Raw genomic sequence first — 111,524 nt, 5'->3', positions numbered from 1 at the left:
ACAGCACCCGCATATTCCCTCCCTTTAGTTTAATTTGGGTGTGCACTTCTTCCTCTTATATGTACACGGGTAATTAATAGTTGTGTAGAGTATTGTATATAAATTGTGCTATTAACTTCGGTTGTCCTCTTGTGCTCTGTAAACCAACTGATGCGTGGGAGAGGTGCCGCCCTTATGTATCTGTAGGATTTCCTGTTCCTGGAGGGCGGATCCCCTCTCTCAGGTGGTGCTGTCATGGACTCCGAAAAATACCGTTAACCGGTGAGTAACTACGACTTTCAAGACAAGTCAGACTACCAGCTCACTGAGCTATCATGTTACAGCTAGATATTGAAATCTATTCGGTAGGGAGGAGGAAGGAGAAACAGTGACAGGGAAAGGCAGAAAGATATAAACATTTTGCTGCTGATCTCTGGTAAATGTCTTCTCATCTCAGAGCTGGATTCACAGCTACACTGCCTAGTATTGATTTATAATGTTTCTGCCACTTATAAACAAATACTACATAGTTTGAATAAAAAAAATACAATATTCTGGGGTCAAACATAGTGGTGATGTATTTGGAGGAATAAATTCCTTTTTTTTTTTTTTTGCAACCCAGATGAATGCTGTCAATTTTTTTTTATTTTATGTGATACATAGAGATAGGAGAGCAGGAATCCCTCATGTATATGTGTGTTATGTATGAGAGACATCATAGCAGCTATTTTCCACCCACCAGCTCAGAGACAACAGAAAATTACAGAGAGAGCCTGTAGAGGAAAAATGGTAAAAAATCCAGGCTGGAAGTCATGCAGGGCCTGAGTATCTGCATACGGGTCTGTGGGAGGGGGAGCCCAGCTGATCTGTGCCGATATTCACTATATGGGGGAAAGTATTGAGACACCTGTTAATCACAGAATTCAGAATTCTCATTTAGGCCCCTCGCTCCTGGTGTATAACATCGGGCCCCTAACACTGATTTGTATTATTGGGAAGTGGAACGAACTTCAGCAACTCAGCCATAAAGTGAATATGACTTAACATTAAAGAGCGGGGTCACCGAATGCTGAGGAGCAGAGGGCAGAAAAGTCACCAATGCTCTGCTGACTCCATAACTGCAGACAGCCAACAACTGTACATCACCAATCACAATGCCGAGCGTCAGGTGGAGTGATGTAAAGCTATCACCACTGGACTCTGGAAGAAACGTGCTCTGTGCAGTAACAGATCACACTTCTGGCATCTCATGGATGAGTCTGGGTCTTGTAAAGGAGAACATTCCAGGGAAGGAAAATTTTAATGCTTCAACATATAAAACATTTGTAGATTCCAGCTTTTTGGGAACATTTTAGGGAAGGCCCTCTTCTGTTCCCCATGACTGTGTTCAGTGCACAAGGCCAATAAAGAAGTAATTGGAGGAGTTTGGTGTAGAAGAACATGACCAGCCGCACAAAGCCTGGACTTCAGACCTCATACTGCTACATGAAACCAGTCATCAGCCAGTATCTGTATATCTCCAGATCTCCAGATAGAAAGTGCTAATGAACGAACTGAAGGAGTGTTAAAAGGAACCAGATTTCTGATGAAAATTTAGAAAAGTTGAGCATGAAATAGTTAGATTAGTGAGCTGAGGTGATAGGCCAGTCTTAAGAAATGTGTTTTTAGAATACACTTGGATACTGGGATTTAACCAGATTGTCTGGGGTAATGCATTCCAGAGAATGGCACAGCATGAGAGAAGTTCTGGAGACTGGACTGGGAGGTTCTGGTTATAGAGGTTGTTATGTAATACCAAGTACCATGAGGTGTGTGGAAGTTACCAATGTACTATGGCATTGACAAAAAGCAAAGAAAAGAACATCCATGACACCAGGGTGCACTTAATTAACATCTGCTTCCTGGTAGTATGGTGTAATGTGGTGCACTCCAAATAGGCCAGGAAACAGGGAGGCCGGAGGCCAGAAGGGTAATTGATAACATTTACTTGTTGTAAGTATACACAGATACCTCAAGATTAATGGGGGCTTCAACAAAGATTCAATTCTTATGCAGCAATCACAGCTACTATCCAGTGGAGCTATGGCCACTTTCCTACCTGCTTCCTCAGTGTGACCCTAATCGCTACTCACGGACAAGCCATGAGGCTGAGCAGTCAAGAGGTCCGGGGTCAGATAAAAAGGAGTGAGACAAAGGCGTGGTCAGGTCACAGTGCAAGGTCAGAATTCTGGGAAGGTAGCAGATCAAGACAAAAGGGGAAGGCAAAAGGATGATCAAATGCAAGGTCCAAAGTCAGGCAACAAAGATCAAATACAGGAACACAGAGAACAGAGCAAGCATACATTTGAGCTAAGCTACAACTGGCAATAATTGGAGGCAGGGAGCCAGCTAAATAGTCAGGTAATCACTTGAATAGCAGACACATAGAGGAAACCCTGGCACATCCCAGCCCTGATTGGATGGCTGTCACTCAACACACTGATAGCTCAGCATGCCCCAGCCTCCGATTGGACAGCTGAACTGTCTATCACCATACTGACAGCTCATCATGTCCATGTGCTAGATTGGATGGCTGAACTGTCACTCACTGCTTCCAGACACATGGAATCGAGACACTCAGTTTCTCCATGACCATTCAGTCTCGCAAAATGTCTCCTTCCCTTCATTGCTAGGCCCAGAACCAGGTCATGAGGTTAAACCATGTGACCTTATTGACATCTATGGAAAGATGAGCTGCGTTATTAACCCTTAACAAACCTCCTAATAGCAAAACACAATAAGGCTACTTTCACATGTCCGGATTTTAAGTTGTCAAACCTGATCCGGCAGTAGCCGCAGCCCGCCGGATCATCTGTTTTTGCAGGAGAGGGAGAGGGAGAGAGAGTCTTCGGGCATGCGCTCTGCAAAAAAGCGGTCCAGCGCTGTCAAAAAACGTTGCATGGAACTTTTTTTGCAGACGCCGGACAGGCATTTTTTGCCGTTTCCGGCTAAAGCCGGACACGCCGCATGGCCATCAGGCGCAATGCGGCGATAATGTAAGTCTATGGGAAAAAAGCCGGATCCGGTGGCAGCAGGCGCCGGATCCGGTTTTTCCATTTTTCGCTGCATCGCGCCTGATGCTTCAAAACGGAAATGTGAAAGTAGCCTAAGTCCATCACTTTGTGGATATATAAACCACTTCTATGTGATGAGTCCTCATGTACATTATCTGCAAAGGGAAAATCTTAACATAGTGAAAACATAATAAGGTAGCTGCCAGTTCTGTTACATCTTAAGGGCAGATATATTTTGGGCATTACAGTTAGTCTTAAGTCATTAAAGTAATCGACAGCACAAGTAGGGTGGCAGACAGAGATGAGAGAGGGGATGTAGGGCGGTGCAGAACTGTGGGGAGCTTCTAAGGCCTCTTTCACACATCAGGTTTTCGCCGTCAGGCGCGATCCGGCGCTTTTGACAGAAACCGGATCCGGCGAAATGCAATGCCGGATCCGGTTTCCCCCCCATTGACTTGCATTTGCGCCGGATCGCGCCGGATGGCCATGCGTTTCATCCGGTTATCGCCGGATCCGGCAATGTGTCGCAATGTGTCGCGATCCGGCGTCTGGAAAAAACGTCTACTGTAACGTTTTTTGTCTCCGGCGAAAAAGCCGGACACGCCGGATACGGCGCGTCCGGCTTTTTCACACAATGAAAGCCTATGAGCGCCGCAATGCGCCGGATCCGGTTTTTTGGTCTGAGCATGCTCAGTAGCTCTGCCCACAAGACATATATAAAAGCAAGACAGTGGGACCCACAGCCACACCCAACATGCCACCCAAGACAGCAACCAGGCGCAGGAGAAGGCAGGAGACCACTGCAGCACCATCCGCACCACCACCACCCCAAATGGAGCAGCAAATAGAACATGCTGAGGAGGGGAGGCCAGCAGCAGATGAGAGACGGTAATTATCACATAACCCATTCCTCCAAACTAGGGCTATTGAATATCAAGATATTCATTGGCCCTTTGTTTCTCTTTATTCAACAGCCGCCAAAGAGATGCAGCAGCAGCAGCAGCAATGGCAGCAGCTGCAACACCACCCACAGGCATGGAGTATGGCCACCAGGAAGACAGCACATCATCTTCTGGGAGCCCTCCCTCGCATCGTCAGCATTTGACGGTAAGTTTTTATTTCCAAAATCCATCTTCTCTGTAATATATGTCTATTCATGGCCTTTTATTTCAAAACAGGAATCACAAGATGAAGAGGAGCTCCCAGAAGAAGAAGGAAGGGGTGGACAGACACCTGGAGTGGGCTCACAATTGGTAAGTTTTTTGCATCAAACGCAGAAACACAACATCACACTACACACAACACATAGAAAACAATGTTCTGCAGACCACACACAGCAAACAAATGCCTACATCCAAAGACATAACTTTTTTTGTTTTCTTCTCTAGTCTTCCCAATCTGGTGCTTGGCCAAGAGGTGCTCGCAGTGCCTCCCAGGGTCGTCGGCGACAGCAACGCGGCGGTCACCAGCGTGTAAGTATAAATATTTTTGCTTTGTTTTTTTGCACTTTTTATTTCATTTCTTTTGTGGAGGCTAATTATGTTATTTTTGTCTTTTTCTTTAACAGCCTTCACAGCGTGCTCCCGACTCTGACGTTGAGGATGGAGGGATTGATATGGACCATCTCATCGATCTCGTCAGAGAAAGGGAGCCGCTCTGGAATATGGCTGACCGCCGCCACGCTGACCTGATCGTTACCCGACGACTCTGGGAGGAAATCTGTTCGCTCCTTGTGGGCCGCTGGGAGGACCTCGATGTTCGGGCCCAGATTACAGAGCGTAAGTATATACAGTACCGGTTGCTTGATGTAAACCAGTGTTTCCCGAACTCCAGTCCTCGTGGTCCCCACGGATCATGTGTTCAGGATTTCTATTTACTATGGAAATCCTGAAAACATGACCCCTGGGGACCATGAGGACTGGAGTTTGGGAAACACTGATGTTGTATACTAACCACTCCTTTCTCGTTTCAGGGAACAGAATTGTGAATCGGTGGCGGTCTGTGAGGGATCGTTTCAAGAAGGAGTTCAATAAAGAGATGCGGGCCCCGAGTGGATCTGGAGGACGCAGGAGCAAGTACAAGTACGCAGAAGCCCTGTCGTTCCTCCGGGAAACAATGGTCACCAGAAGGTAAATATTACACACCACATGTGAAAAAAAATGTTAGATGTAAATTTTTTTTTCAGCCAGGGCCATACCATGTCAGTATTTTAATTGTTTTTTTTTCTCTTTATTCCACAGCACGGTGAGCAGCACTCGGGAGCCTGCACGATTGGACCCTTCTGAGGCGATCCCTGAGGAGACCGGCACCGAGGGACACTTCGACCGCCCCAGTACATCTGCACCTTCCCAGCCTTCCCACACATTCGACCCATCTGTCCCATCCACCAGCACAGGAGCATCGTGGCCGCCTACATTACATGAAGCTGCTGGTGAGGAGATCGCTTTCCCTTTACCCCACCCTTCTGCCCCTGCCACCTCTAGTACACCTGCGGGTACTGGGCGGCAGCGGCAGAGGGGTCAGGAAAAGACTTATGCGCCAGAGTTCTTGCATCTGAATGCATCTTTCCAGAACTGTCTAAAAGTCTTGTCAGAGCAAATCTCCGCAGGCTATCAGCAGATCAACTCCAGCATTCTGGAGGTGAAGACACTTCTGCAAACCATGCATTCAGAAGCAAGATCTTCGCCAAACCACACCTTTTTCAGGTCTGTTGTGGAGCGCATGGAAACGCTCTCTCCTGCCCAGCAGACGCATGTAATGCATTCATGCCACGCTGCTCTCCAGCAAGTTACCTCCCAACCTCCTCCTCCTCCTCCCACCACAGTAGTTCCTCCACCTGCACCCCCTCCAGCCACTTTCCATCCTCCCCCTCCTATTACATCTACACCCCCTCCAGCCACTTTCCATCCTCCCCCTCCTATTACATCTACATCCCCTCCAGCCACTTTCCATCCTCCCCCTCCTATTACATACCATCCACCTCCAGCCACTTTCCATCCTCCCCCTCCTATTACATACCATCCACCTCCCCAGCACCATCCACCTCCCCAGCACCATCCACCTCCCCAGCACCAGCCACCTCCCCAGCACCAGCCACCTCCCCAGCACCAGCAACCTCACCAGTACCAGCAACCTCCACAGTACCTGCAAACTCCCCAGTACCAGCAACCTCCCCAGTACCAGACATCTCCCCACTTCCAGCAACCTGCCCCGTACCAGACATCTCCCCACTTCCAGCAACCTGCCCCGTACCAGACATCTCCCCACTTCCAGCAACCTGCCTCGTACCAGACATCTCCCCACTTCCAGCAACCTGCCCCGTACCAGACATCTCCCCACTTCCAGCAACCTGCCCCGTACCAAACTCCTTCCCCATACAACTTGCCATCAACATCATCTGCTCCTACAGTCCCTGCCCAACCCTCCACTCCACCACCCACCACCTCTTCTGCTTCCCACATGTCCACCCATTCTGTAGTTTTTTCCACACCTTCACCTCTAACTGTTCCTTCCCCACCACGATCCCAGTCCTCTCTCCACACTCCCAGTGTCGAAGTGTCCCGCAGCCCCTACAGCAGTATTTCCACCACACACTACACAGATTTATAATGTGTGTTTTTAAATAAAAATGACCAGTTTTATGGTTTCAGTTTTATAGTTTCAAATTTTTATTAAACATGTTTATTAAAATTTTAAAAAAGTTTACTAAAAAAAACATTTTTCAATAAAAGTTAAATTATTTTACACTGGTTGTCTGTCATTTCTTTCTGCGGCGAAAAAGGTTAAATACAGGGTATTTAAAAGGTGAAATGGTATTCAAAACTAGGTATATAACTGTGGGTAAATTTTAGCTTTTTGCCACAGTTGTGTTCCTGGTTGTGTTTGAAGCAAAGTATTTCACCTAAAAAGTTGTGTTTATTGTTGGTGATTTCCTAACAATGTACACAACTTTTGTTAAAAGGTGAAATACTTTGCATAAAACACAACCAGGTACACACCTGTGGCCTAAAGCTAAAAATAGAGACCATGACAAGATAGCCAACTTTGGTTGGCAAAGGTATATACTGTTGGTACAGAAGGTACACAAGTTTGGTTGGGCACAAATCTTTCACACTCTGTCATCCTGCCAGTGTACTCTGCCTTGAGGTGACATAAAGTATAGTGCAAAATTGTCCCTCATTACTGAAACCGTCACAGAACTTCTAGTGGTAATGTCATGGTAATCTTGCAAGGTGGTTTCTTCAGAGGTGTCCTCAATGGAAATGGGTTCCTTGCAGATAACAAAATTGTGGAGTACCACGCACGCTTTGATCACCTCGTCCACAGTTTCTGTCTTGAGGTTGATCGCAGTCAATAGGACCCGCCATTTGGCTGTCAGAATACCAAAGGTACATTCAACCATTCTTCTTGCTCTTGTGAGGCGGTAATTAAAAATGCGTTTTGGTCTTGTCAATCCTCTGCTAGAGTACGGTTTCAAAAGGTGTTCTGACAGCTGGAAGGCTTCATCCCCTACACAGACAAATGGCATAGGTGGACCAGATGTTTGCGGCAGCGGTCTAGGTGGTGGGAACTGGAAGGTGTTTCCATACAGTTTATGCCCCATGGCAGACAGTTTGAAAACTTGAGAGTCATTGGAGCGGCCATAGGCCCCAATATCAACCGCAATAAATTTGTATTCCGCGTCAGCGATGGCCATGAGGACAATTGAAAAATATTTCTTGTAATTGAAATATTCCGATCCAGATCCAGCTGGCTTTACAATGCGGATATGTTTCCCGTCCACAGCGCCCAAGCAGTTGGGAAACTGACATATCTGTTGAAACTTGTCAGCAATTTCAATCCACCTCTCTGTTGTGGGCTCTGGTAAAAACTCTTCAGCTAAGGAGTCCCACAGTGCACGGCATGTGTACTTCACTATTCCAGATATGGTGGAAATCCCGAGTCTGTACTGGAAATGCAGTGACGAAAGGGATTCTCCAGTTGCAAGAAATCTGTGGGGAATTAACAAACAATAAATTAGTTTTAAATCACAGCATTACATACCAAAACTGACCTATAACACTTGGAGATACAAATTACCACCAACAAGATTGCAGTGAAAGTGTGCTCTGATGCGATCATATCCAATAAATGTGGCTTACCTTAAAGTCACCATCAGACGCTCTGCGGGTGAAACGGAGAAGTGGCAATAGGTGTCCGCTTTTCTTATGAGGTGTGCAATGCGCTCCACCAAGTAATCAAAATTCTCCATTTTCATCCGAACATATCCAAAAAATGTATCCGGGTTTCGTCGAAGGTCCATGCATAGTGTAGAATAGACCCCACGCGTCATTCTCTTGGCTGTGATGGGGTGGATCCACAAACGTCGTCTACGATGCCTGATGCGCTGCTGTCTCGCTCTCTCCTTCTCCAGAACAATCACCCTCAAACGATTCGCCTCCGCTGTAAAATCCACCAAATTCTTCAAAATATTTCCAATGACAACATCCATCTTCGCCAGTAACTTGCTCTTCTCTCCAACCTGCACTTTCTCCTCTACAACCTGTCAAAGAAGGGCTGTAGGAACATGCTATATATAGTTTTCCAGTAGCCAATCCCGTTCGGAAGGCCACAAGGGTCAATTTTAAAAACCGGATCCGGCGTAATCCGTCGAAAAACGGATAGAAAAACGGATGAACCGGATGAGACGGATCCGGTTTTGTCTGTCAAGAAAAAGACGGATCCGGCAGAAAACTGGATCCGTCACATCCGGTTTTACTAAACATTTGCCGGATCCGGCGTTCCGGCACGACGCCGGATCGCGCCTGACGCCGAAAACCTGATGTGTGAAAGTAGCCTAAGACAAAAAAAGGACTTACTGGAGAGGGTAGACCTACTGTATATTCTAGCTTCCATTGCTCCATTCCAGTATCTTGAGACCACATGGACAACGACATGATGTGGCCTTCATGAGGAAAAGTCAAACCGGTCCTACTCCTTGTATTAAGATGCATGGTGGATAAGTACTGCATCTGATGGTATTTCTCAGCATTGAGGAACCCAGTAATCCTGACCAACAATTTCCTACAATACAGCCCCAAACTTACAAACAAAACCACTAATTGTCTCCCTGTTGCCTGCAGACACTCATTATTGGGCAATTCTCCAGCCCTTCGGCAAACAAATTGTCTTCTGTTACATAAAAAAAATCAATGTCCATAATGTCCTCTTGTACAAGCAGCAAATAATGCCACAAATCTGCTTGGTAATTGTTCAAAAGAATAAAGAATAAATGCAGTGAGAACAAAGTCAGAACTTTACACAAGAAGTATTTGACTCCAGGATGTATCAGAAGGTATTCGTCTTAAGTCACACATTGACCCAAGTAGGTCACTAATTGCCATGTCACCTACAGCAATATATGGTGCAATAAGACTGTGCACGCGCAAACCATATTGGACACACAGAGGTTTGCCTTTTTAATTGTCTGTAGAGGACACTAACCACCTTTATTGCCACTGGAACGTATGGTGCAGAATATCAGCGGCCATACTGGATGAATCTAGAGGATTGCTTCTCTAACAGCGATGATGGACAACAGGCAGTGATAATACAAGTTGGCAACGTTTTCTTCTGCCTCTTAAACACGGCAATAAATGGCAACTGACCCTAATGGTGAATGAATGACCCTAATTGTCTATCAACCTTAAACAAAAACTGTGCCTGGACTGGAGGGAGAGATCTGTCCCACTACCATCCTACAGATCTCTCCAAAAATAAAAGCCCAAGACAGGTTTTTCTAAACTGACTTGATCAAATAACATGACTAAATCCACATTTATTTTTATTTTACATGCTAACCCCAGCCGTGGCTGTGATTACAGGGCAGTCCAGCGTCTCAGTCTGCTTCTAAGCCCATTCTGGGGGATACGGAACGGCCCTCCTCACTGACTCACACAGTATACGACACTGCAGCGCCTATATAGTGTGTCTGTAGAAAGGTGCTGGAGCAATTGACCACATACACTAAAAAAGCTCACAGGCAGGGAAAAGAGGACTTAAAAATCCTGTAAATTTTAGCAAAAACACATCATAGAAAATCGCCTCACCAAGCCTTGTCTAATGACTAATGCACTAGCAGGATGCAGGGGGCTCCCAAAGATAAAGGCTGGAGCAGCGCAGGTGCCCACCACTGATGAGAACAGCCACCCTGTCACTATAGCAGTGATGATGAAGGCGTTAGCTGCCTAGTGGAAAAAAGCACACAGATGGGGCTTGCTTAGGACATAAGTCACACAGGAAAGTGCGATGCACAGTGTCTGGATGACAGCCTATTTAAAACCGCCTATAATGGAAAGCGGGCTGTTCAGCACTATATATGCATCACACAGAAAAACCACAGCCATCAAAAAGGAGCCTAGCTGCATCCTGCAAAAAATGATAAAAAGTGCAATAAAAAGATACAAAAAAATGCATAGAATAAATGCATTCAATGAGGTATTGGTTACTGTTTTGGCCAAAACAGATAAGCTCGCAATCCAACGTCAAGGATCCCCATTTTTTTGCGAGTACCTAACTAAACATCAATTCAAAGCTCACAGACAGGGAAAAAAGGACTTAAAAATCCTGTACTCACAGAAGAATGGGGATCCTTGACGTTGGATTGCGAGCTTATCTGTTTTGGCCAAAACAGTAACCAATACCTCATTGAATGCATTTATTCTATGCATTTTTTTGTATCTTTTTATTGCACTTTTTATCATTTTTTGCAGGATGCAGCTAGGCTCCTTTTTGATGGCTGTGGTTTTTCTGTGTGATGCATATATAGTGCTGAACAGCCCGCTTTCCATTATAGGCGGTTTTAAATAGGCTGTCATCCAGACACTGTGCATCGCACTTTCCTGTGTGACTTATGTCCTAAGCAAGCCCCATCTGTGTGCTTTTTTCCACTAGGCAGCTAACGCCTTCATCATCACTGCTATAGTGACAGGGTGGCTGTTCTCATCAGTGGTGGGCACCTGCGCTGCTCCAGCCTTTATCTTTGGGAGCCCCCTGCATCCTGCTAGTGCATTAGTCATTAGACAAGGTTTGGTGAGGCGATTTTCTATGATGTGTTTTTGACCACGTACAGTATATGTTACTGCACACTGGTTTTGACTTGGATAGTAAGACCTCGGCTACTGTGCACACTAGTTCTCAACCAACCAGTTGTCGCAATCAATGGTTCACAGACCAATACGGGTGAATGAATACTAAGTTGTGTATATTTCTCTATTAAGGCTGCAGTAAAGGTTTGGCTGTGTCAGTTTTGTGTTGGTTTTGTATGTGTAAGGGGGTGACGCACAAGAAGACTCAGGGGGGGGGTTACCTTCTCCGCTCCTGATCTGGAACCACTTGGCCAGACAGCAGGCTTGCTAGGGGGAAGACTTTCTGCCCTGGACGTGCTGGGTCATGTGACTGCTGGGAGGAGAGAGGAACAGGAAGGAGGGCAGCCTGAAAGCGCGCGAAGCTCAGAGCAGCGTGTGCAGGGGACAGGGCAGGTTGCAGCTGCACGCAGGGGAGAAGAGAGAACTCCCGTTCAGAGGACAAATCCAGGGGGACTGTGCAGAGAGACTGCATCTTGTGAGTATGTCAGACCAGTGCCTGCAGTGACTGGAGAGGTGCGCTCTGACCCCCGTGCAGAGACCGTGACCCCGTGCATAGCCCCGGTACCTGCGGTGTTGCTACTGAGCCCCTAACTCCTGTTGAGAGACTTATAGAGACACAGAGCACCGTACCTGCCGAGAGACTGCTAGTTCTAGAGCATAGACTCAGAGCTGGGGGACCCGGAATGCCTTGTGTTCCCCCTGCCTTTCTTCATTAACCCCCGAGACCCCTGTTGGGGGTCCTTAGAGACTGCAGACCCTACAGCGTCTAGAGAGACAACAAGTGCCGCTGCTGACGGCGCCGACGTGGGAGAAGACGACCCTACAAGCAAGTACTCAGTAGACAGATAAGTTCCAAGAACACCCGTTTCTAACTGTTATTCTTTCTGACTGTTTGATATACTGCTTTAAAACCAGTTTAACCCCCACTGCTTTCTCCCTGCAAGGAGTATCACATCGTATCAAATAAAACCCTTTAACTTTTGATCTGTCTCAGTTCCGTGGTGACATACCAGCACCTGCACACTTATTACATTTGGCGTAGTCAGCAGGATGTCACACGGTAGCGCGGATGGGGCAAATCAAGAGGTTGTGGGAGGCCCCAGGTGTATCATTTCCCTGGGAGCCATGTTGAATAATCTGCCAAAGTTTACTGGGAGTAATGTGATGTTGTGGAGGTGGACGGAGCGTATCCGGGGACTGATGAGGATGCATTCCATGACACTGGCCCTGGAGGCAGAGATTGCATTAATGGCCCTGGAGGGGGAGGCACGGGATTCTTTTATGCTTGGGTTCCCCTGAGAAAGAGATACCCTGGACAAAGTGCTGTGCATACTTGAGGAGACGCATGGGGATCCTACTGATGTAGGAGAACTGCGCATGTGATTGTTTCACCGGGTGCAAAGAGAGGTGGAGACTGTGACACAATTTATGAACGCCCTGCAAGAGCTCCATATTGCCATCAAACGGAAGGACGGTGTAGGTGTAGGATCAGTTGACCTTGTGCTCCAGGACCAGCTGGTGATGGGTTTGTGCGACACATTGATGAAGCAGGCCCTGCGAGAGTGCATGTGGGTAAAGCCAGAAATAACTCTGAAATTGGCAGTGAGGCGCGAGAGCAAGAGCAGGGAGTGTCAGGGCCAGTGGGGAAGGTGCGGAGCAGGGAGGTAACCACCCCACAGACACTATCCCTCAATGGGTGGAAGACCTGAAGATGGAGATTATACAGGTCTGTGAAGAAATGGCAGCCTCAAGAAGAACTCAGGCGATAGAGCTTGTCCCTATGGTACGGGACAGAGAAGCTGCCCCCGACGTGAGATTGATACTACCCGGAGGAGAAGCCCTCGTACATGTTATACCTGTGGAGAACCCGGCCACATCGCCCGGTGGTGTCCCCAGCGGAGCCGGCCATCCCCGCGCCATCCGTTAAACTAGGTGGCTCCGAGCCCAAGGGACGCCGCCCGGAGCGTGAAGATTGGAGGAAGAGTAGCAGAAGTCCCACCAGCCTTGTTTCCACGTGCCCCCTGGTCTGGGCAGAAATCAATGGAAAAGCAGTGCGGTGCCTGGTGGACACTGGCTCACAAGTGACCACCATGCCTGAAGGATATTTCCACTGTCACTTCACGGAGGCACTATGGCAGAATGAGGCACCGTGATCAAACTTATGGCGGCTAACCACTTACCCATCCCGGTCGCAATGGTGGTATTAATGAACATAGAAGTCTGCGGTAAAGATGTAGGAAGAAGGGGCATAGTACTGGTGGATGGAGAAGCAGCTAAGGGCCATACCGTGACCCTGGGCATGAATGTGCTTAAAGATCTCGGGAGTCTTCTGTTTAACGAGTCCCCGGAGCGGTTCCTGCAGCAATGGAGGGACCAAACCCTTCAGAGGAAGGTCTTTCAGCAATGATACGGACAGCTCAGGCCCGGGAAGCATATGGTGACGGGAAGGAACTCGGCAAAGTCGTTGCACCCACCTCAATTAATCGTGTGTTGCCCCCTGGACAGACTGTGCTGCCCCTGCCTGTCTGAGCTGGTATTCCCCTGGAAGGGGTGGAGGTTCAAATTGAACCCAGTGGAGTCGACCAGTTGTCATCACGAGTAATGGTTGGACGGACCCTGGCTACCGTGCGGGATGACACTGTCCTCGTACGATGTTTAAATTTGGGGGAAACTGATGTAACGTTGCCCACATCCTGGGTCTCCCAGACGAGCTGATCCCGACTGAGACAGTACAGCTGACTGCAAGGTCAGAAGATCTGTGGCTAGTGACCGTCAAGGTGGAGGCAGCCCCGGACCCCAGATTGCTGCAAGAAGGGCAACAGATACTGGAACACATGATGGCAGAGCTCACAGAACTGACCCCTCAGCAGGTGCCCCAGGAGGAAGCCTTGTTGAGAAAATACCAGGAAGTGTTCGCAAAGAACGAAGACGACTTCGGGCGCACCACGGCCATCACCCATGAGATACCCACCGGGGATGTGGCACCAATCCGGGAGCGGTACCGCCAGATACCTCCACAGATGTACCAAGAGGTAAAGGGGATGCTGTTGCAGATGTTGCGGAAGGGGGTGATACGTGAGAGTCTGAGCCCGTGGGCTGCCCCCATAGTCTTGGTGAGGAAGAAGAATGGGTCCCTACGTTTCTGTGTGGACTACCGCCACCTCAACGCTTGCACAGTGCAAGACTCGTATCCACTGCCGAGCATAGAGGAGTCCCTGTCGACACTAGGGAATGCCAGGTACTTTTCCATTTTAGATCTGGCCAGCGTTTACTGGCAAGTACCAATGTCCGAACAAGATCGAGCTAAGACAGCCTTCAACCTTCCGATGGGATTGTATGAGTTCGACCGCATGCCCTTCGGACTAGCCAATGCCCTAGGAATGTTTCATTGCCTCATGGAGAGATGTCTGGGAGACCTGAACTTTGAAGCCACTTTGATCTACTTGGACGATATCATCATCTTTGCCCCCACCTTTGAAGAACATCTGCAGAGGCTGGAGCAGGTTCTGAGTCGGCTACAGAGGTACAGGTTGAAATTGAAACCCCAGAAGTGTCACCTCTTCCGGACTGAGATTGAATACTTGGGGCACGTTGTTTCAGATGAGGAAGTGAAGCCTTCTCAGGAGAAGATTGCTACGGTACAAGAGTGGCCGACCCCAAAAACTTTGAAAGATGTGAGTGCATTTTTGGGATTCACCGGATAGTTTCGACGCTTCATAAAGGACTTTACCCACCTTGCAAATCCTCTTCTGGAGCTGTTGAGGGGAGTACCCTCATGTGCCAAAAACAGGAACATACCGTGGGGAAAGCGTCAGGAAGAAGCATTCCTAGCCCTGAAGAAGGCTTTGACGGAGGCCCCTGTGCTGGCTTATGCTAACTTCTCGTAGCCGTTCATCTTACACACTGATGGGAGTTTACAGGGGCTCGGAGCAGTGCTATCCCAGATGCAGGATGGAAAAGAGCGTGTCATAGCCTACGCCAGTCGGTCTTTAAAAAATCCAGAAAACCACAGTTCATTCAAGCTGGAGCTGTTGGCGCTGGTGTGGGCGATGACTGAGAAGTTTGCGGAGTATCTGGCTGGCTCAGAAGTTAATGTACGTACGGATAACAATCCATTGGCTCATCTAGAGCCCGCCAAGTTAGGGGCTCTAGAACAACGTTGGGTAGCCTGGATGGCCAAGCTCCGATACAGAATCTCCTACAAGAGAGGATCAGAGAATGTTCATGCTGATGCCCTTTCTCGAGTGAAATAGTGCAAACCAGTGCCCAGTCGGGATGAAGAGCTGGAGGCCGTGGAAGTCCCGGATTTTGGAGAGACTGCCAGGACGGTGGCAGCTACGCGGGAAACTGGTCAGGAAGAGGCTCGTGTGAATTTGCTGGAACAGCCCCGCTATAAGTGGGTCCGAATACAGCAGGAGGATCAGGAGATAGCCCAGTTAAGACGGTGGGTTGTGTCTAGACAGGGGCCTAGCCAATGCGAGAGGAGGTCTGCCTCACCTGAGATGCTGAAGATGCTGCGTCAGTGGGAAAGACTACGGTTGCGGGATGGCATAGTCACGGGGCAGTTGTGGGAAAACGGGATGAGGAACCTGGGCCCCTGCACTGCCCCTCAGACTAAGGGGGTGCCCTGACTTTCCTTAACTTGGGGGTACACTTGATGGTAGTAAGGCCCAAGTTCCCAACCTGTCCCTATCTCCTGTTTAACCCTGAGCTAAACCCCCAATCCCCTCCCCAGGAGGTGAGACAGGGAAAAAGTGCACTGCACCAAAACCAAAGGAAAAGATAAGACAGACACCTCGGAGTTAAATAAACTAAAAAACAAAACTTAGCTTTCTCTGCTGCCAATGCTCCGAGCAGCAGAGTAACGCATCCGATCAGCATTCAGCTGAAGCACCACTGCTCCTGATAAGCTGAACCACCACTGCACCAGGTAGATTCAGTCTTCACCATGATTGGTATCAAAAAGAAGTGTATCACCAACACCAGCTAATGCCTCAGGCGACCCTCTATAGGAAGGAGGGAGTGGTCACCGCCTGCTGACTAACTAAACATGTAGTAACACCAGCGGCCACCGGGGGGGGGAACCCACCTGCAGACTAACTAAACTTCTAGTAACACCAGCGGCCACCGGGGGCAAAAGCCCACCAGCAGACTAACTAAACTTGTAGTAACACCAGCGGCCACCGGGGGCAAAAACTAACATTAAGCCCTGATGGCCTGAAAGGAAAAAAGTTTATACAAGAGAATCCACAATCTGACACAGATCCAAAAATGGATCGTGACAAGTATCCTGTACAGAAAAATGTTCCTCCAATCAGAACTCGGCCTTGCCTGCAGACGGTTATTCTCTCGCCCCTGGTAGACCAGGTGGCTACAGAAGCGCATGAAAAAGGAGCGCACTTTGGGCCCGAGAAAACCTTCCAGTGGCTGTAGCACCTGTTTTATCATCCCAATCTGAAGAACTTCATGGAAAGGGTCTGCGGCTGAGGGAGTTAGAACATTCTCAAGTCACTCCTCAAAGGGGGACAGCTCTGCGGCCTGGAGATCGAGTCCTGGTGAGGGAAAAGTGCCCACTGGAGTGCCGGTGGGAGAAAAGACCGTACAGGGTGAGGCGGCGACTTTGCACAAAGGGTCCCGTCTACGAGGTCCGGCCAGAAACAGACGAAGGGGCCCCCACTCGCACGCTGCATCGGAATATGCTGCGTCCTTGTTTGTCTCGAGATCCTGAAACAGTTTCATTGGCCCCAGTGCCTCCACCAGCCATACCAGTGGTTAATGTTGATGTTGAAGATGAGGAAGGTATCCAATTTCCACCAGGGGACCCGGAAACAGGGCTGGTGCCTGAAACTACCAATGTGCCGGGAGTGGCCCAGACTCCCGTTCCTCCCACAGCAGCTGACACCACGGCCCCTGCTGAATTGAGAAGCTCTGAACATTCAACGGCTGGTGTACCCCCGTTCGATACAATCTGGCAGCAGATTGTGCAAGGATTGGAAGATTGTCAAAAGGAACTTCAGAAATTCTCACCAGTGGAATAGCGAGAGAAAAGAGAGGGGGAATGTAAGGGGGTGAAGCACAAGAAGACTCAGAGGGGGGGTTACCTTCTCCACTCCTGATCTGGAACCACTTGGCCAGACAGCAGGCTTGCTAGGAGGAAGACTTTCTGCCCTGGACGTGCTGGGTCATGTGACTGCTGGGAGGAGAGAGGAACAGGAAGGAGGGCAGCCTGAGAGCGTGAAGCTCAGAGCAGCTTGTGCAGGGGACAGGGCAGGTCGCAGCTGCATGCAGGGGAGAAGAGAGAACTCCTGTTCAGAGGACAAATCCAGGGGGACTGTGCAGAGAGACTGCATCTTGTGAGTAACGTGAGACCAGAGCTTGCAGTGACTGGAGAGGTGCGCTCTGACCCCTGTGCAGAGACAGTGACCCCATGCGTAGCCCTGGTACCTGTGGTGTTGGTGCAGAGCCCCTGACTCCTGTTGAGAGACTTATAGAGACACACAGCACCGTACCTGCGGAGAGACTACTAGTTTTGGCGTATAGACTCAGAGCTTGGGGACCCGGAATGCCTTGTGTTCCCCCTGCCTTTCTTCATTAACCCCCGAGACCCCTGTTGGGGGTCCTTAGAGACTGCAGAGCCTACAGCGACTAGAGAGATGACAAGTGCCGCTGCTGACGGAGCTGACACGGGAGAAGACGACCCTACAAGCAAGTACTCAGCAGACTGATAAGTTCCAAGAACACCCGTTTCTAACTGTTATTCTTTTTGACTGTTTGATATACTGATTTAAAACCAGTTTAACCCCCACTGCTTTCTCCCAGCGAGGAGTATCATATCCCTGTAAATAAAATCCTTTAACTTTTTGATCTGTCTCGGTTCCATGGTGACATACCAGCACCTGCACGTTTATTACACATGCATCAGAGCTGAAGGTGCTGTGGTTGTATGCCTGCCTGGGTGAAGCTAACAGACCAGAGCCAGCGACCTGGATGTTGGATGTACATGGTAGCACCTGAGAACTTTACTGGGGTAGAAGAGCCGGCATCACTGGACTTTATTTTCATATTCTGGGCTGTGATCTGGAGGTGAGTGATTGCATGTGTGCAATATTTGGACTATAAAGGACATTTGCTTAACTTGCTTGGGTCACTGTCTCACTAAATTCAGTGGCTGAAACGCCGCAGCTCTATAACTGTTATTGAGTCACACTAATATGGGAATATTTAGCTTGTAAATAAGAAGACTGAGAGGAGACTTAATAGCTGTCTACAAATATCTCAAGGGCTGTCACATTGTAGAAGGATCATCTTTATTCTCATTTGCACAAGGAAAGACAGGAAGCAATGGGATGAGACTGAATGGGAGGAGACACAGATTAGATATTGGAAAAAACTTTATGACAGTTAGAGTGATCAATGAGTGGAACAGGCTGCCACGAGAAGTGGTGAGTTCTCCTTCAATGGAAGTCTTCAAACAGAGGCTGGACAGACATCTGTCTGTGAGGGTTTATTGAATCCTGCATTGAGCAGGGGGTTGGACACCATGACCCTGGAGGTCCCTTCCAACTCTAACATTCTATGATATATGCAATATAGTTACAGATTATCCATAGGTTCAATATTCGAGGTACATAAATGTTTCTCATCTATAATACACATTTCTCTAATCAGGTCTAAAATATAGTTAACTCATCCATGAATACACTTTTGGCCAGATCCAGTAGATTGGTGTCACTGGTTGCTGACAGTTCTGAGCTGCTGGCACTGCTGGACATTTTCTATAAAGGGGTGACATGGCCTATAGATAGATGCAGTAATGTGCAAACGTTTTAGGCAGATGTGAATAAGATTCTACAAAATAACTTTCAAAAATAAAAGTGTGAATATTATATTTTTATCAATGAAAAAGGTTTAGAGTGGAAAAAATTATATATACTGTGTATATATATATATATATATATACACATACAGTATATTATAATATATTAGAGGTGAGCAGATCAATCTATGGAAGATCAAGTTGAGTGGACATCTCTCCCATCTGTCCCTCTCTGTCCCGCCTGAGGCCGACCTCTCATGGGCCTTCTCTGTGGTACTTGCATGTTTTACCATTTTACAGTAACAACAAAATTGATCTACAGTATAATTCCAGTTCTGCTGTAAAGAAAAGCGACACATTTTCTATTTATTTGAAGCTATGCAATACTTTATTTCTCCACTAGGTGGCAGCAGTGGATGAAGTAACATAAATTGGGAAAATTAACCTCCTCCAGCCCCATGTCATATGTGTTCCTCATGTAGGGGGTGCAGACGTATACTGAGCCCGCTACCGTGGGCATTACGATCGCAGTCGCAGAGCAATTTGGCTCGTGTGGATATCATTCCTCAGACACACATTCCCACTCTGTGCTGCAATGCATGCCGCAATCAGATGCCAGCTGCAGACAGCAGCCTGCCAGTGATGCATGGGCACATGTAAGTGATATCATGTGCTGCCCATGTTGGCATGCTGAAGTCAGCTGCAGGCTCCTGTGCCGGCTACAGAAGAGGACGCCACGCAGCATGGGGGCAGGGGAAGGTGAGTAGAACTGTTTTTTCTTTTTTAATTACGTTACACTAGAAATGGGGATGTTATTCTAGGATGGGGGGCATTATACCAGAATTAGATACATTTTACCAGGATGGGAGAAATTATACCAGGATGGCAGACATTATACCAGGATGGCAGACATTATACCAGGATGGGGGGCATTATACCATAATTAGATACATTTTCCAGGATAGGTGAAATTATACCAGAATGGGAGACATTATACCATGATGGGGGACATTATACCAGGATGGGAAAAATTATACCTGGATGGCAGACATTATACCAGGATCGGGGACATTGTACCAGGATGGGGGTCATTATACCAGGATGGGGGTCATTATACCAGGATGGGGGTCATTATACCAGAATTAGGGACATTTTACCAGGATGGAGGACAATATGCCAGGAGGGAGAGACATTAAACCAGGAGGGAAGACATACCAGGATGGGGGACATGATACCAGAAAGGGGTACAGGATTGGGGAAAATGTTATACCATAGGACCCAGGATAGTGTAGATTACAAGAAGGAGTCAGGATGGGGAACATTATTACATGGGGGAAATCATGTATGTCTTTATAGGATCTAGAATGCTACAAGGACCCATATCTCTGGCCAAGATGTAGGTGGGTCCCAGGTCCAAATTTAGTACCAGGGCCCACTGGACTCTAGATACGCCATTGCCTACTACATATACACTAGTGCAACCCACATGGGACATACGGTACTGCATGAGAGGAGCAGGTCTGAGGGGTTAACCCCTTCTGTACAGGAAAGAAAACACATGTACTGAATGCAGAAGGTGAGGCAAGGGTTAAAATGCTCACACATGAACACAATGCAAGAATACTATGGAATACTGTGCAGTTTTGGGCACCACATTTTAAAAAAGACATTAACAAACTGGAGCAAGTTCAGAAAAGAGTGACCAGAATGGTGACCGGTCTGCAAACCCTGTCTTATGAGGAAAGGTTGCAGGATTTGGGAATGTTTAGTTTGCAAAAGAGAAGACTGAGAGGAGACTTAATAGCTGTCTACAAATAACTAAATGGCTGTCACATTGTAGAAGGATCATCTTTATTCTCATTTGCACAAGGAAAGACTAGAAGCAATGGGATGAAACTGAATGGGAGGAGACACAGATTAGATATTAGAAAAAACTTTTTGACAGTTAGAGTGTAGAGTGCTCAATGAGTGGAACAGGCTGCCACGAGAGGTGGTGAGTTCTCCTTCAATAGAAGTCTTCAAACAGAGGCTGAACAGACATCTGTCTGGGATGATTTAGAAATCCTGCTTTGAGCAGGGGGTTGGACCAGATGGCCCAAGAGGTCCCTTCCAACTCTATGATTCTATAAGGCCGAGGGTCTAACACCCCCATGGTAGACCTTACAGCCTTTACTAGTGTGTCTACCTCCTCTAGGGGAAAACAGTGATGTCCCCCTGTTTCCTCGTCTGAGGATGAAGAGCCGGATTCCGAGGTATTAGAGGTGATTTCCCCCGAAGTCAAGGGATCTGACTGGGAAACCACTATGGTGTCCTTCTTTTTCGTTTTATCCCGGTGTTAGGGATGTAAGGGCATTCTGAACCTCTGATCTAATTACAGCTCTTAGGTCAGAGGCGAAATCCGAAGTCTCCTGACAAAGGACTCCTTGTATACAAGATTTGCAGAGTTTTTATCCCAAGATATAGGTAGGGCTCTGCTACAAGTGGGGCATTCCCTCTTCTTCTTTTTCCCCTTCTTCTTTCCATAATAAGGGAAAGGAATTCTATTACAATGGTGAACATTCACGAAGATCACTCACCCAAGTATGCGCAGCTGCAGGTACCGGTTCGGGAGGTGGAATCAGGTCCTGTATAGGCTGCTCTCCTGATGGTGATTTGCTCCTTGCAGCTGACGTGCTGCGTGGAGTGACTGCTGGAACGGCCATCACATCTGTCCCGTTCCTTTTGCTGGTGGTGGTGCTGTCTAGGCTGCTGCTCCTGTTGCTGGTCGCTATCCTCCATTATGCTTAGAATTGCTTCCAGCCAGGAGTATTTTCAGCCCCTTTTTTTTTTTAAATTTCCCGGCGTGTGACGTCACGGCTCCTGCACCGCTTCTCCAGGGAGAGCACACTGCGCATGCGTCGACCCCGGGACCAGGAAGCCGGCATCTATTTCCGGGCAGCGGCCATCTTGGCACACCTCTGTACCATGGCGCTGCCCGCGTGTGTTCACCGGGTCCTTGCGAGCCCCGGCCTCCTTTACGGAGCGGCGGCTCCGTCATCTCCCCCCCGCTCATCCAGCAGCCCGCATCGGCTCCAGCGGTGGCGGCTTTGGGCACCGCACCCGCCGTGACAGGGGCCTCCCCGCTGCCATCCCCCAGTCAGGTCGGTGCCCGGATCCAAGAACGCAGGTACCGCAGTCCTGTGGGTCACCCGTCAGGGACAGGAACCCAACTGGAGATGGAGGAGAGGTACCGCCCTTTTTATCTGTAGGTTCCTGTCCCTGAAGGGCAGATCCCCTCTCTCCGTGGTGCTCTCATGGGTGAGAGAGAAAAAGATTAAGCCATAGATGTGGTCTGAAAATCAGAGCACATGTGCCTCCTTCTGACACTAAGCTTGAACTGGTTAGGCTGGAGCTAGTGTGTAGGTGAATACTGCAGAGGAGAAGCTAACTTTTTTGTATATCTACGTAGTGTCAGCCTCCTAGTGCAGTAGCATAACACCCATGGTCCCTATATCCCCCAATAAGGCGACGGAGGAATTTAAAGGGGTCTGAATACCCACTGTATGTTTATTTATGTGACTGCCCATATCCCCATTACTTTTATGTATTTTCATTTGCCTTAAAGGGGTTGTGCACTATTAGTACAACCCTTTCTCATTTCCCACGCTTGGCCCCAATCTATTCTATTATTTCTAAACACTGTTTTTCGGTGATTCCTTTGTATCTCCGTTCATACTGCACCCACACACATAAATGATACACCATTTGAAAGGTAAACTTGCCCCCTTCAGCAATAAAATAGCCACACATCCACGATTTGATCACAAAATACAGTTTAAATATTAATTTTCATAAACCTGCAATAAGGAAAAATGACCTGCAGGTGGCACCACAGTACCCCAAAGCACACTACCAACACATTTGTAAACATGCACTGCTTTTTCGCTGATTACTTCACCCCACACACACACAATACACCATTTCAAAGGTAAATTTGCTCCCTTCAGCAAGAAAACAGCCAAACAAACCACACATTCACGATTTTATCACTAAATACAGTTTAAACATTCATTTTCATAAACCTGCAGAAAGACACAATGACCTTCAGGTGACACCTCAACCGGAAAACATTTTTTTATAAATACCTGTCTGTGTTCATCATCTCATGAAATACGTTTACATTTGACCAGCTTGCTTTTTCTGAAATTGCCTGCGCCCCCGACGACCAAGGTGCGAAAATTTAGCACGGGCCAAGCTTGTAAAATAAAAAAGCCTATACTCCGGTGCCGTTCCCACAGTTTGGCGCTTGAGTCCCTGGGGCTCTCGTGTGGTTGTATTACATGTGACCCTGGTGCCGCCCAATGTCAAGAAATACAAAGTAGATTGTCTTTGTAAAAGATTTTTCAATGTATGTTGGAAAAACACATTATGTACTGAAAAGAATTCTCGGGGGCACATATTGGTCACCTGGCTAGCAGGTATACGGTGTATGGAAGCTGCACATACAAAAGAACGTTATCACAGTTATCTACCACTCGTCGCACTGCATAAAATAGCTTTATTTATCGGCGTGACCTAAAAGTCTTAAACAAAAAATAGTCAGTATCCATTCTGTCTAGCAGCCTCCGAAAATAATAGTCACGTTATATTTACAGTTATAACACATATTCAGGCATCCAGAGTATTTCAGTGTGATCCCATCCCCCGCACAGTCTCATCTGAGTTTTATCATAAGCCCTAAAAGAAAATTACAGAAGCTGAAAAGTGGATGAAACTGCACCAAATCTTATCCACCTGCTACAGAAATTGACCTGCTGTGCGGATTTTACTGTAATTCTGCGGCCGTCAATTTAAGCTGCGGACTTTACTTTTGCTTAAAAAAAAAAAAAAAAAAAAAAGGAGGGGGGTATGTAGACAGACAAGTGCAGACGGTTTTCATTGCTTTGATACATCTAATACAAACTAAGCAGCAGTGTTTACAACTAATTTTGATTAACATGATACCGTTTTATGTATGCATCTCTCCTGCAGAACTATGCATATGCTGCGATCCAGCGGTCACGTGTGAATTCTACTTTTTCTCCAAATCACAGACGAGAGGAGGGAGAAATGTGACTGCGCTTTTGTATCGTAAAAGGGAGGCCAGCAAGAGCCTCATTGTAGTGAATGGCCTGAAAATCAGGGGGTGCATTTCTTTCATATCCTTTCCCTAAAAGAGGCCTTTTCCTGAACCGCTGCCACTTCTCGTTCTCCACTCTCATCACATTGGTGGGTGAACGGGGAGAGGGGGGGAATCGGATTATCTTGAAAATTGTCCACAGTGAAAAATCATTGCAATAGTCCAAATCCCCTTTAAGGTCACATATTAGGGGAGTCCACACCAGAGGAGGGCATGTGAAGGGACAAAGTGCCCTGGTTCGGAAATTATGACCGTTCATCCGGGGTGCAATATTTGTAGGAAATGTCCAGGCAGCCACCAGATTTACGCCAGCTTTTTCTAATCCTGATGACACATACGTCTGCATAAGAGCTGTATACACAAAACGAGAGAGACAATATATTCATATAAAGAGGGATTCTGGTCTATGGAAGTTTATTCACCTAGCCACTGGATAGATTTTAGGTGATAGCTGGGTATGGGTCCCGCCGCTGGTAACGCCACCTTTTCTTGTTCTCTCCTGGCCACAAGAAGAAGCAGCAGGTTGCTCATGTGCCCTGCTGCACCATTCATGGCTGACCTTGTATCTAGAGTGTCAGGATGTACATGCGACCAGCTGCTCCATGACACTTCTCCTACTCCCTGTCTTACTGCCAGCAGCGGGATCCACACTGATCTCACAATTATCGCCTATCACTCTACATAGACTGCAATACCCCTTGAATACTATTTATAAATATTCCTATTTTACCGAGGTGGAATATTAAAGAGGTTGTCCACCTTTGAGGACATTTCTTTTTTTTTTTTTTACTTAAATGTATGTATTTTTGGCTAAAATTATATCTGTGTTCGGGCTTCATTAAAAAGTTAGCTTGGTTTGGCTTTTACAAGCTGCAAAATTCATCTTTGACGCGGTCTGTGATCATAAATTGCATAAATTAGGAGAAAAAGACAAAAGTGACAAACTTGCCGTCATATATGAATGAACTCACTGATGGATACTCAGTTAACTCATTCTGCTGCCAGCAATAGAGAGTGTGAAACAACAAAAACTATAAAAAGGTAAAGGGTGCAAAATTATCAATTTTTTAGCACCTAAATACAAGCATTAAATAAAAAAAAAAATGTCCCCAAAGGTGCAGGTGGACAACCCTTAAATGAAACTGCTGCCTCCCCCTAATAAATCACCCTAAAAACGACCATTGTGGATTATTATAGGATCTGCAGGATGTTCCTATTCTCGCATTGTCCGAAGGTGTCTGCGATAAAGTCAGAAGTCCAGCACTTTCCTCTTCCCGATTTGTGCGTCGTCGTCAGATAATCGATCATAAGGCAGTGCGGAGTAAAGAGGGCTTTGGTTTAAAGGCAAGATGTCAGCTCTGGGGAATATACTGCTGAAGGCGCCCCCTGGTGGATGAATGAAAAACACCTTCCCCAGACTGCAGAGACTTCACCAGCTACATCTCCTCTTGTGCGTTACGTTATGGATCAACCATTTGGATTGTTTTCAGCCGACGTCCTCAGTGCGGCTTTGGCACGTGACCGTCCACGTAAAAGTTTCTAGTTATTTTAGGGAGCGTAAACTCTGCTCCGTTCAGTTCTTTAGTGAGGATGATCTGGCACCCGAGTCTGGAGTTTTCTTGGAGCATCGGTGCCATGTCTAGCATGTCGTCTTCCCTGAAAAAAGCAGAAAGACGTTGAGACGCTTCAGGCTAAAGCAGATGGAATGCAGTTCCACTTAGCACCACTAGATGGCGCGCATATAATGCAAGTCAATGGATAATTCTATCCCCCCCCTCCCCCTATCATGAGAAAAAACAAAAAAACGGGGGGTGTCATGCTGTATCCTGATTAAGGGGCTTCTTGGCCACCTGCTGCAGGGAAAAAGGGATGGTTGCATAGCCGAGCGTCCAAAAATACAAGATCAGTAGAGGTCCCAGAGACAAGACTCTCACCGATTACAGAAACAGACCACTTGGCCAGCCCAAAAATAAAAAAATAAAAAAAACAACACAATCCTGACCTACCAGACGAGTGCATTTCACCAATCTCCCAGCAATCAAGTGACCGCTGCAGCCACTAATTGGCTGCAGCGGTCACCATTCCATCTGAGCTTCGGTGATCAGCCGATCGATGCAAGTCTGGCCTCTGAGGATCAGGTGGAGGCTGCAGCGGCCACTACAGGACAGATGTAGTATTACACCCTGACTTTTCATAATGACCGACCATGTAAAGATGTCGCCTGTCATTGAAGATGAACAGGCGGCCGTCCCAGGAACACCCATTTCTATATTCTAATAATATCCAATCTCTCAGGACGGAGACAAATACAGAAGTGCAAAGGAAAAGTGGAGCGACCAATCAGATTCCTGCTCTCATTTATTGGGAGTTAAAAAAAAAAGTGCAACTTAAAGGGATTGTCCAGGTAAAAATTTTCAAAAATCAAGATTAATAAAAAGGAATTACCTTTCGTCCGGATCGGGGAGTTGATCGTAATGCTCAGTGCTGACGTACACGTGACAGGTGGAACAGGCGAGAGACGACTCACAGGCTCCTGTGTGCGACACAAGGGAGAAGCTACTGGACGAGCGTCGAGAAAAGCAGCAAAACAAAGTAATAAGGTAAAGGATGCAGGAGGCCGGCTGGAGCCAATGGGGTTAATCCCAACATATCACCTGTCCAAGGGACAGACACAACGCGGAGACATAAGGGGGTCCGACTGCTCAGAAAAAAAAAACGATCCATCATCATATTGGAAAGTGTATATGCTTGAAGGACATGTGATGAGGTCAGAGTCATGTGACCTGGTGGGCGTGGCTATAAACCATATAATGTGGCCAGGGTAGGTCACAGGTGGTGAATGCTTGGACCCGGTTGGTCCAGTGTGGAAAGTCCCGCTGAGATGGGGCTTCCTGCCTGACAGCACGTGTGGACGCTGTGAGTAATGGCTGCAAGTGCCTGAGAGTTCCCTGGAGGGAATGAATGTCTGCAGTATGGAGAAGCAGCCATGAGAGAACCCTGATGGGGTGAGATATAACTGTGAGGCTGAAAAGCCTGCATATTGGACATTGCTAACAGAGTGAAGCTCTGTCATGGACGCTATGCCGTTTATATATTGCTGGTCATGGTTTACGATGTTTAATAAACCGCATGGACTATACTGGTTTATGGAAAACCTGTGCCGGATCTGGTTTTGTGGCTGCCAAGCGAGTGATCCCCTACTTAAATGACAGCGCTACCTCAAATGTGGTGGAGAATTGCAAAGGGCAATATTGTAGCCTTGTTGCTAGGGGCAATGGAAAAGGACTGCAAAGTTTCGGTTGCTAAGGGCAATGGTTTCCGAAGGCATATGTTACAGTGCTGGCAAGGCTGAGCCAGGAGGGCTGACGGTTAGGGAAGCCACTGCCCGGCTGTGGTTCTGGAACCGTGGGGCGGCCTAGTGAGTAAGGCACTGTCCGGATCGGTGAGCCCAGTGCGACCGTTTCCCCAGGAGAAAGAGACTTATAGGGTGCCTCTGCGGATATGAGGTACCCGAGGATCTGTGTGGCCGACACAGGTAACGGACAGGTGTTCGTGTTGTACTGACCTGGGTCAGTGGGAAAGACTGTGTACCTGGAGGGTTCAGTGAGCAAGGTCCTGGAGGGTCAGTGTTGGGAGGTTCTAGGAGAAGAATCGTCTCCCTGGAGCACGTGGTATGACCTTGGGCCTGGTGAGTCGTGAGTGTTGGGCAGTCTCAGGCGGAGACGGATGTCCTGAAGAGCACCCGCTGAGCCCCTGGACCTGGTGAGCCGGTGTGTTGGGAAACCCCGGGAGGAGGGTCGGCTCCCTGAATAGCACCCGATGCGCCCTGTGTGTTGGACGGTCTCAGGCGGAGACGGTACGTCCTGAATAGCACACAGAAAGGACACGTGAGTTTTTGTGTGGTGTGTTTTTTTTCTTTTCTCAACTCAGCCTGCGGTGGCTCAGTGGGAGTCAAGAAGGTGACAAGCGGCTTGCTGTAACTCGGTGGGGTTACGAAGGGGACAAGCGGCTTCCGGTAACTCGGCGGGGTTACGAAAGGGACAAGCGGCTTTCTGTAACTCAGCGGGGTTACGAAGAGGACACCAGCCGCTGTGTGTGTGAACAGCAGCCGGTGGTGTCTGTGATCGGTGATAGCAGGAGCTATGGTGGTGCCAACAAAGACTTGTGTGGTATCGGAAAAGAGACAAACTGTGTTGTGTGAACTGTGGTCTGAGAAGACCAGTATAATGGACATAGGGAAGTCCCGAAAGGGGGCAGTGGCCCAAATCGGGGTGGTAGCCCAAAAGGGGGTGGAGACTCAGAAGGGGCAGTGACCCAAATTGGGGTGGTAACCCAAAAAGAAGTGACGTCCCAGAGGGGGGCGGTGACCCAAATTGGCGCGGTAACCCAAAAAGGGGTGGAGTCCCAGGAGGGGGCGGTGACCCAAATTGGGGTGGTTCAGGAAATGGCAGCACTGGTTGCCTCAGTGGGTATGTCTGGGGAACCGCGGTGTGTCTGTATGAGTTTTGAGGAGTGCGGCATGCATGTTCCGGATAATGACGGGCCACAGGTGTGTACCGTGATGCTGCATCGGGAAGGAGTCTCTGGTAGCCTGGACTCAGAAAGTCAGGTGACTCTGACAGGAACTCCGCTCGTTTTATCTCTGACCGAGAAAAACACCAGGGTTCGCTGTAAACATGGGGTCACAGTGAACTATGCAGTCGACCGAGTAATGTTTGAGGGGACCAAAGGTGGTGTGTGCCAAGGGGGAGGGATACCACGAGACTTAGTCTATGCCTTGGAGAGGGGCCGGGACTTTGTGTTGTTTGATGACATATGGTCGGACGATGGAGACGTTTCGACTGTGGGGCCAGCGGATGCTGAGACGGTGACGCCTCCTAAAGTGGACAGGTCAGAAGTAGAACTGACCGGGAAAAGAAGTTCATCTGCCCAACTGACGGACCTGACGTCTCGTGATAAGACAGATGGTGGGCTGGGAGATGAGGTGACTGGAGTGGACACACGGTCAGAGGGTAACTGGAGGGTTGACTCGGATGATCGGCGTAACTCAGACTCTAGGGGTGACTGTGGCTCTGAGAGAGAAAGGGAGCACAGACTGGATGACCTAGAGAAAGAAGTCTTCGAGCTCAAAGGTCACCTGGCATCGTGGCAAGGTCTGAATAAGTCCCTCAGAGAAGAGGTAGGAGTACTAACAGAAACTGTAAGAAGTCTTCTGCGGGAGAGGAAGTGGGGCGAAGACTTACAGCGGCCAGGCCTGAATGAGGAACAGTGTGAAGACAAAAAGAAACTGAAAAGTATGGATGCAGAGGTATTTCGGTTGCAGATGAAGCTTGCTGCTGCAGAGTGTGCTAAAAAACAAGCACAGCAGGAAAGAGATGAACTGGCTGATGTGATTGCCAACAGAGGTGAAGGTGCTCTGGCTTTGGAAGAAAAGAGGCGGTTAAGAGTCTCGCATTGTTCAGCTTGAAGAAGAAGTGGAGGAAGAACACGGCAACGTTGAATTAGCCAATGACAAGCTGAGAAAGGCCACACTTCAGGTTGACCAGATGGATGCTGATCTGAAGACAGAACGTAGTAATGCTCAGAAGAATGAGAATGCCCGTCAGCAATTAGTTCGCCAGAATAAGGACTTAGAAGGAAAGGTTGCACTACTGGAGGAACAGCTTGATGCAGAAATTAACCCCTTTCTGACATCCGACGTACTATCCCGTCCATGGGACCCGGGCCCCTATGCCCATGGACGGGATAGTACGTCTACCGCGATCAGCGGCGCCCACGTGGTGAGCGCCGCTGATTGCGGCCGGGTGTCAGCTGATTATCACAGCTGACACCCGGCACAATGTGTCAGGGGCGGTCACGGACCGCCCCCGACACGTTAACCCCTTGCACACTGCGATCAAACATGATCGCGGTGTACCGGGGGTTAAAGAGAAGCATCGGCAGGGAGGGGGCTCCCTCTGTGCTTCCCTGAGCCCCCCACGGCAGCGCAATGTGCAGCACAGCTGCGGGGGGCTCCTTTCCTGCAGGCCCCCAAATCAAAGATGGCGACGGGGGCCTGCAGGAAGCTGGCTTCCTCAGTGCCTGCAAAGCGCAGGCATGAGGAAGCCTTCTGCACTGCCTGTGACAGATTGCTGATCTGTCACAGTGATCTGTGATGTGACAGATCAGCGATCTGTCACAGGACAGTGATGTCCCACCTGGGACTATTTAATAAAGTTAAAAAAAAAAATAAAAAAAGTGTTAAATAAAAAATATATATATATTCCCCCAAATAAATCCTTTTTTTGGAAATTAAAAAAAAAACAAAACAATAAAAGTACACATATTAGGTATCGCCGCGTCCGTAACGACCTGCCCTATAAAACTATCCCATTAGTTAACCCCTTTAGCGAACCCCTTAAGAAATAAAAAACGAAGCAAAAAATAATGATTTATTATCATACCGCCAAACAAAACGTGTAATAACGCGCGATCAAAAAGACGCATATAAATATCCATGGTACCGCTGAAAACGTCATCTTGTCCCGCAAAAAACGAGCCGCTACACAGCATCATCAGCGAAAAAATAAAAAAGTTATAGCTCGCAGAATAAAGCGATGCAAAAATAATTATTTTTTATATAAAATAGTTTTCATTGCATAAAACCGACAAAACATAAAAAAACGACCTAAATGAGGTATCGCTGTAACCGTACTGACCCGAAGAATAAAACCGCTTTATCAATTTTACCGCACGCGGAACGGTGTAAACGCACCCCCCCAAAAGATATTCATGAAACGCTGGTTTTTGTTCAATCTGCGTCCCAAAAATCGGAATAAAAAGCGATCAAAAAATGTCACGTGCCTGAAAATGATACCAATAAAAACGTCAACTCGTCCCGCAAAAAATAAGACCTCACATGACTCGGTGGGTCAAAATACGGAAAAATTATAGCTCTCAATATGTGGTGATGCAAAAACTATTTTTACAATAAAAAGCGTCTTTTAGCGTGCGACAGCTGCCAAATATAAAAACCGCCATAAATAGTAAATCAAACCCCCCGTTATCACCCCCTTAGGGAAAAATAATAAAATAAAAAAAAATGTATTTATTTCCATTTTTCCATTAGGGCTAGGGTTAGGGCTAGGGTTAGGGCTGAGATTAGGGCTAGGGGTGTGTTGGGGTTAGGGTTGGAGTTATAATTGAGGGGTTTCCACTGTTTGGGCACATCAGGGGCTCTCCAAATGCAACCTGGCGTCTGATCTCAATTCCAGCCAATTCTGAGTTGAAAAAGTCAAATGGTGCTCCTTCCCTTCCAAGCTCTGCCATGCGCCCAAACAGTGTTTTACCCCCACATGTAGGGTATCAGCCTACTCAGGTCAAATTGCAAAACAACTTTTGGGGTCCAATTTCTCCTGTTACCCTTAGGAAAATAAAAAATTGGGGGCAAAAATATCATTTTTGTGGAAAAAAATGATTTTTTTATTTTCACGTCCGAGCGTTATAAACTTCTGTGAAGGACTTGGGGGTTCAAAGTGCTCACCACACATCTAGTAAGTTCCGTGGGGGGTCTACTGTCCAAAATGGGGTCACTTGTGGGGAGTTTCAATAGTTTAGCTACATCAGGGGCTCTCCAAACGCACATGACACCCGGAGACCATTCCATCAAAGTCTGCATTCCAAAACGTCACTGCTTCCCTTCCGAGCCCCGACGTGTGTCCATACAGTAGTTTTCTCCCACATATGGGGCGTCAGCGTACTCATGACAAATTGGACAACAACTTTTGGGGTCCAATTTCTCCTGTTACCCTTGGGAAAATGAAAAAATTGGGGACTAATTGATCATGTTTGTGGAAAAAATACGATTTTTTTATTTTCATGCCCGGGCATTATAAACTTCTGTGAAGCCCTTGGGGGTTCAAAGTGCTCACCACACATCTAGATAAGTTCCTTAGGGGGTCTCGTTTCCAAAATGGGGTCATTTGTGGGGGTTTCCACTGTTTAGGTACATTAGGGGCTCTCCAAAGGCAACATGACACCCGCAGAACATTCCCTCAAAGTCTGCATTCCAAAACGTCACTACTTCCCTTCCGAGCCCCGACGTGTGTCCATACAGTAGTTTTCTCCCACATATGGGGCGTCAGCGTACTCAGGACAAATTGGACAACAACTTTTGGGGTTCAATTTCTCCTGTTACCCTTGGGAAAATAAAAAAATTGGGGACTAATTGATCATGTTTGTGGAAAAAATAAGATTTTTTTATTTTCATGCCCTGGCATTATAAACTTCTGTGAAGCCTTTGGGGGTTCAAAGTGCTCACCTCACATCTAGTTAAGTTCCTTAGGGGGTCTAGTTTTCAAAATGGTGTCATTTGTGGGGGGTTTCCACTGTTTAGGTACATCAGGGGTTTTCCAATCGCGACATGGTGTCCGATCTCAATTCCAGCCAAAAACGTCAAATGACGCTGCTTCCCTTCCGAGCTCTGCCATGCGCCCAAATAGTGGTTTACCCCCACATGTGTGGTATCAGCGTACTCAGGACAAATTGCACAATAACTTTTAGGGTCCTGTTACCCTTGGAAAAATAAGAATTGAGGGTGAAAAGATCATTTTTGTGGAAAAAATATGATTTTTTAATTGTACGGCTTTATGTTATAAACTTCTGTGAAGCCCTTGGGGGTTCAAAGTTCTCACCACATATCTAGATAAGTTCCTTGGGGGGTCTAGTTTCCAAAATGGGGTCACTTGTAGGGGGTTTCCACTGTTTAGGTACATCAGGGGCTCTCCAAACGCGACATGGCGTCCGATCTGAATTCCAGCCAATTTTGCATTGAAAAAGTCAAACGGCGCTCCTTCCCTTTTGAGCTCTGCCATGCGCCGAAACAGTCGTTCCCCCCCACATATCAGGTATCAGCGTACTCAGGACAAATTGCACAATAACTTTTGCAGTCCAATTTCTCCTGTTACCCTTGGTAAAATAAAAAAAATTGAACCTGAAGTATTTTTTTTGTGAAAAAAAGTTAGATGTTCATTTTTTTTTAAATATTCAAAAAAATTCCTGTGACACACCTAAAGGGTTAATAAACTTCTTGAGTGTTGTTTTGAGCACCTTAAGGGGTGCAGTTTTTAGAATGGTGTCACTTTTGGGTATTTTCTATCATATAGACCCCTCAAAGTGGCTTCAAATGTGATGTGGTCCTAAAAATAAAATGGTGTTGTAAAAATGAGAAATCGCTGGTCAACTTTTAACCCTTATAACTTCCTAACAAAAAAAAATTTTGGTTACAAAATTGTGCTGATGTAAAGTAAACATGTGGGAAATGTTAGTTATCAAGTTTTTTGTGTGCTGTATCTCTGTGATTTAAGGGCATAAAAATTCAAAGTTGGAAAATTGCGAAATTTTCAAAATTTTCGCCAAATTTCCGTTTTTCTCACAAATAAACGCAAGTTATTTGAATGAAATTTTACCACAAACATGAAGTACAATATGTCACGAGAAAACAATGTCAGAATCACCGGGATCCATGGAAGCGTTCCAGAGTTATGACTCATAAAGGATAAAGGTACAGTGGTCAGAATTGTAAAAACTGGCCCGGTCATGAACGTGCAAACCACCCTTGGGGGTGAAGGGGTTAAAGTGCAACAATCTGCTAGCAAACAAGTATGTCGTACGGAGAAATAACTGAAGGTTGTACTAAGGCAAATGGATGATGAAAGGCGTAATTCTGAGCAGTACCAAGACCTGGCGGAGGGAAATAAAGTGCGTCTTTTGAACAGCTGAAACGCCAGGTGGAAGAAGCAGAGAAAGAGGCTCAATGTGCTAATACGTTGCACCGTAGATTACAGTGTGAAGTGAAGGTTGCTACAGAGACAGCAGATGCAAAGAACTGTGAGGTTAATGCACTGAAAAGTAAACTTAGATGTGGTGGGGTACCATTTGTTAAGACGCTTAGATAGAGAAAGGATGGTGACTCGCCAGTGTCTGACGACGCAGACAGACCGTGACTGGAGGGTCAAAGCCAATGACCGATATTCTGACCGCTGGAGGCGGGGGAGGTCTGACGTAGGAACGAGGCCGTATGACAGATACGAGACGGTTCTCTCGGCCTGTGGGGCAAGGTGTAGTGAGTGCCCGGTCGAGAGACCCTGGTGTAATGTTGTGTGTTCAACCCCACAAGTTTGAACAGAGGGGGGAGGTATGTGGTGTAGTAACCACTGAGTCCGCTAGAGGGCGCTGTGTGGATGTCCCAGGAGAAAGGATGAATGGCAGAATACGGAATGGCCGTTATGAATCCCAAAGTGGATGGCTTTGGGATGGAGACTTAAGTGTTGTTCAGCAATGATATTGCTGAGGTGTTGTTTCAATGCGTAAGGGAGAAGTCTCCAGGTAACTAGAGAGATGAGCAGGCCTGGTTACCTACAAACCCACCCAGGGGGTGTGTTTAAAGCACTGTTGGAAAGAGTGTGTAAATGCTTGAAGGACCTGTAATGAGGTCAGAGTCATGTGACCCGGTGGGCGTGGCTATGAACCATATAATGTGGCCAGGGTAGGTCACAGGTGGTGAATGCTTGGACCCGGTTGGTCCAGTGTGGAAGGTCCCGCTGAGATGGAGCTTCCTGCCTGACAGCACGTGTGAACGCTGTGAGTAATGGCTGCAAGTGCCTGAGAGTTCCCTGGAGGGAATGAATGTCTGCAGTATGGAGAAGCAGCCATGAGAGAACCCTGATGGGGTGAGATATAACTGTGAGGCTGAAAAGCCTGCGTATTGGACATTGCAAACAGAGTGAAGCTCTGTCATGGACGCTATGCCGTTTATATATTGCTGGTCATGGTTTATGATGTTTAATAAACCGCATGGACTATACTGGTTTATGGAAAACCTGTGCCAGATATGATTTTGTGGCTGCCAAGCGAGTGATCCCCTACTTAAATGACAGCGCTACCTCACAAGCCTAATATAAATATGTAATAACAAAGAATAAAAAACATGGAAAATTACAGATAACAAAAGTATGATGAAAACAAAAGTGCCCCAAACACAGTATGATACCCCACAGTGAATTCCTCCACAGAACCCTCCACATGCACAGTATGATGACCCTACTGTACTCACCTCCCTCAATCCCCCCTGACAAAGAATGGTGACCCAAACACCGCATGATTCCCAAACTGTAATCCCTACACAGCTCTCCTTACTGTGTAATGGGCCCCACAGTGCTCCATATAGTATAATGGCCCCCAAATAGCACTCCATACAGTAGAATGGCCCCACATAGTGCTGTATACAGTAAAATGGGTCCCACATAGTCCTCCATACAGTATAATGGCCCAATATAGCGCTCCATACAATATAATGGCCCCACATAGTGCTCTATACAGTAAAATGGGTCCCACATAGTCCTCCATACAGTATAATGGGCCCCATATAGCGTTCCATACAGTATAATGGCCCCACATAGTGCTCTATACAGTAAAATGGGTCCCACATAGTCCTCCATACAGTACGTATAATGGCCCCATATAGTGCTCCATACAGTATAATGGGCCTCATACAGTATAATGGCCTCACATAGTGCGCCATACCGTATAATGGGCACCACATAGTGTTCCATACAATATAATGGCCCCACACAGAGCGTCATACAGTATAATGGCCCCATATATTGCTCCATACTATATCATAGGCCCACATAGTGCTCCATACAGTATAAGGCCCCCATATGGTGTTCCATACAGTATAATGGCCTCATAGAGTGCTCCATACAGTATATTGGGCCCTATATATTGCTCCATACAGTATAATGGCCCCACATAGTCCTCCATAATGGCCTCGCATAGTGCTCCATACAACATACCAGGCCCGATATAGTGCTCAATACATTAAAATGGGCACACACAGTGCAGCATACAGTATAATGGCACCACATAGTGCTCAATACAGTATAATGGGCCCCACAGAGTCCTCCATACAGTATAATGGCCCCATATAGTGCTCTATACAGTATAATGGGCCTCACATAGCACTCAAAGTATAATGGCATCACTTTTAAAAAAAAAATATATAAATACTCACCTCTGCCCTTTCTCCCAATGCTCTGGACTTTTCAGATGCTCTGCACATGTCGGTAGAGCGGGTGCGTTGTAATGACATCCTCGTGCCCGCTGCGCTGAGACATCAGACGCAGAAGGGGAGTGATGGGAGAGGAACGTCAGCTGATACTCCCTCCTCCATCATTGTTTTCAACTATATCGATATCTAGTCTCCAGATATGGCTGAAAGTACATTGCGGGCCAAATATACTCACCCTGTGGGCCAGATTTGGTCTGTGGACCAGAGTTTGACATTTGTGCACTATAGCATGCGATTGTAGGAAAAATGGGTGAGAATTGGCAAAATTAGTGCCTTACAAAGCATTAACGCTTTATAGTTTGCCCTAGTTTATAGCATTCTTGGTTCAAAATAGCCCTCCCTGTAAAGTATAAAAGCAGAAACAGCGCCACCTTTGCCGAATGGCCGTGCATGGTATTACAGTTCCGCTACCATACAAAGGCCCATGGAACAGAAGTGAATGATCCGTCTCAGACTATGGGAATGTTCCTGTATTCTGGAAAATAATAATGACATTAGTCTGCCCCAGTTCTGGTGGAGGGTGACAAGTTTTATACGTACCTTCCAAGTCAATGCCATACCTATGAGCAAGGTATAAGACACTTTCCCCAATCTTCCCTTTCACAGGGATTCTCTTGCCTTCCCGGTCTACGAACATGACATCCACCCTGTGGGGACACAGGATGCGGAATATCAAGACATACAGCGTTATACAGTCATATGTTAAAGTTTGGGCACCCCTATTAATGTTAACCTTTTTTCTTTATAACAATTTTGGTTTTTGCAACAGCCATTTCAGTTTCATATATCTAATAACTGATGGACTCAGTTATATTTCTGGATTCAAATGAGGTTTATTGTACTAACAGAAAATGTGCAATCTGCATTTAAACAAAATTTGACCGGTGCAAAAGTATGGGAACCCTTATCATTTTCTTGATTTGAACACTCCTAACTACTTTTTACTGACTTCCTGAAGCACTAAATTGGTTTTGTAACCTCATTGAGCTTTGAACTTCATAGCCAGGTGTATCAAATCATGAGAAAAGGTATTTAAGGTGGCCACTTGCAAGTAGTTCTCCTATTTGATTCTCCTCTGAAGAGTGGCATCATGGGCTCCTCAAAACAACTCTCAAATGATCTGAAAACCACCATGGTTACTTACCGGTAGCCGGTTTTTCCGGAACCCATGACAGCACCACCTGAGAGAGGGATCCGCCCCGCCAGGACAGGAACCTACTGAGACATAAGGGGCGGCACCTCTCCCCCGCTTCAGTTGGGTTACAGAGCATTGAGAGGACTTCCCGGTTAGTTACATGTTTAATCCAACACCACAACACTCAAAACACCCTACTAATTGTGCACACCATACAGTGAAAAAGGGGGGGAATGTACGGGTGCTGTCATGGGTTCCGGAAAAACCGGCTACCGGTAAGTAACCATGGTGGTTTTCCCTTCACCCATGACAGCACCACCTGAGAGATTTTTGGAGACTTCGAAACACCTTAGGGAGGGACCACCGCTTGCAGCACCCTTCTACCAAAGGTTAAGTCAGCAGAGGAGGATAGATTTAATCTATAGTGCTTAAAGAAGGTTGAAGGTGAGGCCCAGGTAGCGGCCTTACAAATTTGTTCGATTGATACCTCTGCCTTTTCAGCCCAGGAGGTCGCCACGGCTCTGGTGGAATGAGCCTTGATGCCGTCAGGAATCGGGATACCACTAGCTGAATAGGCTACACTAATGGCTTCCCTAATCCATCTAGCAATAGTCCCTTTTGAAACCCCATAGCCTTTCCTGGCACCCTGAAAAGCTACGAATAGGGACTGTGACCTCCTCCACTGGCTAGTGGCAGATATATATTCTACGAGAGCTCTTTTAACATCCAGACTATGGAATTTTTCCTCCCCCAGATTTTTTGGATTTTCGCAAAAGGATGGAAGAACAATTTCCTGACCCCGATGGAAATCTGACACTACCTTGGGCAGATAACTGGGGTCTGTTCTTAACACTACCCTATCCTGAAAGACTTGCGTATAAGGAGGATTTACTGAGAGAGCCTGTAAGTCGCTTATCCTGCGGGCTGATGTGAGGGCTACTAACAGGATCGTTTTTAGGGTCAAAAACTTTAGGGGTAGCTGATGTAATGGCTCATACGGATCTTTTGTAAGGGCTTCTAACACCAGGTTTAAATCCCAGGGGGCTATTCTGGGTATTGGAATAGGCCTAGCTCTATGGCAGGATTTAATAAATCTGGCTATCCACCTATCTGATGCCAGTTTGCAATTGTAGAGCGCCCCTAGTGCCGACACCTGAACCTTAAGTGTGTTTACTGCTAACCCCATCTGCAACCCAGATTGTAAGAACTCTAGGATGTCACTAATCGAGGGTTCTTTTCCTAACGGCTTACCCAAGAACTGTAGGAACTTATCCCATGTTCTGCCGTAGATGTTAGTAGTCACTGGTTTCCTGCTTTTTAGCAGAGTGGCCACCAGCCCAGGGGAGAACCCCCTATCCATTAAAAGCGACCTTTCAAATTCCATGCCGTCAGATGGAATCCTTTGACCTGAGCATGCAATATTGGACCCTGAACTAGTAGGTCCGGGATTTCTGGCAGAACCCAAGGATCGGAGAGGGACATCTTCCGTAGCAGAGCGAACCAGGGCCTTTTTGGCCAAAATGGAGCTATTAGAATCACCCTGGCTTGATCGTTTCTGATTTTTCTTACCACAGTTGGGATCAGAGCTACTGGGGGGAAGAGTAAGCCAGTCTGAAGTTCCACTGGATGTGCAACGAGTCCACTGCCCATGGGTTTTCCCTCAGGTTTAGAGAGCAGAACCTTTCTGTTTGCCTGTTGTGCTTGTTTGCAAAGAGGTCTATCACCGGTTCCCCCCAAAGCTGAATTATCTTTTGAAAAATGGACCGGTTTAGCGCCCATTCTCCTTGCCTCAGGGTATTGCGACTCAGGAAATCTGCCTCTATGTTTTCTGCCCCTTTTATGTGTAGGGCTGTCACGGAGTGTAGGTGTTCCTCTGCACTGCTCAGAATGTCTGTTGCTGCTTCCATTAAGGAGTGTGATCTTGTCCCTCCTTGGTGGTTGATGTATGCCACTGCTACCTTGTTGTCTGACATGGTGCGTACATCTCGACCCTGGAGTAGCGGAATGAAGTGGCTTAGGGCCTTGCCCACTGCCCACAGTTCTCTCAGGTTGGAGGATGCCTTCCTTTCTTGAGGTGTCCAGGAACCCTGACCTATGAGGCCCCTTAGGTGTGCCCCCCACCCCGAGGAGCTTGCATCTGTTAAAATTATATCTGTCGCCTGTCTGTCCCATGGTATTCCTAAGGTCAGATTTGTCTCGTTCAACCACCAGTTGAGAGAGTCTCTGGTTTTTAAGGAAAGCTCCAGCTTTCCTTCTAAACGCCCTCTTAGCGATCTTTGTGCTCTTAGTATCTCCCCCTGGAGTTGCCGGGTGTGAAACTGAGCCCACCTGACCGCCGGAATACAGGATGTTAGGGTACCTAGTAGGGACATTGCTTTTCTTAATGTCATACATGGTTGGTTTCGGCCCGCCAAGGCCAGATTTTGCACCTTCTCTATCTTGGACTCTGGGAGCAGACACTCTTGCCTTTCTGAGTCCAGTATAAATCCTAGGAAGGTCTGTTTCTTTAGGGGTTGTAATTTTGATTTTTTGAAATTGACTATCCACCCTAACTCTTGCAAGGTGTTGATCACCTGAGTCAACTGTGCTGTACAGTGGTCCTCTGAACTGCCCACTATAAGAAAATTGTCCAGGTATGGTATTATGACCGTATCGTGAATCCGGAGAAAGGCTGTCACTTCCGCTATGACCTTGGTGAAGACCCCCGGGGCTATGGATATGCCAAACGGAAGAGCCCTGAACTGAAAGTGCCTTAGTGTGCCCTGAATATAAAGCGCTACCCTCAGGTATTTCTGGTAATCTGGATGGATAGGGATGTGGTAATACGCATCCTTTAAATCGACAACGGCCATGAAGCAATCTTGATGTAGCAGCTTCACTGCCGTAGTTACTGATTCCATCTTGAAGGTCGGGTTCTTTATCCATAGATTGAGGCGTCTGAGATTTATGATTGTCCTGAACGACTGATCCGGTTTTTTTATTAGAAAAAGGGGTGAATAAAACCCCTTTCCTTCCTGTAAGCGTGGCACCTCGGACAGTACCCGCTTGTCTATCAGGCTCAGGATTTCTGTTTCTAAGGCCAGTTGTTCTTCGGTCATCTTCCTGATGGGTGTGATGACGACCACGGGTTTTGGCTGACGAATAAAGGGGATTTTCAGGCCTTCTTTTAGGATGCTCAGAATCCAGGTATTGGAGGAGATCTTTTCCCAGGCCTGGAAAAAGAGTGCCAATCTCGCTCCTACTGGAATACTGGCGTCACTGTGGTGACTTTTTTGAGGTGGAGGTGCCTCCACCAAACATAAACCCTGATTCTTTCTTCTTTTTATCCTCCCATCTTCTTCTGTCAGCGGGAGGACGCCCTCTATTGAATCTCCCCCTCCGAAAGGGCTGTCTCCTCTGATCCATAGGGAATCTGGGGAAGCCTTTTTTCTTATCGCCTGCTTTCTCCAGAATATCGTCCAAGTTCTTGCCGAACAGGAATCGGCCATCGCAGGGGAGAGAGCACAATTTGGCCTTGGACTGAAGGTCACCCGGACAGCCCTTAAGCCATAACGCGCGTCTAGCAGCATTTGATAGTGACGCTGCTCTGGCTGTCAATCGCATAGAGTCCGCCGAGGTATCTGCCAGAAAAGCCGCTGCCCCGTGCAAGAGATACATGTCTGATAAGATCTTCTCTCTTGGGACCCTTGACGCCAGCTTCTCTTCTAACTGCTGCAGCCAGATCATGAGGCTTTAGACCTCCTGCTGTCGCTTCCCATGCGTGCCTCAAATATGAGTCCGCTTTTTTGTCTAGCGGGTCTCTAAGAACCCCTGCGACTTCCAAGGGCAGGGCCGACCTTTTGGAAGACCTGGACACCGCTGCATCTATTTTTGGGACTTTGTCCCATATTTCTGTATCCTTGTATTCAAAGAGGTATCGTCTCTTAGAGGCTGATGGAAGGGCCCCCGATTTTTCAGGCTTTTTCCACTCCTTCTCAATAAGCGCCTGGATTTTCGCGTTTACTGGAAAGGTTCGTTTTTTCCTCTCCTGAAGCCCCCCAAACATGACGTCCTCTAGGGTTTTAGCCGCCCTTTCTTCCTGTAGGCCCATTGTGGTTCTGATGGCCTTTAGGAGGGCATTTGTATCTTCTACAGGGAAACATGGCTTACCCCCTGTGTCACTATCTGAGGAGTCTGAGGAGGATGATTTTTCCGCCTGAGATGATACTGACGCGGAATCTGAGGGGGAACTAGGGAAATCCTTCCTGCTTTTTTTCCCTTTTTTCAATAAGGACTTAATTGAGCCTTCCATTTCTGACCTGAGGGCAGATATTAGATTGGCTGCGAAACTAGGCGCTTCCTCCGCCATAGTCCGCTGAATGCACGAAGCACAGAGATCTTTTTGCCAGTCTCTTGCTAGGGGAGATTTACATATAGCACAATCCCTATTGTTCTTCTTGCTTCCCGCTTTTCTGGGCCTTTCCTACAGGGTGAAGCATACATAGAAAACCCCTATTAATATACTGCTGACATTCACGAAGATCACTCACCACCCGTAATCAAGGGTACCGGACTTGGAGGCTGCGTCGGAGCACCTGACCCGCGCTCTTTGGACCTTGAGGAGTGCCCCGACCTGCGGCTGGGGCGACTGCTGCTTGAATGGCTTCCATGCTTTCTGCCAGAGGGCTGTGAGGGAGGCAGGGACGCTGAACGTTCCTGCTCGGACTCCATTTTGCACCGCCGATCTACAGCTGTCTTCCTCCTTTTAAATTGCATGCCTCCGCCTGGTGAGCGTCTTCCTCCCCTCCCTCCTGCGACCGCCGGCCCAGCGCTTCAGAAAGCCGGCGTCGCACCCGGCGCCATTACACTGTCGCCTTCTGCTGACGTCAGCCGGCGCACCCAGCATTCCAAGCGCCGCTGACGTCAGCGGCCGGAAGACGCCAGCGTCTCTCCCCTACCACGGGGATCGAGATGCGGCGTGCGCGAGGGGAGGGCGGCGCGGTGGGGGCTTCCCGGAGCCACCGGGATCCCATCCACGCCCGCACGAACCCGGAGCCCCAGGGACTGCGCTTCCAGGACCCGACGGCCGGCGCTACAGGTATGCTACCTGTTCTTCCCGCGCCGGGACGGGCCTGGGTCTTTATCTTTCTCTTCGCCTATGACAGGCACCGCCACAGTGGGATTCCTTCCAGGACAGGAACCCAACTGAAGCGGGGGAGAGGTGCCGCCCCTTATGTCTCTGTAGGTTCCTGTCCTGGCGGGGCGGATCCCTCTCTCAGGTGGTGCTGTCATGGGTGAAGGGAAAACAAAGATTATTCAACATAGCTTTTCAGGGGAAGGATACAAAAAGTTGTCTCAGAGATTTAACCTGTCAGTTTCCACTGTGAGGAACATAGTAAGGAAATGGAAGAACACAGGTACAGTTCTTATTAAGCCCAGAAGTGGCAGGCCAAGAAAAATATCAGAAAGGCAGAGAAGAAGAATGGTGAGAACAGTCAAGGACAATCCACAGACCACCTCCAAAGACCTGCAGCATCATCTTGCTGCAGATGGTGTCACTGTGCATCGGTCAACAATACAGCGCACTTTGCACAAGGAGAAGCTGTATGGGAGAGTGATGCGAAAGAAGCCGTTTCTGCAAGCACGCCACAAACAGAGTCGCCTGAGGTATGCAAAAGCACATTTGGACAAGCCAGTTACATTTTGGAAGAAGGTCCTGTGGACTGATGAAACAAAGATTGAGTTGTTTGGTCATACAAAAAGGCGTTATGCATGGAGGCTAAAAAACACAGCATTCCAAGAAAAACACTTGCTACCCACAGTAAAATTTGGTGGAGGTTCCATCATGCTTTGGGGCTGTGTGGCCAATGCCGGCACCGGGAATCTTATTAAAGTTGAGGGTCGCATGGATTCAACTCAGTATCAGCAGATTCTTGACAATAATGTGCAAGAATCAGTGACGAAGTTGAAGTTACGCAGGGGATGGATATTTCAGCAAGACAATGATCTAAAACACCGCTCCAAATCTACTCAGGCATTCATGCAGAGGAACAATTACAATGTTCTGGAATGGCCATCCCAGTCCCCAGACCTGAATATCATTGAACATCTGTGGGATGATTTGGAGCGGGCTGTCCATGCTCGGGGACCATCAAACTTAACTGAACTGGAATTGTTTTGTAAACAGGAATGGTCACAAATACCTTCATCCAGGATCCAGGAACTCATTAATAGCTACAGGAAGCGACTAGAGGCTGTTATTTTTGCAAAAGGAGGATCTACGAAATATTAATGTCACTTTTATGTTGAGGTGCCCATACTTTTGCACCTGTCAAATTTTGTTAAAATGCAGATTGCACATTTTCTGTTAGTACAATAAACCTCATTTGAATCCAGAAATATAACTGAGTCCATCAGTTATTAGATATATGAAACTGAAATAGCTGTTGCAAAAACCAAAATTGTTATAAAGAAAAAAGGTTAACATTAATAGGGGTGCCCAAACTTTAACACATGACTGTAACTTGGTCAATACCTTGTTAAGTATCCTGAGTTTCAACTTGTTTTACAATCCTGTCATTTCCTGAGCTGAACTCATAATTCTGCTGACTTCCTATGACTCCAGGGATGGCACCTGTTATATGTTACAAGTGTCGCTGCCATAATTGTCCTTAATATCTACAGGTCAGTGACGTCTCCTATATGGAACAGGGAGTCATGTAGAGTCTGGATGCCAAAAGTGGGAAGTGCCCCCCCCCCCCCAAACACACACACACACTAAATGTACAGGAGCCTTTAAGGCCCTTAAAGGGGTTGTCCACCTGTCCTGTATCACTTCACTCCTCAGTCATTCTTCCTGGGAAACTAAACTAAATCAACTATTACTATTCCTCCTGACAATTTTTTTTTTATTTTTATTTTTCTACTTACGTGTCCTCTTTGGGCTCTTTTGCTGCTCCTTCCTCGTCCACCTGGGAGTCGGCTAAACAGAAAATAACTTGGGTTAAAATAAGTCATAAAATGCAGAATGATATCAGAATGAGACAGATCTTTTTATTGAGTACATATAATAAATATAAGAACACGCCTGCACTTAAAATTGGGTTAAACAATTAGTAGCTGAATTGCAGAGGCCACTTGGAGCCGCTGCGGAGCTGTCGTATAGTCACAGAGTCACCCAGGCTCTATAGAAATGCCTGGTCCCTGCTCCTCTCTCCGTGGCTCCGTCTATTAGGAGGACACGATTAGTTACACAGGATGAGGGTAGACTAGTTCTTCTTACAAGCCACAGTGTAAATACAGTGTCCTCGGGGGCAAGAAACTATTCCACTTGACTCACGATTGTCATGGTCGCCGTTGGGAGAGAACGGACCTACTGGGTCACTAATGGTTTTGGCTTAGGACTAAAGAGACAGGGGGACCAGCCGGTTCTGAGGGGATGGACTGTTAGGATCAGACATTTGTGAGCATGTATTTTCTTACATGTATGAAAAAAACAAACATTTAAAAGGACGCTAAAGGACTTGACCGGTGAAAACAAGTTATCTCTTAAATATGGGAAGGGTGATCACTTACTGATTGCAGGGACTCGCATCGATTGGCAGAAGGGGGGACTTTGATCCCCACTAAAATGGAGCAATGCACATACCCGACCGCCTCTCCATTCATTCCCTTCAGACCCCTCACTAATTACACACTGATGGATCATCCTCCGATCCTGATACCCAATAATACAAATCTCACCTGTGGTCTGATACGTTCTGCCTCCGTCATCATCACTCTGCAGATTGCTTGGACTGTGCTGCCTAAAGCCTGCGGAGACCTGGGACGTCCTCCATGCTCCATTATTCCTGTAGCACCAGGACGTCACACATACGGCTCTTATGCCTCTTCTTATCAGGGAGACGGCCATGTGTCTGACAGATCTGGGGGAAAAACAGGTGAATGTCCTGATCCAGACCCTTCAACAAATCCTGATATGTAACAAGAAATAAACTAGTGAATGATATAAATTATTATAGATCAATAAATTACTGATCCTGAGTTACATCCTGTATTATACTCCAGAGCTGCACTCACTATTCTGCTGGTGCAGTCACTGTGTACATACATTACATTACTGATCCTGAGTTACATCCTGTATTATACTCCAGAGCTACACTCACTATTCTGCTGGTGCAGTCACTGTGTACATACATTACATTACTGATCCGGAGTTACATCCTGTATTATACCCCAGAGCTGCACTCACTATTCTGCTGGTGCAGTCACTGTGTACATACATTACATTACTGATCCTGAGTTACATCCTGTATTATACTCCAGATCTGCACTCACTATTCTGCTGGTGCAGTCACTGTGTACATACATTACATTACTGATCCTGACTTACAGCCTATATTATACTCCAGAGCTGCACTCACTATTCTGCTGGTGCAGTCACTGTGTACATACATTACATTACTGATCCTGAGTTACATCCTGTATTATACCCCAGAGCTGCACTCACTATTCTGCTGGTGCAGTCACTGTGTACATACATTACATTACTGATCCTGACTTACAGCCTGTATTATACTCCAGAGCTGCACTCACTATTCTGCTGGTGCAGTCACTGTGTACATACATTACAATACTGATCCTGAGTTACATCCTGTATTATACCCCAGAGCTGCACTCACTATTCTGCTGGTGCAGTCACTGTGTACATACATTACATTACTGATCCTGTTCTGATCCTGAGTTACATCCTGTATTATACCCCAGAGCTGCACTCACTATTCTGCTGGTGCAGTCACTGTGTACATACATTACATTACTGATCCTGAGTTACATCCTGTATTATACCCCAGAGCTGCACTCACTATTCTGCTGGTGCAGTCACTGTGTACATACATTACATTACTGATCCTGAATTCAGGTTTTACATTCATTTCCATTGCCCCCAGTGTATAATCTCTTTCCTCCTGTCATGCTGTCTGCCTTTACTAATGTGACAGAGCGGCCGGTGGTATAGGGCTCACTGATACCAGCGCCGTCCTGTAATAGGGGCCACAGGGGTAACAAGTCCGTTTCTGACATTTACTCCTCCTAAACCTTCCTCATCACCTGTGAGTGACATTACTGAGAAGTGGAAGGAACCGCAGCAACTCAGCCATGAAGTGGAGACCCCGTAACATTACAGAGCGGGGGGCCGAGTGCTGAGCACAGAAAAGACACCAATGCTCTGCTGACTCCATAACTGCAGAGTCCAGACCTCCTCTGGTATAACATCAGTACAAACACTGCGCCCCAGCCAGGAGCTTCATGGCCGAGCAGCTGCATGCAGCCGTATATCACCAAGCACAATGCTGAGCGTCGGATGAAGTGGTGTAAAGCCGCCACCACTGGACTCTGGAGGAGACGTGATCTGTGCAGTGACGGATCACATTCTCTATCTGGCTGTATAGCTGGTGGGATTGGGAGCGCGGTCTCCCCCCATATCGGGGTCTGACCTCACAAATGCTCAAGATTTCCCGCAGACGCCTCCAATATCTTGCAGCACCCTCCCCGGGAGAGCGGGAGCCGCTCTACCCACACATTAATGTCTTTGGTGCAGGGCGGGTCATCAGACAGCAATTCGGGAAATTATAGAATACATTTTTTATTCTTGAACTAAAACTATTTTTTTTTCTACCAAAACCCCCAAAACTACTCACCATCACGTGACCTGAGGTGCAGACCCGGCAGCAGGCGGAAGTTCAGTCACGTGACGCTGCAGTGACCGCCGCTCACTGCGCAGTCAGCTGCTCAATGTTCACTCTGCAGCACGGGAGAGGAGCACTCAGCACAGCACTCGTCCCGACTACAGACAATGACGTACAACAGGAAAAAGAAAGGTCGTCAGACCCACAACATACAGCACTCACCTAGGAATCACTTCCGGTTAGCTACTTTGCCTCCTCCAATATGGCGCCTCCGTCCTTCCAAGACGTACCACATACGTCATCCAAAACGTAGCGTCTTCCTGGACGGTTAATACCATAGAGTTGAAGACAGTCGTCCCTGAATGCCCTTTGTGGTGGAAGGTCCTCCGGCCCGCCCATTTGCTGCAATTTTATTGGACGTCGTCCTTGTAGCCCCGCCTTTCCCCTCTGCACCGGAAGTGGCTGCTGGAGAGAGGCTCGAGAGCGGCAGAGCGATGACATCTTCGCGGAGCTAAGTGTCCGGCGGAGGTGGAGGGAGATGCTTCTGGCCGGCGGTGTGCGGAGGAGTCTGCCCACTGAGTGACTCCCGAGCCGGTGAGTTGTTCCTAAGAGTGCGGGCGGCGCCAAGGCCTCAGCCGGGCGGAGAGAGGGGGAGGATGACACAGGCTGGAGGGGCCTGCAGCCCTGCACGTATGCGGTGTCCGCCCTGCCTCCATCACTGTGCAGCTGGGTGACAGCTGCTGCTCCCTGGTGTCAGCCAGTTACTGCTTGTTAAGGATTGATGCAGTGTATTGCTCCCTGGTTTCAGCCACTGCAGCCAGGCTGCTGCCATACTGCTATGGGCCAGAGGGGGGCAGTCTATTGCTCCCTGTTATCAGCCACTGTGGCCAAGGTAAAGGCTGACTATTGGACAGGTGGATGCAGTGTAGCGCCCTCTGTTATCAGCCGCGACAGCCTGGCTAGCAGCTGTTTAGTGTTCCCTGTTATCAGCCATTAGAGCCCGAGGAGAAGCAGATGTACGGACAGATGAGCGCAGCCTATTGCTCCCTGTCATCAGCCATCCACGGTCTGGTTGGATTCTTCTTTAGGATGGTGGCCGGCCCTTATCACTGGCTTGTATCGCCCATCACAGCCCATTTAATTAGATGCCTGCCCCTATCGCACCGTATGTAGATGGGTCTATATTTGGGGGTGTCCTGTAAGAATGGCTGTAACCTTTAGAAGGACGGTCATTGTCTTTCAGTTTTGGGGTACCTTCTCTACACTGTAGACTTTGCCCAGTATCCCATATGTCTGTCGATTAGTTCCCCAGTCTGCATGACCCTCACTTCTCCATTAGGCTGGTCATGCACGGCCAACATTCACTGTCTGGACAGAAACGGCCTCTACATGTGTCCTCCCATCATCACTCTCCCACAAGGACCGTACTCCAATCACAATGTTGCGGGATCTGCTCCTTGAGGAGGACGGTTCTGACAGGGCTGTGCAGAGATGTCTTCTGTTCCCAGAATTTCTTCTATTGTAATTGGCATTTAGTTCTTTGCAACAATTTTAATTGCCCCAGTAGTTAAGAAGCAAAGATGCCCTTACACGGCCTGATTAAGCTGTGTGCCCACCTTGCGTTTTCTATGCGTTTCCACTGCAGCGGAAATTCTTAAAAAACACTAATAAAACGCATCCCCATGGGATTCCGCAGTTGCTGTGCCCACGCTGTGGAATCGCATAGCGGTAAAATCCCCAGCATGTCCATTATTTCTGCGGAATCGCGGCGATTCCGTCACCATAGGATTGGATTGAAATGCTCAATTTTTGCATGTGGCTATGCCCACCATGCGTAAAGTGAGCGCTTCATGTGCGGATGGTACCCAGTGTCTGGAGGAGAGGTGACTGTCTTCCAGGCCCTGGGTACCATATTCCTGTAAAAAGTAGAATTAAAATAAAAAATTGGGATATACTTACCCTCTGTCGGCCCCCGGAGCCCTCCCGCCTCTCAGCCACGCTGCCGGCATCTTCTGTTATCAGGGATGCATTGCGCGAATGACCTGTGATGACTTAGCGGTCTCGTGTGATGCTACGTCATCAGAGGTCATTGTCGCAAGGCATCCCTGATAACAGAAGATGCCGGCAGCGTGGCTGAGAGGCGGGAGGGCTCCGGGGGCCGACAGAGGGTAAGTATATTCCGATTTTTTTTTTATTTTTAACATTCTGTCTTTTAGTATTGATGCTGCATAGGCAGCATCAATAGTAAAAAGTTGGTCACACTTGTCAAGCACTTACTTGACAAGTGTGACCAACCTGTCAATCACTTTTCCCAAGCGATGCTTCAAATCGATTGGAAAGCGCTAGCATTCTGCAAGCTAAAAACACTTGCAAAACGCCTTGTGTTTTGCGGGAAAACGCAAGCGCATTCCGCATGGGTTTTACCTACGGCAGGGAGTTGCGGAAATGCTGCGGCCATTTCCGCAGCCTTTCTGCAACGTGGGCACATGGGCTTATAGTGAACGTGTGTTCCTAGAAATGTTCTTTTCTTGATAATGTGTAATCAGGCTTTCTATCACCCAAGGAATGAGCAAATTGATCTTCTGGATACCTAAAAAAAAAAGTCGTCATTCTCGGCAGCATATTGTTCCTGTGTAAACAAGTGTGCTGCTGAGAACAAAGGCAGCCTCTGTGCCCTGTCCTGTGTAAACGAGCTGTTAAAGGGCAGTCAGTGGGCTTCTATGCCGGTTATCAGCAGCTGGTAGGCCAGTGTAAACTGTCCCTAAGGGCCCCGTTACTTTTAGTGATGCACCAGCGATCCCGACAACGATACGACCCGGTCAGGATCGCTGGTGCATCGCTAAATGGTTGCTAGTGAGCTGCCACACAGGCAGATCTCACCAGCGACGCAGCAGCGATAAGCGATCTGTTGGTTGCTGTTACCTTTCACCGCAGCGATGACTACCTCCGCCTGCGTCCATGCGTCTCTAGTCGACGCCAGCGATGAAAAAATGGCCCAGGACATTCGAGTGCGATCAGCGATATCCAGCGGGGGGGCCAGTCGCAGGTACGTGTTGCACTCAAAGCGAGATCGCTAGCGAGTTCGCTGTTGCGTCACAAAATCGGTGATGCTTTAGCGATATCGCTAGCGATTTCACTATGTGTGAAAGTCCCTTAAGACTGCAGGATCAGATGTTGTCGTCTATAGTCATAGGCCTGCAGGGGAGCTGTAAACTCAAAACGGCAACCAAGCCTTTCCGGAAAGTGGTTGCATTGGAGCAATTGAAAACAAATCTAAAGGGTAAAAGGCCAAATCTTCTTACCTCGTGAACCAGTCTGGGGACTCCTTGTAATAAGCAGAGAAGAAGGCAAAACGTATCCGAAGTGGAGGAATGAGAGAAATAGATGTGGATTATGCAATCTCAGAATTGACTGTGTAGTTGTCGGGATCATCGGGGGGGGGGGCGGGGGGGGATGGATTTATGTGGTTACTGTTTAGGACTCTGAGAGTCAAATGTGGCTCCACAACCCACTGCTGGGCACGACACATTCACAGGTTGCTCTACCGCTGCCAACTGGGAGTTGTAGTTTTATTAATAGTTGTTGGAAACCACTGGTATATGGGGTCTTTTCGCTGTTATTTGGGAGTTACTGACATTCCTACTTATTAGATTGTGGGATAATTGCCACAGGGTTCATAGAATGTTAGAGTTGGAAGGGACCTCAAGGGTCATTGTGGTTTCTGATAAATGGGAGTCTCGCCTGCCCCCTGTGTGATAAATGGGGGTCTTGCCTGCCTCTATGTGGAAAATGTGAGTCTGCTGATTGTTCCTGTACAGAATCATGCACTCCACCTCTCCTCTTGTGAGGGGGAGCTATCACCTCAATGTGCTGTTTTGGGTTACAAAGAAGGTTTGTATTCAGCTCCCCCTTATGACGATTCCCACAGGTGTTTTCGTGCTCCCTATTTCTTCACATCACAGGGGTCCGACTGTATTGATCACACTTATGGCAGATCTTGCATAGTGCAGCCATGGTGCAATTTTTTTTCTCCCAGTACTCCATACACCTACTGGCCCTTTTGGGGATGTGACATTAGACCAGTCTCAGTGTGGGGGGGATGGTTGCGTTAATGGTGTCTGTAGTGATCGCCACCTGGAGGTGACGACAAAAACTCCTATGATTTCTACAAGTGGGCAAGTCCTATCAGCCACTACAGTAAAGTAAATGTCTTTGGCTCTGGCGGCCCCGTATGTCATCCCTGTGGGGGGCCGCTCTGCTATATTGCAGCTATAAATAGAATTTCCCACATTTGCAGACATTTTGGCCTCAGCTTAACATCACATGTACCAGGAGCTATCACATCTCAAAATAGGAAACCAAGCAGATTAGCTAATTGAGCCGCGGCCGCTTCACTCTGAGCATCGACTGCTATGAAAATCTCCTCGCTGAATGTTTTATAAAGGAAGCGCTGGGAGGAGTGGAGCGCTGTGATGTCCCTCTGGCTGTGAAGTTTCTGTATCTGGAGTGTATTTATTTCATGAAACCCTGCGCTGTAACCTTAGGTCTCTTCTCGCGTTCCCACTAGGCCTAAATGCAGTATCTTGTAGTCACAGCTGCCAGGGGAGGAGGGCACCCTGCCTGTGATACACACAAAGGAGCCGCTCCGGGTACAGACCTGGGTACATGAATATTGCAGGAGATCCTCAGATTGCGCAGCTCGGTGAAAACTGTACTGTAAACCCCCAAAATTCAGGGGTGAAGCAAATTAACCTCGTTGCATCCTCCAACCATGTCATCCTCCAAGGTCCGGAGAGCTGTGATCTAGAATGTTTTCAAGAGTGTACCCAATGACTATTACACACAGGTAATATCTATATTAACCCCATCTACTCCAATGTGGCCTTCAGTAGAGGGTGTTGGGACCTCTGCTGCACTGTGTATATTCTGACATAGCATGGTCTTGTTATCACAGGACCTTTGGAGGACTCAGAGCAACGAGCGGCCCTTGAATCTAAAGGTACTGTCATACTTAGCGATGCACCAGCGATCCCGACCAGCGATATTACGCTGTCAGGATCGCTGGTGCATCGCTAAGTGGTCGCTAGTGAGCTGCCACATAGGCAGATCTCACCAGCGACATAGCAGCGGTTGGGGGTCGTTACTTACCTGTCAGACGAGGCGATCCTGACGTCCTCCCGCCCGCATCCACATGTCGCTCATCGGCGCCACAGGAAGCTCAGCAGGAAGCTGACGACGAGAAACGGCCCAGGCCGTTCTCGCGCGATCAGCGATAATCAGCGGGGGAGCCGGTCGGAGGTAAGTATCACACATAGCGATATCGCTAGCAATATCGCTGCTGCGTCACAAAACCAGTGACGTTATAGCGATATTGCTAGCGATATCGCTTAGGCTGAGTTCACACGTGGCGTTTTTTTCGCGGCCGCGCGATTTTGCCACAAAAAATAAGCATCCCATGCATTCCTGTGGGATTTCGCAATGCTGTGCTAATGCTGCGGTTTTTACTGTGGTGGAATCGCTTTGCGGTAAAAAACGCAGCATGCTCATTTATTTTGCGGAATCGCGGCGATCCCGCACCCATAGGAATGCATTGTTCCGCTTACTTCCCGCATGTGGCTGTGCACACCATGCAAAAAGTAAGCAGAACATTTGCGGATGGTACCCACGGTCCGGAGGAGAGGAGACTGTCCTCCGGGCTTTAGGTACCATATCCCTGTAAAAAAAAATAGAATTTAAAATAAAAAATATTGTTATTCTCACCTTCCGACGACCAGCGCAGCCTTCCCGCCTCTCTCCACGCTCCCGTTCCCAGTAAGCCTTTGCGAGCGATGACGTACGTTCTCGCGGGATCGTGAAGTCACGCGGTCATTCGCGCGACGTCATCGCGAATTATCGCGAGACGTCACGATCCCGCGAGAACGTACGTCATCGCGGGCATTTTCGCAAAGGATTACTGGGAACGGCAGCGTGGAGAGAGGCGGGAAGGCTGCGCGGGACGTCGGAAGGTGAGAATAACACCATTTTTAATTTTTTTTTTTTTAATTTTTTTACATTTTATCTTTTACTACTGATGCCGCATAGGCGGCCTCAGTAGTAAAAAGTTGGTCACACTCATCAAACACTATGTTTGACGAGTGTGACCAACCAGTCAATCAGTTCTCCAAGCGATGCTACAGCTAATTACGCTTGCAAAATGCTAGTTTTTCCGCGGGAAAATCGCGGGAATTTAAAATGCGATTTTCCCGCGGAATGGAATTCCGGAACTCTCGCGGTAACTTCCGCGAGAGTTCCGCCACGTGTGAACTTATCCTTAAGCCCCCGTTACACACAGCGAGATCGCTAGCAATATCGCTGAAACGTCACAGGTTTTTTGACGCAGCAGCGATATTGCTAGCGATTTCGCTATGTCTGATACTTACCTGCTACCGGCTCCCCCGCTGGTTATCACTGCTTGCGCGAGAACGTCCTGGACCATTTCTCGTCGGGCGTTTCCTGTGGCGCCGACGAGCGACGCATGGACGCGGGCGGGAGGACGTCAGGATCGCCTCGTCTGACAGGTAAGTAGCGACCCCCGACCGCTGCTATGTCGCTGGTGAGATCTGCCTGTGTGGCAGCTCACTAGCGACCACTTAGCGATGCACCAGCGATCCATATCGTTGTCGGGATCGCTGGTGCATCGCTTAGTGTAACGGTACCCTTAGTGTGACAGGCCCTTAAAGAAAAGTGGCGCACAGCTAGATTACTTGGCTGTGTCCGCCCAATGTAGCGTCGCGTGATCACCATGTTGCGCTTTAGAAACCTCCACTGTCGACAAAAAATGGTCTAGGGGAAATCAGTACATGGAAGCTGGAGAGGAGGGGGATGCAGCTGCAGGTTCTCTCATGTCTCTCACCAACTTAGGACCCTTCTTTGATTCTTGAACAGGGCGACTGTTGAGTGGTGCTCAGTAGCGATGAGCGAATGGTGGTGTCACTCGTGTGCTAATAGAGTATGTTCGGCGTGCTCGAATACTGTGTTCGAGTCGCCGTGGCTGTTAGGCGCACAAGCGCTGATAACGCCTTATCCGACCACGCTCGGTCATCCCTGCTGCTCAGTAAACCAGTGTGTCAATATTCCCAAACCAGGAATCTTAAGGGCCCGTAACACTAAGTGAGATCGTTAGCGATATCGCTAAAACGTCACCGATTTTGTGACGCAGCAGCGATATTGCTAGCAATATCGCTATGTGTGATACTTACCTCCGTCCCGCTGATTATCGCTGATCACGCGAGAATGGCCTGGGCCCGTTTCTCGTCGGCCGCTTCCTGCTGGTGCCGACGAGCGACGCGTGGACGCGGGCGGGAGGATGTCTTCGTCGCCGCATCTGACAGGTAAGTAACGACCGACGACCGCTGCTATGTCGCTGCTGAGATCTGCCTGTGTGACAGCTCACTAGCGATCACTTAGCGATGCACCAGCGATCCTGACCGGGTCGTTTCGTTGTCGGGATCGCTGGTGCATCGCTAAATGTGACGGTGATTAACAAATGATCATTGGTAAAGCTTCTTAAAGGGGTTTTCCCACGGCCCAGGGGAGGCCATCCATATGATACCTTAGGGTACCGTCACACTTGGCGACACACCAGCTATCCTGACAACGAATCGACCTGGTAGGGATCGCTGGTGCGTCGCTACGAGGTCGCTGGTGAGATGTCAAACAGTCAGATCTCAATAGCGACGCAGCAACGATATGGAACGATACGACGGTCGTTGGGACCCTGTCTCTCAGACCTGTAGTATTGAGGTCGTTCGTTGTCACTGTCAAACACAGCGATGCATGCTGGCCAGCGGTACACCAGCAATCAAAAAATGGCCCAGGACATTCGAGCACGATCAGCAATATTGCAGCAGGGGCCCGATCGCCACTATGTGTCACACGTAGCGAGATCGCTGTTGCATCACAAAATCGGTGACGCAGCAGCGATCTCGCTATGTGAGACGGGGGCTTTATTCTAGAGTCAGTTCTCCGTGCTGTCCCTCTCTCCGATCACAGTAGTTGATACATGCAGGTCCCGCACCGCCTGTAGATATGGCTGAAACAATCACTCCTATTCAGAAGGCCGTTTACTCAGCCCGTCTTCAGTGAGCAGTAGCTTTGGTGATGTGTGAATAGTTTGGGGGGGGTCAGGCCCATGATCTGGTGACCACCCGCAGGGATCTCAAGCTTCATTTCTGCATGTAATGGAGCACGAGCCCTTTACATAAGGTGACTGCTGTGCGCGGAGCGTGTCGGCACACATTCATCCGCCCTGTCTCAGCCTGTCACCACGTTTCTGCTTGTTACCGAGCGAGCAGAACCCACATCTGTCACCGGATGACTCATTTCCCCAAGGAGATATTCATCTCTGGTTCTATTTGTCGGCAACATGTGCCGGATAATGCAAACGGCACCGCCGCGCACCCTGCGTCACCAGCCTGCTATTTGCTCCACAACCGGCTGGTTAGAAGATGCCATTACCTGTAGAGTAACCATAGAGCTGTGGGGGAACTGCATTGTAGGACACCCTCCAAGGCAAATCCTGTAATGTATGGACGTAGGCGCGGGGAAGAAAGTGAAGTCGTCTATTATAAGGATAGGGCTGTATGTGACAGTGAAAGAATACAGCAGGCTGAAGGGTCTCCAGCAGCACTGTGGGGGTCCCTCCAATGTCGCCTAATCTGTATTATTGTGATCTGTTGCCCCTTAAATGTTATGTCATGAAGATCTATTTTTCATTGCTCATCGTCTCCCCGGCTCTGCATTAAGCAGCATTTGACCACATTCACTTGGACGGGCCACACTGCTGCTCCATGCACATCAGCCGGCTGCAGAGCCGCCGGACAGGACGCCAAAAGTAAAGGGGACGCTGCACTTACGCCCCTTCATTCTCAGGAGTTGATGAGGAGTCTCTAATCGGTTTGATGGGAGCAGTCTGACATAAGAGCTGTAACAGAGATAAAGCATCCAGTGTGCTACAAGAGGACCACATACAATGAAACATTGTAACAAACTGCAGCTGTGTCATGAATAGTCTGACAAAATGGCAATAATGAATGTGTCCATTCACTGACGGCAGGTAGCGATCTATGATCATACTTTGCATATCAATTGTTCATAATTTCGTTTTTTTTTCTTTATAACCATTTTCTATTTACAGCGACAGACATCCCTTTAAGTGTTAGACCGTAACTTATTTTGCAGAATTAAAGTGTTAGTCCCACAATGAATTTCCTAGATTACCAGATAAGCCAATTGCAAAACGTCCCCCCTTTTGGAATACCCAGTTATCAGCTGCGTTCTGTAGTTAGAGGTTGTCCTCTAATTTTACATTGATGACCTAACCTTAGGATAGGTCATCAATGTCTGATCAGCTGGGGTCCGGCACCCCCACCCATCAGCTGTTATCAGTGATGTCGGTGTCCGCCAGCCGGAAGTACTCGCTTGCGGAGCCAGCCGTTGTAATGGCCGAGGATTGGAACATTCGCCTCCTATTGATGTGACTAGGAGGTGGATGTACAGTACCAAACCTCGGCCACTATCAGAAGACTGAGCACCTCCGCAAGTGAGTGTTTCTAGCCCCCTACACTGATGACGGCTGATCAGTGGGGGTGCCAGGTGTTAGTCCCCGGCCGATCAGACACTGATGACCTATCCTAAGGATAGGCGTCAGTGTAAAAGTAGCGGACAATCTCTTTAAACTTGTTAGTTGGTGATCAGTTTCCCTGCAGCGCCCCCACAGGCGATGTAGAGGATAACAGTGACATACTCTTCATCGCTGATCTCTGCTTTTGGCTAGAGATGAGGACCCCCCACCGCTGTTATCTTCCTTTCTCAGGGATGAAAATGCGTTTGTGAACTAACATTAATGTTTCTACTTTCAATCATTTAAACTTGTTCTTTTGTTTTCTTCTTTTTAGTATATGCCCGCGTTCATTGCTGCTGCGCAGTCTGACAAGAAGTCTTCCATCTCGCACTCCATGCTTTGAAAACTGAACACACTTGTGTATTTGTCATGAAGATGGAGGCAGTCAGCAAGGATGAACAACTTCTAGACTCTGAAGTGCCTCCTCACGTCGCCCAGGAGCAATCAGACTCTCAGGCTGAAGCAGAAGGAGCCCTAGACCTGCAGTCTCCTTCACTAAAAGATGGCGCCGAAGACGTCCCAGACTCTTCCGGGCTCGCCTCAATGCCTTGCCTACTGATGGAACTGAGAAGAGACTCCTCGGAGTCCCAGCTAGCATCTACCGAAAGCGACAAGCCCACGAGCGGCCGGGTGTACGAGAGCGATTCCTCTAACCACTGCATGCTTTCTCCTTCTTCCAGCGGACACCTGGCCGACTCCGACACATTGTCTTCCGCAGACGAGAATCAGGTGCGACGTCCCGAAGCAATAAGCGAAGGCTGCGATCCTGCTAGCCAAGGAACCGCAGTGGCTCGCAAGTCCCGGAGGTCTCGGTCGGAGAGCGAAACCTCCACTATGGCTGCCAAGAAAAACCGCCAGTCCAGCGATAAGCAAAATGGTCGAGTCACCAAGATCAAAGGTCACAGAAGCCAAAAGCACAAAGAGCGGATTCGGCTACTGAGACAGAAGAGAGAGGCGGCCGCTCGGAAGAAGTATAACTTGCTGCAGGACAGTAGCACCAGCGACAGCGACCTCACCTGCGACTCGAGCACCAGCTCGTCTGACGAGGATGAAGAGGTTTCAGGGAGCAGTAAGACAATCACAGCAGAGATTCCAGGTAAGGTGATATCCCTGGCCTGATGCGGTTCTCGGCTCAGCAGCAGAGCTGACAATCTAAACCCTGTATGGTTTATGCCGATCTCCCTCTAGTCTGATTTTAGACGCCTCATATTATTTGCATAGAGATGGCCGGTGTTAACACGATCTCCTGTCTAGTGACGACTGGCGGCTTATTCAGGTCGCTTGAGTTCCGTTCAGGCCGTAAAGGCACAAATTGGTTTAGTGTGTGAACTGATTAATTGCTGCCTCAACCATATTGCATCCACTGATTGATGCCGATCATTTAAAGGGCCGATAAAAAGGTGGGGGGGTTGAGACATCTGGTAAATAATAAGCGACACTAAATAAAGACACAGTGAAAAATGTGGGAAACAGAAACTCTTTCTGGTTATTTTTTTTGTTGTCAAAGTGCAAAAAATGCATAAAGTCTGTATATGTCCCCGAAGATCAGCCGTTATCCTTTCTGGTACCTTTCTAACACTATTAACCTGCAGATTAACCCTATATCTGCAGGTTGATGGTGTTATACGACATGAATGTTTCCCCTTAAAGGTGTTGATCGGGACTTGGATATTAATGGCCTAATCCTTTTTAGACTTTCAAAAAGAACCCAAATCGTAGGGGTAATCGATGATATTCCTCTTTTTAGCATAAGGTTAACTTGGTGTATATGGGACCACTTTAGTCCAAAAGGGCTGAGTGGCTGTAAAAGACCCTCTTACTATCAAGTAGGCTTCATGGAGACAGGACAGGACTCAAGCACTTTCTAAAGGAAATGCTTTCCAATCTGCATCAGTGGCTGTGAGACAAGGAATGCATTACATGACTCTCCAGGCATCCGGGGAATTAAAGCGTCTCCGCTGAGGAAGGGTATACACTTTCTTTTCCTTCTCCTTTCGTCATTAGTGATCTCTTGTGCTGTTGTGTCGTGCGATAAAACAGAGACCACGTCCTTCCAAGCGTGAGGTTTTTTTTGTACTGACCCTAATATAGTATTTTAAAGGCAGTTCTCAAAAAAAACAAGACAAAAATCAGTCGCATATAGCAAACATGTCACTCTGGTCTAGTAACTACAAAGCACCAATAGACAAGGTGAAACGTTGCCTAAGGGGAACAGTTTACAAACTATGTGGCAGTGTAATTTTATAATTAATTTAAAGATACGTTCACTCAAGATGGTTCCGGATGACTTATAGCTGCCTGTTTCTTTATCCTGCCGCTTAACCAGCGCGACCAGATTCCAGACAGTATGTCTGCATCTACTGGAGACGTCATTTACCTGTCATGGCACGTTTATGAGATGTGTAATGCAGCACTTAATAATTAGCTAAAATACTATAAATGATGCCCCTAAGTGCAAGAATATATCTACTATAATACTGCCCCTATGTACAAGAATATATCTACTATAATACTGCCTCCTATGTACAAGAATATAATTACTATAATACTGCCCCTATGTACAAGAATATATCTACTATAATACTGCCTCCTATGTACAAGAATATAACTACTATAATACTGCCCCTATGTACAAGAATATATCTACTATAATACTGCCTCCTATGTACAAGAATATAATTACTAAAATACTGTCCCTATGAACAAGAATATATCTACTATAATACTGCTCCTATGTACAAGAATATAACTACTACTGCCTCCTATGTACAAGAATATAACTACTAGAATACTGCTCCTATGTCCAAGAATATAACTACTATAATACTGCTCCTATGTACAAGAATATAACTACTATAATACTGCACCTATGTACAAGAATATAACTATTATAATAATGCCCCTATTGTACAAGAATATAACTACTAGAATACTGCTCCTATGTACATGAATATAACTACTATAATACTGCCCCTATGTACAAGAATATAACTACTATAATAATGCCCCTATTGTACATGAATATAACTACTAAAATACTGCTCCTATGTACAAGAATATAACTACTATAATACTGCTCCTATGTACAAGAATATAACTACTATTAATACTGCTCCCTATGTACAAGAATATAACTACTATAATACTGCTCCTATGTACAAGAATATAACTATTATAATAATGCCCCTATTGTACAAGAATATAACTACTAGAATACTGCTCCTATGTACATGAATATAACTACTATAATACTGCCCCTATGTACAAGAATATAACTACTATAATAATGCCCCTATTGTACATGAATATAACTACTATAATACTGCTCCTATGTACAAGAATATAACTACTATAATACTGCTCCTATGTACAAGAATATAACTACTATTAATACTGCTCCCTATGTACAAGAATATAACTACTATAATACTGCTCCTATGTACAAGAATATAACTACTATAATACTGCTCCTATGTACAAGAATATAACTACTATAATACTGCCTCCTATGTACAAGAATATAACTACTATAATACTGCCTCCTATGTACAAGAATATAACTACTATAATTCTGCTCCTATGTACAAGAATATAACTACTATAATACTGCCCCTATGCACAGTACTTGCTCTCTCGAGCGCTTCGGCGTTCTCTATCAGAGAACCACTATTAGACTTCTGGTGTCTTATGTGTTACAGGACATTAAATTTGACAGTCCATAACTGGACGCGTTGGATCCTCCGTTTCCCCTCACAGTCATCCGTCAGGTCTTGTACACATTGGACTGTTGACCGAACCCAGAAATATCGTCAGGTTTGGCTGTGTGGAGGCTTTTAGTCTTTTCTGTGGACGCCCCACCTGTGTATAGATGCTGTACGGTATCTGAAACCCCGCTGGCCACACCGGGCAGACCGGCGCAGGTGTACGTAGTCTCTATACACGGCCCACAGTTCATGAAGAATTGAACAGATGCTATCATCTGTCTGGATGCAATTGGTTGACTCTGCAGTCAGTTCCGCTCAGCCGGTTGTGATATGAACGGTCTGTAACGTCCTCGTGCGCTGTCAGATCTGACATCCTAGTGTCTCTTATAGTATGTAGTAGTACAGTATCGCCTTTTTAGATGTTGCATTTTATGACTGTCACGTGAGAAATTGATGTCCCAAAGCGGCCCCCCTCTGTGCGTCCCATCAGTGTCCGTACTAAGGCATGCTTACTCTGGATACACAGCTTGATATGTTGTCTGCTTGCTTGCTTTATGTTTTCTTACCCAATGGCCTCAATGTCTTTAAAGCTGGCTTCATCCGCGCTGGGGGATCTGCAGGAACGCCCAGGGATTTTCCGAGATTGCTTGAAAGGGGCACCGTGTGGGATAGGAACTGCATAGGCAATGTCCTGGAAGAAGCTATGAACTGTTTTGCAGAGATGCAGAGACAGACAGAGGAGAAGTTCCGCATGTGGATAGAGAAACTGACCCGACTAGACACTGACGAGGAGAGTAAGCAGCAGCTGGAGCCCGGCGAAACCAAGCTCCGTCTAGGCGGCCAGACCTTTACCCCGAGCAGCTCATCCAGTACATTCGTGGCGGGGCAGGACAGTCCTACCTGCCCCCAGCAAGGTCTCGGCTCCTACGTCCGTTACCAGAATGTCGACACCTTAGAGTTCCCGGCATCTGCATTAAATAACAACAACTTGCCCGACAACTTCCCAGAGAACGGTAACAACATAGCCGACCAGGAAATAAATCCATCCTAATCCCATCCCGAATTTTCTTTCTTCTCCGAATGCACTAGACGGGGGTCCTTTATTTTTTTTTTTTTTCTTTTCTGAGGCCGATGATTGCCAAGTCCTTTTGCTGGGCCGATTGTCCTATACTTGTCTGCGCCATTTGCATGCCGGCCCACCCGATGAAGGGATGACGTCTAGAGAATCAATCTTGTATATCGGTGCAAAATAACTTTTTTTTTTTTTTTTTTTTCCTTACACGATTGATACAGATATGGTATTATTCTAATATTGCTGATGTAATATTTTGACAGAGAATCCAAACACTACAAAGTATTATAATTTATATGCAAGATAATGCTCCGGTAGGCGTAGGGTATGGTCCATGCATTGCTGTGCGTATCTGTATGCCCCCCCAGTGATGTCCTCGCCCGGTGTGTGCCTTGATCCGCTGCTTTTTTTTTTTTTTTTTTTTCTTACAATTGTATGAATTGTATTAGGAATACCTGTTGGAACATGTAAAGGACGTCCTGACGATGCCGTAACCTGCTTTCTTCTCACATATACTGCCTATAACTTTTCTGCTACCTACAGAATGGCTATGCTCTATGTAAATGATTATAGAAGTGGCCAGAGGAGTCTCCGTGGGTGCACGGGTCTCAGTAGTAAGCCGCTATCAGACTCCTCTGCCGGCAGCTTATTTCCCCTGAAGGAGGTATTGAGTGCGAAACCTTTTATTCCCCTCATCGTCTGCCAAATGACCATCAGCCATTTCCTCCAAACTTGACGTGGCCTCAGTGTGCATCAAAAGGCTACTATTAGCCTTGTTCCGCTTCATGTGGGAGATACCGCTGGACCATTAGTCAACGGCCAAGTCACCTACTCCCGCACCGAGCCTGGATCCTCATCTGCAGCATTCCCATGTTAGGCAGACGTGGGTCTCTGCAACAGGTCACACATCTATCAAACATTTCTGGCATTTCATGGGGCCGGAAATGATCTTGTTAAAGGGAATCTGTCAGCCGGAATCTGAGAGGAGCATAATGTAGAGGCAGAGACCCTGATTTCAGCGACGTGTCACTTACTGGGCCTTGTTTTTCACTATAAAATCAGGGTTTTAGTAGCAGGAGATTCACTACAGGACTAAGTGTATAGTGCCATCTGGTCCTTCTGATCTACCCCGCCCCCCACCAATGATTGGCCACTGTATACACTATGCATAGGCAGAAATCTGTTAATCAGTGGTATGGGTGGAGTTATACAGAGCTCAGCATTCTGAGACCTGCAGCAGAGAAAACTGTGATTGCACCAAAGTGACAGCACACAGCCCAGTAAGTGACACATCACTGGAATCGGGGTCTCTGCCCCTATATCATGGTGCTGACAAATTCCTTTTATACCATGTCCATATTACCTGGTAAAAGGAGCGTGAGTCCATCGACTGTCTGATATTGCAGCTTGCTCTTTGTTGAAATAGGATGCTGAGCTGCAATACTACACACGGCCCAAGGATAAGAGTAGCGCTGTTAGGGGGGAACTAGATCCTTTTTTGATGTCTCAGCAGACACCTTTATACGAGGCATCCAGAGCTTAATAGATAGATGACCTATCTTTAGGATCAATACTGAATTGTGGGGGGTGCAGGTTGCCAGACCCTCACTGACAGCTGTCAGAAAGTCCCATGCGGCCCCTATAGGTAACGATCCAGACACTGGGTATTGGACATCCTCCTCCAGGAGCCACGATCCGATACGGATCTATCCTAAAGAGGTCATCAGTAACGTATGCCCTGGAAAGTAAAGCTGGATGGTAGGCCTGGCCTTGCACATTGGTTTTGTACCTGCCGTCCCCCCAGTGGTCAGAGCAGAGCTCCCCCAGTTAGATGCTTCAGTGACCTCACCTATTAATAATAATTTTACCCACTTCCCCATTAATCAGAGCAGATCCTGAGAAATCCTAATACAGAATGGTCTGGCAGATGTAAACGCCCGGCTCTACCTTACACAGTTATGGTATGGGCAGGTTTTGTGTATTTGTATTTATTGCTTTTTTTTTTCCAGGGTAGATAAACTTTTGATACTCGAGAGAGATTTCAGTTAATTAGATTGTTTTTTTTGTTTTTTTAATATAGATGATGTATGTGCGTTCCTGATAGGATGGAGAATGCGAAGCATTGACTAAACCCTCTATAAACATGCATGCTCGGGTCGCCCTGCTTGCGTGCTTATAGGAGAAGGGAGAACAGCTGCAGCTCCACCTGTTCACTTCTCTACAAGCACCATACATTATTTTTTTGTTATACCCCCTTCATGTTCATGCCTGTCATGCTTTAGAGTGGAATACAAATGTGCCCCCCTAAAGACGAGACTGAGTCCTGTAATACTGCCCTGTGTAGACAGTACTATCACTGATATACTACTACTTTAATTAGGCCAATGTTGCTGTCTCCACCAAAACTGCCGCGACTCTCCTGACCCGATCTCGACAGCCTCCTATACCACACGGGCCACACAACGTGGACATGGCATATAATTGGGATGATTGACGTGTGTAGTTGTTGGCTGTCGAATCCTCAGAATGAAGGGGAGCCCATCCCAAGTTTTCCCTGCGTAGCGTTGCACCCGACTTTGTAGGAATTGCATCCGGATCTATTCATTTGAATGGAGCAGTGTTGCATTCCCTTAAAGAGAACCTGCCAGGGGCTTTTTGCTACGTAATCTGAGCGCAATATGATGTATGGGAAGAAACCCTAATTCCAGCTGTCACTTGCAGGTCTACCGGCTGTGATTTTGTTACATTCACAGTTTTCTCTGCTGCAGATCAGAATGCTGAGACCACGGATTAGCAGCTTTATAAGCCTATGCACAGAATACACAGAAAGCGGCCAGTCAGGGGGCAGGGTTGAACCATGAGGCAAGAGACACCTAATCCTGTAGTGATAATCTCCTGCTGATAAAACACTGATTCTATTGTGACAGCAAAACATAGTCGAGTAAGCGACACATTGCTGGAATCAAGTTCTCTGCCCCTATTTTATGCAGCTCTCAAATTACTGTAGCAAAAACCTGCTGACAAATTCCCTTCTTAAAGTCCTTTTTCACTACAAGGTTAACATTAACTAGCTTTCCTGGGATTTCTTGATGATAATGCAGCTTTAACAGGGTGCCGATCACCCAATGTACAAGTGTTTTTGTGCAGTGCAAATAAAAAAATATTCATTCATACTGGCAAATATAATGGCAGCCAGTGTGCACTAATCTATTAAATATGGTCTGGTGTAAATGGGTAGTGAATAGGGATGAGCGAACGTGGTCGGATAAGGTGTTCTCTGAGCATGCTAACAGATTGGCTTCGGTGTGCTCGAAAAATATGTTTCTGCGGCTGCATATCTCGTGGCGGTTAGACATTCAATCCCTACATGTGTTGCAGCCACGGGGACTCAAACATATTCGAGCACGCTCAAGACGCTCAGATAACTCCTTATCTGAGCACGTTTGCTCATTACTAGTAACTTCACTTTGAAGTAACTTATCAGAACAAACTATCCTATGTGTAGATGAGGAATGACACTTTCTGGCCATTATATTACTGTAATTTTGCTTTTTCACCATCTTATCCATTTCTGCAGGCTCTCTCTAACTTGCAATCCACTCGGAGCTGGTGAGTGGAGAGTAGTTATGATGTATGTTATGCACAGTACACAGAGGAAGTCTTCATTGTTTTGGGGGAGTTTTTTTTTTTTTTTTGGCACCGGATTTAAGCAACAGCATGGAGGACATTACATGGCACTAGTGATCAGTGTAGATGTGAATCCAGCTCTGGTGTGAGATGAGACTTGTTAGACTGCTCAGCACCATCTATCTCCATCTGCCTGTTTCCTCACTCTGCTCCTCTCTCCTCCCCATATTCACCTGCGCTATTGATTTGTACATGTCTTGAAAGTACAGTTTCTCCTTTTAATGTCCTCGTTTCTGCCTGGTGTCCAATAAACTGACCTTATTAAGACTACCACAAAAAGCTGTTCTATCGAGGCACTGTGATATCCCGGCAAGTCAGTATTACAAGAAAACCTTAGGAGGCACAATATTGCTGCACATTCATAGATGAAATCTGTGGTCTCAGTAGAACCGTCTCTCTTGGCAGCGATCTCTTATTTTTCCAGTCCTGTCTTGGAATACACTGCGTAACAACCAGACGTTTTACAGTGCTCCAAGGGATCCACATCCCTGATTTCATAGACCTTAACTGAAAGTCACTTTCCACCCAGCAGGGAAGAGCCAAGAGGCTCAGGATATTATAATGGCTGTTCAGGCTTTTAGCCTGCATGTCATGTCTGATCAATGGGGGTGCGACACCCAACTCCCCCTCCAGTCCAATCCCTGCCGATGAGCTGTTCCCAGTGGCAGCGACAACCGTATCTGCTGAGCACAGCTCCATCATTGGGATAGTGGTCGCAGTCAGGTACTGCACGTCTGCCCCCTATTGATTCGAATAAGGCAGCTGCGGCCACTAAAATAGTTGACAGACCCGTGCCGTGCAGCTTGTCAGCTGAGCAGTTCCAGCTGTCGCCAGCATTGGGAACAGCTGATCCCAGCAACCCCACCGATCGAACATTGACGACTTATTCCAAGGAAAGGTTGTCAATGTTAAAGCGGATCTGTCTCCAGATTTCTTAATAAAAACTGCAAAAAATGATTACCGTCAATAGTTTTTGGACTTAATGAGGCTACTGTATAGGATGTGAAAATCCACGTAAGAATGGCTGTGAACTGCTTTTCGAAAGTTTAAACTCCATTGCTCTGCCGATCCAGACAGATTGACGGTTCCTCAGTGTCCCGCCTCCCTGCTGCAGATCTCGCACTGCTCGGTACAAGCTGCAGCTGTCATTCAGGCTGGGTGAACGTGGCTTGAATACGCTTGGAGATCTATTAGTGCATGTAGTTTTCACAGATCCATTATATAGGTACATGAGGAGGAATTTACAAGCCCCAAAATCTTCCCTATAGTATTCCTCTACAGACGTCATTAGTAATGATGTGATGGAGCCTCTTGGGTCTGGGAGACGTCCGGTCATATTTGGTACCGCGTCCAGAGCCGCTCACAGCGTACAGTTGTCCCATTTCACGTTATGTTGTGTTAGAGGGGTTTTCCACTTTTAAGGACTTTTTTTTTTTTTTTAAATGCATGCATTTTTTAGAATTATTTTTTTATAATTTGGACTCTGTAATAAAAAATATTTTGCAGCGTTTGCCTTCTGTAGCCGCTGTATAGCACGGTCTGTTGCTGGCTGCAGAATTGGTTGACTAAATCCATAAATAAGCTCATTCTGAGGATCCAGTGGGAAAGTTTGCAACCCTAGGACAAGGGCAGCACACTATATAACTAGATGGACCCATTCACGGGCTTATATTTTATTTTTTATTTTACCTAAATATATGTATTATGGACTAAAAAGAACTTTTGCTAGTGAGTTTCCGTTTAAAAAAAAAAAAAAACTGCCACCATTTGGCATCTATAAGTTCTATATTTCTCCTGTACATTGCTGGCTGCAGAATGAGCCGGCTAATAAGGCTTGTGAGTTCTGAAAGAGTTTGTAACTCTTGTCTGTCTGTTACCAGGCTTCTCTGCTGATTAGCATGGACCACATGAAAGTAGTGATCATGAATGAGCCAAGAGAATGTAGACAAATAAGTGTTACAAACTCCCCATCAGAATGAGCTCACTCATTGATTCTTAGTCAACTCCTTCTGCAGCCAGCAAATAGACTGTGCAACATGAAGACAGATTATATATGGTTTTTATATATGATGCCCATATGGTTTTAGTAATGCAAGATTACTCCGCAATGTACAGTCTTGGGATGTTTTTCTTTTGTTTGTTTTTGAGCGTGTGCTTTAATACTGGCCACATATATGCTATATGCAGGGAGTGAAAAATATATATATATATTTAACACATATAGTTGAGCCGGCACATGTTTTATGGAGCAGGGAATCCTGCCTGTCTGCTGCTGTTTTTTTAAGTGATTGTCCAGTCTCAGAAGAAAAGTTCACAGCCACTCCCAACTGTAGACTGCCAACTCATGACCGTGTGCAGAGCGTGCGCTGATACGATTGTCTTGTGTTCCCCGTGTGGTTTCTTGACCAGATGTACCGTTCTCACACCATCACATGCCAACTAGACATTTGCGCTTCTCCTATTGAGAGACGCGGGGCAAGACTAGTTGGCATGTGGCCACAAGTACACAGATCGCAGACATGTGGTCACGTAACCAGTCATGGGAAATACTGGGGAATAGTGACAGTGTGCACATAGGGGCTGTAGACTTTTCTTCCGAGACCGGATAACTCCTTTATGGGCTTATTCCTACCGTCATTTTCTCAGTCCTGGTTATATTCAGGCCAAAAATTATAGTGGAACTCATCAGTGAGAAACAAGACACCGATCTACTTTTGGGGGGGGCATAAGCTATAGATATAAATTACCAATACAACCTTGGACTTGACTGACCTCATCATTGCCAAGGGGGTTCACAAACTAATGCAAAGATGTTATGCTGGAGGCTGAGTGTGACTGCAACAGCCTCTCCCTACACTGTGTGTAAGTCATGGGAAGGATGGGTTAAAATGGAGCTATATAATATCTGCCGGAGATGAAAGTGTTAATGCATTTCCATTGTATAACCTGCCATGTAACAGTGTACCTTAGTATAAATAAAGAAATCTACATTGTGTTTCCTTGTGTCCCTGCGTTTCTGGCCCCGGGCGCCGCCGCATGTCTTTGTCTTTTATTTTATTATGTAATGCAGAAATAGTGGGTCCTCCCGGAGGCATTAGGCTGCAGCTAGGGGGCGCTGCATGTCAGCGTGATGCTCTGGAATCACTGGTTTTTCTATGCACATAACCTTTTATTTCATATAGACCAGTTAAAGCATAAAGTAGCACTCCAAAAATGTCTTACCTATATAGTACGGCAAAGGTTAAAATGATAGCGGACCTGTCACCTGCCATCAATGTCCATGTGGTTTCTCTATTGTCTATGCCGCTGTTCTCTTGAATCTGATGGTTTTTCATCTAACTCCTCGCCATTCCTGATGTATTGCCCCCTCGTCCCTCTAGGTAAATAGACTTGTTAGCCCCCAGGGGTTGTGGTCTTCAACTTTTCCCTGTGGGGGTTCTTCATGAGGACAAAACCCCCTTGGCTTATGGTGCTTGCACGTTGCGCTCCAGGCCCCGTCAGGGTTTATGTCTGAACCCCCGCAGAACGTGCCCTCTGACATGCATCACTTTCTGGCATGTGTGACATTCAGACATGGTAGACTGCGTCTAGGTGTCCTCCTCCCTCCAGTAGGAGTACTTTCCCGAAAATGATGCTCCATTAGTCTATGGCCCCATCGGTGCATGCGTCTGAATCCCGTTTTGCAGGGGGTTCGAAACCTAAGCCCCGACAGATCCACCGAACAGGTGCTGCCATGTAATGTGTAAGCACCGTTTTGTGACTCGATTTGCTTACAGGGAAGAAGGTGAAATAATTTGGGATCTAATGGTGCACAATCTTGCTCTTTTTGGTCACCTGGATCTCTTGGCTCAGCCTGTCAAATAGAAATGGCTATAATGAAGTTGAAACACTGCACTCCTGTGACCAAAACCCCACATACCTGTAACTTGCAGCCATTGAAATTGATGTGTTGGTGGGTTTTCGGCCTCTGAAACACGATCATTTTTTTGCCCAGTGAGAGCCATTTGGGGCATTTACTTGTGAGGCTGGAAATAAGTGGGTAAAAATCAGCACTGCCAGTTGTCCAGAGATGAACAGGAGACTAATAGTTGAAATGCGGTTTATTAGTTAACGCGTTTCGAAGTGACACATTTCTTCATCAGGACTAACCACCTAGGGAATTTAGTGGTTCTCATTGGGATGCCCAAAACTGTTCCCACCAGGGAGTCAGCGGTTTGTCCCGGATTGGTCACGAATGACCCATACTACCGGGAATAAAGAGCCACAGGAACAAATTAAGAAACTGCTCCAGATTCACGAAAATATCGGCATTTACACAGGGGAATCGCATACCTGTGGCAATTCACTTTCATTATGCATCGTCTCGAAGGCGGATTACAGCCTCCTGTGATGTCTTTGCAGAGGGTGAGGGAATCATATCACACATATTTCTATCTAGTGGCTGCCAGTGATTGATCACTAACATAGATCTGCAGCCTTGTATATTCATACTGCCTAGTGTCAGACTCGTTGCAGTTTCACACTGCCAAATCTCAATGTTATGTGACCAGTTTCTGTCTCTCTCCCCTGCCTCTTGCTTGTGAAAGGTTTCTCCCTGTCTACTCAGCAGTAGTGAGAGTTGAGGTGAGAGCTACATGTGCATGGAAATATTCTGAAGGACAGGGAATGGGAAGGTAGGAGCCTGGTAGAGCTGCTAGGGGTATTTCATAAGGAATGTCATGCTTTTAGTTCACAGGAAGTTAGCTACTGACTTTGTCGGGCCATAGGAGCATGTACCAGATTGGTGGTCAGACTGCAGAGCGCTTGACACAGCCAACCTTAAAGAATTCCCAAAATCACAATGTGGTCTTATAATAATGGACAACTGTTGCCAACATAACTTTTCTTTAAAACTGTTACTTTTTGCGCACGTCACTCCACTCCATCCATTCTCTGCAATGATGTCTCGCCAGGCTCTATTTACCCTCCCGTTGTCACTGGATCCATCTTGTTGTAGTGTCCAGCATACCACTAACCTCTGCCTGTGTATTCTTCATTTGGGATACAGTTTATTCTTCTCTGCACTGTATGGTCCTGTACAGTACTTTATTGGCCTGATCTTATCTTCTGCCATGTGCAGCATTATGGCAGGTTGTGTGTTTTTACATCATTGCTCTGTCAGCTTGATTCCAGCAGAGATCAATAGTTCTGCACTCCTGTCCCTCTGCTTTTACAATAGAGCTGACATCAACAGGGCTGAGCTGTGTTTCCTGCTTTGTACTGACAGAACTTGTTTTAAGCATATGGCAGATGATTATCTTCTGCCATATGCATCAACAGAGCTGCAAAGTCCATGCTTCTATGTGTAGACAGGTAGTCTCTGACTTCGTGTGATCTAAAAGAATGACATCACAGGTTGCTATACTGTTGCATATGGCAGAATATGTATATACAGAACCATACAGCAGACGGTAGAACAGAGTATATTAAATGCTGATTGTGCCAGATGTGATGGATGCCAATGAGCACAGTATAGCAGAACTGTGCTCTGAGCCATCCATCCAGATAGAAAAGTCAGGAGCATACAGTAGTATGCAGCACAGAGGAGAAGAGGGGTGCTGCTGGGAAATGTAGTTTTAGCAATGTAAAAATGAGACGGCTTGGATAAAAGAAATCACAAAGACTATTGCTAGTAATATGCAGTCCTTGGAGTGCTACTTTACCTTTCCTGGAGAAAGCACTCAGCAGCTCCCCAGGACACACAAGCTGATATCAGACAACCTGTAGCGTGGCCCATAGTAGCTGGAGATCAGATATGTGATGTAAAGCACTATGGTTGGTAAACCCCTTTCCCCCTAACGACCAAGCCATTTTGTAGGTTAAAGACCAGGCCTTAATTTTGAAATCGGACCACTGTCACTTTATGTGGTTATAACTCTGGAACGCTTCAACGTATCCCGCTGATTCTGAGAATGTTTTTTCGTGACATATTGTACTTCATGTTAGTGGTAAAGTTTCTTCGATATGACTTGCGTTTATTTATGAAAAAAATGGAAATAATGGCAAAAATTTTTAAAATTTTGCAATTTCCAAAGTTTTAATTTTTGTGCCCTTAAATCAGAGAGATATGGCTCAAAAAATAGTTAATAAATAATATTTCCCACATGTCTACTTTACATCAGCACAATTTTGGAACCAAAATTTTTTTTTCTTAGGAAGTTATAAGGGTTAGAAGTTGACCAGCGATTTCTCATTTTTCCAACAAAATTTACAAAACCATTTTTTTTTAGGGACCACCTCACATTTGAAGTGAGTTTGGGGGGTCAATATAACAGAAAATTCCAAAAAGTGACACCATTCTAAAAACTGCACCCCTCAAGGTGTTCAAAACCACATTCAAGAAGTTTATTAACTGTTTAGGTACTTCAAAAGAATTGAAGCAATGTGGAAAGAAAAAATGAACATTTAACTTTTTTATCCCAAAATTTTTTATTTGGACACAATTTTTTTTATTTTGTCAAGGGTATCAGGAGAAAATGTATCACAATATTTGTTGTGTAATTTCTCCTGAGTACATCGATACCCCATGTGTGGAGGAAGACCAATCTTTAGGCGCACGGCAGTGCTCAGACGGGAAGGAGTATCAATTGAGATTTTGAATGTCAAATTGGCTGGAATCGAGAGCGGACGCCATGTCGCGTTTGGAGAGCCCCTGATGTACCTAAACAGTGGAAACCCCCCACAAGTGACCCCATTTTGGAAACTAGACCCCCCCAAGGAACTTATCTAAATGTGTGTTGAGCACTTTGAACCCCCAAGGGCTTCACAGAAGGTTATAACGTAGAGCCGTAAAATTAAAAAATCATATTTTTTCCAAAAAATGATCTTCAATGAGCTATAATTTTTCCATATTTCGGCTGATAGTCATGTGTGGGCTTGATTTTTGCGGGAAGAGCTGACGTTTTTATTGGTACCATTTTCGGGCACATAACGTTTTTTTGATCGCTTTCTATTCTGATTTTTTTGTTCATTTTTTGAGTGAACAAAAACCAGCAATTTAGGAATGCTTTCCCCCCCCCCCCTCCGTTCCGCATGTGGTAAAATTAGTATGGCAGCTTTATTCTTCGGGTCACTACGATTACAGCGATACCTCATTTATATCTTTTTTTTCTGTTTTGGTGTTTTTTACACAATAAAAACTTTTATAGAAAAAATATTTTTGCATCGCTTTATTCTGCGAGCTATAACTTTGTATTTTTTTGCTGATGATGCTGTATGGCGGCTCGTTTTTTCGGGACAAGATGACGTTTTCAGTGGTACCATGTTTATTTATATCCGTCTTTTTGATCACGTTATTGCACTTTTTCCAAGCGGTATGATGATACTGCTTGGAAAAAGTATAATTTGCTACTTTTTTGTGTTTTTTTTTACGGCGTTCACTGAATGGGTTAACTAGGGTAATACTTTTATAGATGGGATTTTTACGGAAGTGGCGATATCAAACGTGTATTTTATTGTTTATTTTATTTTTTTTTTTTACATAAAAATGTGGGATTTTTTAGGGAATTTTTTATATTTTTTAATTTTTTTTTACTTTTTTTTTTTTTTACCTTGTCCCTTTATGGGACTTTCACTTTCGCTTTCACTTTAGGTATAATACATTACAATGCTCCAGCATTGTAATGCATTATACCAATGCTGAGAGCTGCTGACACCATGCTGTGAGCATGATCTCACCAGCTCTCTGTAGGTAAATGACCCAGAGGTTGTCATGACCCCTCCGGGTCATCATGGCACAGGTCGGGCCCCGCGATTACATCGCAGGGACGCAGACCTGAGGCAGAGGGAGCCCCCTACCCTCTGCCTCCCCCTCTGAACGCTGCGATCACGCTCAATCGCAGCAGTGAGGGGGTTAACAGCCAGGGGCGGTGGGGGCTCCGCTCCTAGCTGTCAGTGCAGGACGCTCAGCCACTGCAGCGCTGGGCTCCTACACTGATCAGGCAAGGAGAAGCTCAAATTTCAGCTTCTCTTGCTGATCAACGCTGTGTTTGGTCTGTCAGATTGACCGACCAATCACAGCGCTGTGGGTGCAGGGACCAAGTGCAAGGGTCCCTGCCCCCTTCCTGTGCCTCTCAGCTGTCATAGACAGCTGTCGGCACTGAACTGAAACTGCGTGTTTACACACAGTGACAGTTCAAAGGCAAGACGTGCAGAGTCCGTCATGGTGCTGAAAGTTACCTCCTGCCATGACGGACTGTGCACGTCCATAGACATTAAGTGGTTACGAGACCCTTAAAGGGGTTGTCTTTACACATCTGGGATTTTCAGATTACATTGATGGGTGAGAACTCCACTCAATGATGTGATCATTCATTGCTGTGTAACATTATACATGTGATTTAATCTATGTGATAAGTCCTGTGCAGCAGTGCTCTGCGTCCTGTGCAGCAGTGCTCTGCGTCCTGTGCAGCAGTGCTCTGCGTCCTGTGCAGCAGTGCTCTGCGTCCTGTGCAGCAGTGCTCTGCGTCCTGTGCAGCAGTGCTCTGCGTCCTGTGCAGCAGTGCTCTGCGTCCTGTGCAGCAGTGCTCTGCGTCCTGTGCAGCAGTGCTCTGCGTCCTGTGCAGCAGTGCTCTGCGTCCTGTGCAGCAGTGCTCTGCGTCCTGTGCAGCAGTGCTCTGCGTCCGGTGCCTTTATTGACAGCTGTTGGGAGTTGTAATTTTGCAAACACTTGAAGCCGCAGATTAGACTATTGCCCGAAAGGATGACGGTAGAGACTTTTCAAATGTTTTTTTATTCTATGTACCGAGAACAATGTCTTCAAATGTTACGATGTATTGTATCCTGATGTATCTGCTGCATTAATGTTCTATATTATGTTTATTATTCACAAGTGATTATAAACATGGTGTTTAATTGTAACATTAAAGGGCATGTCCACCCCTTATATAACCTATATATAGAGTGATGTCACTGTGTGCGTGCAGGATCAGTAATGTATGTACACAGTGACTGCACCAGCAGAATAGTGAGTGCAGCTCTGGGGTATAATACAGGATGTAACTCAGGATCAGTAATGTATGTACACAGTGACTGTACCGGCAGAATAGTGAGTGCAGCTCTGGGGTAGAATACAGGATGTGACTCAGGATCAGTAATGTATGTACACAGTGACTGCACCGGCAGAATAGTGAGTGCAGCTCTGGAGTATAATACAGGATGTGACTCAAGATCAGTAATGTAATGTATGTACACAGTGACTGCACCAGCAGAATAGTGAGTGCAGCTCTGGGGTGTAATACAGGAGGTAAGTCAGGATCAGTAATGTATGTACACAGTGACTGCACCAGCAGAATAGTGAGTGCAGCTCTGGAGTATAATACAGGATGTGACTCAAGATCAGTAATGTAATGTATGTACACAGTGACTGCACCAGCAGAATAGTGAGTGCAGCTCGGGTGTAATACAGGAGGTAAGTCAGGATCAGTAATGTATGTATCCAGTGACTGCACCAGCAGAATAGTGAGTGCAGCTCTGGGGTGTAATACAGGAGGTAAGTCAGGATCAGTAATGTATGTATCCAGTGACTGCACCAGCAGAATAGTGAGTGCAGCTCTGGGGTATAATACAGGATGTAACTCAGGATCAGTAATGTAATGTATAGACACAGTGACTGCACCAGCAGAATAGTAAGTGCAGCTCTAGAGTACAAAACAGGATAAGTATATATTAAACATATTACTCTGCTATTCATCTGTATAATTATAAAAGTGGACATGCCCTTTAATTCCTGTTTACACAAATAAATTGCAAGTGGGGTATTGACTTTGTGATGTTTTTCTGAACTTGCACTTTGGGGGCGCATGTTATAACATTGTATAGAAGTGTCTGCTTCCTGTGTACACGTGATTTTTGATAAGTCATGAGCTTTTCTGTTTGGGAGTGTGGAAGATACCAGAGTGCAGTTAATACTGATGAAGATTTGACGTAGCCCCCTCCCTTTCCGAGTCTATCCTCTGGGTAGGTGGTAAAATCTCAATCACTCTGCATGTATATACATTTCGGATACATCTTTTGCATGATTGTACATGTAGGAGTGGTACAATTTTGACTTGATCTTTGCCTTTCTATATAACATGCAGAGTAATCTCAATATTCTCAATCTATTCCGCACTCAGGAATTTATCAAATCTTCGCTATAAAATTGCTAAAATCCTGCATGTAAGGTGTAACCACCAACTGTAATCCAGGTAGGGGGGGTTACACTGCTGCGCAGACGGTGGGTGCCGCAGTCACGATCGGATTGTCAATATTGTACTTGACCCTTGTATCTTCTGCACTGAGCTAATGTCGCTGTATTGGATGTTAAAGCTAATATACAGGGCAACTCTGAGGTTGGCCGTCACCATCGGCCACATAATGCAGCGCCCCTTCTGGAATATTCACAAAAAAAACTTTTTTTTTATTGCTCTCAACTTACTGCCTAACTGCTGGCAGCATTTGGTGCCCTCACCTTACTGCCTAACTGCTGGCAGCATTTGGTGCCCTCACCTTACTGCCTAACTGCTGGCAGCATTTGGTGCCCTCACCTTACTGCCTAACTGCTGGCAGTATTTGGTGCCCTCACCTTACTGCCTAACTGCTGGCAGCATTTGGTGCCCTCACCTTACTGCCTAACTGCTGGCAGCATTTGGTGCCCTCACCTTACTGCCTAGCTGCTGGCAGCATTTGGTGCCCTCACCTTACTGCCTAGCTGCTGGCAGCATTTGGTGCCCTCACCTTACTGCCTAACTGCTGGCAGCATTTGGTGCCCTCACCTTACTGCCTAACTGCTGGCAGCATTTGGTGCCCTCACCTTACTGCCTAACTGCTGGCAGCATTTGGTGCCCTCACCTTACTGCCTAACTGCTGGCAGCATTTGGTGCCCTCACCTTACTGCCTAGCTGCTGGCAGCATTTGGTGCCCTCACCTTACTGCCTAGCTGCTGGCAGCATTTGGTGCCCTCACCTTACTGCCTAGCTGCTGGCAGCATTTGGTGCCCTCACCTTACTGCCTAACTGCTGGCAGCATTTGGTGCCCTCACCTTACTGCCTAGCTGCTGGCAGCATTTGGTGCCCTCACCTTACTGCCTAACTGCTGGCAGCATTTGGTGCCCTCACCTTACTGCCTAACTGCTGGCAGCATTTGGTGCCCTCACCTTACTGCCTAACTGCTGGCAGCATTTGGTGCCCTCACCTTACTGCCTAACTGCTGGCAGCATTTGGCGCCCTCACCTTACTGCCTAACTGCTGGCAGCATTTGGCGCTCTCACCTTACTGCCTAACTGCTGGCAGCATTTAGAAAGTCAGCAGTTTAGCTCCACCCTACACCAGACATGTGAATTAACAGCTATGTTGCCTCTGATGGAAGAAAATAATCAAAAAGTTCTACTTTTTTTTTTTAGCAACTATTTTTGTTTTTTATTTGCCAACTGACTTTACTAAATTTTTAATTTTTAACAACATCATGCAAACGAGAGCAGCATAGTATAGGAGCAGAGACCATGATTCCAGCGATGTGTAACTTATTAGGCTGTTTTCAATGCAATCAGTGTTTTATCAGCAGGGGATTATCACTCCAGCACTAGGTGTCTCTTGACTATCAGTCCAACCAATCCCCCTACACTGACTTGAAACTTTATGTAACCTATATAGATATAGAGCTCAGCATTCGGAACTCTGCTAGATCCGCAGCAGAGAGAACTGACTGTATCACAACTGCTGCACCCAGTAAGTGACGCATTGTTGGAATCAGGGTCTGTGCCCTGCATTATGCTGCTCTCAGATTATATAGCAATATCCTGCTGGTAGATTTATTTTGTTTTCATTATGGTTATACCTTTTCTTTCCTGCGGGGGAGCTGCAGGCAAAAATCCAAAGGCCAATGTTTTTGAAATTTGCCTGCTCCACTTGAGCCGTCATCAGTGCAAATTCCAATATTAATCATCACCCTCACCCGAGTGCCCGCATTGTGCGGCGTTGACCTCAGAGTTGGCTTTTTATTTTGACCGTGGTATTAACATCATATTTTGTTTTGCACTAATGACCCGTGTCATATTCTCCTTTTGTGTCCATGTGCTTTCTTACGTTCTATAACGAGACATTGTGGGCGTCTTAATTTTTGTTTTTGTTTGTTTTTTTTTTTGTTTGTTTTTTTATGTAACGAGCTAATCGAGTTCCTGTTTTCTGTCTGACCTGATGGGCATCGCGTGTTAATGAGCACGTAGGAGGTGGGACGTATATCGGGGTCCGTAAACAGGCAGACCCCTCATCCCACATCACAGACCCTCCAGACGTGCCTGTGCTATTACTAGGCCACGAGGGGGACGGTTAATGAAAAATTGCAACTGTTCTTTCTGACGACGGGGCGCCATTACTTGTGCAATTAAAAGGGATTTCTAATGTTATTCTAATAAAGCTTAATTGCTGTATTCTGAAAAGATTTCAGAATTTTGTCAAATCCTTTTTAATTTCCTGCCATCTCTAAGATCTCTGCTTACTGTCAGCAAATGGAAAAAATATCTTGTTTGCAAATGAACGCTGGACAAATCGAAAAGTATCCGCAGCTAGTCACTTCTCCATTTTGAGGGGAGAGATGATGCCTCTTACCTGCTCTGATACATTGTAGCAAATCCTCTAGACTGGGGAAAGATTGCTTTATGGGGTTGTCCACCAATTGTTCACATGACATCTCCCTGCCAAAAGAGGAAGACAGGAGACTATTGGTCAGTAGGTGAGTATGAAGGTTTTTTTGTTTGTTTTTTTTTGTTTGTTTTTGTATTTTCCACCTCCAATTTTAAGGGAATCTGTCAGCTTTGTAATCTGATATTGCCATGATTTAGGGGCAGAGACCCTGATTCCAGCAATGTCATTTATTGGACTACTTGGTGCAGTTTTGATACAATCCCTGTTTTCTCTGCTGTACAAGTAGAAGAGCTGTATATAACCCCTCCGCCCACACTCCTGATTGGCTGCTTACTGTGTATTGTCAGCCAATCAATGGTGGGGGTGGGGTTGGACCAGGAGACACAATACACCTAGTCTTGCAGTGATAATTTCTTGCTGATAAAACACTGATTGTATCGGAACACAGCATAATAAGTGACATCTCCCTGAAATCAAGGACTCTGCCTCTACATTATGCTGCACTTAAATAGTAAAAGCTTGCTGACAGATTGCCTTTAAGCCCCTTTTGTAAAGGGGTTTGCCAGGGCTAGTCAATCAGTGGAGGGTGAATTCCTGGTGAATAATGGGCCACGATGCTCCAGAAAGCATCCACCCCCTCATAGTTTCCCAGACACCAGGTTTATCCATTCAGTCATGGCAGCTTCTGGTGCTGCATCGAAATCCCATTCAGATCCTCTCCCCCAAAATGGTTCCAATGGGTGGTGTTGTGAGTTCATTCTCCCCTTCACCTTTGATGTCTGATGAACTCCCTCTGCTGGTGAAGAGAGGTAGTGAAATTGATTGGGATGGGAGGAACCTGTCATCTGAACTGGCGGAGTGTGATTGGACATCTGGAATTTCTGAGTGAATATAAGGCAGCTGACGCCCTGCAGGGCTGCTGGTGATCCTTTCTGCTCTGAGCTCTTGCATCCAGCTTAGTTCCTGTCTACTAAAAGCTAAGTTTTTGCCCTGCTATTATTCCATGAGATTTTGTCTGGTTTCCTTAGTGTTTGTATTCAGCCAGTCCTGGTTGGGACTGGCTGAATTCCATTTTTGTCTCTGATCAGTTGATCTCTTTGCTCTGTTTTCAGAATATACCTGAGTGCTGATATAGTGATTTTGAAGTCTAGCGACTTCAGGGCCTTTTTCCCTATCAGACGGTTGGGACATTTTTGGTAGGGTTTTTTTTGCGGATTGCAGCCAGCATCTTTTCTGTCCTGTCCTATCTAGTTAGTTGGGCCCCATCGTTTGCTCAGCCTGTCTTTCTGTCTGTGTTTGTATCTGTTTTTCACCGACAATACATGTTGGGGGCTGTCTATTGCTTTGGGGTCTGCTCTAGGGCAGTTTAGATTTCCCCTTTCCTTCTTTAGGCTTATGTAGTTCTCCGGCTGTGACGAGGGGTCTAGGGCACCGTAGGAACCCCCCACGGCTACTGTTAGTTGTGGTGTATAGGATCAGGGATCTGCAATCCGATAGCTACCAACCTCTCCGGTTTTCTGGACTTAGCTTGTATTTTTGTTTTCTCCTCCTCCGGTGACTCATTCATAACAGAATCAAAAACTTAGCTTTTAGTAGACAGGAACTAAGCTGAATGCAAGAGCTCAGAGCAGAAAGGATCACCAGCAGCCTTGCAGGGCTTCGGCTGCCTTATATCCACTCAAATTCCAGATGTCCAATCACACTCCGCCAGTTCAGATGACAGGTTCTTCCCATCCCAATCAATTTCACTACCTCTCTTCACCAGCAGAGGGAGTTCATCAGACATCAAAGGTGAAGGGGAGAATGAACTCACAACAGGGTGGTCCTACTCTGATTGAAAGCATACATACTCGTACAGGGAAGGCTGTCTATCACTGTGTAGCTCCGCCCACTGGACTTCGCTGCATACAAACTACTGATGAATCTTTTCTCATAAAGAATGACTATCGGTCTGATCAGCTCCTGGCCGTTCCTGGGTGGGTGCGACACTCGCCAGAGCACTGCATCCCCTTCATTCTGTAGTGGCCATGAGAGACTCTCAATTATGTGGGCAGGGGTAGAGAGATGGGGGGTTCCTGGGACCCTTAATTGTGGAACCCCCAGAGTATGACATGAAGTTCGCCTAAAATGCAATCGAACCCCGACTGGGACTCTTCCTAGGAGGAAAAGCTCTTTACACCAGATGCAATTGTAACGTACCCTCAGCTGTGTGAAGTTCTAGGCCAAGAAGGGTTTTTTTCATCCTTTAAAAGTAAACAAGAATTTCACGATTCGCTGACAGCAAACACAGATCTGGAAAATGGCGTGGAGGCAAACCTTTGTCGTACAGTGAGTACTCCGGCAACTAAGCTCACCTCTCCCTGCTGGTTCAGTGTCTTCATACGTAATATGCCATGCTGAAGTGCCCTGCTGGAGATGAACTACATCTCCCATAATGCACTACGTATGACCGCATTATGGGGTGTCGGAATAATGAATGCTGCTCTGGATGCGACTAGAATTTACGCTGCAGTTACTGGAGATCCTTATAATGCTGACCCCTCTGTATAGGCGCACACAGGGCTTTATTAGGGATTCAGTCATGTGCATTTTATATGGCGGAGGTTTACAGTGTGCTGCACCCCCTGGGTTTACCGTATACTCCTCTCTCGTTACAGACGGTCCACCCGTTGTCACCCATTATGACATCTCCGACACAAACTCCGACCCAGAGGTGTTGAACGTTGACAACATGCTGGCTGCCACAGTTGTCAAGGAGCAGAATTCTGTGTCCAAGCAGGAACCTTTGGCTTCATGGCGCACAAGGGGGCTACTTGAAGAACTCAACGCCGATTCTGGTACATCTGTGGCTCTATTTACCGGCTTAACCGATTGTAATGTCATTTTCCTTACAAGGGTGCATGGATGCAATTTAGGGGGTTTGTTGCTTAGTTGGGGGGGCGGGGGGGAATCAATCATGTTGTCAAAACTGAAATTATTGAAGTGAATCTGTCATCAGGTTTTTGCTATTTAATCTGAGAGCAGCCTGATGTAGGATATGCCACTTATCAGGCTGTGTGCTGTAGTTTCAATACAATCAGTATTTTATCTGCAACAGATTATCAATGCAAGACTAGGTGTCTCGTGCCTCGTTAAGGTACTGTCAGACTTAGCGATGCACCAGCGATATGACGCGGTCTGGATCGCTGGTGCATCGCTAAGTGGTCGCTAGTGAGCTGCCACACAGGCAGATCTCACCAGCGACATCGCGGGGGTCGTTACTTACCTGTCAGACAAGGCGATCCTGACGTCCTCCCGCGCGCGTCCACGTGTCGCTCGTCTCCACAGCAGGAAGCCGACGACGAGAAACGGTCCAGGACGTTCTCGCGCGATCAGCGATAGCCAGCGGGGGAGCGGTCGGAGGTAAGTATCTCACACAGCGATATCGCTAGCAATATCGCTATAACGTGACAAAAACCAGTGACGTTATAGCGATATTGCTAGCGATATCGCTTAGTGTGACAGGCCCTTTAGTCCAACCTCACCACCACCACTGATTGGCTGACAATGCACAGGAAGCATCCAATCAAGGGTGTGGGCGGGGTTGTACACAGCTCAGCAGTCTGAGCACTGCTACTTCTACAGCAGAGAAAACAGAGATTGTATCAAACTGCACCAAGCAGTCCAGTAATCTGTAAACCTGCCCACCCACTACTGATTGGTAGCTTCCAGTGTGCACTGTGATTTGTCAGCAAGCAGCTGATCAGTAGTGTGGGCGGGGTTAGTCAGAGCTCAGCATTTATAGCACCGCTACATCAACAGCAGAGATTCTATCAAAACTGTATCGGGCAGTCCAATAAGTGACACATCGCTGCAATAAGGGTCTCTGCCCCTACGTTGCACTGCTTTCGAATTACATAGCAAAACCTACTGACATATTCCCTTTAATTGGCTAAGGGAGGTGGACAATAAAACAAAAAGAGAAAAAAAACATCGTCGTCACATACCTGCCTGCTGCAGCTGTCTACCTGCTGACAGATTCCCTTGAAAGTCTTCAATATGTGCCCTAGAAAGTTAAAGGGAATCTGTCAACCTTTTTAGCCCCTATTAGCTGCCGGCATAGACATCAGGGGCTTATCTACAGCATTCTGTAATGCTGTAGATAAGCCCCTGATGTAACCTGAAAGAGAAGAAAAACACGTTATATTTTACTCACCGAGGTGGGTGGTTCTATGGGTGTCGCCGTCCCGTCCGGCGCCTCCCTTCTTCATACGATGATGTCCTCTTCTCCCGTCCTGTAATGGCGCATGCGCACTGCTCTTCCCTGTTGAGGGCAGAGCAGAGTCCTGCAGTGCGCAGGCGTCGGGAGAGGTCCGGCGCCTGCGCACTGCAGAATTCTGCTCTGCCATCAACAGGGCAGAGCAAGGCGCCTGCGCCGGAGCCATTACAGGACGGGAGAAGAGGACGTCATCGCATGAAGAAGGGAGGCGCCGGACGGGACAGCGACACCCATCGGACCGGACCGCCCACCCCGGTGAGTATAATATAACTTGTTTTTCTTCTCTTTCAGGTTACATCGGGGGCTTATCTACAGCATTACAGAATGCTGTAGATAAGCCCCCGATGTCTATGCCGGCAGCTAATAGGGGCTAAAAAGGGTGACAGATTCCCTTTAAATATTGCCTGTCATTCCTTTATCTCTCCAACTTCACATAGAAGCTCCTCCTGGCTGTAAGGCAACTGTCTGCAGCAGAAGCTCTCCCCCGTTAGCCCCATAGACCTTCACCTGCCAATCAGAAACTGAAAGGATTACGGCTGAAGACAAGATGCTGAATTTGTTAGGAGCCAGAAAGGGAGAAATATCAATGGCTGGATAGCATGTCGTGGGATGACCCACCGTGTACACCTCAGGACAATGCTTTTAGCCTCATTGACATCTGACGTGGCTGTCCTGGGGCCATAATGCTTCAGGGTATGGACCCATCATTTTCATTAACTTGGGTTGTCCAAGCTGTGAGCGGTGGCCTAATTGTTTGTATGTGTACGGGTGTACATTTTATATATAACCAGGGAACATCCTCCACATCTAGAGGAAAAGACATGGAAAGGATTCTTCACAGTAAGAGCAGTGACACTAGAACTCCTGCCTGGGGCAATTGTAATGGTGAATTCACTGATAGAGGGTCACTAGGGGCCTAGTTACTAGTAGTATTAGTCCAGTCTCTTCACATATACACATCTATCTTATCTATCTATCTCATTGGATGTGTACGGACTGAAGTGCTAACCAAAAAAAAAAAAGTATAAACTCTTACGTCAAAATTCAAATTGCCAGGTTTGGCATTGGAGAATTTTTTTCCGTAATATAAAGACTATGGACTTTTGCTACATGGCGATTTCTGCCTCTCTCTGGGGTCATGATGAATTGTAGCTTTACAAGGTCTTCGCCTCTGCATCTCCCGATAGCCACAGTCTAAGGCTGGGTTCACACTGGGCAGTCTCTTATGTGGCTACGGAGACACCGCCGGTCCGTAGATCACGATGTGTGAATGCAGCCTGAAAAGGAAATTGCCGAGCATTTCACAAACTGCAGTGGAGAGAGCAGCATGAATGGACAGGACGGCCATATGACAGAGTCCCGATCATTCCTCCGGTGACAGTGGCCGGCATTCGGTTTCATGTACACCAACCCCACTCCCTGTGACAGAACCAAATACCCGAGCTCCTCCCCAAAATCATACAACAGGTTTCCCCCCATTTCACCCTTTACATTCCTCCTCAGTCGTTTCTCACTTCAAAACAGTGCCTGACAACCAATGGTCCATTTAAGAGTTGGACTCCCAGTGCCGCGTGTAACAGTGCCAGACTCAGTGCCGCGTGTAGCAGTGCCAGACTTCCATTGCCACTCGGTGCCGCGTGTAGTAGTGCCAGACTTCCATTGCCACTCGGTGCCGCGTGTAGTAGTGCCAGACTTCCATTGCCACTCGGTGCCGCGTGTAGTAGTGCCAGACTTCCATTGCCACTCGGTGCCGCGTGTAGTAGTGCCAGACTTCCATTGCCACTCGGTGCCGCGTGTAGTAGTGCCAGACTTCCATTGCCACTCGGTGCTGCGTGTAGTAGTGCCAGACTTCCATTGCCACTCGGTGCCGCGTGTAGTAGTGCCAGACTTCCATTGCCACTCGGTGCCGCGTGTAGCAGTGCCACACTTTCATTGCCACTCGGTGCCGCGTGTAGCAGTGCCAGACTTCCATTGCCACTCGGTGCCGCGTGTAGTAGTGCCAGACTTCCATTGCCACTCGGTGCCGCGTGTAGTAGTGCCAGACTTCCATTGCCACTCGGTGCCGCGTGTAGCAGTGCCAGACTTCTATTGCCACTCGGTGCCGCGTGTAGCAGTGCCACACTTCCATTGCCACTCGGTGCCGCGTGTAGCAGTGCCACACTTCCATTGCCACTCGGTGCCGCGTGTAGCAGTGCCACACTTCCATTGCCACTCGGTGCCGCGTGTAGCAGTGCCACACTTCCATTGCCACTCGGTGCCGCGTGTAGCAGTGCCACACTTCCATTGCCACTCGGTGCCGCGTGTAGCAGTGCCACACTTCCATTGCCACTCGGTGCCGCGTGTAGCAGTGCCACACTTCCATTGCCACTCGGTGCCGCGTGTAGCAGTGCCAGACTTCCATTGCCACTCGGTGCCGCGTGTAGCAGTGCCAGACTTCCATTGCCACTCGGTGCCGCGTGTAGCAGTGCCAGACTTCCATTGCCACTCGGTGCCGCGTGTAGCAGTGCCAGACTTCCATTGCCACTCGGTGCCGCGTGTAGCAGTGCCAGACTTCCACTGCCACTCGGTGCCGCGTGTAGCAGTGCCAGACTTCCATTGCCACTCGGTGCCGCGTGTAGCAGTGCCAGACTTCCATTGCCACTCGGTGCCGCGTGTAGCAGTGCCAGACTTCCATTGCCACTCGGTGCCGCGTGTAGCAGTGCCAGACTTCCATTGCCACTCGGTGCCGCGTGTAGCAGTGCCAGACTTCCATTGCCACTCGGTGCCGCGTGTAGCAGTGCCAGACTTCCATTGCCACTCGGTGCCGCGTGTAGCAGTGCCAGACTTCCATTGCCACTCGGTGCCGCGTGTAGCAGTGCCAGGCTTCCATTGCCACTCGGTGCCGCGTGTAGCAGTGCCAGGCTTCCATTGCCACTCGGTGCCGCGTGTAGCAGTGCCAGGCTTCCAGTGCCACTCGGTGCCACGTGTAACAGTGCCAGGCTCCCAGTGCCACTCGGTGCCACGTGTAATAGTGCCAGGCTCCCAGTGCCACTCGGTGCCAAGTGCAATAGTGCCAGGCTCCCAGTGCCACTCGGTGCCAAGTGCAATAGTCCCAGGCCCCCAGTGCCACACGGTGCCACGTGTAATAGTGCCAGACTCCCAGTGCCGCGTGTAGCAGTGCCAGACTTCCATTGCCACTCGGTGCCGCGTGTAGCAGTGCCAGACTTCCATTGCCACTCGGTGCCGCGTGTAGCAGTGCCAGACTTCCATTGCCACTCGGTGCCGCGTGTAGCAGTGCCAGACTTCCATTGCCACTCGGTGCCGCGTGTAGCAGTGCCAGGCTCCCAGTGCCACTCGGTGCCGCGTGTAATAGTGCCAGGCTCCCAGTGCCACTCGGTGCCACGTGTAATAGTGCCAGGCTCCCAGTGCCACTCGGTGCCACGTGCAATAGTGCCAGGCCCCCAGTGCCACTCGGTGACACGTGTAATAGTGCCAGGCTCCCAGTGCCACTCGGTGCCGCGTGTAACAGTGCCAGGCTTCCAGTTGATGCCTTCATTAACAGCACCAGGGCAGCCAGTGCCACTCGGAGACTTGCGTAACACCCGTTGAGGCTCCTCTGTTACAGTAGCAGGCATTGGGTTTCATGTACACCTCTCCCTGTGACAGAACCAAATACCCAGTTTCCTCCACATAATCCTGCCAAACACCTGGTTCCAACCTGCTCATCTCTTCTCAACAGTCCCTCCCTCCAAAACAGTGCTTGACATCCACTGGTCCATGTAACACAGCCAGACTTCCATTGCCACTCAGTGCCACGTGTAACGGTGCACGTGTAAAAGTGCCATTCGGTGCCGCGTGTATAAGTGCCAGACTCCCAGTGCCACTCGATGCCGCGAGTAACAGTGCCAGACTCCCAGTGCCTCTCGGTTGCGTGAGTAACAGTGCCAGGCTCGCAGTGCCAGTTGGTGCCGTGAGTAACAGTGCCACTCGGTGCCACGTGTAAGTGCCAGGCTCGCAGTGCCACTCGGTGCCACGTGTAAGTGCCAGGCTCGCAGTGCCACTCGGTGCCACGTGTAAGTGCCAGGCTCGCAGTGCCACTCGGTGCTGCGTGTAACAGTGCCAGGCTCGCAGTGCCACTCGGTGCTGCGTGTAACAGTGCCAGGTTCGCAGTGCCACTCGGTTGCGCGAGTAACAGTGCCAGACTCCCAGTGCCACTCGGTGGCGTGTGTAAAAGCGCCACTCGGTGCCGCGTGTAACAGTGCCAGACTCCCAGTGCCACTCGGTGCCGCGTGTAACAGTGCCAGACTCCCAGTGCCACTCGGTGCCGCGTGTAACAGTGCCAGACTCCCAGTGCCACTCGGTGCCGCGTGTAACAGTGCCAGACTCCCAGTGCCACTCGGTGCCGCGTGTAACAGTGCCAGACTCCCAGTGCCACTCGGTGCCGCGTGTAACAGTGCCAGACTCCCAGTGCCACTCGGTGCCGCGTGTAACAGTGCCAGACTCCCAGTGCCACTCGGTGCCGCGTGTAACAGTGCCAGACTCCCAGTGCCACTCGGTGCCGCGTGTAACAGTGCCAGACTCCCAGTGCCACTCGGTGCCGCGTGTAACAGTGCCAGACTCCCAGTGCCACTCGGTGCCGCGTGTAACAGTGCCAGACTCCCAGTGCCACTCGGTGCCGCGTGTATCAGTGACAGACTCCCAGTGCCACTCGGTGCCGCGTGTATCAGTGACAGACTCCCAGTGCCACTCGGTGCAGCGTTTATCAGTGACAGACTCCCAGTGCCACTCGATGCTGCGAGTAACAGTGCCACTCGGTGCCGCGTGTAACAGTGCCAGACTCCCAGTGCCACTCGGTGCAGCGTGTAACAGTGCCAGACTCCCAGTGCCACTCGGTGCAGCGTGTAACAGTGCCAGACTCCCAGTGCCACTCGGTGCAGCGTGTAACAGTGCCAGACTCCCAGTGCCACTCGGTGCAGCGTGTAACAGTGCCAGACTCCCAGTGCTGCGTGTAACAGTGCCAGACTCCCAGTGCCGCTTGTAAAAGCGCCACTTGATGCCGTGCGTATCAGTGACAGACTCCCAGTGCCATTCGGTTGCGCGTGTATCAGTGACAGACTCCCAGTGCCACTCGGTTGCGCGTGTATCAGTGACAGACTCCCAGTGCCACTCGGTGCCGCATGTAACAGTGCAAGACTCCCAGTGCTGCGTGTAAAAGCGCCACTTGATGCCGCACGTAACAGTGCCAGACTCCCAGTGCCACTCGGTTGCGCGTGCATCAGTGCCAGACTCCCAGTGCCACTCGGTTGGCAGTGCCAGTCACCGAGTGCCTCCTGTTTCAATAACAGACACCATATTTGCTCCCCACATCAGGACCAAACGCACTTAGATTTTGTTTGATGTAAGCCAGACATTTAGTTCTTTTCTCCTCTGCTGCAAAACAATCCTGTCTGTGTCCTGAAAGTTGAGGGGGCCGCACAAATCCGCATTGTAGGTCTGTTTGTGCCCCCCTGGACTTTGGTGACTCCATTGAGCTGCAAAGTCCTGACAGGAGCCTACACAGAATTCCTACTACATGGTCTGCAGAGACCAGCAAAGCTCACATCAAAGAAACGCCCCAATTCAGGATGTGTCGCTAAACGCCCCGAGAACGGCCGCGCTGTGACCCGTGCTGTCATTGGTGCTATTACCTGGTTATTGCTTTTCCTGTTTATACACATCGGTCCTCATGACTTTTTCTTTTCTTTGCAGGGCATATAGATTCAGGGCTGCCAACCTGTGATAAATTACCCCCCGGGGGTGCGCAGAACAACGATGAAATTAACATTGCATCTTCCGGCAGCGAGGTGGAGATTGTGGGGGTGCAGGAACAAGCCAGGTACGTCCATCATTACGTAAAGCTACCGGTGATCCTTCGGGTAAATGGCCACTACCTTTACATTTCAGTCTGATGTCATTAGGACGGCGGGCCGGAGAGGAAAGGCTCCACGCATCTGGACGACTGCCCACCTCCTTGTTGGAAGGTTTAATGATAAGATTGTAACGATTGTGACTTCCTGCAGCCACCACTAGGGGGAGTGCCCCATATACAGAGATACTTGATAAGACTGTGACTTCTTGCAGCCACCACTAGGGGGAGCTTATGACATACAGACTTAGCATAGTATCCAATGCATGCACATGTCTGCAGAGGGGGTAACACTGCAGTTTGTTGTCTGTCCGCACAGGTTCGTCCATCCCCGGGGGGGTGTCATACAGAGTGTGTCTTCCTGGAAGCACGCCGCCGGCTCTCAGTACCACAGCTCGCACCAAACTCCATCATGGACAAACGTCAGCGCCCAGCAGACGTGGACTTCACCCCCAGAAGTAGTGGACCTAACGCTGGACGAGGACTCCAGGCGCAAATACTTACTGTAACATTGACCCCCTCCGGGGGGGGTCTGTCCTCGCCTCTTCCCGGCGGCACAACAGTCTCTTGTGAAGTTTCAGTCGCTCTCTTCCAGGAGGCCAGAAACGCGTCTCGAATTATCGAGCTCATGGGTAACTTTATTTTATTGTTCATGGCACAACCAGCCAAATCGCTTCCTGCCCTCACCATTGAGATACCTAACCCAAAAAAAGAAACATCATGAGATAAAGCACTTTCCACATTTAGGGGGGAAGGGTTGTTTTTTTTTTTTTCTCTCCCCTCCCCCAACCTTTTTTTTTTCGTGCTTAATTTAAATTCTTTGATAAAGAGGTAAAAAATAATATATGCATAAATATTTATACTGTATCCTTAGACGCGGAGACTTACACTGAGCCCCCGCAGAGAGGAGCGCCGGGCCAGGGAGTACTTACAATCCCGACTCCAGGGGGAAGTAGCCACATTGTGCGCGCAGTCATTAGTCACTGCCAGTAATGACGGGAGAATTGGTAGTCTGGACGTAGGGCTGACAAAAATGGCGGCCGCCGTGACCAGTCTGCTTTAGTCACAGGACGTCAGATGAGAGGTGGAAACAGTAGCTTGAAATAAGTCACAACCACTACTGCCAGGACTCGCCGCCCCTTTTATTTAGAGGAGACTATGAAACTTAGATCTAATTACAAATCATCCCTTAAAGCAATTGCTTAAATAACCGTTACCTAATGCGGTACATACATTGATTACAGAGGCGTAAGAAAACCACATGAAAGCGAATCGGAGTAGCTGTGTAAATCGGTTCCCGCCTGTTTTGTGCTCCGGAGCTGTATTCCCAATTCTGCTGACTGACCACCAGGTGTTTGCTGTTTTAGTGACAAGCACCTTCTTTTTCTGAGCTACTAAAACACCACTCACAGCATCTGGTGCATGGATAACATTATCCAGAAGAGCACGTTACCAGTGCAGGGATCGGCAACCCGCGTCGCTCCAGATCTGGGAAAGTATGACTCATGATGCGCTGACAGCAACAGACTATCATGACACACCAGGGGTTGTAGTTTTATAACCGCTGGAGTCCCGCAGGAGATGAACACGCAGAAACTGTTCAGAGATTTCAGCTCTTGAGTGTGCAGAATTGTGACTACAGCTCTGAAGTACAGTAGAGGCAGTCGCTTATGGATCCCATACGTGGTGTGTGGTTACTTTGACCAGAAACAGAACTGACACATCTGGCTGTTGTCTGCTCCATCGCCACCCCCCTCTGCTGCACCTCCTCTGACACTGGACGCCCCCTTTCCCGGAGACCACGCTGTAGTTTAGATGACGCTCAGGTTTTACATAGCTACCGTATTGCGGTAAATATATGCTCCAGGCGGGGAAATTGCCGACTCCGACCTCGCGCCAAAGTCCATAGGAGGCGGCGGTAGTCTAAAAGCCTGCCACCCGTGAGATCCTGCGCCACGCAGAGTTTCATTGGTCCCTTTGGGGACATGTACGCTCCTAAACAAATATATATGTAATACCCATATATAGCACTTGTGAAGACCACCTCTTTATAAAAGAGGGGTCTTAAAGGGCTGAGACTTGCCAGTAGGGTTGGGGAGTCTCAAAAAATAGCAGTTACTTTCCAGTTTATGAAAATTTCTCAACGTTGGTGGTGGTCTACTCCATTTTCCTCAAACAAGGATGCTCCTTCTTGGCGAATACGGCTCCCCTGCCATCCGCCTCTCCCATGTAGTCAGTGTCGGTGCACTAGATGAGCCTTCGTCTACAATGAGGGGGTACACCACTTCTGGGGTCGCTTTAAAGAACCTGGTAGCAAGTGTTTACTTTCCCTGCAGCGCCTCCAGAGGGGACATGAAGCATTACTCACATCAGTAAACTTTCCGTGTAATGCAGACAGACATTTTAGGTGACGGGTATGTTCCGTGATTCTTCTTGCCGCACATTTCACCAGTCTGTCCCCCGCTTCTACCATAGCAGTGCCGGCTCCTCTATTACCGCCATGTCCCGAAGCTTAAAGAAAAAAAAAAAAACACTGACATTAATTTTGTTTCTTATGCCAAACCCGCCCATGGGTTATATCGCCCCGCAGCTCCGGCTCCATGTTTGTGCTCGCCCAGCCCCTCTAAGGTGGACAGAAGGACCGATCTTTTGTCAGGTTGTGTTGCCTGCTGTGATTATAGGTTTGGCGGTGTGCACACTGAGGCTCCTCCGGCTCGGAAACTCTTGTTCTTGTTGCTTATTTTTTTGTTTGTTTTTTTTGTCCTTTCAGAATTTTTACATGTTTTAGCATTTTTGTTTTTATTTTTTTATTTTTATTTTTTTTACCATTCAGACACTACTTTATATTCATTTTAAGAGTGAATAGTAGACGAGCGAACGCAATCACTGGATATAAGTGGGGGTCGGACAACTACAGAAATGACGCCAAGTTATTACTTTTTATTTTACACGTTTTTGTCTTTATTTTTTTTTTTTATCCTTTTTTTGAGTCACTTTACTCTTCTTAGGTCAATGCACTTATCAGTTCCGTGGCTGTGCGCTCGGAGGGGAAGCGGCCGTCTTGTCGGAAGACGAGACGAGGGCCATTGATGTCGTAGGTTTTTTCCCCCCCATAAACAGCGCCACTCTCATCCATGGGCTTTTGCCTGGTATTACAGCTCATCCAAATGAAAAACAAAGGTGCTGAGCTGTTTTTCCTGTACAGACCCTCGAAAGAGGGGTACCCATATTTTGGTCATCTCTCCTTCCATACACATTAGACGGTTGGCCGAACCCGGCAATATCGGTGGGTCCAGCCAACGTTAGTCTTGTATGTAGGAGGTATTCTCAAGTTTAAAAGTTATCCCCCTATCCACGGGGTATGGAATAATTTTCCGATTGCTGAGATCAACCACCGTGGCCCCGACTGATGCAGAGAACTGAGGCTCCCCCCCCCGGCTGACTGGAGTAGTTGCTCGTGCGCACCGCCGCTCCATTTATTCTAATGGGAGTGTGTAAAAATTACTGAGCACAGCACGCGGCTCGTCTTCAGCGCTCCAACTAGAATGTTAAAAGCGCACAATCGACCTCTGCTCCATTCACCCAGGGCTCTTCAGAACCCCGGTTCTCCGGATTGGTGGGGGCCACAGCGATCGGACCCCAGAAAATCGGAAATTTATCCCCAAGCCTTTGTATAGGAGATAACGACTACCTATTGGTTTACTTTGTGCCGCGTTTTTTTTTTTTTTGCACATTGTCTCACAATAAGCCACGCCCCTTTCAACTAGGTCACGCCCAAGAGGACCAGAAGTAAAAAAAATTGTGGAATTCACATCATAAATATGGCACAAGTCATGAAAGACTATTTTTTTTTTTTTCTGTGTGTGAAAATGACACCATAGTTCTGGCACTTAAATGGATGGATTTGCCGCTGTGTATGATATTTCTGCTCCTTTCTAGTCCGAATAATGACTCCCTCTCCAGTCAAGAGACGACCTGATGGGCAATGTGGCGGGCATAGTAAAAATTGGGTCTCAGTAACCAATCATATTTCAGCGAGCGCTGCCGTGGTCCGCCCGCTCAGTTCTCCTTTCCTCGCGTTGGTTGCTGTCCCGTCCCCCCTGTTCTCCAGACACGGACCTCGCTCTCCTGTCTTGCCGATCAGTTGTATATTACTTTCACCATTTCAGGGAATGTTGAGGACGAGTCTCCGTATTTCCTGCCCCGTTATCGCCCGTTAAATATTTAAGGAGGTTTTTCACAATGTGCTTTGTTTTTGTTTTATTTTTTATTGTTTTTTCCTTTTAACAGTTTCCTCAGTTGTATTTTTTCTTTAGTTTTGGTCGTCGGGGGCAGGGAGGGGAGATAAGAGTGTTATTATAAATACATATATTTTTTGGTGCGAGATGAGAACTTCTGTTTTTCAAACAAGTCTGTAGAATAAAAGTTACAACTATTTTAAGACCGAATAAAATAGAGTGAATTATTTAAAAAAAACTTTCCTTGTTGTTATTGGGGTGTGTGGTCGTTTATGTGGACAACTCTCCCTGCGGAGTCCCAAGTGTGACTGATAGGTAGGTACTGTTATATTCTTGTACATAGGAGCAGTATTATAGTAGTTATATTCTTGTACATAGGAGGCAGTATTATAGTAGTTATATTCTTGTACATAGTGGCAGTATTATAGTAGTTATATTCTTGTATATAGGGGGCAGTATTATAGTAGTTATATTCTTGTATATCGGAGCAGTATTATAGTAGTTATATTCTTGTATATCGGAGCAGTATTATAGTAGTTATATTCTTGTACATAGGGGGCAGTATTATAGTAGTTATATTCTTGTACATAGGGGGCAGTATTATAGTAGTTATATTCTTGTACATAGGGACAGTATTATAGTAGTTATATTCTTGTACATAGGGAGCAATATTATAGTAGTTATATTCTTGTACATGGGGGCAGTATTATAGTAGTTATATTCTTGTACATAGGGACAGTATTATAGTAGTTATATTCTTGTACATGGGGGCAGTATTATAGTAGTTATATTCTTGAACATAGGGGGCAGTATTATAGTAGTTATATTCTTGTATATAGGGGGCAGTATTATAGTAGTTATATTCTTGTATATCGGAGCAGTATTATAGTAGTTATATTCTTGTATATCGGAGCAGTATTATAGTAGTTATATTCTTGTACATAGGGGGCAGTATTATAGTAGTTATATTCTTGTACATAGGGGGCAGTATTATAGTAGTTATATTCTTGTACATAGGGACAGTATTATAGTAGTTATATTCTTGTACATAGGGAGCAATATTATAGTAGTTATATTCTTGCACATGGGGGCAGTATTATAGTAGTTATATTCTTGTACATAGGGACAGTATTATAGTAGTTATATTCTTGTACATGGGGACAGTATTATAGTAGTTATATTCTTGTACATGGGGGCAGTATTATAGTAGTTATATTCTTGTATATCGGAGCAGTATTATAGTAGTTATATTCTTGTACATAGGGGGCAGTATTATAGTAGTTATATTCTTGTACATAGGGGGCAGTATTATAGTAGTTATATTCTTGTACATAGGGGGCAGTATTATAGTAGTTATATTCTTGTACATAGGGACAGTATTATAGTAGTTATATTCTTGTACATAGGGACAGTATTATAGTAGTTATACTGCCCCTATGTACAAGAATATAACTACTATAACACTGCCCCTTAGGAGCAGTATTATAGTAGTTATATTCTTGTACATAAGGGGCAGTGTTATAGTAGTTATATTCTTGTACATAGGGGCAGTATAACTACTATAATACTGCTCCTATCTACAAGAATATAACTACTATAATACTGCTCCTATATACAAGAATATAACTACTATAATACTGCTCCTATGTACAAGAATATAGCTACTATAATACTGCCCCTATGTACAAGAATATAACTACTATAATACTGCCCCTATGTACAAGAATATAACTACTATAATACTGCCCCTATGTACAAGAATATAACTACTATAATACTGCTCCCTATGTACAAGAATATAACTACTATAATACTGCCCCTTATGTACAAGAATATAACTACTATAATACTGCCCCTATGTACAAGAATATAGCTACTATAATACTGCCCCCTATGTACAAGAATATAGCTACTATAATACAGCCCCTATGTACAAGAATATACTATAATACTGCCCCTATGTACAAGAATATAACTCCTATAATACTGTCCCTATGTACAAGAATATAACTACTATAATACTGCTCCCTATGTACAAGAATATACTATAATACTGCCCCTATGTACAAGAATATAACTCCTATAATACTGTCCCTATGTACAAGAATATAACTACTATAATACTGCCCCTATGTACAAGAATATACTATAATACTGCCCCTATGTACAAGAATATACTATAATACTGCCCCTATGTACAAGAATATACTATAATACTGCTCCTATGTACAAGAATATAACTACTATAATACTGCTCCTATGTACAAGAATATAACTACTATAATACTGCCCCTATGTACAAGAATATAACTACTATAATACTGCTCCCGATGTACAAGAATATAACTACTATAATACTGCCCCTATGTACAAGAATATAACTACTATAATACTGCTCCCGATGTACAAGAATATAACTATTATAATACTGCCCCTATGTACAAGAATATAACTACTATAATACTGCTCCTATGTACAAGAATATAACTACTATAATACTGCTCCCGATGTACAAGAATATAACTACTATAATACTGCTCCTATGTACAAGAATATAGCTATTATAATACTGCCCCTATGTACAAGAATATAACTACTATAATACTGCTCCTATGTACAAGAATATAACTACTATAATACTGCTCCTATGTACAAGAATATAACTACTATAATACTGCTCCTATGTACAAGAATATAACTACTATAATACTGCCCCTATGTACAAGAATATAACTACTATAATACTGCTCCCGATGGACAAGAATATAACTGCTATAATACTGCTCCTATGTACAAGAATATATTAGTTATATTCTTGTACATAGGGGCTTTATTTTATTCGTTTATTACAATCAATCACATCATGGTTAAGACCAAAAATTACTATATGAAATGCCATATGAAACAAATGTCTTCAGATTTTTTTTTTTCCTGTGGATTTAACACTTTGAACAGATTTAAAGATTAAAATAAAATGATTGATTATTCATATGGAGTTTCTCTGCCAAATTGCGCTCAACACACTGATCTGAAAATATCCTCCTTCAGAACAGATTCAGCGCTTGTTTTCTTGCTGCGAGTCACCAAGGAGACTGAGGGGCTATCCAAAAAGAAAATGGGTATCCCACCCTCTGACATCGAAGCCTCAGCCCAGATAAAGTATGGTAAGTTATAGATTCTTCGGGGACACTGGAGTGTCCGCAAAGATACTATAGATCTGCTGCAGAAGAAAATATTACTGCAAGTTTTGGATTCTAGCTGCAATGATGTCACCCTGGGAGCGGTGACTACGGGGAGATGAATCCATCATGGCCCCTGACTGGCAAAGTGTGGTCTAATATAACAGACTTGTGGAATCATGAAAAATTCATACTGGCCCTTTAAAAGAATAGTCCCATCTCCAAGATAATATCCCAAGACACGTAGTAGGTGTAATAATAAAAATAATAGCAAATAACTTAAATTAGAAATGTAGTATAGTTCTTCTGATTCGCTAAGTTTCTTTCCTCTTGTGCAAGAATTTTAGGACCTTAGGTAATCATGGTTACGACCACTGATATAGTGATCGTAACCATGATTACCTAAGGTCCTGCAGTGCCTGCACATGAGAAAAGAGAAAGCGAATCAGAAGTATACTACATCTCAAATTGAAGGTATTTGCTAATATTATTATTACCCCTACTACATATTGGGATAGGATCTTTGAGTTGGAATTCCTCTTTAAGAGCCAATTAGCAGACCTAAGTGACCATATTCCACTTCTTACAGAGTCATCTTCTCCAACTATAGCAGTCATTCAGGAAGCTTGGAGAGTTCTCACCGGTAATTACTGGAGATGATCAAAAAGATATGGAGGACCCTGATCCAGCAGACATTGGCCCCTGCGATCCATCTCTCCTACCTGCAGCCATCAGAAGAGGCGCCGAGTGTTCCGCCAGATCGGGGCCCTGCAAATCTTTTTGATCATCTCTACCACTTACCCAACTCTATTTTGGGAGGGGATGGGAGACAACATACAAGCTCCATGTTGATGGTTTCCCTTGGTTAGGTTTGAACTCTGGTGGTACATGAGGCAGCACCAACTACACCCAAAGTGATGATAGTCTGTGGTGAGAGATGGAGCATCGATCCCTGGCAGTGTCAGCCATCCCCCTTCTTCCGGGAGGTTACATTGATTATTTCAGTTTAGTGATGTGATGAGATTCATCCTCCAGTCTCCGCAATGCAGATCTGCAGCCAGAAGGATTCCCGTTATGTCACTGACAGCAGAGCTTCTTACAAGCAGAAGCCGCCCCGGCACAACCTGACTGCAAAACTGGCGAGCCTGTTCATCGACGCAGCGTCTGAGAATACAGCCATCCGGCATATTCAGTGATCAGACCGGCAGCCTGGACAGAAAATCCCCAGTGTTCCTTTTTCTATTTTTTAGTCTATGGAAGTCTTAAAAATTAACAGCAAGCTGAAATCTGATAAATTGTGCAGTTTAAATTTGTGGGTTTTTTTATGCTAACCCTGAAAAATAATTGTGACCAAAGAGGCAAAAAATAAGCCTAAAAACCTGCTTTCTTATGAAGGCCCACAAAAAATGGAGTGGAATATTTTTGCTGTGGGCAACTGTTCCACTCTTGTAACGGTTTTGACCAAAATATATTGTTTCTGGATTATCACTTTCTGTTGTTTTCAAGTCATTTTTTTGTCTTGTGGAATTCATTGGGGTTTCTTTGTGATATTTCAGCTCAATGAGTCAATTGTTTTGCAAAATGTCGTAAAAAAAATTGCTTAAGGAAAATTATTTGGCGTCAATAAACTCACTCCAGGGTAGGACAGAAATACGTATGTGCAAAAATAAAAAAAAAACAAGAAACCCTTTTTTCTAAAACATCTGGGAAGCCTAAATTTACAAAGTAGTAGAAAAAAAAAAACACCCTGACACACAAAAACTGGCTTTTAAAATGATGCAATCGAAAAGATGAATATGGATGAAAACACACAAAAGTGGGGAAAAAAAAAAGAAGCAAAAGCAACAACGAATCTGGGTGGTAGGATATAAAAAGGTTACGTGATATTAGAGTTGCATCTTCCTTACTGTTTTCTTGTATGTTGTGCTGTCTGCAGACTTTCTATAAATGTTCAGAAACTGCAAAACTCACCACTGAAATCTGTCTAAAGTGAGTGGGGAGAGGAGGGGGATGCAGCTGCTGTTTTTTTTTCAGGCTGCATGCTGTGAGAGGGGAGGCAGAGCTGTGTTCTTAGAGAATATAGTGCATAGTTGCCAATATTTCTGATCATGTTTAAGCCCTTACACAAACCCTGCCATTTCAGTCACCATCACACCCAAGTGGTGGCCATTTTGTGGGTGGAGCCAAGAAATAGACAGAACCTGAGTGTATGATGGCTTTCCCCTGGAAGCGTTTCGGAATATTGGGTCAGTTCTTTACATGGCTGCCGTATAACAGTTCTACAGAACTAAGGAGTCTCATTGAGTTTGTAATATATTCTTTGATTGCTTAAACCAGGGTTCCCCAACTCCAGTCCGCAAGGCTCACCAACAGGTCATGTTTTCAGGATTTCCTTAGTATTGCACAGGTGATAATTGCATCACCTGTACAATATGTGGGAAATCCTTAAAACATGACCTGTTGGTGAGCCTTGCGGCTGGAGTTGGGGAACCCTGGTTTAAAGGGTGTATTGCTGGCCAGGGAAGGACGGGGAGTGAAATTCAGCCCTGGCATTTGAAAGCACCTAGGCCCATGTTGTTCCTCCTCCCTGATGCTCCATCTCAACTGCACCCTGAGGATGCTGATGTTAACAGCATAGCAGAAAATTCAGCCAACGACTGGACCAGCCCAACTGGCTACCACCAGAATTGCCAGCTGGCCAGTCCGGCCCTGTTACTGGCCTATACGTAGGATAGGGCATCAATATGAGATCAGTGGAGGTCCAGCACCGCACATGGTTCAGCTGAAAATGAAGCCCTATATACATTGTTCAGTGGCCATTGTTGAGCACTGCACTTTATCACCCATTCACTCTGCGGCTGGAGGATTTTTTAGCTGATCGGGGGGGTGCTGGATGTTGGACCCCCTTCGTTCTCATAAGATGATCTAATATCATTTAGGGCTAAAAAAAATATTAATTTTAGTAACTGGGTTTCATTAAAAATGTTGCACTATTTGCCTTCTCCAACCTCTATAATACATTTTATTTCTATAACACTGACCTATTCCGCAGCACTTTACATTTCAGAGGGGACTTGTACAGACGATAGACATTACAGCATAACAATAATCACATAGATCATAACAGATACCAAGAGGAATGAGGGCCCTGCTCGCAAGCTTACAGTCTATGAGGAAAAGGGGAGACACGAAAGGTGGGTGGTAACAGTTGCCCTGATTGTATGGACCAGCCATAATGTTAAGTGTGTAACAGTACAGACACAGAGGGTAATGGATGCATAAAGCATGTGGGAACATGATGCTGGGAACCTGGTTATGGTAAAACTTTTGGCTTTGCCACACAGGGATAGATTAGGTTAATGTGTTGAGGCGATAGGCCACTCTGAATAAATGCGTTTTCAGGGCACGCTTAAAATTGTAGGGATTGGGGACTAATCGTATTGACCTGGGAAGTGCATTCCAAAGAATTGGTGCAGCACGTGTAAAGTCTTGGAGACGTGAGTGGGAGGTTCTGATTATTGAGGATGCTAACCTCAGGTCATCAGCAGAACGGAGGGCACGGGTAGGGTGGTAGACTGAAACAAGAGAGGAGATGTAGTGTGGTGCTCAGCCATGGAGTGCTTTGTGGGTGAGGGTAACAAGTTTGTACTGGATTCTGGAGTGGATGGGTAGCCAGTGTAAGGACTGGCACAAGTACTGCCTTTTGCTGGCCGCAGAATGAGGTAACTGAGTATCCATAAGTGAGCTCATTCACATATAATGATGGTGAGTTTGTAATTCTTTTATCTGTGTTTTTCTGAGCTCTTCTCAGCTGATTTATCACCAAAAATCAAAGTTAAATGCGCAGGGAAGCAAAAAAAAACTTGGAAAAGCCACGGTGCAAACATTTTAATGAAACCAGATTGTGATTTTTTTTTTCAACCCCCAAATACATGCATTTACCTTAAAAGAAAGAAAAAAAAATGGCCTTTGATGGTGGACAACCCTTTTAATTGATGCCATGTTAATTGCCTGGACCACCACTAGGGGGAGCTCACTGCATACCCATTTAATATTGAATAGAGTGAAATGTGCCTTACTCCGGAGTCTATTATTTGCTGCCATCAGAACATTACTGCCCTGACTGGGGTATGGGGCCCAATCAGCAGAGGGGGCCCGCATCGTGCCCTGTCAATTCTGCCCATCGGGCCCCACTGCCCCAGGATTCTGCCAATCAAGTAACTGAACCTGCTGCGTCCAGGACGCAGGTTTAGTTACTCTATTGTCGTGTGGGCCCGCAAAGCAATAGTTAAAGCCGCCAGCCAATCAGGCTGGCAGCTGACATCAGCGCGCACGTCGCCGGCGTCTGATGTCATTATCATTCGCTGGCAAGTGCGCGCTTTCAGCCTGGAGGGAAAATCGCTCGCCACAGGAGCGCGGCAAGATAAGGAGAGCGGGGTTTTTTGTTTTTTTTTTAATTTTTATTGAAAGTGGCAAGCCGGCAGGATGGAGACATGTGTCCATCCTTCCGGGTGCAGAATGGAGATAAAGATAGGGGGCAGGATCATCGGGCAGGATTGGAGACACGGGGCAAGATCATTGGGCAGGATGGAGACAGATGGTGCAGGATCATCGGGCAGGATTGGAGACATAGGGGGCAAGATGGAGACATGGTGCAGGATGTAGACAGATGGAGCAGGACCATGGGGCACGATGGATATGATGGAGACAGATGGGGCAGGATGGGGAGACCATATGGGGCAGAATGGGTACTCATGAGGGCAGGATAGGAGAACATATGGCTGGAGCCAGGAATGAGACACACGGGGGTCAAGATGGGGGATATTATTACCATAGGGGCTAATTAAGGGATATTATTACTGCAGTGATGTATTTATTTTATTTTTGAGGATACCGTTTTAAATGGGTGGGCAGTCCTGTTACTGTGCAGAGTGACACTGTCGCCTTTTTTTTCTTCATGTGGTATAGTGTAGAAGTTGGGAAAAAATAAGTAATGTGTTCTGCAAGCGGAGCTCTAGACAACTGTGTTATTTCCTGCAGAGACGAGCCCTGGCTGGAAGAAGTGATGGCGGTCTGTGCTGGATGACGATGAAAAGCGAGGATGAAGGACTTCACCTAGAGACATCAATGGTGAGTCAGTGTGTTACCTATACACTGTATACAGAGCTCTTGTGTATAAAGTCACCAGTGATCACTGTATTACCTGTACACAGACACTGCATACTAAGTACAGATCTCCTATTGGTCATTTTAAAAATTTAAAAATTAAATTAAAATATACCTAAATTGTATTGGATATTTTAAATAATGTTTAATAGGTTAGAGTAGAGTAGAAGCCGGCCAAAAGAGTCTACCGTGTTAGGGTGGCGGCCTAAAAAATCTTTTGGCCAAAACAAAACCTGCTGGCTATGTATGTGATCTGGTGATGGGAACTGTTAATATGTGGTTGGTGAGAAGTGGAGTTTCCAAGAGAGCGGTGGGACTATGGACAGTTCGAGGGGTGGAGACGGGGCTGGGGTGGAGACTCAAGGGGGCCCGAAAGATTTTGCCAGTATGGGGTCCCGAAATTCCTAGTGGCAGCCCTGGCCTCCATCCTGCTGACCCCCCACAAGATTGCCGCCGGGTGCCGCTCGCTCTTCATGTGAACACACAAGGCCATTTTAATGACATTATCTTTTCTATTATTTCTAAACACTGTTTTTCGGTGATTCCTTTGTATCCCTGTTCATACTGCACCCACACACACAAATGATACACCATTTGAAAGGTAAACTTGCCCCCTTCAGCAAGAAAATAGTCAAACAAACCACACATCCACGTTTTAATCACAAAATACAGTTTAAACATAATTTTCATAAACCTGCAGTAAGGAAAAATGACCTGCAGGTGGCACCACAGTACTCCAAAGGACACTACCGACACATTTGTATACATGCACTGCTTTTTCACTGATTACTTCACCCCACACACACACATAATACACCATTTGAAAGGTAAACTTGCTCCCTTCAGCAAGAAAACAGCCAAACAAACCACACATCCACGATTTTATAACTACATACAGTTTAAGCATTCATTTTCATAAACCTGCAGAAAGACACAATCTACATATATAAATACCTGTCTGTGTTCATCAGCTCATGAATTACATTAACATTTGACCAGCTTGCTTTTTCTGAAATTACCTGCGCCCCCGACGACCAATGTGCAAAAATTTTGCACGGGACAAGCTAGTAGCAATGAAATTTCAACACAACAAAGGTGAAGTCGTGGAATTATGGAAAGCACAGGATGAACAGACATGTTAATATTATAAAAAAGGCCGGTGTGACGGCCTCTTCATGGCGTTGACAATGTAGTTTCCTGACTGATCTCGTTATTATGGTGTCTAAAATAAAATTGGGACTCATTGCTGAAGAGGACAGACCTCCATTCCTGCCTCTGGTCTCCATTTGTAGAAGATGTGGGTAACACCATGAAGAGGCCTTAATGAGGGAACATCACACCGGTCCTACTCCTGGGTGGGTCCCATGATGTACAGTAGCCGGACCTCTCGTCTTCAGTCCAGATACAATAACAGCTCGACGTTACATTAATTGGAGAAAAGTGTCTAATGAGCCATTTTCCAACAAAACAACACATGACCGCATGTTGCTAATGTTACTGAGCATCGTGCGTGGCCTAAACGTGCTCCCATGGCTGCAGCGTCTACGCACATCTTTACATCAATGGTCGGAAGGGAGCTGCCAGAAGCGGATCTTGATGATTTGCCCAAGTGCATCCTGTGTGGTACAATGTTCCTCAGGTGACCAATAAAGAGGTTATCCAGTACTTTTGTATATTTTTCTCTTATGGGGCTAAGAACCTACAGGCAGGTAGTTGGCATTTACCCCCCCCCCGGCACTGATCTCTGCCGGCTCAGACCGTTCTTTTTTCTTCAATGTGAGGCTTTCATACCTGCAGACGCTTCCGTTCTCCAGAGCTGATCAATATACAGTATGACAGTACCACGTGGATCCACGTTAATAAAGATGACTGGTGAGCTTGGAGGATAAGGCACTGCCAGGCACCATTGCCAGACTTTTACAACGTGAGACTTAGGCAAAATTATAACCCGAGGGATCTTTTTTGCTCCCTATTAGTTATGGGATTCAGTTTTTCTGCCCTCATGCATTTAATATTATTCACAGACATAGGCATAACAGATGAGATCTGTAGAATGAAGTCTAAGAAAATAATGGCAAAAACTAGCCACTTTTCACTGGGTGACATGTCCTCTTTATCTTATTCCTGCCGCTCCCCAAAGAATTTTGTCTTTTTCTTTGTTAAATTCCCCCATACTGCTTCAGAGATATGGGCCTTTTTATTTAGTGACTTTTACGGTGTTTACAAGGAGGTGTTTCTCATTGGGTCATTATTTACACCAACACGCCCCCGAGGAACCCTGCAAGCCACGCCCCCTAGGAAAGACCATAAACGTTAGCGCTAAATAAATAGCCCCATATCTCTGGTGCTATATGGCAGATTTTTAAAATGTAAAAAAAACTGAATACTCAGAGAAGCGGCAAGAGTAAAGTAAGAGCAAAAACTGTCTAGTGTTCATCTTGTCATCTATTTCAAGATGCTGATATGGAGACCTAGGGCAGGGAAGAGGAATATGCAGCCATCTGGATAAACTTTTATTAGTTTCAGCTTTCTGTGAGTCTAAACTCCAGTGTTTGCAATTTCACCATCTACCCATCTGCAGTTGACTGATAGAAGATATTGGGAGATTTCAGCTGTGAAGTCTGCAGAATTGTGAATGCAGCTCTGGAGTACAAGATAAGTAATGTATTTACAGTGTGACAGCTTAATAATCTAACGGTATGAAAAGGGGAAAATTGTCACCAAAGGGAGTAATTATTATAGGCTCACACAAGGTAAGGTATTAATACTAGAGACAGGATAGAACCGACCTGATTGCCTCACCCTATATATGCACATGTATCATTACTATTTACTTATTAAAGGGTATATGCTCATTTGGTTTGTTTTTTTTTTCTTGGGTTTTGATTTCTAATTATATCCTGTATTATACTCCAGAGCTGCACTCACTATTCTGCTGGATAATTAAGGTAATGTACACAGTGACTGCACCAGCAGAACAGTGAGTGCAGCTCTGGGGTATAATACAGGATGTAACTCAGGATCAGTAATGTAATGTATGTACACAGTGACTCCACCAGCAGAATAGTGAGTGCATCTCTGGAGTATAATACAGGATGTAACTCAGGATCAGTACAGGATCAGTAATGTAATCTATGTACACAGTGACTACACCAGCAGAATAGTGAGTGCAGCTCTGGGGTATAATACAGGATGTAACTCGGGATCAGTAATCTATGTACACAGTGACTGCACCAGCAGAATAGTGAGTGCAGCTCTGAGGTATAATACAGGATGTAACTCAGGATCAGTAATGTATGTACACAGTGACTGCACCAGCAGAATAGTGAGTGCAGCTCTGGGGTATAATACAGGATGTAACTCAGGATCAGTAATGTATGTACACAGTGACTGCACCAGCAGAATAGTGAGTGCAGCTCTGGGGTATAATACAGGATGTAACTCAGGATCAGTAATGTAATGTATGTACACAGTGACTGCACCAGCAGAATAGTGAGTGCAGCTCTGGGGTATAATACAGGATGTAACTCAGGATCAGTAATGTATGTACACAGTGACTGCACCAGCAGAATAGTGAGTGCAGCTCTGGGGTATAATACAGGATGTAACTCAGGATCAGTAATGTAATGTATGTACACAGTGACTGCACCAGCAGAATAGTGAGTGCAGCTCTGGAGTATAATACAGGATGTAACTCAGGATCAGTACAGGATCAGTAATGTAATGTATGTACACAGTGACTACACCAGCAGAATAGTGAGTGCAGCTCTGGGGTATAATACAGGATGTAACTCGGGATCAGTAATCTATGTACACAGTGACTGCACCAGCAGAATAGTGAGTGCAGCTCTGAGGTATAATACAGGATGTAACTCAGGATCAGTAATGTATGTACACAGTGACTGCACCAGCAGAATAGTGAGTGCAGCTCTGGGGTATAATACAGGATGTAACTCAGGATCAGTAATGTATGTACACAGTGACTGCACCAGCAGAATAGTGAGTGCAGCTCTGGGGTATAATACAGGATGTAACTCAGGATCAGTAATATGTACACAGTGACTGCACCAGCAGAATAGTGAGTGCAGCTCTGGGGTATAATACAGGGTGTAACTCAGGATCAGTAATGTAATGAATGTACATAGTGACTGCACCAGCAGAATAGTGAGTGCAGCTCTGGGGTATAATAAATTACTGATCCTGAGTTACATCCTGTATTATACCCCAGAGCTGCACTCACTATTCTGCTGGTGCAGTCACTATGTACATTCATTACATATCCTGAGTTACATCCTGTATTATACCCCAGAGCTGCACTCACTATTCTGCTGGTGCAGTCACTGTGTACATACATTACTGATCCTGAGTTACATCCTGTATTATACCCCAGAGCTGCACTCACTATTCTGCTGGTGCAGTCACTGTGTACATACATTACATTACTGATCCTGAGTTACATCCTGTATGTACACAGTGACTGCACCAGCAGAATAGTGAGTGCAGCTCTGGGGTATAATACAGGATGTAACTCAGGATCAGTACAGGATCAGTAATGTATGTACACAGTGACTACACCAGCAGAATAGTGAGTGCAGCTCTGGGGTATAATACAGGATGTAACTCAGGATCAGTAATGTAATGTATGTACACAGTTGATCATCTTGTAATTAGGGGGACTGTACCCTTTTTAGTTACGCCTGTTCAGCTTCTGTTCAGATCCGGTACGTGGATTGTTTACTTTCAAACAAATAGCAGGCAAGGAGCGAGCTACATAATGATGAAAGCCCTTTTTATAAATAAATCACATATACATCATACATCACTTCCACTAGTAACTACAGACACATAATACACATATACATTTCTGGTTTGGCAATTAACCCTTTAGCTGCTGACCCTTTTAGTCCGTCTTTCAAATTATCCAATAACATCACTAAATCTCATGTCCTTCAGGCACAGTGGATCATGGCGTCTTTTTTTTGGCACTGTCATTCTATATCCAGGGGATTGTGAAAGTTGCCATCAAGTAGTAATAAACGAATGTATTGGAACAATTAAAGGGAAACTCTGACTCCAAAGGATATTCACATTAGTGGTGCGGTAAACGTTCCTCCAATGGTGAGGTGATAAAATGATTAACATTTGCTAAATACACTTTTATATCCTATATGTCTCTGCCGTCCTGTCTCGGCAAGGAGCACAGACTTTACACACTTTGCCCTGCGCCCGCTGTCGCCCATCGGAAGAATATTTCTACTTCTCCCTCTTCTTGACAAGAATTTAATATAATACTGCCCTCTTGTGGACACAGATATAATTACACCCAAAAAAAAAAATGGCTCAAATAGGGTAAAACGAATTGTGCCTCTGACAAAAGAGAAGGAAAGCAGCCTGTCACAATCACGTCATGTCATCCCATTATTAGCCTGCATTAGTAGTCATATTTAAAAAAAAAAAAAAAATTTGAGTGGAGAGCCTCTTTAAGGCGGCAACATGCCTGAAATTGTATTCACAATATCCTTTCCTGTTGACTATATATATATATATAATCTCTTTCCAGCTGCTACACCAGACTTGACACGTCCATAACTTTTCTTCCTTTAACTATTGCACACATAAACATCAATACATCATTTTTTTTGTTCTAAAACATGAAATGCATGGGAAAAAAAGTAGGCACCAAAACATGGAGAGGAAGAAAAAAAAAAAACATTAAAAAAAAAACCAAGAGTCCCAGATGCGGGATCTTCCCCAGTTATCGGATGATGTTCAGATAATGCACTTCTGGGTACAGGGAGTTGATGAGGAGGGCTAGCAGCGTGTTCCCGTCCTGAAGACAGTGGCCCGGGTACTGGATAAACTGAACGGCCTGCGAGATCTGCTCCTGGTACTCCGCATACTGTTTACCAGAGCTCAGCGACTCCACGGTATTCAATGCCTGGAATATAGAGATACAGATTACCTTATGGGCAAAGACATCACTAAAATTATGCCCAAGTCCCCTCACTTGGCACCTAGTGATTGGAGATCCTGCAGGTCGACCAGCACTGCTGACTGGTAAAGGATCTCCATTGCCTTATTCATTAATTTCCCCCTTTATATAGAGGGTACTCTGAGTTTTAACATTTTCCTCTCCGCCCCCCAGTAGTATAGGCTGGATGTGCGGCCTGTGTGTCCAGGAAGCTGCTGTCTTCACTAGATCTCTGGCATCAGCACAGCTTCATTCCTGGACTGATTCCTCCATCTACTGACCATCAGCGATCTTTTCTAACTGGAACTGACACTTATGCTGAGAGTGTTTGTTGCCCCTCGTCTCCCCCTAATCGGCCTCTGCGATACTCTCTCCACTGTGCTTTCCTCTATTTTTGGGCTCTGTGATCTTCCCTTCCTGAACACTTAGGGGCATTACCACTTATTACAGTCTCTGATGTGCTGGTAACATTAAAGCACCACTCCAGCGTTTTGTTGGGGTTTTTTCAGCCCTGGAGTAGTGCTTTAAGTCTAAGTCTTGTTCCCCGGTCATACACTCGCCCTCCGGCATCTTCACAGTTTTTCGGTTCTGCTCCAGTCATGTGGCTCCATCTTGTGACAGTAGCTTCTGACTGGCCAGAAGCTACATCATAGGATCTCAATACAAGTCTATCAGCCAGAATGAGGCCAGAAAGAGGCTCTCATAGACTTAGAATCATAGAATCGTAGAGTTGGAAGGGACCTCCTGGGCCATCTGGTCCAACCCCCTGCTCAAAGCAGGATTCGCTAAATCATCCCAGTCAGATGTCTGTCCAGCCTCTGTTTGAAGACTTCCATTGAAGGAGAACTCACCACTTCTCGTGGCAGCCTGTTCCACTCATTGATCACTCTAACTGTCAAAAAGTTTTTTCTAATATCTAATCTGTGTCTCTTCCCATTCAGCTTCATCCCATTGCTTCTAGTCTTTCCTTGTGCAAATGAGAATAAAGTTGATCCTTCTACAATGTGACAGCCCTTTAGATATTTGTAGACAGCTATTAAGTCTCCTCTCAGTCTTCTCTTTTGCAAACTAAACATTCCCAAATCCTGCAACCTTTCCTCATAAGACAGGGTTTGCAGACCGGTCACCATTCTGGTCGCTCTTTTCTGAACTTGCTCCAGTTTGTTGATGTCTTTTTTAAAATGTGGTGCCCAAAACTGGACACAATATTCCAGATGAGGTCTGACCAAAGAGGAGTAGAGGGAAATAATGACTTCACGTGATCTAGACTGTATGCTTCTGTTAATACATCCTAGAATTGCATTTGCCTTTTTTGCTGCTGCATCACACTGTTGACTCATATTCAGTCTGTGATCTATTAGTATACCCAAGTCTTTTTCACATGTGCTGTCACTTAGCCCTATTCCTCCCATTCTATATATGCTTTTTTCATTTTTATTGCCCAGATGTAGTACTTTGCATTTCTCCCTGTTAAAAACCATTCTGTTAGTTGCTGCCCACTTCTCCAGTTTATTTAAATCTTTTTGAATCCTCTCTCTCTCTTCTCTAGTATTAGCTATCCCTCCTAGCTTTGTGTCATCAGCAAATTTAATCAGTTTACCCTCAATTCCTTCATCTAAATCGTTGATAAAGATGTTGAACAATACAGGGCCCAGGACAGAGCCCTGTGGTACCCCACTTGAGACATTCTTCCAACTGGATGTACAGCCATTTACGACCACTCTTTGGGTCCGATCACTAAGCCAGTTATGAATCCACCTAACAGTTGCCTTGTCCATTCCATACTTAGTCATTTTTTCAATAAGGATTGTATGAGAGACTTTGTCAAATGCTTTGCTGAAGTCAAGATATACTATATCTTCAGCATTTCCTTGATCCACCCAATCAGTGATACCGTCATAGAAGGAAATTAAGTTAGTCTGACATGACTTATTAGTTAGAAACCCATTACAGTCTCTGATGTGCTTGTATTGAAAAGTGACCTCCGCGCCACTCTATGAAACACTGGAGCTGCAGACAGGTCAATTTTCGCTACAGACCGACGGGAGCAGCAGTGAAAACAGATGAAAACGACGTAAGGGGAGTATGAGACAGCAGGCTTACATTTAAAGCCCCACTCTAGCGGTTAAATGAAAAAAAACACTGGAGTGGTGCTTTAAGAAAAGAGAAGGTAATAGAATAGACCGTAAAGAGGATCAGTGTGCTGCCAGATGCATAGTTTATCAAAAGCAGGACAGCCAGCTATGTACTGGAGTTACACAGTATCTACAGCAGGGGTCTAAATCCCAGACAGGTAAATGGGCCACACACAGAAAAAATTTAAAGTTCACAAGCCGCTTTCATTGTGGGATGGAGATGACTGTCAGTGATGCCATGTGTTTTTCTATGCAAAATTTTGATAACTTTTTACTCCATTTTTTTGTGTCTAGGTGTCGCAGAAAAAAAATAAAAAATCCATAAAGACATCTCCTGTGAGGCGACATTTCATGGGATTAATGATAACTAGGGAAGAGAGAAGCTAATTATAATTATAACTAGGGAAGTGACAGAGAGAGAGAAAGCTGACACTACAACCTCCATTGAAGAAGGGACCTCCTGCAGTGACCTTGTAATTACAGCAGATATCTTCTCTGGGAGCTAGACACTAAGCCTGGGATATGTTTATTCAGAGGCAGAGAAGTACACTTCCTCTCTTCAAAGCACTGATCGCAGACTTTTTAGAGCCAGTGGTCAGTGATGAATATTGGGGTTTGTGTTGATCCGATATTTACAGGAGATATATTTTCAGTGTGTACTGAAGTGATGAACATAACGCATTCAACCACATCACCGTAAGGCTGTTCTAACATCTATAACTTAATATCAGTCAGATAGATGAAGCTATCTCTGCCATGTTTCATCTCTATAGAAAGGTAAAATCACAATTGGAAACATGATGACAATATCTACTGCCTAGGACCTGCAGGGGTGAACATATCCTGAAAGTTAGGGATCTCATAAAAATCTAAAACTCCTAGCACATCCTACAACCAGCCCCCATATGACCTCACCAAGGGGATGTATGCGAGTGTAACCTTAATCTAATAAAAATCTAGAGTTTGGGATTTGGTCATTTGTCAGTCCTGAAAGGTACAGCTTGCTGAGGGTTCTGTCTGTTTTCCTAAGGTCTGAGCCATGACATCAGGTTTAATAATTTTCTTTTGTTTTCCCATTTTATTTTATGAAAATGTATATATCGTGTAGTTTGCTCTCATTTTGTATTATCTTTGTATATTTTTATAAACACTGCCTATTTTTCCAGATTAAATCTATAAACTGTAATAGTTTTGTGAGGATCTGAGGTTGTGGGTTGGAATAATCACCTAGGCAGGATAACGATGCAACATTTTTTTTATTCCTTATGTCCATAGTCCTACAGCAACTCCAGGTAGATGTCCACAATGCAATGCCCCCAGTCCACAAGATCCCAACCCGGGGCCATTAGTCCCACTGCCCCCATACCAGGCAATACCCACCTTCTCCCAACTTTGGGTTGGCCCACAGTTTTACATCTCCCACCGGTATAATCTGCAGTCAAAGCCTATGCTTCTCCAAACAACATACACCAGACCATAGCACATGTATCCATCTCCAGCTGACAACAACAGTCCTTAGGGTAGTTCCCCCTGTAGAAATAATGGCAGATCTATGTCTCCACATAGTAATAATGCCCCCTTTGCTCCTCCACATAGTAATAATGCCCCCTTTGTTCCTCCACATAGCAATAATGCCCCTTTTGTCCTTCCACATAGTAATAATGCCCCCTGTTCCTCCACAGAGTACGTAATAATGCCTCCTTTGTTCTTTCACATAGTAATAATGTCCCTTTTATGCCTCCACATAGTAATGACCCCTTTGTGCCTTCACATAGTAATAATGTGCCCTTTATGTTTCCACATAGTAATAATGTCCCCTTTGTGACTCGACATAGTAATATAGCCTCCTTTGTCCTATCACATAGTAATAATGCCCCCTGTTCCTCCATATAGTAATAATGCCCCATTTGTGACTCAACATAGTAATAATGTCCCCCTTGTCCTTCCACATAGTAATAATGCCCCCTGTTCCTCCACATAGTAATAATGCCCTAATTCCCCCTTTGTTCTTCCACTTAGTAAAATTGTCCCCTTTGTTCCTCCACATAAAAAATAATGCCTCTTTTGTGTGCCTCCACATAGTAATAATGCCCCCTTTGTCCTTCCACATAGTAATAATGCCCCCTGTTCCTCCATATAGTAATAATACCCCCTTTGTCCTTCCACATAGTAATAATGCCCCCTGTTCCTCCATATAGTAATAATGCCCTAATGCCCCTTTGATCTTTGTGGGCCCTAATGTCCCCTTTGGCCCACAGTTTTAGATCTCCCACCGGTATAATCTGCAGTCAAAGCCTATGCTTCTCCAAACAACATATACCAGACCATAGCACATGTATCCATCTCCAGCTGACAACAGTCCTTAGGGTAGTTCCTCTGAAGTAATAATGACGGATCTATGTCTCCACATAGTGATAATGTCCCCTTTGTTCCTCCACATAGTAATAATGCCCCCTTTGTGCCTCCACATAGTAACAATGCTCTCTTTGTGCCTCCATATAGTAATAAAGCCCCATTTGTCCTTCCACATAGTAATAATGCCCCTTTTGAGTGCCTCCACATAGTAATAATGCCACCTTTGTGCCTCTGCATAGTAATAATGCCCCCTTTGTGCCTCCACATAGTAATAATGTCTCATTTGTGCCTCCGCATAGTAATAATGTCTCCTTTGTGCCTCCGCATAGTAATAATGTCCCCTTTGTGCCTCCGCATAGTAATAATGTCCCCTTTGTGCCTCCGCATAGTAATAATGTCCCCTTTGTGCCTCCGCATAGTAATAATGTCTCCTTTGTGTCTCCGCATAGTAATAATGTCCCCTTTGTGCCTCCGCATAGTAATAATGTCCCCTTTGTGCCTCCGCATAGTAATA

The 111,524-nt window shown here is 46.3% G+C and overlaps 3 protein-coding genes across 6 annotated transcripts in view; 1 reads left to right on the top strand and 2 right to left on the bottom strand.

Moving 5' to 3' along the window:
* Window positions 1-23,491: 23,491 nt before the first annotated feature.
* Window positions 23,492-47,398, bottom strand: FDX2 (ferredoxin 2). 2 transcript variants are annotated; one of them, XM_073589780.1, is made up of 6 exons: window positions 47,264-47,398; window positions 45,099-45,280; window positions 44,286-44,337; window positions 36,782-36,888; window positions 26,578-26,665; window positions 23,492-25,788 (listed from the first exon to the last, which is right to left on the bottom strand). In XM_073589780.1, the coding sequence occupies exons 2-6, from the start codon at window positions 45,265-45,267 to the stop codon at window positions 25,632-25,634; spliced, it is 573 nt and encodes a 190-aa protein (XP_073445881.1). In that variant the 5' UTR covers window positions 45,268-45,280; window positions 47,264-47,398; the 3' UTR covers window positions 23,492-25,631. The 2 variants fall into 2 exon arrangements, with proteins under 2 accessions (XP_073445881.1, XP_073445880.1); XM_073589779.1 differs by lacking the exon at window positions 47,264-47,398 and adding an exon at window positions 47,054-47,254.
* Window positions 47,399-47,480: 82 nt separating this feature from the next.
* ARK2N (arkadia (RNF111) N-terminal like PKA signaling regulator 2N) lies at window positions 47,481-92,442 on the top strand. 3 transcript variants are annotated; one of them, XM_073589775.1, is made up of 5 exons: window positions 47,485-47,635; window positions 56,977-57,798; window positions 80,482-80,661; window positions 87,810-87,936; window positions 88,286-92,442. In XM_073589775.1, the coding sequence occupies exons 2-5, from the start codon at window positions 57,072-57,074 to the stop codon at window positions 88,473-88,475; spliced, it is 1,224 nt and encodes a 407-aa protein (XP_073445876.1). In that variant the 5' UTR covers window positions 47,485-47,635; window positions 56,977-57,071; the 3' UTR covers window positions 88,476-92,442. The 3 variants fall into 3 exon arrangements, with proteins under 3 accessions (XP_073445877.1, XP_073445878.1, XP_073445876.1); XM_073589777.1 differs by lacking the exon at window positions 80,482-80,661 and having other exon boundaries at window positions 47,483-47,635; XM_073589776.1 differs by lacking the exons at window positions 80,482-80,661; window positions 87,810-87,936; window positions 88,286-92,442 and adding an exon at window positions 60,997-68,160 and having other exon boundaries at window positions 47,481-47,635.
* A 12,879-nt stretch (window positions 92,443-105,321) lies between these two features.
* The window catches only part of EPG5 (ectopic P-granules 5 autophagy tethering factor), a 134,295-nt gene continuing 128,092 nt past the window's right edge, over window positions 105,322-111,524 (bottom strand). Inside the window, exon 44 of the mRNA XM_073589774.1 lies at window positions 105,322-106,487. Coding sequence (XP_073445875.1) covers window positions 106,305-106,487 — 183 coding nt within the window. The 3' untranslated portion in view covers window positions 105,322-106,304. The remainder of the gene's footprint in view (window positions 106,488-111,524) is intronic.

The sequence above is a fragment of the Dendrobates tinctorius genome, unplaced genomic scaffold (genome assembly GCF_039654945.1).
Source record: "Dendrobates tinctorius isolate UK_male_01 unplaced genomic scaffold, ASM3965494v1 ptg000113l, whole genome shotgun sequence".
NCBI classification, from domain to species: Eukaryota; Metazoa; Chordata; class Amphibia; order Anura; family Dendrobatidae; genus Dendrobates; species Dendrobates tinctorius.
The sequence above is the reverse complement of the archived record's forward strand: the minus strand, read 5'-3'. Positions and strand labels throughout refer to the sequence as shown.

What these genes read in the sequence shown, in the direction of transcription:
- FDX2 (XM_073589780.1), bottom strand. Translation starts at nt 45,267, where the DNA reads ATGGCCGTCTCCCTGATAAGAAGAGGCATAAGAGCCGTATGTGTGACG. An exon ending in CAGAACGTATCAGACCACAG is followed by an intron (nt 44,338 to 45,098) that starts GTGAGATTTGTA and finishes TTTTCTGTTTAG; the next exon opens with CCGACTCCCAGGTGGACGAG. An exon ending in GTATGGCATTGACTTGGAAG is followed by an intron (nt 26,666 to 36,781) that starts GTACGTATAAAA and finishes TGTCGCACACAG; the next exon opens with GAGCCTGTGAGTCGTCTCTC.
- ARK2N (XM_073589775.1), top strand. Translation starts at nt 57,072, where the DNA reads ATGAAGATGGAGGCAGTCAGCAAGGATGAACAACTTCTAGACTCTGAA. An exon ending in AATCACAGCAGAGATTCCAG is followed by an intron (nt 57,799 to 80,481) that starts GTAAGGTGATAT and finishes CTCTCGTTACAG; the next exon opens with ACGGTCCACCCGTTGTCACC. An exon ending in AGAACTCAACGCCGATTCTG is followed by an intron (nt 80,662 to 87,809) that starts GTACATCTGTGG and finishes TTTTCTTTGCAG; the next exon opens with GGCATATAGATTCAGGGCTG.